Source organism: Dendrobates tinctorius, unplaced genomic scaffold (genome assembly GCF_039654945.1).
Source record: "Dendrobates tinctorius isolate UK_male_01 unplaced genomic scaffold, ASM3965494v1 ptg000022l, whole genome shotgun sequence".
Lineage (NCBI taxonomy): Eukaryota > Metazoa > Chordata > Amphibia > Anura > Dendrobatidae > Dendrobates > Dendrobates tinctorius.
In genome coordinates, this window is record NW_027361690.1 from 42026794 (window position 1) to 42170972 (window position 144179).

Here is a 144179-nt window from a genome sequence, read left to right on the forward strand (position 1 = left end):
TGGCATCGGAAAGAATCGTTTTCGGCGAGGGTCCTGGTAAGGCATCTGCAGCATGAATCCGAGATAGTGCATCTGCTTTTCCATTGAGAGAACCTGGTCGAAAGGAGATAATAAAATCGAATTGATTCAGAAATAAGCTCCAGCGGGCCTGACGAGGAGAGAGACATTTCACGGATCTAAGAAACTCCAGGTTACGATGGTCTGTCAACACAATAACTTGTTGAGCGGCTCCTTGGAGATGGTGCCTCCATTCTTTAAAAGCCGCAATAATGGCCAGCAGCTCCTTATCCCCTACGTCATAGTTCTTCTCTGCTGAGGTCAGCCTACGAGAAAAGAAAGCACATGGATGAAGTAAGGCCTTCTCTCCGACTCTCTGCGAAAGGATGGCCCCCAAGGCGTTGTCTGAGGCATCCACTTCCACGATAAATGGAAGTGTCGGATCAGGGTGAACCAACAGTGGAGCTGAAGTAAAACAGGTCTTGAGCCGAATAAATGCTTCCTGAGCTTGTGCGGACCATTTAAATGGATTCTCCTTCTTTGTCAATGCAGTGATGGGACGGACAATATCAGAAAAATTTCGGATAAAACGTCTATAAAAATTGGCAAAACCGATAAAACGTTGTACCTGTTTTATATTTTTGGGTACCGGCCAGTCGGTGATTGCCTGGATCTTTCCAGATTCCATATTCAGCCCCTGAGGGGAGATGACATAGCCCAGAAACTGTATCTCGGAGCGATGGAACTCGCATTTCTCCAGTTTAATATATAGGTGGTTCTCCTTCAGCCGTCTTAAAACCGTCTTGACATGTTCCTCATGTTCCTGCAATGAGTCTGAAAAAATCAAAATGTCGTCCAAGTATATGACCACAAACTGGTCCAATAGATCCCTGAAAATATCATTGACAAGGTGTTGGAAGGTCGCTGGCGCATTACACAGTCCAAAGGGCATTACTAGATATTCAAAATGTCCATAACGGCATCTGAAAGCTGTCTTCCACTCATCCCCAGGGCGAATACGCACTAGATTATACGCCCCACGAAGGTCTAATTTGGAAAAGACTTTTGCTTGGCGGACTCTCTCCATTAATTCAGGTATTAGCGGTAGAGGGTAGCGGTTACGTATGGTTACCTTATTAAGTCCCCGATAATCGATGCATGGTCTTAGTGTCCCATCCTTCTTTTTCACAAAGAATATAGGCGCCCCAGCTGGCGAGGAAGAAGGGCGTATGAAGCCCTTGGCCAGATTTTCATCAATGTACTCTTTTAGGGCCTGAAGTTCTGGTGCAGCCAGAGGGTAGACATTACTAAAGGGGATCGCTGCCCCGGGAAGGAGTTCAATAGGGCAGTCATAGTGTCTGTGTGGCGGGAGCTGGTCCGCCTTCTCCTTGTCACACACATCAGAAAATTCCTTATAGACAGTTGGTATCCCCACTACCTGTATAGGAGATTCGGCCTTCAAGGATGTAGAGATTGTCTCCGTAGCAGACTTCTCCCTTATTGGGAAAGTGATCGCCTTGGTCTCCCAGTTGATGGTCGGGTTCTGAGAGCGCAACCAGGGAATACCTAGGATCACGGGAAAATGTGGAGAAGAGATTAATAAGAACGACAATTGCTCCTGATGATCCGGCTCCAATAAGATCGTGAGAGGTATTGTCTCCTGGTCTACAGGGCCAGAGATTAGGGGTGAGCCGTCTACTGTCTCCAAATTAATTGGAGAAGCCTTCTGACAAGACTGAATGCCATGTTCCTTGGCAAAGGAAATGTCCATAAAATTGCCCCCCGCCCCTGAGTCGATCATAGCTGAGCTGGAAATCCATCTTCCAGCACACAAGATTTTAATAGGGAGGGAACAATGAGAGCTCTTTTCCTTCACTTCCCCGGGGGGTGTGGTCATAGCAAGCGACTGAAACACTGCATCGATAGGCAGCCAACACTCAGAAGTGTCGGATTCCGTATCACTGCCATCCAGCTCCCCAATTGCAGCTACCACTTTGTTCTGACGTTTAGGACATTTTGGGCAGTTAATCAGGAAGTGATCTGACTGGCCGCAATAAAAACACAAACTCTCCCGAAGGCGATGTTCCCGGCGTTCATTACTATCACGCCTCTGAACTGAGTCAATCTGCATCAGTACCTCCTCCACACCCCGAGATGTCTTACCTGCAGTTTCTTTGGGAGGAAGGGAAAAATTAGACATGCGGTTATACACAGCCAGGTTTTCCTGCCTGCGCTCAGTAAGGCGAATGTCTATGCGCACGCAATGCTGTATAAAAGCCTCGAGCTCCTGTGGGGATTCTGAGCGGGCTAATTCATCCTTTACTACGCTGGACAGGCCTCTCTTAAAAATGGGAACCTGTGCATAAAGGTCCCAATTAGTATCTACTGCTAGTCGCCTGAAGTCGGTCGCATATTCAATAACCGTGCGCTTGCCCTGGCGCAAAGATAGCAGCGCGGTCTCAGCAGAAGCGCGACGATTTGGATCGTCAAACATTAGTGCCATGGCGGCCAAAAAATCATCCAGCACATTCAGGCGTGGGTCACGAGACTCGATCATAGGATTCGCCCAAGCAAGCGCACGTGAGGTCAGCAGCATGTTTATACATAGCACTTTAGAACGGCCCGTTGGGAAATGATCAGCATGGATGTCAAAGTACAGCATACATTGGTTCATGAATCCACGAAACTTGTCGCGGTCGCCATTGTATCTAAATGGTGGTAATTTAGGAAGGCTAGGTGGTGGTACGTGCCCTGCAGGCAAAGTCACAGGTCGAGCCCCCTGAGCTGCCATCTGTGTACTGATGTCCTGGAAGTTTTGTCCACACTGGGTCTCCAATCCAGTCAATCTGCTTTCCTGTGCTGCAACTCGAGCGTCTAAGTCCTGCAGGTTCTGCCCAAAACCCCGTTGATTACGTTCCACGCTTTCAACTTTCTTTTGCAGAACATTCATATCCTGCTGCAGGGAACGGAGCACGGTGTACACCTGTTCCATCTTGCTGTCTGACATAGCTCCTGCAAACCCCTCTTTTTGGGCTGGAGTATCCTGTAACAGTTATAGTGGATACTACAGGGGTTTCTTGGCAAGAAGCACAATCACAGCAGAGTCCAGAGTTAAGTGAATCGAGTTTATATAAGAATGTAGCAAAACCATGCGTGCACAGTGTGAACAAGACAAACACAAAGTCAATAAACTGCCGCTAGAGGTCAGCAGCCAGTTGCAGGGTATACGCCTTTCAAAGTATCGAATGCTTGGAGCATAGTTTAGAAACAAAGTCCAGAACGTTATAGCCGGTCACTATGGAAACAGATGCCGTTATCAGTACGGTATAGTTCTCAGAAAATCTATCCAGTAGGTACCCTAACCCTGGTCCGGTTAGGGCACGGCAGGGCCGCTGAGTCAGCCGGAATCGCAGAACCACAAGTAGCAAGCACACGGTAGATTCCTTAGGACGGAGCAAACAGTAAGTCTCACCGATCAGGTGGCAGCAGGTAACAGGACAGCAGAGCAGCGGAGACAGCCAGCGGCTGTGGAGCGGGCAGCAGCAGGGGAGTGCAGTATAGTCTCTTGAAGCAACCACGAATGGAACAACCTCAGCAAGCTACAGCAGCTGAGAAGCCAGGACAACCCAGTACTCAAAGGAACACAGGCAGAATACTCCAGCATTGATTAATGACTGGGGTGGAGTCTTAAAGGCAGCAGACAGGAACACATGAAGGCCAGACCACCATCTTGGAGAAGGGCAAAATTCCAGAACATAGCAAAAGTGTCCAGAGTCCTGACAGCAAGCGAACCACCTGTTGCAAAAACAGGGGCACCAACTCAGAGGAAGATGGCAACTTAGGGAGTGGTACAAGATGAACCATCTTAGAGAACCTATCACAAATCACCCAAATATCAGTCATTCTCTGAGAGACAGGCATATCAGAGATGAAATCCATTGAAATATGGGTCCATGGCCTCCTGGGGACCGGCAAAGGCATCAACAACCCACTAGAGCGAGAACAAGGTTTAGACCGGGAGCAAGTCCCACAGGACTGCACAAAATTCCTGACATCACGAGACAAGGCGGGCCACCAAAAAGACCGACTCACCAGATCTCTAGTACCAAAAATACCTGGATGACCAGCCAATGCAGAGCAATGAACTTCAGATATCACTCTCTTCTTCCACTGGTCAGGAACATACAACTTTCCACTGGGACAACGCTCAGGTTTGTCCTCCTAGAACTCTTCCAGAGCACGTCTCAAATCAGGCGAGATGGCAGAAAGAACTACCCCTTCGCCTAAGATGGTAGCAGGCTTGGTCACCACAGGAGAATCAGAAAAGAAGCTCCTAGAGAGGGCGTCTGCCTTAACATTCTTAGTGCCAGGAAGAAAAGAGACCACAAAATCAAAACGTGTAAAAAACAAGGCCCACCTAGCCTGTCAAGGGTTCAAGGGTTTGGCCGACTCCAGGTAAATCAAATTCTTGTTGTCAGTGAGGACCACGACTTGATGTTTAGCTCCCTCCAACCAATGTCTCCACTCCTCAAATGCCCATTTCATGGCTAAGAGTTCCCGATTCCCCACATCATAGTTACGTTGAGATGGAGAGAACTTTCGGGAAAAGAAAGCACAGGGATTCATTATAGATGTTACAGGATCCTTTTGGGACAAAACAGCTCCTGCACCAATCTCAGAAGCGTCCACCTCTACCTGGAACGGGAGTGAGACATGAGGTTGCCGCAAAACCGGGGCAGAAGTGAATCTTCGCTTCAGCTCCTGAAAGGAAGAAACAGCCTCCGGAGACCAATTCAACACATCAGCACCCTTCTTAGTCAGATCAGTCAATGGCTTGGCAATACTAGAAAATTTTGCTATAAATTTCCGATAAAAATTAGCAAAACCCAAAAACTTCTGGAGGGCCTTCAAAGAAGTGGGCTGAACCCAATCATAAATGGCCTGTACCTTGGCCGGGTCCATTTCAATAGTTGACGGAGACAAAATAAATCCCAAAAATGAAATCCTCTGTACCCCAAAAAGGCATTTTGATCCTTTGACATACAGGGAATTCTCCCTCAAGATCCGGAACACAGTCCGAACATGTTCCACATGAGAATCCCAATCCTTGGAGAAGATCAAAATATCATCCAGATAGATAATCAAAAATTTATCCACAAAGTCTCGGAAAATGTCGTTCATGAAGCACTGGAAGACAGAAGGGGCATTAGTGAGCCCAAAAGGCATCACCAGGTACTCAAAATGTCCCTCCGGAGTATTAAACGCCGTCTTCCATTCATCCCCATGCTTAATGCGGATAAGACTATACGCCCCCTAAGGTCAAGCTTGGTAAACCAGCAAACACCTTTAACTCTGGAGAATAGATCCGAAATCAGGGGTAACGGATACTGATATTTAATAGCAATTTTGTTGAGGGCACGATAATCAATACAAGGCCTTAATGAACCATCCTTTTTGGCCACAAAAAAAACCCGGCACCTAAGGGTGAAGAGGATGGTCTAATATGACCCTTCTCCAATGCCTCCTTAATATAGGATCACATAGCCTCGTGCTCGGGTACAGATAAATTGAAGAGCCGACCCTTGGGAAATTTACACCCCGGGCTCAGTTCAATTGCACAGTCATAACTCCTATGAGGAGGCAATGACGCAGACTCATTCTCACTAAATACATCATAAAAGTCCGCCAAATAGTCAGGAACATCATGCGACTGAGGAGAGGTGGAAAAAACCGGAGCCTCACTAAGGGCACACCGACAACCCCAACTCACCACACACACAGATTTCCAATCCAAAACTGGATTATGAATTTGCAACCAGGGAAACCCCAGAACAATGGTATCATGCAAATTATACAACACCAAAAATCTGCAATTTTCTTGATGGTCTGGGGCGACCCGCATTACCACCTGGGTCCAAAACTGAGGTTTATTTTTCGCCAAAGGAGTAGCATCAATCCCCCTCAAAGGGATAGGCGTCCGCAGAGGTGTCATAGGAAATCCACAACGTTTAGCAAAATCCAAGTCCATTAGGTTCAGGGCTGCTCCCGAATCCACAAAAGCCTTGGCGGAAAATGTGGACAGGGAGCAGATCAGAGTACTTGCCAGAAGAAACTTAGGTTGAACACCACCCACAGAAAACGTGTGTGCAAAACGTTTCTCTCGTTTAGGACAGACAGAAATAATATGCAAGGCATCTCCACAAATAAAACACAGCTTATTACGCCTTCTGAACTCCTGACGTTGCTCCCTGGACAAAACTCTATCACATTGCATAGGTTCAGACACTTGTTCAACAGGTGGCAACACCTCTCGTGCAGTGCTGCGTTCACGTAAACGCCGATCAACCTGAGTGGCTAATGACATAAAATCGTCAAGACCAGAGGGAACAGGAAATCCCACCATAGTATCTTTTACGGCTTCTGACAAACCCTTCCGAAAGAGAGCTGCCAAGGCATTATCATTCCAGGTAGTTAGGACCGCCCACTTTTGGAATTTTTGACAGTACAATTCTGCAGAATCTCGACCCTGGCTCAATGCCAACAGGGTCCTTTCAGCCTGATCAATAGTATTAGGTTCGTCATACAACCCCAAGGCTTGAAAAAATGCGTTCACATTAGTCAGAATAGGATCATCTGGTTTCAAAGAAAACGCCCAATCCTGGGGATCGCCATGCAGCAAAGAGATGACAATTTTAACCTGCTGCGCGGAGCTCCCTGACGAGTTAGGCTTCAAGGCAAAAAATAATTTACAATTATTTTTGAAATTCAATAATTTAGACCGATCCCCAAAAAACACATCAGGAGTAGGGATCTTTGGCTCAGCAGCATGTGAATGAGCAAGGTAGGCGGAAATTCCCCACACTTCCGCAGCGAGCTGGGCCACACGATCAGACAATTGCTTTATCTCCATTGAGAGAAAAAAAAAATTCCACCTACGGCCTCAGAGATATAGAGGAAAAAATATACACTTTTTTTTTTTTTTTACAATTCTTTCCTGCTATTGATTACCCTAGGATCTGCGGTACGGCGGGTGATTCTGTTATGAATGAGTCACCGTAGGAGGCAAAGACAGAAATACTAGCTAAGTCCAGAAAACCAGAGAAGTTGGCAGCTATCGGATTGCAGACCCCTGAACCTATCAACAACAACTAGCAGTAGCCGTGGGGGGTTCCTACGGTGCCCTAGACCCCTCGATCACAGCCAGAGAACTAAATAGCCTAAAGACAGAAAGGGAAATCTAAACTGCCCCAGAGCAGATCCCAAAGCAATAGGCAGCCCCCAACATATAATGACGGTGAAGCAAGATGAAAAAACACACACAGATAGAAAGATAGGCTGAGCAAATGATGGGGCCCAAGCTAACTAAATAGGACAGGATAGAAAAGCTGCTGTCTGCAATCCGCCAAAAACCCTATCAAAACAAGAGCCAACAGACTGATAGGGAAAAGCCCTGAAGATGTTAGGCTTCAAAAAGACTATATCAGTACTCAGGTATTTTCTGAAGACAGAGCAAAAAGGAATTCAGCTCACCCCAGCAGGGAATGGCAGAAATCCAGAAAAACAAGGCAAAACAAAACCAAAACACAAATGCAAAAAAGCAGAGCAGAAAACTTAGCTTTTGAGGAGCAGGAATCAGACTGGTCTCCTTGAATCCCTTAGAGAAATCACCCGCAAGGCAGAAGGGCGTCGGCTGCCTTATATCCAGTCAGCAATTCCAGTCACCCAGTCATCATCATTCTGCTCAGGTGCTTGGTAATCAGCCTCACTACCTTTCTTCACCAGAAGAGGGAGTTCATCAGACCTCAATGGTGAAGGGGAAAATGAACTCACAACAGGAGGTGTTAAGCCGACGCTGCATGCAGATCCGCTGGGACTGATGGTATGGTGCAGCAAAGATGTAAAAGCTCCCCACAGGTGAAGCTGTAGTCCCAGGGCAGTGTAGATGTGGTTGGCACGGGAATGTAGTGGTGCCGGAAGGGTAGGAAGCAGACAAGACACAGCGGGGTGCAGCTTCTGTACCTTTACTTGACAAATGCAGTCCAGGGTCCTGATTACAGATGGTACCGGAGCAGGCTAGCCTGGAAGCAACTCAGGGATTCTCTCTCAGCAGATGGGCTGTGCAGTCTCCTTCCTAGCGCTTATTTGAGGCAAATACTCCTAGTACTGAGTTACACTGAAGTTCCTCTCAATTCTCTTCTACTCTCACTCCTCGTATGGCAGACAGCTGTAGCCGCTATTCCTCTCTTGGCTCACTCCGTGCTGTTGGTCTTAGATGGGGGTAGTGCATTTACAGCCTCCTACTCCTCTGGTGTCTGTTGCAGGATCATTAGTATCCATACAACCGTGGAGACCAGGCTCCAGTTCATGCGCTCTCACTGGAGATGAGCCTTTCCTCTCTGCTCGATCTCCGCACTTCTCCTCCACGTCTGCACACTTCACCCTCCTCACACTAACTGACCACTCCTTCCTCTTAGCCCTCAGAGCACTCCTCCCCTTAATTCCGGTTCAGAGTCCCCCCTGCTGGCCTGGAGTGGAACTGTGTTGCATGTATAGGTTAACTGCGAGAGAGACCCTTCATTGCCTCCAAGCCTGGCATTACCCTCCCTGGAGGAAGGCAAAGCCACTGTGGCGGCCATACTCCTGGGGGGCGCCACACCTGCATGTTCTTTCAGCGCCAGGCTGACTTGTGTATGCCCGTTGCATGCAGCGCATGACCCTGACGTCATATGCTGATGACGCCAGGCGCACACTCATCAGTGTTTATCTGGACGTGTGCCGCGGCGGTTCAGATAATGAACGCTGTATGCGCTCTACTGCACATACTCTGACTCAGCTTTTAAAGGGCCTGTGCCCCTAAAAGCCGTAGACTTTTTCTTCTCCTTCTTCTCCCTACCACCATCTCTCTGGTCCACTGTAAGGGCCCACCCGGGATTTCCCCGATACCCTACCAGGCCAGTCCAACTCTGAAGTTCTATATTGAATAGACAGATGGAGGTGATGAATGAAGTCGGCATCCTGTGCATTCCTGTGTCATATGGGGGCAGAGCGGCCCCGGTGCTGTATATGATCGGGTCGGCTGCTTTCTGTTTCCGTTTGCTGTTTTTCATTAGATTGAAGAAACTTTCTCTTGCCAGAGTTTTCTTCCGTTCAAAAACTAAACAGGCTCTGGCATTGCGTTAGCTGGCTGAGAAACGTTATCATATGTCCAAGATTATTATTTTGTTTCTCTTACTGAAAGCAATAATTTATTTTTTTAAATAAGCAACAAACAGTAAACTGGACCACACGGCCGTCATAAATCAGTGGGGCCCTTCTGGACCCAGGAACGCAGAGAAGTCTAATTCTATTTATCTGTTCTGTCTGTCTATTGTAAAAGGAACTGGAGTACTGTGTACTGTTTTGGGCACCGGTGCTCAGGAAGGATATAATGGAACTAGAGTGAGTACACAGGAGGGCAACAAAACTAATAAAGGGGATGGGGGAACTACAATACCCAGAGAGATTAGCAAAGTTAGGATTATTTAGTCTAGAAAAAATACGACCGAGGGGTGATCTAATAACCATGTATAAGTATATAAGGGAACTATACAAATATCTCTCAGAGGATCTGTTTATACCAAGGAAGGTGACGGTCACAAGGGGGCATTCTCTGCGTCTGGAGGAGAGAAGGTTTTTCCACCAACATAGATGAGGATTCTTTACTGTTATAGGGGCAGTGAGAATCTGGAATTCCTTGCCTGAGGAGGTGGTGATGGAGAACTCAGTCGAGGGGTTCAAGAGAGGCCTGGATGTCTTCCTGGAGCGTAACAATATTGTATCTTATAGTTATTAGGTTCTTTAGAAAGACGTAGATCTGGGGATTTACTCTAACGGAATATAGGCTCAACTGGATGAACAAATGCCAACTATGTTACTAACTATGGATAAAGCTCTACAGACATGTTAACAGAGCCTTACAGCACACAATCATTTTAATGGGTTTTATTTTTACTGTAATGACATCTGTCCCATATGATAATCGTTTTTTGTATGGACAAAAGAAATACTTATTTTTCTGATCAAAAACTAGATAGCAGTGGGCACTTCTCTTTTTTTCTAACCTGTATAGCTTTTTATCGTCACTTTGCGTCTGCCTTTTTTTAAAAAAAAACACAGTGAGCAGCCACAGATTGGTAATATAACTACTGTAAATAACATTAATTAGAAAAAAATGCCCAGAAATGCCTCTGTCAGGCTTCAAACTTCCAGGGTGTGAGATGCTGGCATGCAGAGCGGGATCCCCCAATCCTTCATGGCCCCCGTCACTGAGAAAGAGCAAGATCTTGGGCTTTTAACAAAAACTGCACTGCTACATTACGTACACAGCAGCTACAGATCGTCTGTTGCCTTACTGCCATATGTGTCACTATGTGCCATACATTATGTATCCATATAGTATATAATGATGCTTACATGTCTGTGATATGACATTTTCATAGCATTAATGTAACCTAAATCACCAGGTAGTATCAAGCACAACAGGGTCAACAATAACCCATAGCAACCAATAGGGATATAACATTAGGACTGAGGTAGCACCATTCCTCTACTTTTGCATTAGGGTGGTATACTCATTTTCAGCCCTCTTACAGCGAGCTATCAGAAAAGGACTCACAAAGCCTCTATGACGTCACCGCTCGTCTCTGAAGCTGCGCTTGTAGCAGCTCATTGTGTCTTGGTTTTCAGCGCGAAATTCGTGAACGGACACATTATGGCACCGTTCAGTTTGAAAATCAGATGTCGCAGAGATGGATTACAGCATGGAACAGTATGGATTGGTTGTTTATTATTTTAACTTTTTTACAAGGGACATGGGCTTCAATGGCTTAGTCGTAATGGTGAATATAAGTTTGATTTTTTTATTTAAAATAAGATTCAGTGTCTTTATTTCAAATAAAGGATTTTATTTTTGTTGTGTGTTTATTTCAAAACTTACCATGGGGTTAGTAATGGTGGCTAGAGTTGAGCGAATAGCTTCGGTTTCCAGCTTATTCGGCAAGCTATAGTGCTTGCCGAATAAGTTACAGTGGGAACCCGGCTTCCTGGATTGCACCGGCTGATCCGCTCCCATCATTGTCGTCTGGTCGCGCTGATCTCTGGTAGATCAAGTGATGGGAACTGCATTCAGCAGCAGGGGCCTGGGGACAGCTCCAACAATACCGCTTCATGGTCCATGTGAAAAACCGGACATGTGTTCCTATCTGTGTTTTAGTTTTGCAATGGCCGAGGTAGAAACAATCTGTAAATCTGTGTATATGAAGAGTCCTAAACACAGGCACATAGTCCAATGGCATGTGAATTAAACATTTTGCCGGTCTCAATAATAATACACCCAGCTGTTTACATGTAGATCAGTTTTGATTTATTTAATACTCTTCATTTACAATCTTGAGGTTCTTAAATATTCACAGTGTCTGAACATTGGCTTTATCCTCGCAGTCCTTCCTTGAATATTAGGCAAAGTGATAATTCTTCATTTCTTACATCACAAGTTTGGTGATCACAATGGTGTCGGTGTAATTGATCCCTAGGCTACTTGCTGTGCAAAAACAATGTGCATTAATCGAAAATATTCCATTATGTTGGATCAAAGTGGAATTCTGCTGTAAAGACTGAAAAAATAAGAGGAACGATGAGGTCACGATTGTTGGGGATGGTTGTCATTTGGCACATTCTTAAGTCCATTTCCTAGAAGAAGAAAATGTATAAGTGTACAGCTGTTCTAATTTATTGATACAGTCTACCAGTATTCAGAGAATGGAAATTGTCCCATCAGAATAGTAGACACTTTGTGGTCAGAAAATACATCTTGTGCTTCTGTGAGCCACAGACTACGTCCACACTGGAAGTGAAAAGAGGCCCTGCCTGTAAGTTAATCAAAATATGCAGCAAATTGGTTGAGCAATAATGATGCCTCCTATAGAGATAATAGTACAGATACAGCAAAGAGTATATAACAATTAATGGGGGTGGTCCAAAGACAAAGCAATTTTCATCTAAATCCGTATCTATTTAGTGCCTTTATACTTTTTCCTAACATACTGGCATTACAAATTCCCTACCCTTCCATAACTGATATTCTATTTTTTCCCCTACGTCTTTTCTGATGACGTTTCGTTTGAGAGCCTGCAGTGCATGCTGGGATACTCAAACGAAGCATCATTAGGGGGGAGATCCTGCTGTCACTGTCTTTCCCTGAAACAAAGAGTCATCAGTGACACTTGTTCAGGTTGTGGGCTAGTCTCTGCGCGATGTGCACTGTGCCCAATGACTGCACACGCAGTTATGCGGTGTAAGAATACCTGGCGTGCAGAGACCACTGCCGCACCGCAAGTGACGTCACTGGTCTCTGTATACTCTGTTGCCGGCTTGTTACTGCTTATCTGAGCTGACAATAGACAGCGTGCGATCATTGTGTGGCGCCACAGAGGTACTGCACCTTCTCCTAAGGTGTGGTGCCCCACCATCCAGGTAAGTTGGGGGCTCCTGACCACGCTCCAACACTCGCACCCCACACTATAGAGTAGTTCAGCACAACCACATTGCGGCTCCTTGCTTAGAGAAGCAGAGCACCTTTGGTGGTTCCCTGCTTGGAACACTAGACATGCTGGGAGGTGGGTGGAGTTCAGAATATATATGAGCGGGATGGTTTAGGATTACAGGTCAGTCAGTCAGTGAGTGAGTCTGAGAGAGGAAGCCACTCGGGAGGAGTGGGGATCCCTGGAAGAAGGGATGGAGGAAGGAGTGCTGCACTGCCTCAGTGACCTGAGCCAGCTGGCATGGGAAAGGAAAGAAGGAGAAGGACATTGAACTGAAGCCTGAGCTTCCATAGAAGGGAAAAGACAAGTACGGAACGTAGGAGTAAAAGGGAACACAGAGGACGTGGGTTAGAGGAAGAACCCTGCCTAGAAGTTCTAAGCGCAAGGCCAGGGCCTGGTCCCCGAGGTTGTATGGACACTAATGGTTCTGCAGCAGACACCGGTGGAGTAGTGGGCTGTAAATGCACTACTCCCATCTAAGACTTGGGGACACAACAGTAACACGGATAGAGAGCCAGGACAAGGAGTAGAGAGTCCCCGAAGCAGGCTACAGCTGTCTGCCGTGCAAGTAGAGTTCTTGGGAACATCTGCTAGGAGGAACTCCAGTGTAACACAGTACTAGGAGATCTTCACACTTAAAGGCGCTATAGAGGAGACTTTCAGGAAAAGGCAGATAAGTTGGCGGCGTTTGGAAGGGAGCATTCCATCTTGCCTGGTGGTTGACTGAGTCCCTGTCCCGGAGGACACGGCACAGAAGCGGGCACTACAGACTGTGAGTAAAGCTTTGGAACTACATGCCCTGGTGTCCTCCATTCCTTCCTGCGTCCGTCTGCGTGACACTGTTTCATCCCTTGCACCAAACACTACACCATCTAAGTGTCTCCACATCTACACTGCCCTAGGACAACAGCCCTGCCTGTGGAGGGCTATAACATCATTGCTGCACCACACCATCTGTCCCGGAGGATCTGTCTGCAGCGTCGGCTTAACACCTCCCTTGCCGAACACCACAGGTGGCGTCACAAACTATTCATTTAACTACATTCCACCATTCACATCTTCCTATTACTTGGGCGCCCAGGGCCACGGTCCGGGTCACCGCCGCTGTGACACATCCCACTGATACCGGCCCGGTACCGAGTACCCCACGGCCCTGGGAGGGCGACCCAATTGTGCACAGCACACTGGGACTAGCCAAGCCCCTTAAACAAGCGTCACCGATGACGCTTCATTAGCGAATCCCAGCATGCACTGGGGGCTCTAAAACGAAGTGTCATCAGAATGGAAGAAGGGGAAAAAAATAGAAAAACAGGTAACGGTAGGGAATTTGTAATGGCAGTATGTTAGAAAATAGTTTAGATTCTGGCACTACATAGATAGGGATTTAGAATGAAAATTATTTTGCATTTATACCACCCATTTAATCTTGAAAAGAACCTATAATCTGATTCATGTTGCCCAAATCACATTAGCATGAATCAGAGGCTTGCTGCACGATGAAGCCTGTTACATAGTTCTCTGAAAAGCCTCTGCATTTCAGAGACCATATCGCTAAAAAATCTGTCTCGGGACCAGAGACAAGTATAGTTCTTCACCACCTCTGTGTGCCTGATCCTAGCACTGCTGCAGGTGATAGGGAAAGACTTGGCAATCACCTCTAGCTGGGAGGAGCTGGATAAGGGCAGGGGGCGCCGGACTAGCCTTGTCTCTGGTCCCCGGCAAGATCTTCTAACTATATTTTCTCTGAATTGTGGCTGCAATTGTGTTGCCAGGTATTGATTCATGCTGCCCATCGTTTGAGCAGCATGAATCAGATGACAGGTTCCTTTTAATAAATATCAGTCTAAAAAATAACCTCGAAAAGAAAAAATAATTCTAAAAAAGGCCCACATATTGACAGACCTGTAGATTCTGTTCAGTGACAGCGCACCCCTGTTACCCTGTGCTTTAAGGGATTAACATAAATGGAAGGTATCTCCCCTGATGAGTAAGGAATTAAACGCATTGGTAGGCACTTTCTAGGGTAGCATTAGCTGACTGGAGCTATTTCGGGGTGATAATTGTGCAGTAAGCATGTAAGCACTTATTAGGGACGATTTGAGTACTATTCCCAATAGGACTTTCCATGGATGATCAGGACAGACTTCATGCTACATGAAATGTCCAGAGATATCAAAGCAATTTATTCTGAGCACTGGATTTATGCTGCACCTTCATAATATTAGTGGTGATCTTTAATCCACCAGATGTAAGACCTATCAACACTTTGGAGTTAATGGTTAACCTCCTGTTTGTGTAGAGCTTGCACTAGTCTCAATATATTGGTATCCCATCAGTATAGCATGTGTTCGTGTTTCGGGGGTATATTGGTATCCCATCAGTATAGCATGTGATCGTGTTTCGGGGGTATATTGGTATCCCATCAGTATAGCATGTGATCGTGCTTCGGGGGTATATTGGTATCCCATCAGTATAGCATGTGATCGTGCTTCGGGGGTATATTGGTATCCCATCAGTATAGCATGTGATCGTGTGTTTTGGGGGGTATATTGGTATCCCATCAGTATAGCATGTGATCGTGTTTTGGGGGTATATTGGTATCCCATCAGTATAGCATGTGATCGTGCTTCGGGGGTATATTGGTATCCCATCAGTATAGCATGTGATCGTGTTTCGGGGATATATTGGTATCCCATCAGTATAGCATGTGATCGTGTTTCGGGGGTATATTGGTATTCCATCAGTATAGCATGTGATCGTGTTTCGGGGGCATATTGGTATCCCATCAGTATAGCATGTGATCGTGTTTCGGGGGTATATTGGTATCCCATCAGTATAGCATGTGATCGTGTTTCGGGGGTATATTGATATCCCATCAGTATAGCATGTGATCGTGTTTCGGGGGTATATTGGTATCCCATCAGTATAGCATGTGATCGTGCTTTGGGGGTATATTGGTATCCCATCAGTATAGCATGTGATCGTGTTTCGGGGGTATATTGGTATCCCATCAGTATAGCATGTGATCGTGCTTCGGGGGTATATTGGTATCCCATCAGTATAGCATGTGATCGTGTTTCGGGGGTATATTGGTATCCCATCAGTATAGCATGTGATCGTGTTTCGGGGGTATATTGGTATCCCATCAGTATAGCATGTGATCGTGTTTCGGGGGTATATTGGTATCCCATCAGTATGGCATGTGATCGTGTTTCGGGGGTATATTGGTATCCCATCAGTATAGCATGTGATCGTGCTTCGGGGGTATATTGGTATCCCATCAGTATAGCATGTGATCGTGCTTCGGGGGTATATTGGTATCCCATCAGTATAGCATGTGATCGTGTTTCGGGGGTATATTGGTATCCCATCAATATAGCATGTGATCGTGTTTCGGGGGCCGATGGGAGCCAGTGTGTAAGAGCGGCATCTACCCGGTTAACTGCCATGGCTGTAAAAGATAGATGTCGGCTCTATAATATGGAGGCCATCAGTAATGTAGGAGAGAGCTGAGCTCCCAGCACACATGCAGATCACTTCCCAGTATCCTAATGCATTAAGGGGTTAGCCTTCAGCACCTGAAGAATGGAGGCACCCATTAGAGCAGCAGAGGTGCAATGTGCTTAGTTTATGCTGTCGGTTAATAGCATAGCACTCTGCGCACCGCTCCATGTACATGATGTTTCAGAAAGTTACACTTCATATCTGAGGCTCCTTGGGCTGGAAGGATGTTCCCGGTGATGACGTAGCACACTGTGATAGCATCTATAGCAGAATATGTAAAATATGCGTTTGTAGAGGAAAAGGGAGAATATTGATATATTACCAATTTATACATGGTCTTGAATGATCTGGGCGCTGAGCAAGAGTCGCTGAGCATGATGAAATGGTTAATAGTCCATCAGTAGAGGAGGATCCCACGACAGCGGGCAGAGTGCAACCTGCAGCTGTAGATGAACCTTTCCCATTAGGAGGCAAGATACTCAGGGAACCAGCATAAGCTCCAGGAAAGCGATTTGGCTTTTTATTACTAGGATTTTCTGTAGGGAGAAAAAAGTCATTTCCTAATAGCAAATATGAGCAGAAATACATTGCTTAACTCAGAATACGCACAGAGCTTATCCTACAAATAGACAGAGCATGGATATGATTGTAGCTCTATAGTCCCAGGGCCAACTAGGTCATATAGCATATTTAAAGGGAATCTGTCAGCAGGTATTTGCTATGTAATCTGAGCGCTGCATGAGGTAGGTGCTGAGACACTGGTTTCACCGATGTGTCACTTATTAGGCTGTGTGCTGTTTCAATACAATCATTGCTTTATCAGCAGAAGATTATTTCTGCCAGACTAGCTCCTCACATGGCTGCTGGTCCAACCGCGCCCCCAGCACTGATTAGCAGCTGTAGGAAGAGTTAGCTTTCTGAGCACCGCTGCATCTACAGCAGAGATAATTCTGATTGTATCACAACCACTGCACTCAGTAAACTAAGGGATACATTGATGTAATCAGGGTCTCTTTCTGTACATAATGCTGGTCTCAGATGAGGTAGCAAAAATACAGTTTTTGTATCTCTTCTAATGAGGTTATCCTATTAGGACAACTGTAAATATACCCTGTAAGAATAGCCAGCAGGTCCTCATTTAGATGAGTACTGGTATACATAATTGTGGAGTGCAAATATGATTTGCCACCAGTGTTTTGAAAAACCATGGCATGTAAAGCAAACAAACCTAATTTCCATTCCAGTACCATTCAATTTAAATAAATTACTTATAAGGGTTTTCTCACAATGACACTTCCCGTTTCTCTTCTCCGTTAGAACCCAGTACCTGACCCAGTTTGTCCATGCATTACAGGATATATCACCAGCATGTAATTCTGTGCTGCCAGCATAAGGGTAAGTTCACACAGGACTTTTTTGCTGCTTTTTTTTTCTGCAGGAAAACCTAATCTTCTTGGCAAGAAAATCTGCGGCAAAAAACGCAAGTTTAGGTGCGGTTTTTTTTTTTGGTGCGTTTTTTTTGTCTCTTTGTCCATGTTAATGTCCATGAAATTTCTGCAAATAATGACACCTGCCTTTTTGGTGCGTTTTTTGCACCGTTTTTTCAACACCCGTTCAAGTCAGTGGGTGAAAAACGCTGAAAAAAATCAGTAAAAACACCAAAAGAAGTGACATGCTCTGTGTCCAAAAAATGCAGCAAAGCACAAAATCCTGATCACACAAAAAACCAATGCATGTGCATGAGATTTCTGAATTCTCATAGGCTTTGCTGGTAATAGAAAAAGCAGGCGAAAATTAGCATAAAAAAATGCAGCAAAAAAGTCCTGTGTGAACTTACCCCAATACAATTTCTCGCTTGCCTAGGGAGAAGCCATGGGGCATTTGGGTACTACGTGGTGTACTTACTCTGCTCCATCTTGGCTTTGGCACTAGACAGTCTTATTTGGGTTCCACTTTTCATTTGCTTATTAAGAGAACTGTTGCCATTGACAGTAGTTATAGCTCTTATATTTTGGGCTCCATTCCAGGTTAAGGTTTTATGATGTGTGTATCTTCTGGCTCCATAATGTGAAGGAGGAGGCGCTCCAAAAGCACCCAGGAGGCTGGAAAAGCCTGCCGAATAACCCGAGGGAAACAGATTGGCTGCAGCACCTGTCTGTACCATTGTGTCCATGGCTGTGCTTCCCTGGTAGGACACCGGAACATGGGTCATGCTTCCACCTGTGTCCTGGCACATCACTAGTGCTTGATGAAAACGAGTCTGAAACAAAATTATGTAAGCAAAATGAAATATCCTCTCCACTGTTCAGCTACAATTGCCAGGACAGCAAGTTATTTCAGAATTAACATACTAAACTATGAATCTTTAATGATATTTTCCATTAGACAGAGGATATTGGGAAATGTTTGTTAAGTTTGCTTATAAACAGGGCAGGCGTTAGGGGAGAAATGGGCAATTGTCCAGGGTTCCCACTCTTTTAGGGCCCCGAGCATTTACAGCAGAAACAGAATTGATAATACAGAACTACTATTATCAGTGCAGTTTCCAATGTTAAGAGTGCAGCAGGACCTTTGGTGACAGAAGAACTCAACAGGAGGACACAGATTGGTAAGTCCTCTATAGTGTTTGTGAATATGTGTGTATATATGTGCTCTGTGTATTCCTGAGCGTATGTGCTGTGGATACATGTGAATGTGCTCTGTGTATAAATATGTCTGTATGTATGTGCTCGGTTTATACATGTCTGTATGTGCTCTATGTATACATATCTATATGCATGTGCTCTGTCTATACATATACGTCTGTATGAATGTGCTCTGTATACATGTGTCTGTATTTGCTCTGTTTTTAAATATATGTTTTTATGTATGTGCTCTTTGCTTGTGCCCTATGTATACATATACATTGGGTTCGGATAGTATTCAGACCCCTTTAAAGTTTTCACTCTTTTTTCATTGCAGCCATTTGGTAAATGCAAAAAAAGTTCACTCTGCACCCCATCTTGACTGATAAAAAACAGAAATGTAGAAATTTTTGCAAATTTATTAAAAAAAGAAAAACTGAAATATCACATGGTCATAAATAAGTATTCAGACCCTTTGCTCAGACACTAATATTTAAGTCACATGCCATTTCCTTGTGACCCTCCTTGAGATGGTGCTGCTCCTTCATTGGAGTCCAGCTGTGTTTAATTAAACTGATAGGACTTGATTTGTAAAGGCACACACACCTGTCTATATAAGACCTCACAGCTCACCGTGCATGTCAGACTAAATGAAATCATGAGGTCAAAGGAACTGGCCTAGGAGCTCAGAGACAGAATTGTGGCAAGGCACATATCTGGCCAAGGTTACAAAAGAATTTCTGCAGTACTCATTGTTCCTAAGAGCACAGTGGCCTCCATAATCCTTAAACAGAAGAAGTTTGGGACCACCAGAAATCTTCTTAGACCTGGCCATCCAGCCAAACTGAGCAATCGTGGGAGAAGAGCCTTAGTGAGAGAGGTAAAGAAGAACTCCAAGATCACTGGGGCTGAGCTCCACAGATGCAGTAGGGAGATGGAAGAAAGTTCCACAAAGTCAACTATCACTGCAGCCCTCCACCAGTCCGTCCTTAATGGCAGAGTGACCTGACAGAAACCTCTTCTCAGTGCAAGCCAGCATAGAGTTTAAAAAAGCCAGCATAGAGTTTGCTAAAAAAAAACAAACACATGAAGGACTCCCAGAGTATGATAAATAAGGTTCTCTGGTCTGATGAGACAAAGATAGAACTTTTTGGTGATAATTCTAAGCGGCATGTGTGGAGAAAACCAGGCACTGCTCATCACCTGCCCAATACAATTCCAACAGTGAAACATGGTGGTGGCAGCATCATGCTATGGGGGTGTTTTTCAGCTGCAAGGACAGGACGACTGGTTGCAATTGAAGGAAACATGAATGTGGCCAAGTACAGAGATATCTTGGATGAAAACCTCTTCCAGAGTGCTCTGGACCTCAGACTTGGCCGAAGGTTCACCTTCCATCAAAACAATGACCCTAAGCACACAGCTAAAATAACAAAGAGGTGACTTCAGAACAACTCTGTGACCATTCTTGACTGGCCCAACCAAAGTCCTGACCTAAACCCAATTGAGCATCTCTGGAGAGACCTGAAAATGGCTGTTCACCATCCAACCTGACGGAACTGGAGAGGATCTGCAAGGAAGAATGGCAGAGGATCCCCAAATCCAGGTGTGAAAAACTTGTTGCATCATTCCCAAGAAGACTCATGGCTGTACTATCTCAAAAGGGTGCTTCTACGCAATACTGAGCAAAGGGTCTGAATACTTATGACCATGTGATATTTTAGTTTTTCTTTTTTAATAAATTTGCAAAAATGTCTTCATTTCTGTTTTTTTTTTTTCAATCAAGATGGGGTGCAGAGTGTACATTAATGAGAAAAAAAATCAACTTTTTTTGCATTTACCAAATGGCTGCAATGAAACAAAGAGTGAAAAATTTAAAGGGGTCTGAATACTTTCTGAACCCACTGTATATTAGTATGTATGTGCTCTGTATACATCTTTGCATGTATATGCTCTTTGTGCATGTGTTTTGTGTATATGTGTGTTAATGTATGTACTCTGTGTATATATGCATATGCTCTGTGTATATGTGCTCTATGTATACATGGCTGAATGCATACATGAGTGTATATGTATGTCCTATGCATGTGTGTGAATGTACTCTATGTATACATGTGTGTGTGTGGTTAGGTAAACTGTGTGTACTTTGTATGTGTGCGATATATATAATATGTGTGTGTGTATTACAGATGAGGAGATCAGGCACAATTCGAATTTATCTGTTCGTGCATGTTGCTAAAATTTTTTATTCGTAAACAAATTATTTTCCACTAACTGAATGTCCCCTATAATGGTCTGGGTTCTCTCCAGACCCCAGAGCATAATAAACGTTATATATCAAAAATAAGGAAAAATACTTAAACTCACCGTTCACCTCTCTGGCCCCTTCACATCTCACTGTCAACCATCCGGTTCTTGTCGCATCTTTAGATCGCTGTCACTCACGTTAGGCCTCGACTTCCATGTTTAAAAAAGGCTGGAGGGGGGAGTGTGTCTACACTTGTGCCAGCAAAGGTCACGGTTCAGACCGTGATGTCATGATGCGGTGCTCTTTCGTGTTATGGCTTTGCAAGAGCATGTGCAGAACCCCAGCCGGTCTTTTCAAGCTCATAAGTTTGAGACCAGCATAAGGGGATTTCAGCGTGAGTGGCGCCAATCTGACGATGTGGTTAGGACTGCATAGGTGACATGAGGAGCAGAATTGCAAGAAATGTGAATGATGAAGTGAATATAAAGATTTTTAAAAACATTTTGATGGCCTTTTAGGCCATGTGCACACGATGCAGATATCCAGCGGATCCGCAGTGGATTTTACCGCGCAGAAACGCTGCATATCCGCATTGTGATGTACAGTAGCATGTAAGTCAATAGAAAAAAAAAACCACTGTGCAGACGCGGATTTTTCCGCGCGGTTTTCTTGTCGTTCAAAATATGCAGCATGTCACTTCTTTTGTGCGGTTTTCCACCTGCTCCATTCTCCAAATCCGCAGGGGGAAATCCGCAGGGGAAAACCGCACAAAAACCACAAGAAAAAAGGAAGAAATCCGCAGGAAAAATGCAGGTCATTTGACCTGCGGATTTCTTCAATTCTGCGCGGAAAAATCCGCAGGGCCAAAAAGTACGTTTGCACTTAGCCTTACTGTTTGGTTTACAGCTTTTACTGAGTACAGATTTTGCTGAATCAACCAAAAAGCAAATTACGAAAAATCAGCAATTTGAAGAATGTTTATTTCTGTAGAATTCAATTGCACTCGAATGTTTTCACTCATCTCTAGTGTGTATTTATGTGATCTGTGTGTGCTTGTGTGTATGTGCTCTGTGCATACATATTTGTGTGTATATGCTCTGTGAATACATGTGTGTATGTGCTCTGTGCATGTATATTTGTGTATGTGCTCTGCGCATACATTTTTATGTGTACAGTAAGTGCTCTGTGCATACATATTTGTGTGTAATTGCTCAGTGTATAGCTTTAAATGTGTATGTGCTCTGTGTATACATGTGTGTATGTGCTCTCCGTATGTGTCACGCTCATGTCCTGACTGGTGGGCGTGAGCCAGGGAGTTGTGGCCCCACTGTGCCACAAACCAGACTACCCTGGAAGGGGTGTGACTAGGACAGCTGCGTTGGTTTTCACTGGGGCCTCTGATGGTGAGGTCAGGCTTATGCGGCAGGCAGTTGCCAGGTGCCTGTCCAGGGTGGTGTCTGGGTGTGGCTGCTGATCCCACTTGGAGAGACGGAAGCACGGCTGAGACACGAGCAGGCAGGCACGGCTGAGACACAGGGCAGGTAGGCACGACTGAGACACAGGGCAAGCAGGTACAGCCGAGACACAGGGCAGGGAGGCACGGTTGAGACATGGGGCAAGCATGTACGGCTGATACACGGGGCAAGCATGTACGGCTGATACACGGGGCAAGCATGTACGGCTGATACACGGGGCAGGCAGGCACTGTTGAGACACGGGGCAGGCAGGCACTGCTGAGACATGGGGCAGGCAGGCACGGCTGAGACACGGGGCAGGCAGGTGTGGTGTATGAAGGAACAGGTAGAGACCTGTTCACACAGCGGGTGCTAGTACTGGTACAGACAGGAAAGAATAGAGTATGACGGAACAGGTTTGGACCTGTTCACACAGGAGGAACAGGTACGGGTACAAACAGGAAAGAGTGGAGTATGACGGAACAGGTTTGGACCTGTTCACACAGGAGGAGTAGGTAAGGTACTGACAGGAAAGAGTGGAGTATGACGGAACAGGTTTGGACATGTTCACACAGGAGGAGCAGGTACGGGAAAAGACAGGAAAGAGTAGAGTATGATGGAACAGGTTTGGACCTGTTCACACAGGAGGAGAACCGCAAGGTTGCGGAGAAGAGTTGTAGAGCAGCAAGAGGTTCAGCAGCAGAACCAGAGCCACACAGAACCGCAAGAGTATGGAGCACAGGCAGAGCCTAATGAACACATAGCAGGCAGAGTCGCAATAGAGCGGAGTACGAGCAGAGCCGCAAGACTGCGGAGAAGACTAGTAGAGCAGCGAGAGGTTCTGCAGCAGCAGAACCACAAGAGTATGGAGCACCGGCAGAGCCTAAAGAGTACAGAGCAGGCAGAGTTGCAAGAGAGCGGAGCACGAACAGAGCCACAAGAGTGCGGAACACAAGCAGACAGGGAGGATTGTTATGAATGAGTCACCGAGGAGGAAAAACAAGCTAAGCCCCAGAAAACCAGAGAGGTTGGTAACTAAGCGGATTGCAGACCCCTGATCCTATCCACACAACTAGCAGTAGCCGTGGAACGTACCTACGATGATCCTAGACGCCTCAGCACAGCCGGAGAACTAAATAAGCCTAAAGCAAGAAAAGGGGAAATCTAAACTGCCCCAGAGCAGACCCCAAAGCAATAGGCAGCCCCCAAACATGTATTGACGGTGAGACAAGATGAAAACACAAACACAGATAGAAAAATAGGCTGAGCAAAAGATGGGGCCCACACTAACTAGAAAGGACAGGAAAGAAAAGATGCTGTCTGCAATCACGCACAAAACCCTGCCAAAAAATGTCCAACAGTTTCTGATAACAAAACCCTGAAGTCGCTAGACTTCAATTCCCTATATCAGCACTCTGGTCTCTTTTTGCTCTGTCTTCAGAATATACCAATCTGATCAGGGACAAAAACCAAACTGGCATAAACAGAGACATAAGAATGGAAATTCAGCACAGCCCCAGCAGGGGCTGGCTGACCACAAAAACTGAGTAAACCAGACCAAATCTCATGTGAAAAATAGCAGAGCACACTTCGCTTGAGAAGGCAGGAACAGAACTGGAAACCAGAACCTCAGGGCAGGAGAAAATCACCAGCACAAAATTATGGAGTCGGCTGTCTTAAATCTAGTCAGAGACTCCTGATGTCCACTCACAGTCCTCCTCAGGTGGCAGGTCTCTGCAATTTAGATCAGCTTCATTACCTACTGTCACCACCAGAGGGAGCCCGGATGGAGAACTCACGACTCCTCTGTCAACACAGCCATCTCCACCACCCTCACGAGAAGCCAGAGGTAAACCAGAAAATGAGTTCACAACAGTACCCCCCCCTTGAGGAGGGGTCACCGAACCCTCATCCACGCCACCAGGCCGATCAGGATGGGCCCGGTGAAAAGCACGAACCAATCTATCGGCATGAATGTCAGAGGCAGAGACCCAAGAATTGTCCTCCTGGCCATAACCCTTCTACTTGACCAAACACTGGAGTCTCCGTCTAGCCAGACGAGAATCCAGTATTTTCTCTACCTCATATTCCACATTACCTTCAACCAACACAGGGTCAGGAGGTGCCGCCATAGCAATCACTGGCTCAACAAACCTCTTCAACATAGACTTATGAAACACGTTATGGATCTTAAACGTAACTGGAAGAGCCAATCGAAAAGAAACCAGGTTAAGAATCTTCAAAATCCTATAAGGCCCAATAAATCTTGGCTTGAACTTTGGAGACGCAACCTTCATACAGATATTTTTTGATGACAACCAAACCATATCACCCACTTTAAACCGGGGACCAATGGTCCTATGCCAGTTGGAAAACCGCTGGGCATTTTCTTGAGAGAGGGACAACTTATCCACCACTTGGTCCCAAATCTGCTGCATTCTCTCTACCACAGTGTCAACACCTGGGCAGGCTGAAGATTCCACATGCCCTGAAGAAAATCGAGGATGAAACCCAAAATTACAGAAAAAGGGGGCGACATCAATGTGGCAGAACTAGCTCTATTATTTAGGGCGAATTCGGCCAAGGGCAAAAATGAGACCCAATCATCCTGATCAGCAGAAATAAAACATCTCAAATAGGACTCCAAAGTCTGGTTTGTTCTCTCAGTCTGCCCATTGGTCTGTGGGTGAAACGCAGAGGAGAAGGATAACTGAATTCCCAGCTTGGAACAAAAGGCTTTCCAAAATCTGGAGACAAACTGGACTCCTCTGTCCGACACAATGTTCTCAGGAATCCCATGCAACCGAACCACCTGTTGTAAAAACAAGGGCACCAACTCTGAGGAAGATGGCAGCTTTGGGAGTGGTACAAGATGGACCATCTTAGAAAATCTATCACAAATCACCCAGATAACAGTCATTCTCTGAGAAACAGGAAGATCAGAAATAAAATCCATTGAGATAGAGATATGGGTCCATGGCCTTTTGGGCACCGGCAAGGGCATCAACAACCCACTAGAACGAGAACAGGGTTTAGACCGGGAACAAGTCCCACAAGACTGCACAAAATTCCTGACATCACGAGATAAGGCGGGCCACCAAAAAGACCGACTCACCAAATCTCTGGTACCAAAAATACCTGGATGACCAGCCAACGCGGGGCAAAGAACTTCAGACATCACTCTCTTCCTCCACTGGTCAGGAACATACAATTTTCCCATAAGACAACGCTCAAGTTTGTCCTCCTGAAATTCTTCCAGGGCACGTCTCAAATCGGGCGAGATGGCAGAAAGAACTACCCCCTCACCTATGATGGTAGTAGGTTTGGTCACAATAGGAGAATCAGCAAAGAAACTCCTAGAAAGGGCGTCTGCCTTAACATTCTTAGTGCCCAGAAGAAAGGAGACCACAAAATCAAAACGCGTGAAAAACAAGGCCCACCTAGCCTGTCTAGGATTCAAGCGTTTGGCCGACTCCAGGTAAATCAAATTCTTGTGGTCAGTAAGGACCACAACTTGATGTCTAGCTCCCTCCAACCAATGACTCCACTCCTCGAATGCCCACTTCATGGCCAACAATTCCCGATTCCCCACATCATAGTTGCGTTCAGATGAGGAGAACTTTCGGAGGCACAGGGATTCATTTTAGAAGTCACCGGATCTTTTTGGGACAAAACAGCTCCTGCACCAATCTCCGAAGCATCTACCTCTACCTGAAATGGAAGTGAGACATCAGGTTGCCGTAAAACCGGAGCAGAAGTGAACCTCTGCTTCAGCTCCTGAAATTCCAAAACAGCCTCTGGAGACCAATTCAGCAAATCAGTGCCCTTCTTGGTCAGATCAGTCAGTGGTTTGGCAATACCAGAAAAATTAGCTATAAATTTACGATAAAAATTAGCAAAACCCAAAAACTTCTGGAGAGCCTTCAAAGAAGTAGGCCGAACCCAATCATAAATGACCCGCACCTTGGCCGGGTCCATTTCAATAGTTGACGGAGACAATATAAATCCCAAAAATGAAATCCTCTGTACACCAAAAATGCATTTCGATCCCTTAACATACAGGGAATTCTCCCTCAAAATCCAGAACACAGTCCGAACATGTTCCACATGAGAATCCCAATCACTGGAAAAGATCAGAATATCATCCAAATAGATGATCAAAAACTTATCCACAAAGTCCCAGAAAATATCATTCATGAAGGATTGGAAGACAGAAGGGGCATTAGTGAGCCCAAAAGGCATCAACAGGTACTCAAAATGTCCCTCCGGAGTATTAAACGCTGTCTTCCATTCATCTCCATGCTTGATGCGAACAAGATTATATGCCCCCCTGAGGTCAAGCTTAGTAAACCAGCAGGCACCTTTAACTCTGGAGGATAAATCAGAAATCAGGGGTAACGGATACTGATATTTAACTGTAATCTTGTTAAGGGAACGATAGTCAATACAAGGCCTTAATGAACCATCTTTCTTAGCCACGAAAAAAAAAACAGCACCTAAGGGTGAAGATGGTCTAATATGACCCTTCTCCAACGACTCCTTAATATAAGATCGCATAGCCTCGTGTTCAGGTACAGATAAGTTGAAAAGCCAACCCTTGGGAAATTTACACCCAGGCCTCAACTCAATTGCACAGTCATAACTCCTATGAGGAGGCAGGGACGCAGACTTACTCTCACTAAATACATCATAAAAATCAGCCAAATAGTCAGGAACATCATGAGACTGGGGAGAGGTGGAGAAAACAGGAGTGTCACCAAGAGCACACAGACAGCCCCAACTCACCACAGACACAGATTTCCAATCCAAAACTGGATTATGGATTTGCAACCAGGGGAAACCCAGAACAATAGTATCATGCAAATTATGCAGTACCAAAAATCTACAATTTTCTTGGTGGTCTGGGGCGACCCGCATTATCACCTGGGTCCAAAACTGAGGTTTATTCTCCGCCAAAGGAGTAGCATCAATGCCCCTCAAAGGAATAGGCGTCCACAGAGGTATCATGGGAAAACCACAACGTTTAGCAAAATCCAAATCCATCAGATTCAAAGCCGCTCCTGAATACACAAAAGCCTTGGTGGAAAATGTGGATAAGGAGCAGATCAGAGTAATTGTCAAAAGAAACTTAGGTTGTACGCCACCCACAGCAAATGTGTGTGCAAAACGTTTCTCTCGTTTAGGGCAGACAGAAATAATATGAGAGGCATCTCCACAGAAAAAACACAGCTTATTGCGCCTTCTATACTCCTGACGTTGCACCCTAGACAAAACTCTATCGCATTGCATAGGTTCAGACATTTGTTGAAAAGGTGGCAACACCTCTCGTATAGTTTTACGTTCACGTAAACGCCAATCAACTTGAATGGCTAATGACATAGAATCGTCAAGACCAGAGGGAACAGGAAATCCCACCATAATATCTTTTACGGTTTCTGATAAACCCTTGCGAAAGAGAGCTGCCAAGGCACCATAATTCCATGTTGTAAGGACCGCCCACTTTCGGAATTTTTGACAGTATAACTCTGCAGAATCCTGACCCTGGTTCAATGCCAATAGGGCTTTCTCAGCTTGATCAATAGCATTAGGTTCATCATACAACAACCCCAAGGCTTGAAAAAATGCATCCACATTAGTCAGAATAGGATTTTCAGGTGTCAAAGAAAACGCCCAATCCTGGGGATCGCCGCGCAGCAAGGAGATGACAATTTTAACCTGCTGCACAGAGCTCCCCGATGAGTTAGGCTTCAAGGCAAGAAATAATTTACAATTATTCTTAAAATTCAAAAATTTAGACTGATCCCCAGAAAACACATCAGGAGTAGGGATTTTTGGTTCAACAGCATGTGATTGAGAGAGATAGGAGGAAATTCCCCGCACTTCAGCAGCGAGCTGCTCCACACGATCAGACAATTGCTTAATCTCCATTAAGGAAAAAATCTTCCTACGGCCCCAGAGAATAAGAGGAAAAAATACATCTAAAAAAATATTCTGACACTTTTTTTTTACAATTTTTTTTTTTCCTGCTTTTGAGTATCCTAGAATCTGCGGTGTGGCTGGTGATTCTGTTATGAATGAGTCACCGAGGAGGAAAAACAAGCTAAGCCCCAGAAAACCAGAGAGGTTGGTAAATAAGCGGATTGCAGACCCCTGATCCTATCCACACAACTAGCAGTAGCCGTGGAGCGTACCTACGATGATCCTAGACGCCTCGTCACAGCCGGAGAACTAAATAAGCCTAAAACAAGAAAAGGGGAAATCTAAACTACCCGAGAGCAGACCCCAAAGCAATAGACAGCCTCCAAACATGTATTGACGATGAGACAAGATGAAAACACAAACACAGATAGAAAAATCGGCTGAGAAAATGATGGGGCCCACACTAACTAGAAAGGACAGGAAAGGAAAGATGCTGTCTGCAATCACGCACAAAACCCTGCCAAAAAATGTCCAACAGTTTCTGATAACAAAACCCTGAAGTCGCTAGACTTCAATTCCCTATATCAGCACTCTGGTATATTCTGAAGACAGAGCAAAAAGAGACCAATCTGATCAGGGACAAAAAGCAAACTGGCATAAACAGAGACATAAGAATGGAAATTCAGCACAGCCCCAGCAGGGGCTGGCTGACCACAAAAACTGAGTAAACCAGACCAAATCTCATGTGAAAAATAGCAGAGCACACTTCGCTTGAGAAGGCAGGAACAGAACTGGAAACCAGAACCTCAGGGCAGGAGAAAATCACCAGCACAAAATTAGGGAGTCGGCTGTCTTAAATCCAGTCAGAGACTCCTGATGTCCACTCACAGTCCTCCTCCTCAGGTGGCAGGTCTCTGCAATTTAGATCAGCTTCATTACCTGCTGTCACCACCAGAGGGAGCCCGGATGGAGAACTCACGACTCCTCTGTCAACACAGCCATCTCCACCACCCTCACCAGAAGCCAGAGGTAAACCAGAAAATGAGTTCACAACAGAGGACACAAGGAAAGACACAGCAGGGAAAGAAGTCAAAGACAAGGAGACAGACAGACAAAGGTAGGACAGAGTTCAGACAGGGTAACAGTACGAGACAAGTTACAGGGCCAAAGACACAGGGACCAGAGTATACACAGGTACAAAGCAAGGTTAAAACAAAGACACAGAGACCAGGATATTCTGCCCCCTGGAGGGCAGACAGAGAAGTACCAAGCAAAGCTAGAAGTAAAGCCTCCAGAGAAGGAGGAACACAGAGCAAGACTAGGCAACTTAGTAGCAAGACACTGAGTTAGCACATTGCAAAGGCAAGATCCACTGGGTGGAGCTGCCCTAAATACTAGAGGGCTCTTGGTAATTGGTCAGGGACACATTAGACAGGTGACTCCATAAGAAGCAGAGAGTTCTGGCGCCGCCCCCCTATGCACACAGCCAGGAAACATGCACAGAGCAGATAGGAGACAAGAGGCACAGAGCATGGTGCTGGCAGCAGACAAATCACAGCATGGCCTGGATCAGTGAGTAAGTTGGTGTGTGGGGGATGGGAGGCCATGCAGCAATGCCAGCAGGGTTGTTACAGTATGTATGCATGCATGCATGCGTGTGTGTCTGTGTGTGACATGCACTGTGTATACATGTGTGTAATATCCAGTATTTGTGTAACATATTCTGTGTATGTGTAGCATCCACATTTATAAGTGCGGGCAATGGAGACAATGGAGTTTCTAGTTGTAAACATGTTGTCAATTGCCCAAAGAATTAGCAAAAAGATGCTCATTCATTGGGTGATTGGATAGATTATTCCAGAACAAAAATCATTGTTTGCGGCAGCACATCTCCCAGTGTAAACTGTAGATGTGCTGCTAATAACATGATACCGTATGGGGACAGAATGATCTGTTAGTGATCAGTCTGTGCCCATCATTCTTCTTCAGGTTATGTAAAGAGATCGGTAAACAAGCGCTGGACAACTTGAATATTGTTGATCGTGCTCGTTTAACGGCCTAAACTCAGCGCATGTAAATGCAACCTAAATATTTCTGTGTGATGTTGTTATACGTTAGTATTTGGGGCCCCATTTTTAACTTTCAACCAGTGCCCCACTTTGTCTAAAACCAGCCCTGCCGATAAGGGTGAAACTTTTCCTTTTTTATACGGTGTTATTAGATAGAATTGCTGTCCATGAGTTGTCAGTGCGACATACATATTGGCACCTACATAGTGGTGATGGCCTTAGACACAGGTAAGTCTAGTAGGAGCATTCTTACATCATAGGTATTTATTTCGTACTTGATTTCTAGTTTGGGCATCCAGAAGACTGTAATCAAGCGTTCTGGGTTCCTGAATGCTGAACAGTCTATAGACGTGATCCACGATGCCCAAGGCTCGAATTAGCTTTTCTCTTTGCTGAAGACCTTGTAGTCGCTCCATTTCCTCTTTTTCATCAATTTGTAAGGGCTTCATAGAGTCTGCTTTCACTTCCTCTGCCTACAGAAAGAAAGGTAGGGTAAAAACAAATGGATGATGAAACAGAAGAAATCAGAAGCCTCCAAACAGCCCAGGTAATGGCTGCCAACATGAAGGTTCACTTTCTGTGTGCAATGTTTCCATCATTCATCGACCTCATGTCTTCAAGAGTAATAAGGAACTGTACCTTATTCCATTATACATTTGGATACTAAACAATAACAAAAAAGCCATTACCTGGTGAAGTTCCAGCATCATGGCCCCCTGCCATGAACCTGAATGATTCCTGTAAAAATCAATGGTGGTGATGCTGTGGTGGATAGAGACCGCTATGGCTGTGCGGGTAGATGGCATGTGGCAGATGCAGTCAATTAAGCAGGAACTATAAGGGAGCAGCGGCTCTGCCGCAACAGGGAACTCATCAGGTAAGTAATTTCTTATTTTATGCCATTTACAAATTTTAGACTAATTTTTGTTTATCCTCTAAAAAAAAGTTAGCTTACAGTTTGTCAGGAACACCGCACTGCACTTGCTCACTGAGCCAGTGCGCGAGTCCTGAGTACAAAAACAGTGTTCAAAGATACCTGTGGAGCGGGACAGCAGCGGTGACGATGCGTGCTTCAGACTATCAGGACCTGAAGCACGTGACTGCTGGGGGCGTGACCTAAGCTCCACAGAGCTAGGAGCTGCAGGGAAACTCCTAGAAAGGTAACTACGGGACAAGTTACCAAGGGGCATAGACAGGTACGTAAACCAGATCAAGCCGAGTCAAAGCACGAGATAGCAGGACAGTACCAAAGGGTTAGAGGGAGCGAATAGTCAGGACGTAGCAATAGATCAGAAAACCAGAACGGGCAATGGACGGTACAAAAGGGACAAACTGTAATGGAGTAACAATAGCCAAGCCAGGAGGTCAGAACCGGAGAAGACAATAGTACCAAAACGAGAGACGGAGTTCAGAGTGAGGGGACAGACCGGGTCATACACGGGAATCAAACAAGCAATGCAGTATCCACGCACACCAGGGGGGGTCAGACACAGCCAGAATAACAGTATAGCTGACAGGGAATCCTAGTCTGGAGTGAGTATAAATACCTCTCCCAGATCCAAAAAGAGGCCGGCAAAAGTTAACCCTGTGAGAACAGGACATTAACCATATCCTAACCATGACACACTTTACCAAAGAATGCCCGTTCTAAGCAGTGTAAGAACAGTAACTGTTATGCAAATGTATGTAATTTGCCCCCTTAATTGGTTATTTGGATTAGCTCACATTTATGCTAATACCTCTACGTCATGCTTATTGATTCAATGCCTCAATTGTCCTTTCTCTCCTATACCTTGAACCACTCAGTACTAAATATCTACTTTGACATAAATGTAGACTTGATGACTGGCACCTGGAGATTTATCATTGTATCTGCTTAATAATCAAAAGTATCTAGCGCCAAAAATCAGCTATGTCTACCCATTTTGTTGCTCAACTTTCCCCTTGTATATATTAAGTCCCAAATGGATCTTTTCCCTTATCTGACAATTGGCAGATATTCCAATTCATTTACCACTCAATGTCATAGCACAATTTTGCAAATGTGTTAGGTAAAATATTATTGCCGACTGGAAATCATGAATCTAGTTTTATACCATATATAATGCAAAAATAGTTTGCGCATTTAGGCAATTGCAGAGGCACAACTTTTAGAAGTCCATAATTGTGTAACACAATATCAGAGAATTCTCAGAGGGGCTGACTTTTTGCCAGAATTGTGGTGGAACTATATGTTGCAAACTTTCAGTAATGCAAAAATATTGTGACTTTTGGGATTTTTATGCCAGTTCAGGCCTGCTCTGATAATGGCATAAATTATGGGCGTAAATTAGCCGGAATGAAATTGGACGAGCGGCCTGCAAATTCACACTTGACATCACACAAGGGAGGTAAATTACAACAGAAATGTACTTTAGTCTCTTACTGGAGTTAATAGCGGCACACCACGCAGCTACTATGGGGCCCGTCAGGGGGGCCCACCCGATGCCGACGGAGCAGCAGCAGCGGAGCAGTGGATGACAGGAGGCAGGAGCCAGCTACTGCAGCTAACGCCTGTGACCACTGCTAAAGAGACATAGATATTCACTGAATTCCAAGCCTATGGGCGTAGAATCCAGTGAATATTCATTCCACTTTAACAGCAGGCAGCTAGGCCGGCATTAGCATCTGAGCGGGGGGGGGGGACACGCCGTCAGGGACACCAGCGTGCTATGGGGGCCCAGTGCCTGTGCCAGGGCCGGCGCCCGCGATTGGGCCTCCGCTTGCTCAGGGTCTCGGCTCTTGCAATACTTACCTCTCCCAGCTCCACAACTGCAGCTTCTTCTGCATCTTCTGGCTGTAACGTTCAGGTTAGAGGGTGCAATGACATCACGTCTGTGCGCCCTCTGCCTGAACAGTAACAGTGCAGAGAGCAGGAAGACGGTGACGCTGAGGAGTCCTGAGCAGAGCAGCGGTCAGTGACGAGAGGTGAGTATTTCATTTTTATTTGTTTGGAGCAATAAATATGGGGCCCATCATATATGGGGCCCATTATACACAGAACATAATACTGGGGCCCGTTATACACTTGAGCATCATACATGGGGCCCATTAAACACTGGGGTCATCATATAAGGGCCCATCATACACTGGAGCATCATTTATGGGGTCCATTATACACTAACGCACCATATATGGGGCCCATTAAACACTGGAGCATCATATATGCGGCCCACTATATATGGAAAATTATATGAGCCCATTAAACACTGGAGCATCATATATGAGGCCCATTATATATGGAGCATTATATGGGCCCATCATACACTGGAGCATCATATACAGGGACCATTATACAGTATATTATTTCTGTTAATGTTGATGATTATGGCTTATAGCCAATGAAAACCCAAAAGTCATTATCTCAGTAAATTAGAATACTTTATAACACCAGATTGAAAAAATTATATTAAAATCCGAAATGTTGGCCTACTGAAATGTATGTTCAATAAATGCACTCAATACTTGGTCGGGGCTTATTTTGCATCAATTACTGCATCAATGCGGCATAGCATGGAGGCGATCAGCTTGTGGCACTACTGTGGTGTTATAGAAGCCCAGGTTGCTTTGATAGCAGCCTTCAGCTCGTCTGCATTGTTGGGCCTGGTGTCTGTCATCTTCCTCTTGAAATTTCAATCTCCAAAAAGCTTGTCAACAGAGGGAAGCATGAAGTGCTCTAAAATTTCCTGGTAGACGGCTGCGCTGACTTTGGTCTTGATAAAGCACAGTGGACCTACACCAGCAGATGGCATGGCTCCTCAAACCATCACTGATGGTGAAAACTTTACACTAGACCTCAAGCAGCTTGGATTATGTGCCTCTCCACTCTTCCTCCAGACTCTGGGACCTTGATTTCCAAATGAAATGCAAAATTTGCTTTCATCTGAAAACAACACCTTAGACCACTGAGCAACAGTCCAGTTATTTTTCTCCTTGGCCCAGGTAAGATGCTTCTGGCATTGTCTGTTGACACAAGGAATGCAACACTTGTAGCCCATGTCCTGGATACGTCTGTGTGTGGTGGCTCTTGAAGCAATGAATTCAGCAGCAGTCCACTCCTTGTGAATCTCCCCCAAATCCAAGCAACTTGGATTTTGTGCCTCTCCACTCTTCCTCCAGACTCTGGGACCTTGATTTCCAAGGTCTAGTGTGAAGTATCCACAATCAGTGATGGTTTGGGGAGCCATGTCATCTGCTAGTGTGGATCCACTGTTTTATCAAGACCAAAGTCAGCGTAGCCATCTACCAGGAAATTTTAGAGCACTTCATGCTTCCCTCTGCTGACAAGATGGCTGCGCTGACTTTGGTCTTGATAAAACAGTGGATCCACACTAGCAGATGACATGGCTCCCCAAACCATCACTGATTGTGGATACTTCACACTAGACCTTGGAAATCAATGTCCCAGAGTCTGGAGGAAGAGTGGAGAGGCACAAAATCCAAGTTGCTTGGATTTGGGGGAGATTCACAAGGAGTGGACTGCTGCTGAATTCATTGCTTCAAGAGCCACCACACACAGACGTACCCAGGACATGGGCTACAAGTTGTTGTGAGCTCATCTGTTCATTCATCTTTTGTGTCCGAGGATCTCCCTCTTCTGGTGAAGGAAGGTAGTGAGGATGATTTGGATGAAAGAAACCAAACACCTGATCAGGTGGATCGTGACTGGGTAACGGGAACTACAGACTGGATATAAGGCAGCCGACGACCTTCTGAGTCGCTGGTGATTTCTCTGCTGGATTCTTGGAGACCAGTCTGATTCCTGCTTCCCAAAGATAAGTTTTTGCTCTGCTATTGAACTTATTAGTTTTGGTTTTGTTTACCTTGTTTTTTAAGCTCAGCCATCCCCTGCCGGGGGTGTGCTGGATTCTTTTTCCTTGACCAGTGTTCTCTTTTGCTCTGCTTCCAGAATATTCTGAGTGCTGATTTAGGGTTTGAAGTCTAGTGACTTCAGGGTTCTTTTTGCTTATCAGTTGTGTTGGTAGTATTTTTTGGCAGGGTTTTCTCGGATTGCAGACAGCAGCTTTTCTGTCCTGTCCTTTTTAGTTAGCTTGGGCCCCATCGTTTGCTCAACCTATCTTTCTATCTGTGTTAGTGTTTTCATCTTGCTTCACCATCATTATATGTTGGGGGCTGCCTATTGCTTTGGGGTCTGCTCTGGGGCAGTCAGTTTTTCTCTTTTCTCTCTTTAGGCTTGTGTAGATCTCCGGCTGTGACGAGGTGTCTAGGATCACCGTAGGAACACTCCACGGCTACTGCTAGTTGTGTGATAGGATCAGGGGTCTGCAATCCACTAGTTTCCAACCTCTCTGATTTTCTGGGCTGAGCTTGTGTTTTGTTTTTTTCCTCCTCGGTGACTCAATCATAACAAGTGTTGCATTCCTTGTGTCAACAGACAATGCCAGAAGCGTCTTACCTGGGCCAAGGAGAAAAATAACTGGACTGTTGCTCAGTGGTCCAAGGTGTTGTTTTCAGATGAAAGCAAATTTTGCATTTCATTTGGAAATCAAGGTCCCAGAGTCTGGCGGAAGAGTGGAGAGGCACATAATCCAAGCTGCTTGAGGTCTAGTGTAAAGTTTCCACCATCAGTGATGGTTTGAGGAGCCATGCCATCTGCTGGTGTAGGTCCACTGTGCTTAATCAAGACCAAAGTCAGCGCAGCCATCTACCAGGAAATTTTAGAGCACTTCATGCTTCCCTCTGCTGACAAGCTTTTTGGAGATGGAAATTTCATTCTCCAGCAGGACTTGGCATCTGTCCTCACTGCCAAAAGTACCAATACCTGGTTTAAAAACACCAATATCACTGTGCTTGATTGGCCAGCAAACTCGCCTGACCTTAACGCCATAGAGAATCTATGAGGTATTGTCAAGAGGAAGATGAGACACCAGACCCAACAATGCAGACGAGCTGAAGGCTGCTATCAAAGCAACTTGGGCTTCCATAACACCTTAGCAGTGCCACAGGCTGATCGCCTCCATGCCACACCGCATTGGGGCAGTAATTGATGACAAAGGAGCCCCAACAAAATAATTTTTTCAAGCTGGTGTTACAAAGTATTCTAATTTACTGAGATAATGACTTCTGGGTTTTCATTGGCTATAAGCCATAATCATCAACATTAACAGAAATAAACAATTGAAATAGATCACGCTGTTTGTAACGACTCTATATATGAGTTTCACTTTTTGTATTGAAGAACTGAAATAAATTAACTTTTTGACGATATTTTAATTTTGTGAGATGCACCTGTATGTGTTAAAGGGGCCCACTGAGACTCTTTCACCTGGGGCCCATGAAAACCTGGAGCCGGCCCTGGGGATGAGGGTGCCATGCATACCAGGATTAGGATGAGGGGGCCATGCATACTAGAATGGTGATGAGGGGGCTATTTATGCCTGGATTGGGGACATATATATACCAGGTTGGGGGATATTAGTACAGAATTGACCACATTTTTTACTTCAATTTTTTTTCTATTTTCCTCCTCTAAAGACTAGGTGCGTCTTATGGTACGAAAAATACTGTATATATCAGTGAGCGAGTGAGTACAAGGTGGCCAAAATACTGTAGGACTGCATTATATTCTATGAGGGGGACTGCATTATACTATATGAGGGCTGCATTATATTCTATGAGGGGGGCTACCTAAACCCCTGCTATATCATTACGACGTGTACTACCTTATATTATATCCTGATATTAGCGTGTTTTACCACATAATTGGTGGTCTTGTATTTATTTGTATGTAGCTTGATAGTGGGCTCCAAGAATGATTTTCTCTGGTGGGCCCAAGGTGCTCCAGTCCGACGCTGTATGAGGGCAAGGAGGAGTGTGATCTCTGCAATTCATGAGATGGAATAAACTCAGCAGATTTCATGGAAGAACATCCGATACTGACTGTCTGGGTTCCCTAAGTACACAAAATGTATAGTAAAATAAATTGAGGAAGAATGTAATGTAGTTGTAGATAGGAAAGAGTTTGCTTTTATTGCTCCTTTCTATCTTTTTATAAGAACATTGGTCAGCTTTTTGTTTTTACGGTAAATCTCTAGTTTACCCTTTTCTCTGCAGTTTTATGGCCACTGGACAGAGCCCGAGTAGATGGTCTTCTTGTCACCTTGTATTTCACCGGCTTTTCACCTGCTGACTCTCCTTGCAAGGCATCTTTTTGCTCTTTCTTCTTTTTTGGAAAAGGTATTTCTTTCTGTTCTTGTTTCAGTCGTAGTTCTTCTAGCTGCTGTCTGTCAGATAAAAGTATACTGGTATATACACAGTTGCAATCAAAATTATTCACCCCCCAACTTTACAAATTAGGTTTATTACCAAAACTTACAACCTTTATGATATTTGCAATAAACTAATAACAATGTAATAACTCAACACAACTAGTACAACACGTGGTTTCTACAAATTCAACACAATAGAGGCCGATTAATTAAGATGTCTTCTGTAAGAACGCTGAAGTTTAGGCTGTATAGTGATCCCAAGCATACCATAAAGCCCACCACAACTTTGTTTCACCATACTTCTTCAGCATGGCAGATTCTAGAGGCCGTCACAGTCATCAGACTTGAACCACTTAGAAAATGTTATCTCCATCATTTTCTGCAGCACTTTACAGACATCATCAACACTGTCCCCATTGTTGTCACAATCTAAATTCCCTATCAGTATGTCTTTGGAATGTGGGAGGATGCCGGAGTACCAGGAGGAAACCCACACAAACATGAGGAGAACATACAAACTCCTTGCAGATGTTGTCCTTGGTGGGATTTGAACCCAGGACCACAGAGCTGCAAAGCAACAGTGTTAACCACTGAGCCACCGTGCTGCCCAATTAGGTTTGAATAAGGTGTTTGTGGTGCACAAACCAAGAATATTAGTGAACTGGAGGCCATTGAGGAATGAGCTTATTGCCTGAGGAACGCTGCCAAAAACTGGCTTCTGGCTATGCATCATGCTTGCGTCAGGTCACAACAGCCAAAGTACTAAAGATGCATGTCCTGGAGGAGTGAATAATCCTGAGACTGCAGTAGTCATTAAAAGTGGCATTTTGAGTAGAATTTCGAGAAGCCATTTGTTAAGGGGGTTTTACACATAGCGATATCGCTAGCGATATCGCTATAACGTCACCGATTTTGTGACTTTATAGCGATATCGCTATGTGTGATACTTACCTCCGACCGGCTCCCCCGCTGTCCATCGCTGATCGCGCAAGAATGTCCGGCTCCATTTCTCATCGTCAGCTTCCTGCTGTGACGACGAGCGACGCGTGGAGGCGGGCGGGATGACATCAGGATCGCTGTGTGTGAAAGGTATCATGCGCTGCGTCGCTGCTGCATCGCTGTGAGGTCTGCCTGTGTGACAGCTCACTAGCGATCATTTAGCGATGCACCAGCGATCCTGACCGGGTCGGATCGCGGGTCGGATCGCTGGTGTATCGCTAAATGTAAAGGGGCCTTAATATTTTGAATTACGGTATTCTTATTTCTTTGGTTAATTGCAAATGTCAAAACGTTTATGAATGTAACTAATAAGCCTAATTTGCAGTGAGGCTATATATATATATATATATATATATATATATATATACACTCCTTTCCCTAGGTTGCGATTGTTACCCCTACAACCCATTACCAGAATTATGTATAACAAAAATATGACTGCGTAATCCATAAGATCCAATTAGCTGCCAGTTCTAAAACTCTCCCAATAATGTGCCAATTTCAAGGTGCCTTGCTCATATCAGGTATCAAAGTCAACACCCTTGAGTAGTTCATTACCTGGCGCACTCCTCTCTGGCCCGAGAAGCAGCAGTCTCCTGGAACAAAGACCCGCTGTGTTTGAAGAACTTCTCGTATTTGTCTGCCGTGGCTTGTGGGTAAATCCGTTGATAACCTCCCAGGTGGCTGTCCTCATACTTTTCTACTTGTTCCAGCCAAGCAGCATGGGTGCTTTCCAATTGCTCCCGTCTGTAGACAAGCAAACACGGACACAACAATGTCAGTGACTATGTGAAAGTGGTGAAATAAATTAACACATTGTAATGTTCTACTACCTTGCTGTAAATTGTAAAGTTCTACTACCTTGCTGTATTTGCCATTTATTGCATCCATGACATCCATGACCACATCACATATTACTAACAAAATTAAGCACTTAAAAGTACACTGAATGACTCATTATATTTCTAGACTATTGTTTAGTTATTGCTATACAACATTATAAAAGGCACCTTGTGCAGTGGATGATACTTGAATGGTCTTTCCCAACATCTTGATTCAAATCAGTTCAGACCAGCAGTGTTGCACTGTTCGTCTGAACTGTGCCCTCTCACATGCTGCTATATCAGGTAGCTCTGATTCTGCAGCATCAGAAGAGCAATGAGACTGAGTGTGATTGCCATGGCACAGTTGCAGGATACCACGAGGCTAGAGGCTCCTCTCTTATCCTTAAAGCTAAGGTAAGATTACTTCTGATGGTGAATACGCTGGGGCCATGTGCCTTACTGAGCTCCTGAATCAGCCTTTATCTGTCTCCTCCCACACCCAGGGAAGTGGGCAGTTGTATATATGAATACACAAACCAGACTAACAAGGGAAGAGGTACAGGGATAAATGAAAATACTAATCAACCAAATATGCACTCACAAACAACTGAGTGGAACACCAAGAGGTAAAGAAAGAGAAAACCAAATAGGAGAGTATGAGGATATGCACTGACATTTCACCAAGCAACAGTCTCCTGAACAACACTCCAAAATACCTCCTCAAACAACCAACAGCTGCCTGCTTACCAGAGACGAGTATATATAGCAGAGGGGAGTGGCCAACACTGAACAAGCTGAGACTATCAAAGCAGGAAAGTTTCCAGGAGCTCTCAACTGAACAGATTACCCTGCACTGCTAGCAGAAACATGCACTGTTTAATATGAAGGTACAGTGCTTCTAATCCATCACTGCAGGAGTACAAGAAATCAGAAACTGCTGTCTTCTGGCTCCTCTCTGTCGCAGTAAACCCGTGACAGATTAGAACAGTTATCTGTAATGAAGGAGTCTTCTCTACTTTTTGCTGTCCATGGTTATTGCCACATGAATCTGCCATCACTATAAGATCTGATACAGTCTGTGTGATATGATATTAAAATGTAAAATTGTGAATATTAATATTCACAGGAGAATTATCCTTTGGACCTGAAGGGGTCATCTGGGCTTAATGTATTTATGACCTAAACATTGGACAGGTAATCAACATCAGATCAATTGAGGTCTGACACTCGGCACCCTCACAGATCAGCTGTTATCAAAGGAATAGCAGCTGTTCTGCAGTACTCAGCAGCGCCTGCTACACAGTGTAGGCAGCTTCATTTAAAGCATTTTTATCCTTTGGCCGCAGAAGCAAATAACAGCTGATCATGGGGGTGCCAGGTGGTGGATACCCACAGATTGGATATGGATGACATAGCTAACGGACATCATTCCTATGGATATATGCTGTGCCTAGACTATTCCTTTAATGGCTTCAAAAGTAAACTTATACCTGTTTTCTTTGGGCAGATTCCGCTGAAGTAAGCGTTCTTTAACTCTGCGTTTATCTTCTTCAAGGACTTTTCTTTTGTCGCAAGCCCGAAGATTGATCAAATTAAGGGTATCCTGAAGTAGGGCATCCTTCACTTCCCTGTCCAAGTGTGAGTCTGTGGTAAAGCTTGGGGAATGATTCACCTACAGGAAACAAGAATATACTGTAGTATACAGATATACACCGGCGCTACCAATAGAAAAGGAGGGCTGCTGGTGCCTAGACAGAAGCTGTGCTTGTTCTGCCAAAAAAGGGTTAAATAAGTAAATAGAGGAAGGCACCGCACTCACAGGAGGATTCACAGATGATAACGTAAAAGTGAAAGTCCTGCCTTTCACACATGAGCCAAGCGTGCAGGAGATGAAAATCTGCCACAGCAAGATACACTGATGAATGGTAAAGGACTTGTACAAACTTACCCTAGCTCTGCTGAATGAAGGTGCTGTGCTGATCACAGTCAATGATCCACAGAAATGCTGGAAAACCAGGTGAGAAGCTGGGAGGATGAAGTGAATGAGCTGGCTGACTGGGGTGCAAGTAATGAAGAGAGCTGGGCAGAGCCAGGATAGCTCCGGCCGGTAGCGTCCTGGATGCACAGCTGAGGGGGGCCAACACTGTCCTGCACTGACAGCGTGTGACGTCACAGGATAAGGCTACGGAGCCTAGCTGGGGCCAAAAACCTACGCGTTTCAAAGCAAAACGTGCTTCTTCATCAGGGTTACTGCTCACCCAGTATAGCTGTCATATATAGTGTGTATATGTTCAAACACCTGTTTAACTCTTGGATTGAACACTCACCCCCACCCTCCCAGTAGAAGGCTAATTAATGATTAAGATAATATACATTTAAAAAGAAAGAGAAAAGAATAGCCATAGCGTATTCCTCCCAAAAATGGGTTGTAATATTGAGAATAATAAAGAATGTTAAAAACTATAACTTTATTATGCTGATAAATTTTTTAACATTTTAATATGAATAAAATCGAATACAAATATAAATATAAAGAAAAACTATGCGCGTAAAAATAAAATATGCTCCACCTACCGCGAATACTCATACAAAAAGCAGACATTGAAAATATGAATATAGAGAATATGGTAGGGGAAGGCAAATGCATCTATCCTAAAAAAAAAAAAAAAAAAAAAAAATATTTATAAAACCACATAATGTATATATGGCTGATAAAAACAGTGGGCCGCACCAAACGTCGTTTGATGGATCGCATCAAAGAACACTTTTCTAACATTCGTAAAGGCTTTATAGGACACCCTCTCTCACGCCATTTTAAAGACAAACATAGCCAATCTTTGAAAGGCGTTCACTTTTCCGGCATTCAGGTGGTCCATTATAACCAGAGAGGGGGTGATTTCCTCAAGGCAATGTCTAGAGCAGAGTCCTATTGGATATTCTCCTTGGACAGTTTGGCCCCAAAAGGCCTGAATCACGAACTGGAAGTATATGCCTTCTAATATGATTGTAGACAAATGAATACATATGGATGCTTACATTAGAGGTTTCATGTACCTATTAATTATTTTTAACCAGTTCTTTCACACTTATTCTATTTTTATTACTATTCAAACTGGATTTTTACTATATCTATAAGGGGTATTTATATACAAGTAATTTTAATCATTATCCTCACTAGTTATACTAAGATTTGGTATGCAATAGAACAGCGTTTATAACCAATATTAGTAGTGTGAAATGCATACATAGAGGTTGTTGATGACTGTTTTTATCAGCCATATATACATTATGTGGTTTTATAAATATTTTTTTTTTTTTAGGATAGATGCATTTGCCTTCCCCTACCATATTCTCTATATTCATATTTTCAATGTCTGCTTTTTGTATGAGTATTCGCGGTAGGTGGAGCATATTTTATGTTTACGCGCATAGTTTTTCTTTATATTTATATTTGTATTCGATTTTATTCATATTAAAATGTTAAAAAATTTATCAGCATAATAAAGTTATAGTTTTTAACATTCCTTATTATTCTCAATATTACAACCCATTTTTGTGAGGTATACGCTATGGCTATTCTTTTCTCTTTCTTTTTAAATGTATGATATTATCTTAATTATTAATTAGCCTTCTACTGGGAGGGTGGGGGTGAGTGTTCAATCCAAGAGTTAAACAGGTGTTTGAACATATACACACTATATATGACAGCTATACTGGGTGAGCAGTAACCCTGATGAAGAAGCACGTTTTGCTTTGAAACGCGTAGGTTTTTGGCCCCAGCTAGGCTCCGTAGCCTCAGCCTCAGTGCAGGACAGTGTCGGCCCCCCTCAGCTGTGCATCCAGGACGCTACCGGCCGGAGCTATCCTGGCTCTGCCCAGCTCTCTTCATTACTTGCACCCCAGTCAGCTAGTTCATTCACTTCATCCTCCCAGCTTCTCACCTGGTTTTCCAGCATTTCTGTGGATCATTCACTGGGATCAGCACAGCACCTTCATTCAGCAGAGCTAGGGTAAGTTTGTACAAGTCCTTTACCATTCATCAGTGTATCTTGCTGTGGCAGATTTTCATCTCCTGCACGCTTGGCTCATGTGTGAAAGGCAGGACTTTCACTTTTACGTTATCATCTGTGAATCCTCCTGTGAGCGCGGTGCCTTCCTCTATTTACTCAAGAATATACTGTATCTTATACAAAATAAAAACCAAGCGGTATTCTCCAAGTGCCATTTATATTAATGTACTTTTGTACCCTACATTTGAAAGGTGTCTTAACCACAATTGGTCTTTGCCACTTTGGGAGCACTTAGTTTGTTCCCATGGATCCTAGGATGCACACCACAAAGTCACATACTTATAACAACACCGCAAAAACGATAGCAGGCTAGTGTGATAATTTTTCTCGCATTTTTATATTGACATTAGAGATTTTACCTCCAGCAGCCAAGGTTTTAATTTTTTGTCCACTAATATGTCAAATCCTAGAATCTCGAAACAAGCGCTGCCTGCGATATGATTTGGGAAGCAGGTTCGATAGTTGTGCTTCAGGATGGGGTGTGCAGATATCAGAGTCTTTATAACTACATCCTCAATATCTTCCCACAGCTTTTCTGTGTTGTAATTGTTGTTCTCCAGCCAGGTCCTCAGAGTTGATAGTTTTCTATCATTAGAAATATAAAATGTACATGGTGCACGAGTCATACAGAAACATAACCGTACCCACTGGAGCACACAGCGCTCACCTCTTACTTCCTGTCATGTCATCTCTCATAAAGTTGTCGCTGTGCTTGTTGATGGCATAATTGGTCAGGTGCATACAGACTTCATCCTGTCAGAATGAATTTTACTAACTTAAGTACCTCTAGAGTTTTTCAGATATTTACATTTGAGACATGCTGTAAGTACAAAGGAATCTGTTTCTATTCTCTCCATCTCAAGCAATGGGATATAAGACTATGTAGTGAAGGGTAAAACTACTAAAGGTGTTATCCGATTGATGTACTGTATAACTCGCCGCTACCAAGAATTCTACATGTATCACAACACTGTTGTCGGGTTGTCCCGGGACTAGTGGCTCCTTTCCTGTCCCTAACGCTAGGGGTAACCTATCTCACCCTTCTGATGGTGAAGACGCTGGGGCCACGTAGCTTGCCTTAGCTACTGAATCCACCTTCAGTCTTTACCCTTCCCCTACCCATGGAAGAAGGGAGTAGTAGTGTACCATAATACACCAACCAGACTAACAAGGTAATAGGAACAGGGATAACAAAAATTACCAATCACACATATATACTCACACATACAACAGAGGAATGCACCTGGGAGTGGAAGATGGGGTTAAACCAAAGTAGGAGAAGAAGGGGAATTTTCACACACCCAAAACCAAGCAACAGTCACAGATAAATCCACCAAAAGCCTTCTCAAATAACAACCACCAACAATCTCCAGCCATGCAGCGAAAGCTACTCTGACAATGCTAGCCAGGATCCAGTTTATATAGGAGATGGGAGTGGCTAATAGTGAACAGCTGAGCCTTAATGCAGGAAAGCTTCCAGGAGCTCTCAACAGAGCAGATTAACTCATACACTGCTAAAAGAAACCTGTACCATTTAATATGAAGGTGAAGTGCTTCTAATTAGATCAGGAGTAGGAGTAATCAGATGCTGCGGTCTTCTGGCTCCTTTCTTTCATGGTAAACTCATGACAACATGATCATATTACCGCAGTTAAAAATAGGTGGGAGAGATATGTGAGACACATATGCATGGTGGCATGAGAGAATGTTTTGGTACCAACACGGGGGATATCAATTAACACAGCCTAGAGGAGGTCACAATTATTTTTGATTCATAAATTTATAGAACCCCAAAAGCATTATACCAGATGGGTCTCAGGGCTGATGATCATTGGGGAAGGAGTAGCAGTTATGTCCCCCCTGGGACATTGTAATAAAGTTTAAAAAAAAAAAAAATTGTAAGAACAATTTGTAAAAAAAAAAATAAAAAAAAAAAAAAAATTCCCTAATAAATTCATTTTTTGGAAATAAAAAAAACAAATAAAAAACAATAAAAGTACATATATTTGGTATCGCCGCATCCGTAACGACCCGCCCTATAACACTGTCCCACTAGTTAACCCCTTTATTGAACCCCTTAAAAATAAAAAATGAATCAAAAAATAAAGCTTTATCATCATACGGCCGAACAAAAAGTGCAATAACGCGCGATAAAAAAGACGGATATAAATAACCATGGTACCGCTGAAAACGTCATCCTGTCCTGCAAAAAATGAGCTGCCATACAGCATCATCAGCGGAAAAATAAAAAAGTTATAGCTCGCAGAATAAAGTGATGCAAAAATAATTATTTTTTTTATATAAAAGTGTTTACATTGCATAAAAGCGCCAAAACATAAAAATGCGAAATAAATGAGGTATCGCTGTAACCGTACTGACCCAAAGAATAAAACTGCTTTATCAAATTTACCGCACACGGAACGGTGTAGACACACCCTCCAAAAGAAATTCTTGAAATGCTGTTTTTTGTACACTCTGCGCCCAAAAAATCAGAATAAAAAGCGATCAAAAAATGTCACGTACCCGAAATTGGTACTAATAAAAACGTCAACTCGTCCCGCAAAAGATAAGACCTCACATGACTCGGTGGGTCAAAATATGGAAAAATTATAGCTCTCAAAATGTGGTGATGCAAAAACTATTTTTACAATAAAAAGCGTCTTTTAGCGTATGACAGCTGCCAAATATAAAAACCCACCATAAATAGTAAATCAAACCCCCTTTATCACCCCTTTAGTCATGGAAAAATAAAATTAAAAAAATGTATTTATTTCCATTGACCCATTAGGGTTAGGGGTGTGTTGGGGTTATGGTTGGAGTTATAATTGGGGGGTTTCCACTGTTTGGGCACATCAGGTGCTCTCCAAATGCAACATGGCGTCTGATCTCAATTCCCACCAATTCTGCGTTGAAAATGTCAAATGGTGCTCCTTCCCTTCCAAGCTGTTAGGGACAACGGAACGCACTAAATATAAAATAACATAAAGGGCGTTCGCCGCCCGGGGTCCACCGTGCAGAAGGTGTTAACACTGCTGCTAGAAAATGGCGCACACTAAATATGGCGGTATATCACACACTGGTTGAACGTCACTCGGTGTGAACTGGGCGTTCTCTGTTAACTTAACAGAGACGGTAAAGCATTAACTTAAATACTGAGCCTGTTGGACTGACAGGTCTCAGAGAAGTGCACACACAGTATATGGTCACAGGAGCTGGGCCCAAGGCAGAGGGTCAGAGTCCATCTTGACCTACCGTGCGAGAGGCGTCGCAACTGTGGACGCCAGGAGGAGCTGCAGACTGCAGCGCGGCAACAGACACTGCCGCTAATCGACAATGCCCGGAAGCAGGCGCACTATCAGACGCTAGCACTGTGGAGGATGCTGTTGTGGCTTGTAGCTTGCCACTGGCTGGCGCTGACTAAGCTAAGTCCCTATACACACTCGTAATATCAGAGGGAGGAGATCTTAATGAGTCATTCGCAGTCTCATGCATCCATCATCATTCACACAGTTAGCAACTAGAAACTATGCTAGCGCATGGCCAAGCAGCCATGCGAACCTTTTATAGCCGGGACCTTCCGGAAGCTTCCAGCTCCCTGAGATGGACCAATCAGATCACGAGAAGGACCTGGACATGTGACTCCCGATTTCCAATGGGAGATCGTCTCGTGAGCATGCTCAGTAGAGCGACGGGAGGACTTAGCCTCTGAAGTGACTTGCTGCTATTGCTGGCCCAGAGGTGGCTGCAATAGTCAAACCCAGAGAGCTAATCTGAGCAAAGCGTATGTGACGACGAGATTGCTGTGCAGGCTCCCAAGCGGTCGGTGGAGGATGGGAGACCGCTGAATACAAGGCTCTGGATTCTTGTTGTGTAGTTGCAGGAACCTGATGCCTAACATTACCCCCTCTCCTCTGAGCCTCGCTACGCTCAAAAGCCACGAGCGGGGTGTAGATGTTCTCCACTGGTCCCAAGGTCTGGGCCTCAGGAACATGACCCTTCCAGTCTACCAAATAAATTTTTTGCCACGCACAACCCTGCGCCCCACAATGGCGTTAACCTCAAACTCGTCCGAAGACAAGTCTGATGTCCCGGCAGATGACTCGGATAACCGTGACATGTGAACAGGTTTCAGAAGGGACATGTGGAATGCGTCAGAGATGGCCAAGTGTGGTGGAAGAGCCAGACAATAGACCACCGAGCTGATCCGCTCAAGGATTTTGAAGGGACCAATGTATCGTGGCGCGAACTTGGGGGACTCAGCCTGCAGCTTGATATTTCGGGCAGATAGCCACATCAAGTCGCCAGGTGCAAAAGTTGGAGCGGGGCGCCGATGTGTGTCGGTGGATGCCCTCATTCTCTCTTTAGAGGCTCGAATGGCATCCTGGGTGCGATCCCAAATGTCGTGAGCCTCCATTGCCTAGTTTGCCACCCTGGAATCAGTGGAAGACACTGGCATCGGGACGGGGAAGCGCGGATGCTGGACGTAATTAAGAAGGAACGGCGTCTGACCAGTGGAATCAGCCACTGCGTTATTCAGGGCAAATTCAGCCCATGGTAGTAAGGATGCACAGTCATCCTGCCTGGCAGAGACAAAATGTCGCAGGTACGTGACCAGAGTTTGATTGGCTCTCTCAACCAACCCGTTCGTCTCGGGATGATATGCGAAGGACAAATTGACAAATTGAGCTTGATACTGAGTAGACTGCAGAGCTCCCTCCAAAATCGAGACGCATATTGGGGACCTCGGTCACTGACTATTTTGTATGACATACCGTGCAAATGAAATACGTGCATTATGAACAGTGCGGCAAGACCACGAGCGGAAGCCAGCCGCGCGAGTGGCACCAAATGCACCATTATAGAAAAATTATCGGTGACCACCCAGATGACCGTGCTGCCACCAAATTTGGGCAGGCCGACCACACAATTCATGCCAACCATCTCCCAGGGTCTGTCTGCCACCGGCAAGGAATACAGTAACCCAGTCGGCCTCTGTCTAGAGGACCTGTTCCGAGCACAAGAGACGCATGCCTGAATGTACTCTTTTGTGTCCCGAGCCATGTGCGGCCACAAATAGGACCTTGACAGGAGTTCTGTGGTCCGCTTATTGCCAAAGTGACCACCAACCCTGGACGCGTGTGCCCACGCGAGGACCTCTGGTCGCAGGTGAGGAGGGACAAAGGTTTTGCCCGGCGGTACTGCCTCAAGAGCAACCGGGCCCACGGTCCTCAGGCTCTCAGTGGGGACAATTAGCCGAGGCTCAGCCTCCTCTTCCTCCCCTGAGACCACCGAGCGAGAGAGAGCATCCGCACGGACGTTCTTCTCTCCAGACAGATAGTGCAAGGTGAAGCGGAAGCGGGAGAAGAGCGACCACCTAGCTTGACGAGAGTTCAACTGTTGGGCCGTTTGTAAATAGACCCGGTTTTTATGGTCAGTGTACACCTGAAAGGGAAAGCGGGCTCCCTCCAGGAGATGTCTCCACTCGGAAAAGGCCAATTTCATGGCCAGCAACTCCCTGTCCCCGATGGAGTAGTTTTTCTCCGCCAGTGAGAAGGTCTTTGAGAAGAAGAAGCAGGGATGCTTCCGACCTTGAGCATCCTTCTGGAAAAGGACTGCTCCTGCACTGACGGATGAGGCGCCTACCTCTAGGATAAAGGGTTTATCCACATTGGGACGGTGGAGGATAGGAGCGCCAGCAAAATGGGTCTTCAGAGACGAGAAGGCCGTGGAGACCTGCTGTGACCAAACCGTAGGATTGGCTCCTTTCTTGGTGAGAGCAACCAAAGGCGCTACCAGTGTGGAGAAGTGGGGAATGAACTGACGGTAATAATTAATGAACCCCAAAAAGCGCTGCACCGCTTTCAGAGAATGGGGCTCCTGCCATTCCATTACTGCTTGCAATTTGGCAGGATCCATAGCCAACCCCTGGGTCGAGATGATATAGCCCAGGAATGGCAAGGACTCCTACTCAGACTGGCACTTTTCCAGCTTGGCGAAGAGAGAATTCGCCCGCAAGCGGTCGAAGACTTTGCAGACGTCTCTCCAGTGAGAGGTCAAATCTGGAGAAAAGATGAGGATGTCATCCAGATAGACCACCACCGAGGTGGAGAGCATATACAGTGGGGCAAAAAAGTATTTAGTCAGTCAGCAATAGTGCAAGTTCCACCACTTAAGATGAGAGGCGTCAGTAATTTACATCATAGGTAGACCTCAACTATGGGAGACAAACTGATAAAAAAAAATCCAGAAAATCACATTGTCTGTTTTTTTTTCATTTTATTTGCATATTATGGTGGAAAATAAGTATTTGGTCAGAAACAAAATTTCATCTCAATACTTTGTGATATATCCTTTGTTGGCAATGACAGAGGTCAAACGTTTTCTGTAAGTCTTCACAAGGTTGCCACACACTGTTGTTGGTATGTTGGCCCATTCCTCCATGCAGATCTCCTCTAGAGCAGTGATGTTTTTGGCTTTTCGCTTGGCAACACGGACTTTCAACTCCCTCCAAAGGTTTTCTATAGGGTTGAGATCTGGAGACTGGCTAGGCCACTCCAGGACCTTGAAATGCTTCTTACGAAGCCACTCCTTCGTTGCCCTGGCGGTGTGCTTTGGATCATTGTCATGTTGAAAAACCCAGCCACGTTTCATCATCAATGCCCTTGCTGATGGAAGGAGGTTTGCACTCAAAATCTCACGATACATGGCCCCATTCATTCTTTCATGTACCCGGATCAGTCGTCCTGGCCCTTTTGCAGAGAAACAGCCCCAAAGCATGATGTTTCCACCACCATGCTTTACAGTAGGTATGGTGTTTGATGGATGCAACTCAGTATTCTTTTTCCTCCAAACACGACAAGTTGTGTTTCTACCAAACAGTTCCAGTTTGGTTTCATCAGACCATAGGACATTCTCCCAAAACTCCTCTGGATCATCCAAATGCTCTCTAGCAAACTTCAGACGGGCCCGGACATGTACAGGCTTAAGCAGTGGGACACGTCTGGCACTGCAGGATCTGAGTCCATGGTGGCGTAGTGTGTTACTTATGGTAGGCCTTGTTACATTGGTCCCAGCTCTCTGCAGTTCATTCACTAGGTCCCCCCGCGTGGTTCTGGGATTTTTGCTCACCGTTCTTGTGATCATTCTGACCCCATGGGGTGGGATTTTGCGTGGAGCTCCAGATCGAGGGAGATTATCAGTGGTCTTGTATGTCTTCCATTTTCTAATTATTGCTCCCACAGTTGATTTCTTCACTCCAAGCTGGTTGGCTATTGCAGATTCAGTCTTCCCAGCCTGGTGCAGGGCTACAATTTTGTTTCTGGTGTCCTTTGACAGCTCTTTGGTCTTCACCATAGTGGAGTTTGGAGTCAGACTGTTTGAGGGTGTGCACAGGTGTCTTTTTATACTGATAACAAGTTTAAACAGGTGCCATTACTACAGGTAATGAGTGGAGGAAAGAGGAGACTCTTAAAGAAGAAGTTACAGGTCTGTGAGAGCCAGAAATCTTGATTGCTTGTTTCTGACCAAATACTTATTTTCCACCATAATATGCAAATAAAATGAAAAAAAAAACAGACAATGTGATTTTCTGGATTTTTTTTTATCAGTTTGTCTCCCATAGTTGAGGTCTACCTATGATGTAAATTACAGACGCCTCTCATCTTTTTAAGTGGTGGAACTTGCACTATTGCTGACTGACTAAATACTTTTTTGCCCCACTGTAGCGAAAGACATCATTTACGAAGTCTTGGAAGACAGCAGGCGCATTACAGAGGCCGAAGGGCATGACCAGATACTCATAGTGGCCATCCCTGGTATTAAAGGCTGTCTTCCACTCGTCTCCATCGCGTATGCGCATCAGGTTGTACGCCCCCCGTAGATCTAATTTCGTAAAGATCCGGGCCCCTCGCAACCTGTCAAACAACTCAGAGATCAAAGGGAGAGGGTATTTGTTTTTTACTGTAATGGCATTGAGACCTCTGTAGTCACTGCAGGGCGCAACTCTCCACTCTTCTTCTGCACGAAGAAGAACCCTGCACCAGCCGGCGACACCAATTTTCTGATTAACCCTCTTGCCAGGTTCTCCCGGATATATTGTGACATAGCCTCCGTCTCAGGGAGAGAGAGAGGATACACACGACCTCTAGGAGGTTCGGCGCCTGTCAATAGGTCGATCGGACAATCATAAGGACAGTGTGGCGGAAGCGTCTCCTCTGATTTTTTTGGAGAAGACATCCGTGTACTGCCGGTACTGTCCAGGAAGCGCGGAAAGATCCGCGGGCACCTCCGTGGAGGCTATTTGCACACTGCCCCTCATGCACCTTCCCTCACAATCCTTGCTCCAACCCAGTATATTCCCTGAAGACCAATCTATATGAGGGGAATGACAACAAGCCACGGAACTCAGGACAAATTGCAAAACAACTTTTGGGGTCCAATTTCTCCTGTTACCCTTAGGAAAATAAAAAATTGGGGGCAAAAATATCATTTTATGGAAAAAATGATTTTTTTTATTTTCACGCCCGGGCGTTATAAACTTCTGTCAAGCACTTGGGGGTTCAAAGTGCTCACCACACATCTAGATAAGTTCCGTGGGGGTCTAGTTTCCAAAACGGGGTCACTTGTGGGGAGTTTCAACAGTTTAGGCAGATCAGAGGCTCTCCAAACGCGACATGACACCCGCAGACCATTCCATCAAAGTCTGCATTCCAAAACGTCACTACTTCCCTTCCGAGCCCCGACGTGTCCCCATACAGTTGTTTTCTCCCACATACGGGGTATCAGCATACTCAAGTCAAATTGGACAACAACTTTTGGGGTCCAATTTCTCCTGTTACCCTTGGGAAAATAAATAAAAATTGGGGACTAAAAGATCATGTTTGTGGAAACACTGATTTTTTTATTTTCACACCCGGACGTTATACACTTCTGTGCAGCACAGGGGGGGTTTAAAGTGCTCACCACACCTCTAGATAAGTTCCTTAGGGGGTCTAGTTTCCAAAATGGGGTCACTTGTGGGGGGTTTCCACTGTTTAGGTACATCAGGGGTTCTCCAAAGGCAACATGACACCCGCAGACCATTCCATCAAAGTCTGCATTCCAAAACGTCACTACTTCCCTTCCGAGCCCCGACATGTGCCCATACAGTAGTTTTCTCCCACATATGGGGTATCAGCGTACTCAGGACAAATTGGACATCAACTTTTGGGGTCCAATTTCTCCTGTTACCCTTGGGAAAATAAAAAAATTGGGGACTAAATGATCATGTTTGTGGAAAAAATATGATTTTTTTATTTTCACGTCCGGGCGTTATAAACTTCTGTGAAGCACTGGGGGGTTCAAAGTGCTCACCATACATCTAGATAAGTTCCTTAGGGGGTCTAGTTTCCAAAATGGGGTAACTTGTGGGGGGTTTCCACTGTTTAGGTACATCAGGGGCTCTCCAAAGGCAACATGACACCCGCAGACCATTCCATCAAAGTCTGCATTCCAAAACGTCACTACTTCCCTTCCGAGCCCCGACATGTGCCCATACAGTAGTTTTCTCCCACATATGGGGTATCAGCGTACTCAGGACAAATTGGACATCAACTTTTGGGGTCCAATTTCTCCTGTTACCCTTGGGAAAATAAAAATATTGGTGACTAAAAGATCATGTTTTTTGAAAAAATACGATTTTTTTATTTTCACCCCCGGGCGTTATAAACTTCTGTGAAGCATTGAGGGGTTCAAAGTGCTCACCACACATCTAGATAAGTTCCTTGGGGGGTCTAGTTTCCAAAATGGTGCTATTTGTGTGGGGTTTTCACTGTGTTGGTACATCAGGGGCTTTCCAAACGCGACATGGTGTCCGATCTCAATTCCAGCCAAAATCTTCAAATGGCGCTGCTTCCCTTCCGAGCTCTGCCATGCGCCCAAATAGTGGTTTACCCCCACATGTGGGGTATCAGCATACTCAGGACAAATTGCACAATAACTTTTAGGGTCCTGTTACCCTTGGAAAAATAAGAATTGAGGGTGAAAAGATCATTTTTGTGGAAAAAATATGATTTTTTAATTGTACGGCTGTACGTTATAAACTTCTGTGAAGCCCTTGGGGGGTTCAAAGTTCTCACCACACATCTAGATAAGTTCCTTGGGGGGGTCTAGTTTCCAAAATCGTGTCATTTGTGGGGGGTTTCCACTGTTTTGGTACATCAGGGGTATTCCAGTCGCGACATGGTGTCCAATCTCAATTCCAGCCAAAAAAGTCAAATGGCGCTGCTTCCCTTCTGAGCTCTGCCATGTGCCCAAATAGTCGTTTACACCCACATACTGTATGTGGTATCAGCGTTCTCAGGACAAATTGCACAATAACTTTTAGGGTCCTGTTACCCTTGGTAAAATAAAAATTGGGGGTGAAAAGATCATTTTTGTGGAAAAAATATGATTTTTTTAATTGTACCGCTGTACGTTATAAACTTCTGTGAAGCCCTTGTGGCTTCAAAGTTCTCACCACATATCTAGATAAGTTACTTGGGGGGTGTAGTTTCCAAAATGGGGTCACTTGTGGGGGGTTTCCACTATTTAGGTACATCAGGGGCTCTCCACCCATTTTGGAAACTAGGCCCTCCAAGGAACTTATCTAGATGTGTGGTGAGCACTTTGAACCCCCAAGGGCTTCACAGAAGTTTATAATGCCCGGGCGTGAAAATAAAAAAATCATATTTTTTCCACAAACATGATCATTTAGTCCCCAATTTTTTTATTTTCCCAAGGGTATCAGGAGAAAATGGACCCCAAAAGTTGTTGTCCAATTTGTCCTGAGTACGCTGATACCTCATATGTGGGAGAAAACTACTGTATGGGCACACGTCAGGGCTTGGAAGGGAAGTAGTGACGTTTTGGAATGCAGACTTTGATGTAATGGTATGCAGGTGTCATGTGCATTTGGAGAGCCCCTGATGTACCTAAACTATTGAAACTCCCCACAAGTGACCCCATTTTGGAAACTAGACCCCCCCAAGGAACTTATCTAGATGTGTGGTGAGCACTTTGAACCCCCAAGTGCTTCACAGAAGTTTTTAACGCCCGGGCGTGAAAATAAAAAAATCATTTTTTTCCACAAAAATGATATTTTTGCCTCCAATTTTTTATTTTCCTAAGGGTAACAGGAGAAATTGAACCCCAAAAGTTGTTTTGCAATTTGTCCTGAGTAGACTGATACCTTATTTGTGGGGGTAAAACACTGTTTGGGCGCATGGCAGAGCTTGGAAGGGAAGGAGCACCATTTGACTTTTTCAATGCAGAATTGGCTGGAATTGAGATCAGACGCCATGTTGCATTTGGAGAGCACCTGATGTGCCCAAACAGTGGAAACCCCCCAATTATAACTCCAACCCTAACCCCAACTCACCCCTAACCGTAATCTTAGCCCTAACCCTAGCCCTAACCCTACCCCTAATGGGAAAATGGAAATAAATACAGTTTCTTTTAATTTTATTACTTTTTCCCTAATTAAGGGGGTGATAACGGGGGGTTTGATTTACTATTTATGGCGGTTTTTATGTTTGGCAGCTGTCGCACGCTAAAAGACGCTTTTTATTGTAAAAATAGTTTTTGCATCACCACATATTGAGAGCTATAATTTTTCCATATTTTGACCCACCGAGTCATTTGAGGTCTTATTGTTTGCGGGACGAGTTGACATTTTTATTGGTATTATTTTCGGGCACGTGACATCATTTGATCGCTTTTTATTCCGATTTTTGGGACGCAGAATGAACAAAAACCAGGGTTTCATGAATTTCTTTTGGAGGGTGCGTTTACACCGTTCCACGTGCGGTAAAATCGATAAAGCGCTTTTATTCTTTGGGTCAGTACGGTTACAGTGATACCTCATTTAGGTCTTTTTTTATGTTTTGGCGCTTTTATGCAATGAAAACAATTTTATATAAAAAAATAATTATTTTTGCATCACTTTATTCTGCGAGCTATAATTTTTTAATTTTTTTGCTGATGATGCTGTATGGCAGCTCGTTTTTTGCGGGACAAGATGACGTTTTCAGCGGTACCATGGATATTTATATTCGTTTTTTTGATCGCGCGTTATTGCACTTTTTGTTCGGCGGTATGATAATAAATCATTATTTTTTGCTTTGTTTTTTATTTTTATTTTTTAAGGGGTTCGCTAAAGGGGATAACTAATGGGACAGTTTTATAGGGCGGGTCGTTACGGACGCGGCGATACCAAATATGTGTACTTTTATTGTTTTTTTTTTTTATTTCCAAAAAATGAATTTATTAGGGAATATTTTGTTATTTTTTTTTTTTATTTATTTAGTGATTTTTTAAAAATTATTTTTACCCTTTTTTTATTTTACTTTATTACATTGTCCAAGGGGGGACATAACTGTCATGTGACAGATCGCTGATCTGTCACATCATAGATCACTGTGACAGATCAGCGATCTGTCACAGGCACTGCACAAGGCTTCCTCGTGCTTGCGCTTTGCAGGCACTGAGGTAGCCAGCTCCCTGCAGGCCCCCGAAGGTCCCCGTCACCATCTTGGATTCGGGGACCTGCAGGGATGGAGCCCCCCGCAGCAGCGCTGCACATTGCGCTGCTGTGGGGGGCTCAGGGAAGCACGGAGGGAGCCCCCTCCCTGCCGATGCTTCCCTTTAACCCCCGGTACACCGCGATTGTGTTTGATCGCGATGTGCAAGGGGTTAACGTGTCAGAGGCGGTCCGTGACCTCCCCAGACACATTGTGCCGGGTGTCAGCTGTGATAATTAGCTGACACCCGGCTGCGATCAGCGGCACTCACCACGTGGGCGCCGCTGATCGCTGTGACGTACTATCCCGTCCCTGGAAATTAAGTCCCAGGGCACATGGACGGGATAGTACATCACATGGCAGAAAGGGGTTAAGGGCATAAAAATTCAAAGTTAGAAAATTGCAAAATTTTCACCAAATTTCCGTTTTTTTTCACAGATAAATGCAAGTTATTTGAATGAAATTTTACCACTAACATGAAGTACAATATGTCATGAGAAAACGATGTCAGAATCACCAGGATCCATGGAAGCGTTTCAGAGTTATTACCTCATAAAGGGACAGTGGTCAGAATTGCAAAAATTGGCCCGGTCATGAACGTGCAAACCACCCTTGGGGGTTAAGGGGTTAAAGCAGGTTCACACTGAGCACATGTGACAGACATGACAGAGTCTGGAGACGCCGTGGAAAGCGATCAGCTGCCTGCAACATCGTTCAGTATGACAGTTTAGGCAGTGGGTCAATAATGGTGGGTGGCAATTCTTTGGAGGACCGCACAGCCATCCGTGTGCTCGCCTGAGGTAACCTGACTGCCATTAGGTACCGAGATGAGATCTTCAGACCCCTTGTGAGACCATATGGTGGTGCAGTTGGCCCTGGGTTCCTCCTAATGCAGGACAATGCCAGACCTCATGTGGCTTGTGTGTGTCAGCAGTTCCTGCAAGATGAAGTCATTGAAGCTATGGACTGGACTGGCCCCCCGTTCCCCAGACCTGAATCCGATTGAACACATCTGGGATATCATGTCTCGCTCCATCCACCAACGTCTCGTTGCACCACAGACTGTCCAGGAGTTGGCGAATGCTTTAGTCCTGTTCTGCGAGGAGATCCCTCAGGAGACCATCCGCCGCCTCATCAGGAGCATGCCCAGGCGTTGTAGGGAGGTCATACAGGCACGTGGAGGCCACACACAATACTGAGCATCATTTTGACTTGTTTTAAGGGCATTACACTCAACTTTAATTTTGTGTGTGACTCCAAATCCAGGCCTCCATTGGTTAATAAATTTGATTTCCATTGATGATTTTTGTGTGATTTTGTTGTCAGCACATTCAACTTTGTACAGAACAAAGTATTGAATGAGAATATTTCATTCATTCATATCTAGGATGTGTTATTTGAGTGTTCCCTTTATTTTTTGAGCAGTGTATATATAGTAAAGATTCACACAGGCACTGTCTTCTTGAATCAAAACAATGTGACATTTATTTTTTACAGGTTGCACAGCACCAAAACAAAACCATAAACAAAAATACCTAGCCTTGTCCAGACGCTAACTAAACACTACAGACCCTGGCCACTCACATGCGGCTGAGCTAATCCCAGTCGAGTCAAACAAAATAGCTATTGTACATAGCAGCCTATGATACTTGCAGTTTGATGCAGACGGCCTGTGCAGACTCTTCTTAGAGAGAGAGATTCTGGCCCGTCTTTCTTTTTAGCGTCAACACAAATCCACTCTGGTCAGCTTCCTCCAGCTGACTGACTAAGGTGAACAGCTAGCCTGGTTATATGCAGGGCTAGCCATGTGCCAATAATCAGAGCGTGTAGGGCTAGAATTTAATCCTGACTTACCTGGCTTGCTGCAATATTTATATATATGTGTTGTAAGGTGGCAGCTGGACAGATCTTGGACGGGAGGTTGTCTCCCCAAGGTGATGTAGGACCCGGAGAAGCAGGCTCCAGCATATAGTGCTGAGAAGTGTTTTATTGGGCCCGGATTATGGGTCGAGGTTTCACGAGCAGCTGAAAGAGCTGGATGGGATCAGCTGCTCACTTACCTCCAGTCTAGGTTTTGGGATGGCGATTAAGGCAGCTGGTGCTGTCTCATTTGGTCTGTGTGTGTGGAAGGTGAGGAGGTCTTGTATGTGCTGCTCAGACCCTGCTGGAGTTGAGAGTGAAGGTTTGACATTTAACCGGGTGAGCCCGTGCTTTGTATGGACTGGTTAGTTTCCATTTTTGTTCTGTTATATCTTTTTGCTCCCATGAGAGGCCATTTTAATTTGTTAACCAAATGGTTTATGGACATTTAATATACCACCCGTTTGTTTTGAACCAACAAACAATCCCTGTGTGTGAACCAGTGTCTACCACAGAACTGATCCCTCACAGTGTATGTACTGTATATTAACACATCTACTACTGTGTTTTCTTTTGGGGGGTAATCCCTGTAAACATTAAATATGTCGTAGAAAATGCACATTTTACCAGAGGGAAATATATGGTTTTTAATGGGTCTGAAGAGCTACTTACCAGATTGCTGTGACTAGGTTCTGTATAACTCATGGTTGCAAAACGTGCAAGGCCTTCCTTGTAGATGAAAATACGCAGAGGTTCACAAGATGTTACAAGGACATAGATACGTAGGTCAAATTTGTACCCATCAATCAGGAATGGCTGTGGAAATATACCTGTATCAATCAATGTGAATATAACATTTGTGGACCATGGCTATGGCAGGTGTGAGACAGTGACTCCTGTTACAGGTAGGAGTCGCTGTTTGTTCTCCTCAGGATGCGCACAGAGGCGTATTGAGGCCATGAAGGGGCACTGCAGTCGCAAGCGTAGCTATGATTGCAATGGTGAAGAAGTTACTGGTGTCACAGATAGGGGTCACTGTGTGTTCTCCCCAGGATGTGCACGGAGGCATATGAAGGCCATAGGAGTGCATGGCAGTCACGAACGTAGCTGTTACTGCAATGCAGACTAAAAAATAAAATAAGTGTTAGCTTTGGACATGCTAGTGTCCAAGGCAGATGTAGGGAAAACCTGCTCTGGGATGTTGTGTTGTGAAACAGACTGCAGAATAGTAGTTGTGCAGTCTGTTTCACTCCAGGCCCAGGTTTTCCATGTGGCTAAAGGTCACAGGTTCTTTTGTTAAAAGCCCTGCAGGAAAGGGTATGGGTGTGTCAGGTCCAGTGCCAGGGCCAGAGTGAGTTGGTGATTGTTACTGTGCAGAGCAGTTGGTGTTGCAGAGCCCGCAGCATACACAGCGGTGCTGCCATCCACACCCACGACAACTGGTCTCGGATGTGGATGTCCTGTTTCCGAAGGAGGACTAGCATGTTTAATGGCTGCAAACAGGTGGATATGGTGCCCGGTGGTGACTCTGAGGATATCAAGGACTGTGTACGACTGAGTGAGTAAAAAGACATTGACACAGCGGTGCGGTCACCCGCGGTAACTGGTCAGAGGAGGACTGGTATATGTAGTGATTGCAATCTAAACGAGTAAAGCTGTGAGTAAAGAGACTTTAATGCGGTGCTGCAGTCGCCCACGGTTACTGGACAATGGAAGGTCCAGCGTGTTTAGGGACTGCTCTAAAGCCGTGTACTATGTAGTGTTATAAAATGGACACTGAATAGTATATGCACTTGTGTGAATTGGACTCTAACACTGTGAACTAACACATTAAAGAGAGTTTGTAATTTGTGAGTCACTGCCTCCTCACTGCATAAGTGTACTACCACTGCACTACACAGGATACTGCTGATCTTGCTTAGAATTTAGGCACCAATTGACATTAGATTAAAGTGGGACCAACCTGATGACTTCAGCTGACAGTGTAATGTGTAAGGGGGTTCCCGCTGAACACATGATATTGATGAAGATTAGAGTCAGGCAGCATGAATTTAAATGCCCGATCCTATTGTTCTCCAGGAGATTAGACACTGCCAGAGGTGAGCATCAGCAGCTCTCTGGACTCTACTAATGGGAAACACAAGAACACTTGGCCAAGCTGAACGGTAAGTGTATGGTGGAGGTGGGAGAGATAGAGGGCCAACAGCTATTTCATCTGTATGGCCAGATTTAGACGAATGGAATGAGTACACAGATTAATAAATGGTTTGCTGCCAATAATGAATCTTTTTACATACTGATATCCTGTTTTCTTGAAGCAAATAAGAAAATTCATGTTACCTTTGAGACATACTGCTGACAGATCATGTGGTCACCATGTCTAATGTCTTTCATGTTTTTGGATAGAAAAATACCCCTGCCTTGGCAGCCACTATCAGGCTTGCAGATGTAAGTCTTGTTCTTCTTTGTGCGACAATAAGCGTGTAAATCACCATAACTGCAGTAAAAGAAGAGAAACACTAATAAATTCATATCCACATTATAGAAATAAAGCAAGTGTCATTCATAAAATAACTTATAAGCTGATTCAGACTATTACAGCCACTTAGGAATAATTATAATATTTTTTGTATATATATATGATATTTTAATTTGTAACAATAATTTTATTATAAATCACACAGACCAGAGACTAAATTACAGGACGGCCCCTAAAAACCCTTTATAAACTATTCGGGTCAGTGTGGTTTGTGGTTCATATTAACCAACAAAACATATTCATTGCACATCTTGTATTATACTATACCAGGCATGGATTACATAGTTTTATAACATAGCCATACATTGTAATGACATTACTATCAATGGATCACAGGCATTTATTTGAAAACAAGGCAGAATTGTACCACAGTACAAAAATGTCTATTAGCTGACCTTAAGACATAGTCCGTCTATGCACATTGAATAACCTATTCAATAAAATGCATACACATTTAGAACCATTAGTAATACAAACCATGTGCCATGGTGATTGGAACCACACTGCCCAGTACCCTAAAGCGCGCTTCGCGTGTAGCTTCGTCAGGCCCCTCATTCTTCATCCCATGTATAACCGTAAATTGGAACAGACAAAAGGGGGTGATGAAGGCTGAACGTTCCTGGGCGCCCGGTGTCAAAGGGATCTTCCAATAGCCTTTACTGAGATCTAAGGTAGACACGAATATTGTTTCCCCGATCTGCTCTAACAAATCATATATTCAGGGTACGCGGTATGGTGATGGTTAGCTCATTCAACCTCCGGTAGTCCATGCAAAACCTTGTGTTCTGGTCATTTTTTGGGACAAAGACTGTGCTGGCTGCCCAGGGACTGCATGAGGGGACCACCACCCCCAACTCTAACATTTTATCCACTTCCCTCTAAATCATCTGCTGACTCTCTGGTGCCATTTGGTACAGCGGTTGTCAAATTGGTGTTTCTGTCCCGATGTCCACTCGATGCTCAATCAGACTGGTTCAGCCAGGCTGGCCAGAGAAGAACCCACGATACTGGTCTTATAACCCCGTAGTTGGCTGGATTGGGCATGGGTGAAGCGATACCCTAAGATGACTTGCCCCCCCCTCCCTTTTCTTTGGTGTGCTGTAACAAGTCTAGAATGGGATCGGGTTCTGAGGCATCTAGAGGGGGCAGCCTATAGCTACCGCACATGTATCTCTAGCCTAGTACGCTTTTAATCAGTTAATATGAATTTTCTTGGTTTGCGTGCAGTGCGTGTGTGTGTGTGTGGGGGGGGGTCGAACGCTACCTAATAGGTGACTGCCCCCTTTTTGTCTAATATGGTGTAGGGACCTTGCCAGTTGGCCTGCAACTTGTCATAGCGAATGAGAATTAATACCATCACTTGCTGGTCCACGTTGAACTCTCAGGGCTGGGTGCCCCTATCTTAGTAGTTCTCTGTATCCCTTGTACCACCCCTAAGTGTACCTGAGCAAACCGCCCATGGTGTTGTATCCTCTCTTGCAAATGCCTCATGTAGCGGAGCACTGGTACCTCCCAGAATTTGGCCGTTCTTCCCAGTGTTCTCACACCAAGTCTAGCAGGCCCCGAGGCTGCATAGTTTGAATAGGTAAAAAACGGTAGAAGGCTGTGGCACCTCTCTGTAGGCAAACAGGAGATGTCACAGAGCTTTTTACCCGTCGCCCCCCCCTCCGCCTTTAAGTAGGCATTGATCAACCGTTTCAGGGTCCCATAAATCGCTTGCAGAGTCCATTCATCTGTGTGGCATGCAGAGGGGAACACTGGTCGGACACTGGACCAGCTCCACAGGGTATGCAATACCTCCCCCGTGAATTGAGTTCCTGATCCGACACAACCTCCTTGGAAAAAACCACCAGGCCATATGTCTCGACTAATGCATGGGCCACCCTCTTTGTATCTATTCCTCGGACAGCTATTGTATCTGGGTATCTGGTGGCAAAATCCACAACCGTTAGTATGTAAAAAAAATCAATTTGAAAATGGCGCCCGCCGTACCTGCGCAGTAGCTGCTATCAGTGTATATAGCTGTAATCTGATAGCTGCTACTGTGCATGTGCCGGCTGTGCCATCTTACTGGGGAAGAAAAAAAAAAGTCCTCCAAGATGGCGCCGCCCGCACCTGTGCAGAAGCAGGCGGTCACCATTTTTAAATTGATTTTTTAATTTTTTTTTCTAGATGAGTAACATCAAGAGCAGAAACAGCTGCCTGCAGAAGATTTTTTTTTCTAAGTATGTACCAGCTATGCATTATGCAAACTAGGGGGCAAGTCAGTGAGGGATCAGTGACCTTTCAGCAGTCTACACTATGAATACCTAATCAGAGTGTGGCGCCCCTGAGGCTCAGTCGCCACAGAGGTACTGCACCTTCTCCTAAGGTGTGGTGTCCCACCATCCAGGTAAGTTGGAGGCTCCTGACCACGCTCCAACACTCGCACCCCACACAATAGAGTAGTTCAGCAAAACCACATTGCGGCTCCTTGCTTAGAGAGAAGCAGAGCACCTTTGGTGGTTCCCTGCTTGGAACACTAAATGTGCTGGGAGGTGGGTGGAGTTGAGAATACACATAAAAGAGCGGGAAGGTTTTAGGATAGAGGCCAGTCAGTCGGTCAGTCTGTGGGAGGAAGTCACTCAGAGAGGAGTGAGGAAAGGAGATCCCTGGAAGAGGGATGGAGGAAGGAGTCCTGCAGCTGCCTCAGTGATCTGAGCCAGCTGGCACGGGAAAGGAAAGAAGGAGAAAGACATTGAACTGAAGCCTGAGCTTCCATAGGACAGAAAGACAAGTACGGAACATAGGAGTGAAAGGGAACACAGAGGACGTGGGTTAGAGGAAGAACTGTTGTGAGTTCATTTTTCCCTTCACCATTGAGGTCTGATGAACTCCCTCCTCTGGTGAAGGAAGGTAGTGAGGCTGATTACCAAACACCTGGGCAGCTAGATGATGACTGGGTGGCTGGAATTGAGGACTGGATATAAGGCAGCCGACGCCCTTCTGCCTTGCTGGTGATCCTGCTGGATTCTTGGAGACCAGTCTGATTCCTGTGTCTCAAAGCTAAGTTTTTCTGCTCTGCTTTGTACTCTTCAGTTTTGTTTTTGTTTTGCCTTGTTTTTTGGGAGTTCTGCCATCCCCGGCCGGGGGTGAGCTGAATTCCATTTTTGTCTCTGATCTGTTGATCTTTTGCTCTGTCTTCAGGATATACCTGAGTGCTGATATAGTCTTTTGAAGCCTAGCGACTTCAGGGCCTGTTTTTCCTATCAGTCGGTTGGCTCATTTTGGATAGGGTTTTTGCGGATGGCAGACAGCAGCTTTCCTATCCTGTCCTATTTAGTTAGCTTGGGCCCCATCATTTGCTCAACCTATCTTTCTATCTGTGTTAGTGTTTTCATCTTGCTTCACCGTCATTATATGTTGGGGGCTGCCTATTGCTTTGGAGTCTGCTCTGGGGCAGTTTAGTTTTTCCCCTTTCTGTCTTTAGGCTATGTAGTTCTCCGGCTGTGATCGAGGGGTCTAGGGCACCGTAGGAACCCCCCACGGCTACTGCTAGTTGTTGTGGATAGGTTCAGGGGTCTGCAATCCAATAGCTGCCAACCTCTCTGGTTTTTCTGGACTTAGCTAGTATTTTGTTTTTTCCTCCTTCGGTGACTCATCATAACAAAGAACCCTGCATAGAAGTTCTAAGCGCAAGGCCTAATGGTTCTGCAGCAGACACCGGTGGAGTAGTGGGCTGTAAATACACTACTCCCATCTAAGGCTTGGGGGCACAACAGCAACACGGATAGAGAGCCGGGACTCAGGAGTAGAGAGTCCCCGAAGCAGGCTTCAGCTGTCTGCCGTACAAGTAGAGTTCTTGGGAACATCTGTCAGGAGGAACTCCAGTGTAACTCAGTACTAGGAGATCTTCACACTTAAAGGCGCTATAGAGGAGACGTTTAGAAAAGGCACATAAGTTGGTGGAGTGTTGGAAGGGAGTATTCCATCTTGCCTGGAGGTTGACTGAGTCCCTGACCCGGAGGACACGGCACAGAAGCGGGCACTACAGACTGTGAGTAAAGCTTTGGAACTACATGCCCTGGTGTCCTCCATTCCTTCCTGCGTCCGTCCGCCTGGCACTGCTACATCCAACATCCAACATAATTGCTGCACCACACCATCTGTCCCGGAGGATCTGTCTGCAGAGTCGGCTTAACACCTCCCTTGCCAAACACCACAGGTGGCGTCACAAACTATTCCATTAACTACATTCCACCACAACCGTTCCCCGCCATTTGCTTGGGCGCCCGGGGCCACGGACCGGGTCACCACTGCTGTGAAACATCCCGCTGACACCGGCCCGGTACCGAGTACCCCAGGGCCCTGGGAGGGCGACCCAAGAGCACCACATGAAGACCCACCCACAGGCCGCCCCGGGGCACGAGCATAGCTAATATATAAAGCTCAAGTGTGTGTGTGTGTATGTATGTATGTATGTATGTGTGTATGTCCGGGATTGGCATCCGCACCGTCGCAGCTACAGCCACAAAATTTGGCACAGTCACACGTCTGGACCCCGAGAGTGTCCTAGGCTATGTTGTGAGGCGAAATTTTAACCCCGCGCGTTCCAATTCACCAAACAATTTTGCCCCTATCTACATAATGGGGAAAAAGTGTGTGTGTATCAAGCCCCGCCCCTCATTATGATGTCATAATGGTTGCCATGGCGACACTGATGTCATCATAGGTTGCAAGCCCCGCCGCTCATTATGATGTCATAATGGTTGACTATGGGATGGAGGATGTGTGATGGGTATATGGGCACTGGACTATGGGATGGAGGATATGTATGACGGGTATATGGGCATGGGACTATGGGATGGAGGATGTGTGATGGGTATATGGGCACTGGACTATGGGATGGAGGATATGTATGATGGGTATATGGGCACAGGACTATGGGATGGCGGATATGTATGATGGGTATATGGTCACGGCACTATGGGATGGAGGATATGTATGGCGGGTATATGGGCATGGGACTATGAGATGAAGGATGTGTGATGGGTATATGGGCACTCGACTATGCGATGGCGAATATGTATGATGGGTATATGGGCATGGGACTATGGGATGGAGGATGTGTGATGGGTATATGTGCACAGGCCTATGGGATCGTGCATATGTATGATGGTTATATGGGCACGGGACTATGGGATGGAGGATAATTATAATTTGCTATAAATAACGACAGTTAGTTACTATGCCCGGGCAGCGCCGGACTCTCCAGCTAGTCATTAACTAAGAACAGAAAATAAAGGTTAAATAACAACCACAAGACGGATTTCATCAACCAAGGTATCTTTCTAATCAGTAAAACGGCGCCGACCTGACACTGTCTGTAGGTTACTGTACACAATCTTGCCGACAGGGTCACTTTAAAGAAAAATAAATTTAAATATACCTAAAAAGAGTATTGGATATTTTTTTAAAAATAAATGGGCTAGAGTAGAGTAGGGCCCGGCCAAAGAGTCCACCTTGTTGTGGTAGTGACAGAAAAAAAACTTTTGGCCAAAATAAAAGCTGCTGGCTATATGTGTGATCTGGTGATGGGAACTGTTATGTGTGTTTAGTGAGGACGTGGTGCAGAAGTGGAGTTTTTCCAAGAAAGGGAGGTGGGACTGTGAAAGGTTTGAGGGGTGAAGGCGGAGTTGGGGTGGAGCCTGAGCGTAGTCTCAAGGCAGCCTGAAATTTTAGCCAGAATTTCTAGTGGCAGCCTTGTGTATGGAGAAAGTATTGTCAGAAGGAAGAGAAAGCGCAATACATATAAGACGTGCACACCTAATGCTTCAATAAAAAATATGCCTTTATTAACACTGATAAATAAACAAGGGGATATAAAACCACTTAAAACCTCACAAGGTGCAATGTAACCACACCCCTAGAAATAACAATAAACCAACCTACCACAGTAATAACAACAATTACCCATACAGCAATAATGGTCAATATCCTGTGAATGCCAACAGAGTATATGATGAAAAAAAAGGTAATCCCTGGGTAAGCCTGTGAACGGTACCTAAGACCGGAGATAAATTGCCATATAGGAAAGAAATTTCGCTATAAGTATTTAGGTCTGTACAGATGTATTATCATTGCATACGATGTTGTATGGTGAAATTTTCTTTCATTTCACCTGTATGTTTGATATTTTTTCTGTTTTATTTTGTCACTGTTTGATCATTGTTTTATATGTTTCTGCAAAGTTCTGATGAAGGTCTGAAAATACCAAAACATTATACTATATGAATTGCCAATAAATCTATTTCACTCTTACTCAAACAGAAGTGCCAAGTTTTTCTCCTACTAGTGAAAAAGTATTTTTTGTGGCCTAGAAATGGCAATGAGATGACTCCCACAGGCAGGGGGTACAGAGTACACACTGCAGTTCAAGGACAATACTCCCACAGGCAGGGGGGTACAGAGTCCACACAGCGGCTTCAAGGATAGTCCTCCCACAGGCGGGGGTGTAGAGTACATACAGCAGCTTCAAGGACTGTACTCCACAGGCAGGGGTACAGAGTGCACACAGTGGCTTCAAGGGCAGTAATGCCACAGCCGTAGGGAGCAGAGTACACACAGAGGCTTCGAGGACAGTACTCCCACAGGCGGGGGTACAGAGTACACACAATGGCTTCAAGGACAGTACTCCCACAGTTTGGGGTGCAGAGTACACACAGAGGCTTCAAGGACAGTACTCTTACAGGCAGGGGTATAGAGTACACACAGCAGCTTCAAGGACAGTACTCCCACAGTCGGGGGTGCAGAGTGCACACAGTGGCTCGAATCCATCAGGAGTACCTACAAAGAGTAAAAACAAATGGGGGGCTGGCTATCCCGAATGCTTGGATCTACTATCTGGCGGCTCAGATTCAGCAACTGAAGGGTTGGGATCAGTGTGGTGCACTGGAGAAAAATGGGCGACTGGCAATTCAGAATAGCCCCTGGAGAGTACCAATGTATATGGTATATGGTAGACGCCCAGGGAGGGGGAAACAAATTATCTCAATCTCCAACTCTGGCCATGATCTATAAGGTTTGGGAAAGAGGAAAGCACCTGTTGGGTGGTTTTGATTGCTCTTTGTTTACACCATTGTAGCATAATCCTAGTCTTCTGGAATTTCAAACTTTAGAAGGGTGATCTGATTGGGAGGCGAAGGGGGTGATGACGGTGGAACACATTCAGTCTAATAATACATTAAAACAGTTTGAACAACTGCGCACTGAATTTGACATTCCCCATAGGTTATTCTACATATTTTTACAGCTCCGGCAAGCGTATGCAGCTCAAATCAAAACTAGAGATCTTAGTATAGATCCTAATCCCTTGACAATGTTGGTGGGGGGCTTGGGCTCCAGAAGAGGACTGATTTCTCCATCTATAGAATACTTCTCAATGCATTCCACGATAAGTACCCCCTTTGCACCAAAGCTAGATGGGAGGAGGTTTTTGGCCAGCTCTCAGATGATCAGTGGGACTATGTGTTGAGTTCAGTGCCCTGTCTTTCGCTATCGGAGGCCCAGAGATTATCGCAGGTGTATCTAATACATAGGAAATATAAAACGCTTGCGTTCTTGCACAAAATGGCGATAAGGCGCGACTCGTGCTGCCCCCGATGTGGCCTACCTGATGCACACCTTATGCATATGTTCTGGGAGTGTCCTCAGCTTGGACGGTTCTGGAATAATGTTCGGAATACGTTGGCAAGAGTTTATGGTACAAGATTGCTCCTTGATACAAAGGTCTGTGTGCTGGGTATTATACCGGATATTCCTGTGGAAGACCCGCTGGCGATCGGTATGGCTAGAATTCTATATATAGCATGGAAAACTATTGCCTTGCACTGGAAACAATCTGCACCCCCGACGGTGGAGGAGTTTATTAATAGAGTCAATAGTTCTATAAGGCTGGAAAAACGAGTGTATATTAAAAGAAAAGCTATCAGAAAATTTGATAAAATCTGGAGCCCCTGGCTTAACACCCCGGGTTTGCCATCCCAAATTTTGTTGCTGGAGAATCTGTTCCCTATGCTACGTTAATTATGGTACCCCTTGCTCCCTCTTGGTTCCATATGATCTCTTGCTTTATGAATAGGTTTCATGAATATGTCTATTGCTCATTTTGTACTATGTGCCTGACTGTTCATAGTTCTATGCTGTACAAGTCTTATCATGTTTCATATTGTCCCCCTTAAAAATTGTTTTTTTGTGTTTTTTGTGTGTCTCTCCCTTTTTTCTACTATACATTTATAGGTCACATTCTAAGGGACCCACGGTTATATTAGTTATAATTTGATAATGGGGGGGGGATTGGGTTGTGTATAAGAGGTTTGTCTCAAATCTGTATGTTAAAACTGTGTGTGCCTTGTCTCAATTTTGTAAGTTAAAACTGTTTAATAAAAATAATCTGATTTAAAACAGAGTACACACAGCAGCTTTAAGGACAGTACTCCCACAGCTGGGGATGGTGCAAAGTACACACAGCGGCTTCAAGGACAGCACTCCCACAGGTAGGGCGTGCAGAGTATACAGAGCAGCTTCAAGGACAGTACTCCCACAGCCGGGATGGTGCAGAGTACACACAGTGGCTTCAAGGACAGTACTCCCACAGGTGGGGGTACAGAGTACACACAGCAGTTCAAGGACAGTACTCCCACAGCTGGGGATGGTGCAGAGTACACACAGCGGCTTCAAGGACAGTACTCCCACAGTTGGGGGTGTAGAGTACACACAGTGGCTTCAAGGGCAGTACTCCCACAGTTGGGGGTACAGAGTACACACAGCGGCCTCAAGGACAGTACTCCCACAGGTGGGGGGTGCAGAGTACACACAGTTGCTTCAAGGATAATACTCCCACAGGCGGGGTTACAGAGTACACACAGTGGCTTGAAGGACAGTATTCCCACAGGCGGGAGTGCAGCGAACACACAGCAGCTTCAAGGACAGTACTCCCAAAAACAGGAGTGCAGAGTATACACAGCAGCTTCAAGGACAGTACTCCCACAGGCAGGGGTATAGAGTGCACACAGTGGCTTCAAGGACAGTACTCCCACAGGTAGGGGTGCAGAGAATACACAGCAGCTTCAAGGACAGCATTCCCACAGGCGGCGGGGGGGAGCAGAGTACACACGGAGGCTTCAAGGACAGTACTCCCACAGGTGGGGGGCGCAGAGTACACACAGCGGCTTCAAGGACAGTACTCCCACAGTGGCGGTGCAGAGTACACACAGCGGCTTCAAGGACAGTACTCCCACAGGCGGGGGGTGCAGAGTACACAGAGCAGCTTCAAGGACAGTACTCCCACAGGCGGGGGTACAGAGTGCACACAGTGGCTTCAAGGACAGTACTCCCACAGCTGGGGGTGCAGAGTACACACAGCAGCTTCAAGGACAGCACTCCCACAGGCGGTGGGGGGAGCAGAGTACACAAGGAGGCTTCAAGGACAGTACTCCCACAAGCGGGGGGTGCAGAGAACACACAGCGACTTGAAGGACAGTACTCCCGCAGGTGGGGGGTACAGAGTACACACAGCGGCTTGAAGGACAGTAGTCTCACAGCCGACGGTGCAGAGTACACACAGCGGATTCAAGGACAGTACTCCCACAGCTGGGGATGGTGCAGAATACACACAGCAGCTTCAAGGTCAGTACTCCCACAGTCGGGGGTGCAGAGTACACACAGTGGCTTCAAGGACAGTACTCCCACAGATGGGGGGAGCAGCATACACACAGTGGCTTCAAGGACAGTACTCCAACAGGTGGGGGGAGCAGAGTACACACAGCGGCTTGATGGACAGTACTTCCACAGGTGGGGTTACAGTGCATACACAGCGTTTTAAAGGACATTACTCCCGCAATCAGAGGGTGCAGAGTACGTACTGTAACTTTTACCACAGAAAAAGCACATACAGTATAGAGGTTGTAGAGTACACACAACATTGTTTTTGCACAGTCAGAATTTGTCCCTCACTCCAGCTGCGTCTTATCAATACACTAATGAGAGCATTATGGCGGCACTCATAGACTGTAAGCTTGCGAGCAGGGCCCTCATTCCTCTTGGTATCTGTTATGATCTATGTGATTATTGTTATGCTGTAAAGTCTATTGTCTGTAGAATATAATGTAAAGTGCTGCGGAATATGTTGGCGCTATAGAAATAAAATTATTATTATTATTTTTATTATCATTTGGCCTTTATACAGGCCGCGTCATGTGCTGCGCCAGCCAATCACAACCATGCCAATATTTGTCATGGCTTTGATGGCTCTGGACATGGCCACAGTCTAAAAGCTTGTTGTTTAGCTGTGCTGCAGCCTTTCAACAAACTTTATTAGAGTGGCGAACCCGAACATGAAACCGGACCTACAGTAAAAAGTACGAGTCCAGTATTTGGTACAACCCCGAAGTTTCCAGTTGGGGTTTGCTCATCCCTATCCGCCACCCATTCTTTTAAGTCACCTGGGAGCTTGAACATACAGCATATTGTTTCAGCATGAATATATCCAAGACATTTTCACAGGTAACCTTTGGCACTCAAAACATGACACTTCATAAGTCGATGAATATAATGAAATTTTAATTCACAGCCGACATATAGGCATAGAGAAATTTATAGCCAGTGTTTCGGGATTGCAGCCTTTTTCCAAGGATTTCTATATGTAAAAAAAAATACAATCAATGTGCTAAGAAGGAAATATATAGGATATATGTGTCTTTTTACTCATATGAGTGACATTACAGATAATGCAATCAACATAATTCAAAAAAATAAAAATAATAACAACATTCAGTAAACATTGTTCAGTCTGTTTTAAGTTTTTAACTCAAAGCTGGCATGAATCGTCAATACATGGAGTATGTTATAACAAAAAAGAAACCAAGCAATATATTCAATCATGCCAGTGGGTGGTTATACGAGAAAGTATAAGTTCTCTAGCAAAGGCTCAGAGATAGATAATATTATAAATATATTTCATAAGTCCCTTAGTGATCGGAGGTCATATATGCCCCAAAGGAGGGGAAAGGTCAGGGGTACCCATGGGAGATATTCAATTTATGTCATAAGGTGCTTGCGTGCACCAGAGAAAGGTGTTTCATTTGGGCGAGTAGTAGGCACAGAATGACCACGTCCTCTCCTTGCAGCAGCTACACCACTGCCACGAGCAACACGGCCACGTCCCCTATTTGATGCTCTCCTCATTCTTTGCACCCCAAATAAGTGCAGAGTATTACCCAGCCTATATACAGAGAGAGTGGCCAACAGATTATTACACTGCCTGCATGAAGAGTACCCCCACATGCTGTTTTCAGAGTACCCCCACATGCTGTTTTCATAGTACCCCCACATGCTGTTTTCATAGTACCCCCACATGCTGTTTTCAGAGTATCCCCACAGAGGCTGTTTTCAGAGTATCCCCACAGAGGCTGTTTTCAGAGTACCCCCACGTGCTGTTTTCAGAGTACCCCCACATGCTGTTTTCAGAGTACCCCCACATGCTGTTTTCATAGTACCCCCACATGCTGTTTTCAGAGTACCCCCACATGTTGTTTTCAGAGTACCCCCACATGCTGTTTTCAGAGTACCCCCACATGCTGTTTTCAGAGTATCCCCACAGAGGCTGTTTTCAGAGTATCCCCACAGAGGCTGTTTTCAGAGTATCCCCACAGAGGCTGTTTTCAGAGTACCCCCACGTGCTGTTTTCAGAGTACCCCCACATGCTGTTTTCAGAGTACCCCCACATGCTGTTTTCAGAGTACCCCCACATGCTGTTTTCATAGTACCCCCACATGCTGTTTTCAGAGTACCCCCACATGTTGTTTTCAGAGTACCCCCACATGCTGTTTTCAGAGTACCCCCACATGCTGTTTTCATAGTACCCCCACATGCTGTTTTCAGAGTACCCCCACATGTTGTTTTCAGAGTACCCCCACATGCTGTTTTCAGAGTACCCCCACATGCTGTTTTCAGAGTACCCCCAACAATGCTGTTTTCAGAGTACATCCAAATAAATTGCCACTACCACGTCCACCTCCACCTCCACTTGGCGGTCCGCCTCCTGGTTCAAGATTATCATTTTTTTTATTCTGTTATTTTAAGTCATTGTCCACATTTGTTTGCAGGGCAAATGTCCTGCTCTTATCCTCGTTTTGCTTCCTTTCACAACCCCCATGGGTCCGCTCATACCTACTTATAACTATTAAGTCAAAATCTTGTACTCACTCAGCAGGAAGGCACCATGTTCGTGGAAAGATGTTATACTCTTTTGGAAAAAGCTTTAGCAGACGATTCATGTTTCTTGCCAACAAGTCCTTCCTGCATATCTCACTCATTCCTGGGAAGTGGTTGATTTTCTGTAAAAAAAAATATGTAGTCAGTGATAATGAAGAAAAATCTGTATATTTCTATATGGAAACCTATTTGCTTAAGAACTTGCCTGGAATCTCTTCATGTCCATTACGCGCTCTAATGAGACGGAGCAGTCTGTCCAGTAAACGGTCCATTCCTCTTCGTCCCCGACTTCCTTGAGCTCACTAACACGTGCAGCACGATGCACTGAAACGCAAGCAAATGTTGTGGTTGCAGAACATCTCTCTACCCCTCCCATATCATGTTTATTATGGAAATCAACCTGCAAAGTCAATGGTGGGAAATCATATCATAAGGAATCTAACATATCCACATCATAACCCTGGCAAAAATGGAAGCCAGTGGGAACGGAGCCAGAGCTTTTATATGACAAAACGCATATGTAACCATGCACCTAGAAGACGTTTTAACATGGGGAACATTGATTACAGAAAATCATCCATGTAATTGCCAGCACATTGCAGCGTATGTCCCGTAGAACCGACATCTCATCAGTGAATGCCGAGTGATGCCGAGTGGATCGGATGCAACATGCCTGATGGTACTTCCTCTTGACATCTGCAGTCAGTGTAGAGTTGGGACACCCCCAAACACGTAAATTACGGTAATTGTCCGGGTTTGGCTGAGGTTAGATTCACATACAGAATGTCCATCTATAAAGTTACAAAAACTGCATTCATATGTAGAATAAAAAACCTAGAGCCTTTCCTGTCCCTCTCACGGTACCTGGTGTCTGTAATGTACACATGAAGGTTGCTAATGAGCGGGGCATGTGAGGTGCACTCCCCTCATGGCACTGAGATCTCATCTCCCGAGATCTTGATGCCGAAATCTCCATCTGCGCATGCGCCGCCCCTGGCAGCCATTTTCCCAGAGCCCACCGCATAAAAAACCATGGTAGTGGTGGGGCTCCAGGTTTTCACAAAATGACAGCGGAGCCCCCGCACCACCACACATCAGAATACCCCCTCATCCCAGCCTGTGGCCTGCAGCAACGCTCCACTCTTGCCTCCTCCAGCTGTGACCCTGGGATCCTACTTCACTGCGGCCGGTAAGGTATATTCGCATTATAAGACGTACCCCCATTTTCCCCCAAAATTTGGGGGGAAAAAGTGCGTCTTATAATCCGAAAAATACGGTAAGTCATACATCGCTGGACTCAGGGTCTCTTTCTCTACATTGTGCTGCTTTCCAATGAGCTAGTAAAACCTTGATAACAGATTCCCTATAATCAGTATTGTATACCTTTCCCAAGAATCAGATTGTGGTCTTTTGTATAATAATAATAATAATAATAATAATAATAATCTTTATTTTTATATAGCGCTAACATATTCCACAGCGCTTTACAATTTGCAAATATCATCACTGTCCCCGATGGGGCTCACAATCTAAATTCCCTATCAGTATGTCTTTAGAATGTGGGAGGAAACCGGAGTGCCCGGAGGAAACCCACGCAAACACGGGGAGAACATACAAACTCCTTGCAGATGTTGTATCTTTGCAGCTTGATTTTAAATGTCTCCTTAAAAGTTTTACTGATAAAGTTTTGTTATTATATAGCTGATAAGACTATTATGTAAATTACCAGGGACTCATTGAAGAAAAATATGCAATTTTTGAAAGCACAATTTCCTCCGCTGAGTCTGCTGTATTGTTTGTTATACTCTCTTAGTAGATCTGTCCCTGTACAATGGTTACATACGGGGAAATGGTTAAATGATAAATCCACAGTGTGTAAGTCATCTGATCTGATCAGATCATTATGGGTCTATCAATGCAAAAGAGCCAAATTATTATTATACTATTGTATGTGATTGCATTTAATCCACTTACCACTCTCATACTTGCAGTTTGTTAAATTGATACCAATTATCCTAAAATTAAAAAAAACAACAAAGCATTAATTGGTTCTAATAACTGGATGGGTTCTTACCACCTACATATCACTATCTTTTTACTTGTCTTTATAATGCTTTAAAGGGGTTTTCTCCAGGTTTTTGTTCAGCAACGCAGCGCTCCTCAGACTCCCGGCTTACTGATTGCCTGGGGGTGGTTGGTGCGGCCATAATGACTGATGACTCGGCCGGCAGCTATGCCTCTACAACATCCGAGGAGTGCCGGGGCACTGAAGCTGGCTGGATCAAACCCCCTTAAATAACAAAATAACTGACAAATATCTAATGAAAAATAAATCCTAAATCCAACAGGTTATCCAGCCTCACTATTGAGCTCTAATGTGATGTAAAGGCACGCCAACTAATAAGTGCATTAATATCTGCTATGCTGTTACAGGTGACATAGCAATAGCCGTTTCTCATAAAGATGTCACAAGTGCCTATATTTGTTCTTATCGGAAAGTATGGCTACATTCACGCAACCATGTGACGAGTCCTAGTGCTGTCCGGATGAAGCTAGGATCACACAGTGTACTTTAGTTGCCATCCAAGTTTCATCCATTTTAAACTATTCCATTGTTAAAAGTCAATGGATAAAAAAAAGCTCTGACAAACCTCTTGCTTTAATGAAAAAAAGAGGGATGAGAAAAAAGATGATGCAAATAATAAGAAAGTAGGATGACACTGGAGAAAAAGTCAGTCCGTTTCTCAGATGGAGACCCTCACATTGATGTGTGACTGTAGCCCTAAGTACATGTACATAGTGCAGAGTCCAAGTTCTGCTAAACACCTGCGTTTTTTCTTCTTTTTCTTTTTAGACTGGTCTGCAGAGTCCGATGTGAAATCTGTCTTTGGCTTTTCAAGTGCATGGTCCCAGTCGTCCTCATTTTCCCTTTCTTCTAATGGATTTGTTTGGTCAGGGTCTACAGTCTTAATTTCGGTTTCCTTGTCTTCTGGGATTGTTTGGCTCAGACTTTCTGTTTCTGACTCTTCCTCATCTTCTTCATCCTCCCCAGAATCATCCTCTGATTCACTACACACTTGGGTCTCCACTTTCATTGTGTAAGGCATTAGGCTGTAAAATAAACAGATGTTATCAGGGTTACCAACAGGAATTTCAGGGCTTCATACTGGCAATATGTTCGGGTCCCCTGGAGATTCCGCCCCAGCTCCGCCTCTACCCCTCAAACCTTCCACAGTTCCATCGCCCAATCTTCGAAAAACTTCTGTACTACATCTTCACCAATCACACATTAACAGTTCCCATCGAACACCATATCTCATATATAGCCATCAGCTTTTGTTTTGCCAAAAAGATTTTTCAGCCCCCACCACGACAAGGTAGACTCTAGTCTACCCTAACCTATTCAAAATTTCTTAAAATACTCAAAACTCTTGTTAGGCATATATTTATTTTTCTTTAAGGGAATGTGTCACATACATAAGGCCACATACAAGAGACAAATGCCATCACACTATGACGGGACCACATATTACCACCACATAGTGACCGAACAATGCCAGTACCACCACTGAGTGACCAAATAATACCACATAGAAGAGACAAATACCACCACACCATAACCAGACCACATATTACCACCATATACTGACCGACTACTACAATACTGATCATTACTAAAAAAATCACAATACTAATATTACCATAAGTGCCATTACACATAGCTCTGTGCATAGTATACAGTGTATAGTTTAAGTGTACAGGTAAAGCAGGGACTTGCCAGTGACGTTATACACAGGAGCTCTATATATAATGTACAGGTAATACAGTGATCATCAGTGACCTTATAGATAGGAGCTCTGTACATAGTATAGATTATATAGTGTAAAGTACAGGTAATACAGGGACTCATCAGTGACATACACAGGAGCTCTGTATAGTGTCTGTGTACAGGTAATACAGGGACTCACCAGTGACATTATACACAGGAGCTCTGCATATAGTGTCAGCATACAGGTAGTAAAAAGATTATCAGTGACATTATATACAGGAGCTCTGTATATAGTGTCAGTGTACAGGTAATGCAGAGATTACTAGTAACATTATACACAGGAGCTCTGTATATAGTGTATAGTGTAAGTGTACAGGTAATGCACAGACTCAGCAGTGATGTCTCTAGTTGAAGCCTTTCATCTTCGCTTTTCTTCTTCCAGTGCAGACTGTTGTGAGTTCATTTTCCCCTTCGTCACTGAGGTCTGGTGAACTCCCTATTCTGGTGAAGGAAGGTAGTGAGCCTGATTATCAGGCACCTGAGCCTAATGAGGATGACTGGCTGAGTGGAGTCACGGACTGGATATAAGGCTGCCGATGCCCTTCTGCCCTGCGGGTGATTTCTTTGTGGACTTCTAGGACACCAGTCTGATTCCTGCTCCTCTAAAGCTAAGTTTTCTGTTTTGCCTGTTAGCATTTTTGTTTTGTTTTTTTGTTTTCCTTGCTTTTTTGTATTCTGCCATTCCCTGCTGGGGTGAGCTGAATCTCCTTTTGCCTGTAGCACTGTCTTCAGAATATTCCTGAGTACTGACATAGCTTTTTTGAAGCCTAGCGTCTTCAGGACCTTTTTCACTGTCAGTCTGTTGGCTCTTATTTTCATAGGGTTTTTCACGGATTGCAGACAGCAGCCTTCCTGTCCTTTTCTATCTAGTTAGCTGGGGCCCCGTCTTTGCTCAGTCTATCTTTCTGTCTGTGTTAGTATTTTCATCTTGCTTCACCGTCATTATATGTTGGGGGCTGCCTATTGCTTTGGGGTCTGCTCTGGGGCAGTTTAGATTTCCCCTTTCTTTCTTTAGGCCTATTTAATTCTCCAGCTGTGATCGAGGGGTCTAGGGCATCGTAGGAACCCCTCACGGCTACTGCTAGTTGTGTTGATAGGTTCAGGGGTCTGCAATCCGATAGCTGCCAACTTCTCTGTTCTGGACTTAGCTAGCATTTCTGTTTTTGCCTCCTACAGTGACTCAATCATAACAGAATCACCCGCCATACCGCAGATCCTAGGGTACTCAATAGCAGGAAAGAATTGTGTTAAAAAAAAAAAAAAAAGGTGTGTGTATATTCTTTCCTCTATATCTCTGAGGCCGTAGGGGGAATTTTTTTTTTCTCTCTCAATGGAGATAGAGCAATTGTCTGATCGTGTGGAGCAGCTCGCTGCGGAAGTGCGGGGTATTTCCGCCTACCTTGCTCGTTCGCATGCTGTTGAACCAAAGTTCCCTACACCTGATGTATTTTTTGGGGATCGATCTAAATTTTTGAGTTTCAAAAATAATTGTAAATTATTTTTTGCCTTGAAACCTAACTCGTCAGGGAGCTCCGCGCAGCAGGCTAAAATTGTCATCGCTTTGCTGCGTGGCGATCCCCAGGATTGGGCGTTTTCTTTGAAACCAGATGATCCTATTCTGACTAATGTGAACACATTCTTTCAAGCTTTGGGGTTGTTGTATGACGAACCTAATGCTATTGATCAGACTGAAAAGACCCTGTTGGCATTGAACCAGGGTCGAGATTCTGCAGAGTTGTACTGTCAAAAATTCCGAAAGTGGGCGGTCCTTACTACCTGGTGTGATAAAACACTCCGGGATCGCCTTTGCTGGGGTCAAAGGTCACGTGCGTTCAGCATAACACTCAGGCGCAGAGCTGGGATTCGGGTATAACTGACTCTGGGTCAGGTTTATTAATGGTGAAAGCAATGCATAAAAGAAATAAAACATAAAACAAATCCTTGCCTGTCCGGCACTAACTAAACAAAGTACAACCTAACTACCAACTGGCGGGCTTCTCCCGTCCAGCCAAACCACAGTTGCAGTGGGCACTGCTTTCACTCACGTGTGTGTCTCTCACACAGACAGGCTCTCTGTGTTCCCAGGCTGAGACACTCACACAACCACCTTGCCTCCTTTTATATCCACCTCCCATTATTCATTAGCAAGCAGGTGTGATACTGACCAGACTAGGCCACATAGGAAAGGAATCTGGGCGAGATATACCTGCCCTCATCCACTATTCCCACATGATTCTCACATATCCCCCCCCTCTGCTCAGACCACTCTGGTCGAGCAAAGACACCCGCCAAACAGTGCACTCGGGACAGGGCATCTGCATTCCCCATCTGTACCCCTGGGCGGTGCTCCACCGTAAAAGTGTAGGCCTGGAGGGCAAGGAACCACCGGGTCACGCGGCTATTCCGTTCCTTGTTCAAGTGCATCCACTTGAGAGGGGCATGGTCAGTGATTAGCCTGAACTTTCGGCCCACCAGGTAATATTTGAGGGCCTCTAGAGCCCACTTAATGGCGAGGCACTCTTTTTCTACGACGGCATACCTTTGCTCGTGTTTATTCAGCTTCCTGCTGAGATAGAGGACTGGGTGTTCCACTCCGTCCCTCACTTGTGAGAGTACGGCCCCGATACCAGTATCAGAGGCATCCGTTTGTACCACAAACTCGCTGCGGAAGTCCGGAGTCACCAGTACGGGCTGAGAGCAAAGTGCCCGTTTTAGGCTATGGAAGGCTTCTTCAGCCGCTAAACTCCATTTAATCATGACGGAGTCTTTCCCTTTTGTAAGATCCGTCAGGGGGGTAGCGATGGCTGCAAAATTGGGTATGAACCGGTATGAATAGCCGGCGATCCCCAGGAAGGCTTGCACCTGCTTCTTGTTGACAGGTTGTGGCCAGTCCTGAACCGCCTGAATCTTATCAACCTGGGGTTTAACAACACCCCTCCCAATTACATACCCCAAATACCGGGCTTCTTCTAGCCCGATGTGACATTTCTTGGGGTTCGCGGTTAGACCTGCCTCCCACAGGTCGTCAATCACAGCTTGTACTTTCTGGAGATGAGTCTCCCAGTCCAAGCTGTAAATGACAATGTCATCCAAATAGGCCGAAGCATACCGCCTATGTGGCCTGAAGACTCGATCCATCAGTCTTTGGAAGGTCGCCGGTGCCCAGTGCAGTCCAAACGGCATATACACATACTGAAATAAACCTTCCGGCGTAGCAAATGCCATCTTTTCTCTGGCAGCCTCCGCCAGAGGGATCTGCCAATACCCCTTTGTTAGGTCTAGGGTCGTAATATACCGGGCTTTTCCTAACCGATCTATTAACTCGTCGACCCGGGGCATGGGGTAGGCATCAAATTTTGAGACCGCATTCAGTTTCCTGAAGTCATTGCAGAACCGGATGGTGCCGTCCGGTTTAGGAATTAGCACAATCGGGCTGGACCACGCACTGTGCGATTCCTCAATGACTCCTAACTCTAACATTGCCTTCACTTCTCGGGAAACGGCTTCACGGCGCGCTTCCGGGATTCGGTAGGGCTTTACGTGAACTGTGACACCAGGTTCCGTTACGATGTCATGTTTCATTAGCATAGTCTGCCCGGGTTTTTCTGAGAAAAACTTTTGGTTGTGAAGTAGAAACTGCCTGACTTCAGTCTTTTGCCGCTCCGAGAGAGTCTCTGCAACCCGTACCTCTGGTACGGTATGCGAGCAGACGGGACGGGCCAGCTCCGCTGACAAGGCAGACCGATCTTTCCAGGGTTTTATCAGATTTACATGATAAATCTGTTCAGGTTTTCGTTTACCTGCCTGGTATACTTTGTAGTTTACTTCACCAACTCTTTCCTTAATCTCAAAGGGGCCCTGCCACTTTGCCAGGAACTTACTGCCCACCGTGGGGACCAGGATTAACACCCTATCTCCGGGTGCAAACGTACGGATCTTGGCGCCCCTATCATAGATTCTTTTTTGGGCTCCTTGAGCCTGTATCATGTGTTCTTTGACGATAGGCATAACAGCCGCAATACGGTCCTGCATTTGTGTGACGTGATCTATCACTGTTTTAAACGGAGTGACCTGACCCTCCCAGGTTTCTTTTGCAATGTCTAACAGTCCGCGAGGACGTCGGGCGTACAATAACTCGAAAGGCGAGAATCCTGTGGAAGACTTGGGTACTTCCCTGATGGCAAAAAGCAAATACGGAAGTAAATAGTCCCAGTTCTTCCCATCCTTGTCTATCACCTTTCTCAGCATCTGCTTCAGAGTTTTATTGAACCGTTCGACCAACCCGTCTGTTTGAGGGTGATACACGGATGTGCGTAACGGTTTGATTTGTAACAATCGGCAGAGCTCCTTCATTACCCTGGACATAAAGGGGGTCCCCTGGTCAGTGAGTATCTGTTTTGGTATACCGACCCGACTAAACACATGCACCAGTTCCTTGGCAATCGTCTTGGTGGCCGTGTTACGCAAAGGGATGGCCTCCGGGTAACGAGTGGCATAATCCAAGATGACCAGGATATGTTGGTGTCCACGTGCAGACCGTGGAAGGGGCCCAACTAAATCCATCCCAATCCTCTCAAACGGGACTTCAATAATAGGTAGGGGTACCAAAGGGTTACAGAACCGGGGCTTAGGTGCAGAGGCTTGGCAGTCAGGACAAGACTCACAATATACTCGAATATCGTGATGCATGCCTGGTGTCACGCGGCGGCTGCCGCGGACCTCCTCTCTTACCTCCCTCCGGCCCCGGCTCACCCGCTCTCCGGGGGTCACCTCTCTGCCGCACCGGCCGCTGCGGGCCTCGGCGCGGTCTCTCCCGGCCCCCCGTCCACGGCCCACGATTGCCTCTGTCCAGCCCCCTGGTGCGCGCTCCCGCTCCTCCTCGGCGGGTGCGTCTCCTCGCTATGGCCGGGCGCGCGCTCTCCCCCACCTGAGGACGCGCGTCTCCTCCTCCAGCTGGAGGTCATGACCTGGAAGGCCTTCGCTCTCCCTATATCAGGCCGCCTCCTTCTGGAGGCGATGCCTGACTATCATTAGTACTTGCTAGTGACTCTGGCCGCTCTCCTAGCGCTCCCCTGCCTTTTCCCGTGCATTTACCTAGTTCCTCTTGTGCTTCCTCTCCTAGGTTCTGTGGTTTCGGTTCTCGTCCGTTTCCCTCCTGTGTCTTCAAGCCTTGCCATCCCTCCTGTCTCGCCAAGACGTGCCGTCTCTCCTGTGTCTCCGAGCCGTGTCGTCTGTCCAGTGCCAGCTCTTCGGATCTACCTGTCTGTCCGCTCTGACCTTCCCGGGTACCGGCTACCGTGGTGATAGTTCCCCGTGGGCCTGTCCCATACACTCCCTGTATAGGGGGTGGTCCACCTGGTCAGCTCGCCCTCGGGAGGTTCGTTGCCATGGTCTAGTGGGTCCGCCCCAGGAGTACCTTACAGTATAGTCAGGCCATGGATCCCGCTGGTACCTCGACCCCGACCCAAAAGGAACTTTTGTTCCTTCGTGAGAACCAGGCGAGGATCATGTCGTTCCTCAAATCGATGGATTCCCGACTTTCCTCTTTGCAGACCTCCGATCCGGGAATTGCCTCCCAGATCTCCGGCCTGCAGCAGGAACTGGCCCAGCAGCGCGACACCCAGGCCCATATTTTGAACTACATTGCCTCTGTAGATAACCGCTTACTAGCCCTACAGGCGGCAGCCGCAGTTCCGGCACCTGTGGCAGTTCCACACTCCTCTCCCCGGTTGGCCAAACCCCCACGTTATAGCGGAGATCCCAAACTCTGTCGGGGGTTCATCAACCAGTGCCAGTTGCATTTCGAGTTGGCTCCCCTACAGTATCCCTCCGACCGGGCCAAAGTGGCCTTTATGATTTCCCACTTTGAGGGTGAGGCACTGGCCTGGGTGAATCCCTTATGGGAACGCGATGACCCGATAGTCTCCCAGCTCGCGACTTTCTTGGAGACCTTTCGTAAGGTCTTCGATGAGCCCGGTCGCCTGGTCTCTGCTACCGAGTCTTTGTTCTGCCTTCGCCAGGGTACCCTCTCGGTAGGACAGTACGCCATCCAGTTCCGTACGTTATCCTCGGAGCTGGGGTGGAACAATGAGGCCCTGGTTGGGGCTTTTTGGCGAGGCTTATCGTCCCGAATCAAGGACGAGCTGGCAGGCCGGGATACACCCTCGACTTTGGAGGACCTCATCTCGCTGGCAACACGAGTTGATCTGCGTTTCCGGGAGCGTTCCCGCGAGATCGCCAGGGAGAGAAGGCCCAATCGTTTTTCTCCTCCTACACACAGCCCACCACGCTCACGGTCCTCCGCCGCAGCCGCAGCTCCCGAACCCATGCAAGTGGACCGACTAAGGCCCGCGGAGCTTCGCCGCCAGGACAGACTCGCTCATGGCCTTTGTCTCTATTGTGGCAGCGCCTCCCATCTCCTGCGTTCCTGTCCTGTGAGGCCGGGAAACTCCTCCGCCTAGGACAGGTAAGAGAGGCCTCCCTAGGTGTCACTGACACCTCTCTACCCTTGACCCTTTCTGTTGTGTTTTTCCTGGGCTCCAAACGTTTTTCGGAGTTAGCCTATATTGATTCGGGGGCTGCGGGAAACTTCATCCAACTCGAGGCGGTGAAGAGATTAGGGATACCTGTCAGGTCCTTGGAGGTTCCCCGGCAGTTAGCCTCTGTCGACGGTGCTCCCTTGCGCGAAGCCGTTACTCTGGTCACTGAAGAGCTGGAGTTACAGATCGGGGTCTTGCACCGTGAAAAGATAACCTTCTTCGTGCTGCCGTCTTTGTCCCACACCGTGCTTCTGGGTCTTCCGTGGTTGCGGATGCATGAACCTGTTCTGGATTGGCGGTCCGGAGACATCCTTCGCTGGGGCCGTTTCTGCCAAACCAGATGTCTCCGCCCAGTACGTCCCCTCAAATGCTCGTCTCCTGTCTCGGGCCCTGCGGAGTTGCCTTCGGCTTACTGGGCCTTCGCGGACGTCTTCGATAAAAAGGAAGCAGAGGTCCTTCCTCCACACCGGCAATATGATTGTCCCATCGAGCTTGTTCCTGGCTCGACTCCGCCCCGAGGGCGGATCTATCCGTTGAGTCCACTCGAGTCCCAGGCCATGACCGAATATGTACAGGAGAATTTGGCTAGGGGCTTCATCCGAAAGTCTTCTTCCCCTGCTGGAGCTGGCTTCTTTTTTGTCAAGAAAAAAGACGGGTCCCTGCGCCCCTGTATTGACTATCGTGGTCTCAACGAGATTACCGTTAAGAATAGATATCCGCTACCTCTCATCCCCGAGTTGTTCGACCGGCTACGTGGGGCACGAATCTTTTCTAAATTGGATCTCCGTGGAGCCTATAATCTCATCCGTATTCGCTCTGGAGATGAGTGGAAGACCGCCTTCAACACCAGAGATGGACACTATGAGTATCTCGTCATGCCCTTTGGGTTATGCAACGCTCCCGCAGTCTTTCAGGAATTTGTGAACGACGTCTTCCGAGACCTTCTGTATTCCTGCGTGGTTGTGTACCTCGACGATATCCTGGTCTTTTCTCCTGATCTGTCCACTCATAGAAGAGATGTCCGGCGCGTGCTGCTCCGTTTGAGGGAGAATCGTCTGTACGCCAAGTTGGAGAAGTGTGCCTTTGAGCAGTCCTCTCTTCCATTTCTGGGCTATATTATCTCCGACTCTGGTCTGCGTATGGATCCTGAGAAGGTCTCGGCCGTGCTTAACTGGCCACGTCCTCAAGGGGTGAAAGCCATTCAGCGCTTTCTCGGCTTCGCAAACTACTACCGGCAGTTCATCTCCCATTTCTCCTCTTTGACTGGCGCTATCTCATCTTTGATCCGTAAGGGAGCCAACCCACACGTCTGGACCCCTGAAGCAGAAGAAGCCTTTCTATCTCTGAAACGTGCCTTTGCCACGGCCCCCGTACTCCATCGCCCTGAGGTCAACAAACCATTCGTCCTTGAGGTAGATGCATCCGCAACGGGAGCCGGAGCTGTTTTGTCTCAGAGGTCCTCCTCCGGCAGGCTCGTTACGTGCGGTTTCTTTTCAAAATCTTTCTCCACCCCAGAGCGGAATTATTCCATCGGAGACCGAGAACTGCTTGCCATCAAGTTAGCCCTAGAAGAGTGGAGGTACTTGTTGGAGGGTGCCGCACATCCCTTCACAATCTACACAGACCATAAGAATCTGGCGTACCTGCGGTCTGCACAAAGACTCAACCCTCGGCAGGCCAGGTGGTCTCTGTTCTTTGGCCGATTCGATTTTGACCTGCATTTTCGTCCAGGCAACAAGAACCTCAAAGCCGACGCCTTGTCCAGGTCCTCTCTTTCCACGGATGTCGAGGAAGAACCTGCACATATTTTGGATCCATCCAGGTTCATCACCGTGGCACCGCTTTCTCTCCTCGCTACCCCACCTGGTAAGACTTTTGTTTCTGAGAGGGACCGAAGACGAATCCTCCACTGGGGCCATGCTTCTAAACTGGCGGGTCATCTCGGCCATAAAAAGACACTTCTTCTGGTGTCCCGCTATTACTGGTGGCCGACCCTTTCCCAAGATGTCCGGGATTTCGTCGCCTCCTGTCTCTCGTGTGCCAAAATCAAGGTGCCTCGGCAGTTGCCTTCTGGTCTTCTACATCCACTTCCAGTACCCTCGTCGCCTTGGCAACACATTGCCATGGACTTTATTACGGACCTACCCTCCTCTGCCAAGTGTACTGTCGTCTTAGTGGTAGTGGATAGATTCTCTAAAATGGCCCACTTCATCCCTTTGCCTGGCTTGCCATCGGCTTCCGCCTTGGCGAAGATTTTCGTCCAGCACATCTTTCGTCTCCATGGACTGCCCCAACATATTGTCTCGGACAGAGGAGTCCAATTCACCTCTCGCTTCTGGAGAGCTCTATGCAAATCGATGGATGTCACCCTTGACTTCTCCTCATCTTATCATCCACAGTCCAACGGTCAGGCAGAACGGACGAATCAGAGTTTGGTGAACTACCTCCGGCACTTTTCTAATATCCACCAGAACGACTGGTCTGAATTACTCCCGTGGGCTGAGTTTTCCTATAATAACCACATCAGTGAATCTTCTGGCAAATCCCCGTTTTTTGTCGTCTACGGTCTACATCCTGGTGTACCTCTACCAGTTCCCCCCGCCTCGGGTGTACCGGCGGCTGATCTTCTGTCCGGCGAATTCTCCAGGATCTGGCAGGAGACCAAGACCGCTCTCGAGTTGGTGCGTAACAGGGTAAAAGGATTCGCGGACAAGAGGCGCCTGGATGTCCCACCATATCACCCAGGTGATAAAGTTTGGCTAGCCTCCAAGTTTATTCGCCTCAAAGTCCCATCCCACAAACTGGGTCCCCGCTATATTGGACCTTTTGAGGTCTTGTCCCGTATTAATGATGTCTCCTATAAATTGCGTCTTCCCGCCTCTCTCCGCATCCCTAATGCTTTCCATGTGTCTTTGCTTAAGCCAGTTATTTTCAATCGTTTCCTTTCTGAAGCTCCTCACTCACCTCCGCCTGCCGCCGCAGACGATGTATTTGAGGTGAGAGATATTTTGGCCATGAGAAAGCAAAAAGGGAAAACCTTTTTTTTGGTTGATTGGAAGGGCTTTGGTCCTGAGGAGAGATCCTGGGAGCCCCAGGAGAATATCCAAGCTCCTCGAATCCTGGCTAAATTTTTGTCCGGTCTGCGGGGGGGGGCGCGTAAGGGGGGGGGTACTGTCACGCGGCGGCTGCCGCGGACCTCCTCTCTTACCTCCCTCCGGCCCCGGCTCACCCGCTCTCCGGGGGTCACCTCTCTGCCGCACCGGCCGCTGCGGGCCTCGGCGCGGTCTCTCCCGGCCCCCCGTCCACGGCCCACGATTGCCTCTGTCCAGCCCCCTGGTGCGCGCTCCCGCTCCTCCTTCTCGGCGGGTGCGTCTCCTCGCTATGGCCGGGCGCGCGCTCTCCCCCACCTGAGGACGCGCGTCTCCTCCTCCAGCTGGAGGTCATGACCTGGAAGGCCTTCGCTCTCCCTATATCAGGCCGCCTCCTTCTGGAGGCGATGCCTGACTATCATTAGTACTTGCTAGTGACTCTGGCCGCTCTCCTAGCGCTCCCCTGCCTTTTCCCGTGCATTTACCTAGTTCCTCTTGTGCTTCCTCTCCTAGGTTCTGTGGTTTCGGTTCTCGTCCGTTTCCCTCCTGTGTCTTCAAGCCTTGCCATCCCTCCTGTCTCGCCAAGACGTGCCGTCTCTCCTGTGTCTCCGAGCCGTGTCGTCTGTCCAGTGCCAGCTCTTCGGATCTACCTGTCTGTCCGCTCTGACCTTCCCGGGTACCGGCTACCGTGGTGATAGTTCCCCGTGGGCCTGCCCCATACAAGCCCTGTATAGGGGGTGGTCCACCTGGTCAGCTCGCCCTCGGGAGGTTCGTTGCCACGGTCTAGTGGGTCCACCCCAGGAGTACCTTACACCTGGCCAAACAAAACAGTGTAATATGCTTTCGGTGGTTTTCTGGACTCCCAGGTGACCTCCCATCACATGTCCGTGGGCCAGGTCCAGCACCTGCCGCCGGTAGGGTTTTGGCACGACTAATAGTTGCACCGTATCTTCCCCCTTTTTCTCTATCTGATAGAGTAAATCATTCTCCAGAACCATGTAAGGATATGCCAGCCTAGAGCCAGGTTCTACGGGTACCCCATTTATCATTTTTACATTTGTCCTAGCCTGAGAAAGGGTAGGATCCTTTATTTGCTCGCTTTGGAAGTCATCTTTCTGAACTTCTAAATCCGGCAAACGGGGAGGTGGACGGCTGTTGGCCTCCTCCTCTTCCCCGGTCTCCTCCGTATCACCCGCCATGACTGAAAACGGGAACGGCAGGTCATTTCCCGCAGACTCTTCTCCAGAGTCTTCCGGGGAGACCTCTTCCAGGGGTTCGGGACCCACACGCGCCCTGGGAGAAGAATCATGTACCCTATTACCCGAAGGCATCAACTGATTCTCCCACAATTGCCAGAAGTGGGGAAAATCCCGGCCCAGGATAACATCATGCAATAACGCCGGGACGAGTCCCACTTTATGTTGCACAGACCCATAGGAAGTAGTAATGCATATGACCGTGGTGAGGTACGAACTGGTGTCTCCATGCATACATGTTACAGAAAATTTGTCTGATGGTCCAGTCGGGGCTGACACCAGACTGGCCTTCACCAGAGTCACCACACTTCCCGAGTCTAACAATGCCACCACATTTTTGCCATCAACAGTTAAACCACACAAGTGTTTTTCCACATCCTTTTGACCGGCATTCACACTCACTACCCGTGCAACCATAGACATGCGGTTTTTAGAGTCTGTGACGTCGCACTGCATGGGTTCAGTAGTGACCGGACAGTTCGCAGCAATATGTCCCATCTCTTGGCAGCGGAAACACCTAACGGGCCCCTTGCTTAGACCATAGTTCGTTACTCTCGGCCTCGCAGTGCGGGCAGTCCCGTTTTCCTCCCCCACTGTCTTAGGGATTTTTCCATCTCCCCTACTCCCTGGAACAGTCTTACCGGTTCCACGTGGAGATGATGAAGAACGAGGTGGGGTAGCGTCGTCTCGAAGTCCTTCTGCCACGGAGTAACGTTCAACCAGATCCACCAGTTGATCTGCCGTCGTAGGATTTCCATGGCTTACCCACTTCCTCAGGGCTGGCGGTAGAGCTCTCAGGTACTTGTCCATGACGACTCTCTGGATTATCTCTGGCGCTGTCAGCACCTCGGGTTGTAGCCACTTCTTCGTCACGTGGACCAGGTCGAACATCTGTGACCGCGGTGGTTTATCCGGCTGATAAGTCCATTGATGCACCCTCTGTGCACGGACAGCGGTCGTCACTCCCAGCCGGGCCAAGATCTCGGCTTTCAATTTGTCAAAGTCCTGCGCGGCTTCAGGCTCTAAGTCATAATAAGCCTTTTGGGCCTCACCGGAAAGAAACGGGGCAATCAGGCCGGCCCACCGTGCCTTCGGCCATTTTTCTCGTACCGCCGTCCGTTCAAACGTGGTCAGGTATGCCTCGACGTCATCTTCGGTCGTCATCTTCAGCCAGTACCGACTCACGTGAATCACTCTCGACTCGGCTTCCAGGTTAACCTCATGTAGGCTTGCCAGGCGCTGCGCCACCTGCTGGAGAAGCGAACGATCGGTAGCTGTCATGTCCACCAACTCCTTCAGCTGGGCCATCATCACCCGATTAGCTTCTTGCTGGACAGCGGTGGACTGTACCAGCGCTTTCACCACGTCCTCGATGCTCATGCTTGCAACGTGATGCCCGCGTTCTCCACCACAATGTGATAAAACACTCCGGGATCGCCTTTGCTGGGGTCAAAGTTCACGTGCGTTCAGCATAACACTCAGGCGCAGAGCTGGGATTCGGGTATAACTGACTCTGGGTCAGGTTTATTAATGGTGAAAGCAATGCATAAAAGAAATAAAACATAAAACAAATCCTTGCCTGTCCGGCACTAACTAAACAAAGTACAACCTAACTACCAACTGGCGGGCTTCTCCCGTCCAGCCAAACCACAGTTGCAGTGGGCACTGCTTTCACTCACGTGTGTGTCTCTCACACAGACAGGCTCTCTGTGTTCCCAGGCTGAGACACTCACACACCCACCTTGCCTCCTTTTATATCCACCTCCCATTATTCATTAGCAAGCAGGTGTGATACTGACCAGACTAGGCCACATAGGAAAGGAATCTGGGCGAGATATACCTGCCCTCATCCACTATTCCCACATGATTCTCACACTGGAATGATAATGCCTTGGCTGCTCTCTTTCGGAAGGGTTTGTCAGAAGCCGTAAAAGATACTATGGTGGGATTTCCTGTTCCCTCTGGTCTGGACGATTCTATGTCATTAGCCATTCAGGTTGATCGGCGTTTACGTGAACGCAGGATTGCACGAGAGGTGTTGCCACCGGTTGAACAGACGTCTGAACCTATGCAATGTGATAGAGTTTTGTCTAAGGCGCAACGTCAGGAGTTCAGAAGGCGTAATAAGCTGTGTTTTTTCTGTGGAGATGCCTCGCATATTATTTCTGTTTGTCCTAAACGAGTTAAACGCTTTGCACACACGTTTTCTGTTGGTGGTGTTCAACCTAAGTTTCTTCTGGCAATTACTCTGATCTGCTCCCTGTCCACATTTTCCGCCAAGGCTTTTGTGGATTCGGGAGCAGCGCTAAACCTAATGGACTTGGATTTTGCTAAACGTTGTGGATTTCCGATGACACCTCTGCAGACGCCTATCCCTTTGAGGGGGATTGATGCTATTCCTTTGAAAATTGCAGATTTTTGGTATTGCATGGTCTGCATGATGCCGTTGTTCTGGGGTTTCCCTGGTTGCAAATTCATAATCCAGTTTTGGATTGGAAATCTGTGTCTGTGGTGAGTTGGGGTTGTCGGTGTGCCTTTAGTGAGGCTTCGTTTTTTTCCACCTCTCCTCAGTCGCATGATGTTCCTGACTATTTGGCGGACTTTTATGATGTATTTAGTGAGAATGAGTCTGCGTCCTTGCCTCCTCATAGGAGTTATGACTGTGCAATTGAACTAAGCCCAGGGTGTAAATTTCCCAAGGGTCGGCTCTTCAATTTATCTGTACCCGAGCACGAGGCTATGCGGTCCTATATTAAGGAGGTGTTGGAGAAGGGTCATATTAGACCATCCTCTTCACCCTTAGGTGCCGTTTTTTTTTTTGTGGCCAAAAAGGATGGTTCTTTAAGGCCTTGTATTGATTATCGTGCCCTCAATAAAATTACTATTAAATATCAGTATCCGTTACCCCTGATTTCGGATCTATTCTCTAGAGTTAGAGGTGCTTGCTGGTTTACCAAGCTTGACCTCAGGGGGGCGTATAATCTTATCCGCATTAAGCAGGGGGATGAATGGAAGATGGCATTTAATACTCCGGAGGGACATTTTGAGTACCTGGTGATGCCTTTTGGGCTCACTAATGCCCCTTCTGTCTTCCAGTGCTTCATGAACGATATTTTCCGAGACTTTGTCGATAAATTTTTGATTATCTATCTGGATGATATTTTGATCTTCTCCAAGGATTGGGATTCTCATGTGGAACATATTCGGACTGTGTTCCGGATCTTGAGGGAGAATTCCCTGTATGTCAAAGGATCGAAATGCCTTTTTGGAGTACAGAGGATTTCATTTTTGGGATTTATTTTGTCTCCGTCAACTATTGAAATTGACCCGGCCAAGGTACAGGCCATTTATGATTGGGTTCAGCCCACTTCTTTGAAGGCCCTCCAGAAGTTTTTGGGTTTTGCTAATTTTTATCGGAAATTTATAGCAAAATTTTCTAGTATTGCCAAGCCATTGACTGATCTGACTAAGAAGGGTGCCGATGTGTTGAATTGGTCTCCTGAGGCTGTTGCTTCCTTTCAGGAGCTGAAGCGAAGATTTACCTCCGCCCCGGTTTTGCGGCAACCTGATGTCTCACTCCCGTTCCAGGTAGAGGTGGATGCTTCTGAGATTGGTGCAGGAGCTGTTTTGTCCCAAAAGGATCCTGTAACATCTAAAATGAATCCCTGTGCTTTCTTTTCCCGAAAGTTCTCTCCATCTGAACGTAACTATGATGTGGGGAATCGGGAACTGTTAGCCATGAAATGGGCATTTGAGGAGTGGAGACATTGGTTGGAGGGAGCTAAACATCAAGTTGTGGTCCTCACTGACCACAAGAATTTGATTTACCTAGAGTTGGCTAAACGCTTGAACCCTAGACAGGGTAGGTGGGCCTTGTTTTTTACACGTTTTGATTTTGTGGTCTCTTTTCTTCCTGGAACTAAGAATGTCAAGGCAGACGCCCTCTCTAGGAGTTTCTTTGCTGATTCTCCTGTGGTGACCAAGCCTGCTACCATCTTAGGCGAAGGGGTTGTTCTTTCTGCCATCTCGCCCGATTTGAGACATGCTCTGCAAGAGTTCCAGGAGGACAAACCTGAGCGTTGTCCCAGTGGAAAGTTGTATGTTCCTGACCAGTGGAAGAAGAGAGTGATGTCTGAAGTTCATTGCTCTGCATTGGCTGGTCATCCAGGTATTTTTGGTACTAGAGATCTGGTGAGTCGCTCTTTTTGGTGGCCCACCTTGTCTCATGATGTCAGGAATTTTGTGCAGTCCTGTGGGACTTGCTCCCGGTCTAAATCTTGTTCTCGCTCTAGTGGGTTGTTGATGCCTTTGCCGGTCCCCAGGAGGCCATGGACCCATATTTCAATGGATTTCATCTCTGATATGCCGGTCTCTCAAAGAATGACTGTTATTTGGGTGATTTGTGATAGATTCTCTAAAATGGTTTATCTTGTACCACTCCCTAAGTTGCCATCTTCCTCTGAGTTGGTGCCCCTGTTTTTGCAACAGGTGGTTCGCTTACAAGGGATTCCTGAGAACATTGTATCTGACAGAGGAGTTCAGTTTGTGTCTAGATTTTGGAGGACTTTCTGTTCCAAGCTGGGAATTCAGTTGTCCTTCTCCTCTGCTTTTCACCCTCAGACCAATGCGCAGACAGAGAGAACAAACCAGACCTTGGAGTCGTATTTGAGATGTTTTATTTCCGCTGATCAGGATGATTGGGTTTCATTTTTGCCCTTGGCCGAATTTGCTTTAAATAATAGAGCTAGTTCTGCCACTTTGATGTCACCTTTTTTTTGTAACTGGGTTTCATCCTCGATTTTCTTCAGGGCAGGTGGAGCCTTCTGCCTGCCCAGGTGTTGACACTGTGGTGGAGAGAATGCACCAGATCTGGGACCAAGTGGTGGATAAGTTATCTCTCTCCCAGGAAAAGGCCCAGCGGTTTTCCAATCGACATAGGACCATTGGTCCCCAGTTTAAGATTGGTGATATGGTATGGTTATCATCAAAAAATATTGCTATGAAGGTGGCTTCTCCTAAGTTTAAGCCTAGATTTATTGGACCTTACAAGATTTTGGAGATTATTAATCCGGTCTCTTTTCGTTTGGCTCTTCCTGTCAGATTTAAAATCCATAATGTGTTCCATAAGTCCTTGTTGAAGAGGTTTGTTGAACCAGTTGTTCCTGGGGTGGCACCTCCAGACCCTGTATTGGTTGAAGGTAACATGGAATATGAGGTAGAGAAAATACTGGATTCCTGTCTGGCTAGACGGAGACTTCAGTATTTGGTTAAGTGGAAGGGTTATGGTCAGGAGGATAATTCCTGGGTCTCTGCCTCTGATATTCATGCCAAAAGATTGGTGCGTGCATTTCATCGGGCTCACCCTGATCGCCCAGGTGGCGTGATTGAGGGTTCGGTGACCCCTCCTCAAGGGGGAGGTACTGTTGTGAGTTCATTTTCCCCTTCGTCACTGAGGTCTGGTGAACTCCCTATTCTGGTGAAGGAAGGTAGTGAGCCTGATTATCAGGCACCTGAGCCTAATAAGGATGACTGGCTGAGTGGATTCACGGACTGGATATAAGGCTGCCGACAACCTTCTGCCCTGCGGGTGATTTCTTTGTGGACTTCTAGGACACCAGTCTGATTCCTGCTCCTCTAAAGCTAAGTTTTCTGTTTTGCCTGTTAGCATTTTTGTTTTGTTTTTTTGTTTTCCTTGCTTTTTTGTATTCTGACCCCTGCTGGGGTGAGCTGAATCTCCTTTTGCCTGTAGCTCTGTCTTCAGAATATTCCTGAGTACTGACATAGCTTTTCTGAAGCCTAGCGTCTTCAGGGCCTTTTTCACTGTCAGTCTGTTGGCTCTTATTTTCATAGGGTTTTTCACGGATTGCAGACAGCAGCCTTCCTGTCATTTTCTATCTAGTTAGCTGGGGCCCCGTCTTTGCTCAGTCTATCTTTCTGTCTGTGTTAGTATTTTCATCTTGCTTCACAGTCATTATATGTTGGGGGCTGCCTATTGCTTTGGGGTCTGCTCTGGGGCAGTTTAGATTTCCCCTTTTTTCTTTAGGCCTATTTAATTCTCCGGCTGTGATCGAGGGGTCTAGGGCATCGTAGGAACCCCCCACGGCTACTGCTAGTTGTGTTGATAGGTTCAGGGGTCTGCAATCCGATAGCTGCCAACTTCTCTGGTTTTCTGGACTTAGCTAGCATTTCTGTTTTTGCCTCCTACGGTGACTCAATCATAACAGCAGACTGCCATCACTTCTTCCAGCCAGGACTTGTCTCTGCAGAAAAAAACACACAGTTATCTGGAGCACTGATTTCAGAGCACATTCCCCAATTTTTCCCCAACTTCTCCTCTGCACCAGATGAAGAAAAAAAGCGACATAGTGCTGCCCTAGTAACCCATAGTAACCCAACCTCCCCCTCACTGAAAACACTATCCTCAAAAATAAAATACATCACAGCAGTAATAATATCCCTTAATTAGCCTAAACAGTAATAATGTCCCACACCCTGACCTCATCCTGTAATAATGTTCCCTTCCTGGTCCCAATGTGTCTCATTCCTGGCCCCCATGTCTCTCATTCCTGGCTCCATATGTTCTCCTATCCTGGCCCGATATGTCTTCATCCTGCCCCCATATGATCTCCCATCCTGGCCCCATATGTCTCCATCATTCCCCATATGATCACCCATCCTAGCCTCATATATGTTCCCATCCTACCCCCATATGATCTCCCATCCTAGCCCCATATTTCCTCAAATCCTGGCCACATATATCTCCATCCTATCCCTATATATCCTGCTATCCTGGCCACATAAGTCCTCCCCTTCTGGACCCATGTGTCGCCATCCTACCCCCATATGATCTCCCATCCTGGCACCATGTGTCTCCATCCTGCCCCATATGTCCTCCCATCCTGCCAAAATATGTCCTCTCATCCTGGTTCCATGAATCTCCAACCTGCCCCCATATGATCTCCCATGCTGGCCCCATGTGTCTCCATCCTGCGTCCATGTCTTCTTCCATGCTGACACCATTTGTCTCCATCCTGACTCCATATGTTCTCCCTCCTGGCCCCATGTGTCTTCATCCTGCCCCTATGTGTCTCCATCATGCCCCCATATGTCCTCCCACCCTGTCCCTATATTGCAGCTTTCAAAAAAGTTAAAAAAAAAGTTTCTTCTTACCTGGCTGTGGTCCAGCGTAGTCCTCTTCCTCATCTATTTGAGGAGCTGACGTGCCGGCACATGGCAGTGATGTCTTACGCCGGCAGCGTACGTGCCAACGTCACCTGCCGGCATGTGATTGGCTTGCAGCTGTCAACTATAGCCATGCAGGAAGCCTCGGGCTGCAGTGGCCTAATCCTTCCCCTGGAGCCCAGTGAGCAGAAGAAGAAAGAGGGACAGATTCTGCTGTCCGGGCCCCATACACCAGTAAGGGCAGTAATCCTCTAATGAAAGAGCAAAATAATTGTAAAACTCCCACAGTCCTTCCCAGCACACAGTACTAAAACTATACAGGCAACTTTCCAAGAGAAATCCTAGGTGTGGATGAACCGCTGCTGCACATCAATATATGTCACCATTGTAGTCAGGGGCGGACATACCAGTGATGCAACCTGTGCAGCCACACAGAGACACACTTGTGTTTGTATCTGCCACTGATTCTAGTAGCATGCTGGTTTACTACAATCACTTTTTTCACATCATAAAGTTGTAGACAGCCATCTTAGTTACCTAAGGCCGCAGAATTTTGATCATACGTATTTATTTGGGCTCTATAGTAAAAACAAAGATAAATTAGGATGCCCTGCGACTACTGTACTATCGACAGTGCTGAATTATAGAAGGAGTTGGGTATATCTGGAAGACTTACCCCAGAAACAAAATTCGAACATGACATAACTTTTTACATTATATGCCTCATTCCAATACTGTCTCTCTGCACCATTTTTGGGGCTAGTGGTCATTCCTGTGAACTGTTTAAAAGCCAGTCTTGGGTGATTTATCCACTTAAAGAGGATCTTTCATCACATTTTACATTGTAATCTGTCTAACTCCTGAGATAGTGGATGAAAAGCTGAATAAAATGTTTTCCTTTTTCTTATTTCTCATTTCTGTTGCTGCTGATGTTGGCTCATACGCTCTGCTCTGGGATGTCATTCATAATATAGTGGCACGACAGTGCTGTGAGAGGAGAGCAGCATCACATCATCCCCAGCACCTCCATATGCATCAGCCCCAGCACCTACATAAACATCAGCCTCCGCATCTCCATATAGATCATCCTCATTACTTGTGTATACTGTACATCTGCCCCAGCCCTTGTATATACATCAGCCCCAGCCCCTGTATATACACCAGCCCCCAGCACCTGTATATACATCAGCCCCAGCACCTGTATATACATCAGCCCCAGCACCTGTATATATTAGCCCCAGCACCTGTATATACACCAGCCCCAGCACCTGTATATACATCAGCCCCAGCACCTGTATATACATCAGCCACAGCACCTGTATATACATCAGCCCCAGCACCTGTACATACACCAGCCCCCCAGCACCTGTATATACATCAGCCCCAGCACCTGTATATACATCAGCCCCAGCACCTGTATATACATCAGCCCCAGCACCTGTATATATTAGCCCCAGCACCTGTATATACACCAGCCCCAGCAACTGTATATATCAGCCCCAGCACCTGTATATACATCATCCCCCAGCACCTGTATATACATCATCCCCCAGCACCTGTATATACACCAGCCCCCAGCACCTGTATATACATCAGTCCCAGCACCTGTATATACATCAGCCCCAGCACCTGTATATACATCAGCCCCAGCACCTGTATATACATCAGCCCCTGTATATACACCAGCCCCCAGCACCTGTATATATACCAGCCCCAGCCCCTGTATATGCACCAGCACCTGTATATATTAGCCCCAGCCCCTGTATATACACCAGCCCCCAGCACCTGTATATACACCAGCCCCCAGCACCTGTATATATCAGCCCCAGCACCTGTATATATCAGCCCCAGCTCCTGTATATATCAGCCCCAGCCCCTGTATATACACCTGCCCCAGCACCTGTATATACGTCAACCCCAGCCCCTGTATATACACCAGCCCCTGTATATACACCAGCCCCCAGCACCTGTATATACACCAGCCCCCAGCACCTGTATATATCAGCCCCAGCACCTGTATATATCAGCCCCAGCACCTGTATATATCAGCCCCAGCACCTGTATATATCAGCCCCAGCACCTGTATATATCAGCCCCAGCTCCTGTATATATCAGCCCCAGCCCCTGTATATACACCTGCCCCAGCACCTGTATACATCAGCCCCAGCTTGGAGCATAGGACCCTCACACAGGACTGATTGCTGCTGTAACTGAGCTCGCACATCACTTATAAAACTTTCATCCTAACACACACGAGGCTAAAGTAACTATGGGCCGTTGCTATGGACGCTTTGCTTCAGTTCTCTCCACTGCCGGTCCTACCGTTCATATGGACGCAGTCCCCGGTTACCTCTTCCTTCTCATACATAACCCAGCCGGTCACTCATCCGACTCCCGGGCCTCCCAGGGACAACAACTTGCCGGTAACCATGGAAACCGGGCATAGCCACTACTGTAGGGGGCGGGGTGGACTGACGGGACGTCGGGTCACTGCACAGGGCAGTAATGGCAGATCGTACCGCTCCTGTGGTGTGTACGGGGGCAGGGGCGGCGCAGGAGCGTGCGGCCCAGGGGGGACCACCCTACCGGGAAGAGGTGGGGGCACAGATGGGTGTGGGGGTAATATACACACTGGGTGATGTATACTCATATATACTGTTATTTAGTGATATGAATACTATGTGTATTGCTATATACCAATGTATACTGCTACATATTCTAATAGACACTGATTTATCCTGCTATATACTAATGCATACTGATATACTGTATATACTGCTATATACCAATGTATACTGATTTATACTGCTATTAGTATATAGACTAATGCATACTGATTATATATATGTATATATACTGATGTATACAAATTACTGATTGATGTTACACTGATTTATACTGTTAGTTATTGACGATGTGGAAGTTGATTTTTTATTTCACAATTTTCTTTTTCTGTTTTTTTTTTTTTTTTTACCAGTATAACAACAAAAATAAGAAAATCACAATAATAAAATACAATGCAACAAGGAGCTCTGGGGTGAATACGCCTAAAAACAGCTACAAAAATTATAAAACTGGCACAAAAATGGGCATCAAAGTGGGCACCGAAGGGCGTTATTTAAGGAGTTGAATGACTTTGGATCACTGATCTCACAATGCAGCTAGTGATGCCGCACATCTAATTGAGGTCCCTGTGGCCTGGCCCAAAAGGGTTCTGGGTATCAAAGCTCACAGTCAATTTTTAACGACTGAGTAATAAGTAATTGGTGTTTTTCATGGGGTTAATTGACTTTGGGCCACTGATATCACATAGTCATCACAAAAATAGTGATGCCACACATCTAATTCATGTCCCTCCGGCCTGGCCCTGATGGGTTTTGGACATCAGAACTGGAATCAAAGTGTGAAAATAGTCACATTTCACAGATTTTAGTAGCTGGTGTTTTTAAGGAGCTAAATGGCTTTGGTCCACTGATCTCACACCACCATTACATACATAGTGATGCCACACATCTAATTCAGATCTCTACAGCCTAGACCAAATGGGTTCCGGCATCAGAACTGGCATCAAAGGGGCATATAGATAATTTTCACAGATTTCAAAAAGTGACTGGTGTTTTCAAGGGGTTAAATGAGTTCTGGTAGTAGGATAGCTACCTGGGGCAAAGAGTGCGGTCGCCCCGGGCTCCGTGCTCTGAGGGGCCCACGCAGAGCTACGCTGCCCTTAGCTTATCGTCGTGCGCCGATACAGGTATTCTCTGCAGTAGAGCAGAGAGAGAAGATCTGTTATGCGCTAACGCAGAGAGTCATTGCAAGACTGGCACCAAACCAGCAGAGGAGCAGCCACAGGCGCACTTGGCGCAAATTGCCCCAGCTAGGCGAGCCTTAACGGGCTGGGGATACTCTTCACCCAGCTCCCAGTAAATGGCAGGGGGACTTACCAGGCCCACTGTCGCTGAGCAGTTGGCGTCTGATGATGCGGCCAGTGCCTAGTCAAGAGCCAGGTAGGTACCAGTGCAAGAAACCTGAGAGTGTAGCACAAAAGACAAGGAAAAGAACCCTAAGATAAATCCTGAAAAGAGAGCAACCTATACTAGCACCACTCACCACCACAGCACATAGAAACTGCAATAAACAGCAAAGACCTGGGCTGGGAACAGGGGTAAATAGCCCATCTGATGTTGGAACAAATGATCAGATGTTAAATACCTCCCAATCACACCCAGACAACCACTCCCGGCTAACCTGCACAGCAGAAAGGACACAATCTCACTACTGCCTAGTACCAGACACAGCAGCCTCCTGTGTTGCTTGCCAGCCGGGGAACACAGCGTCGCATGTTCCCCAGGCAGTGAAATCCGTGGGAGATACAGCATCCTGCATCCCCACACATTCCACTACTCCAGAACACAATCCATTACCAGGTGGGAGCACAGTACCACAATTCCTACCAAAATCCTCTTTGTCTTTATATGGAGAGTGCAGTATACTGCATGGAGGTCTATGAGGATAGCATTATACTATATAGTGGACTATGTGGAGTGCATTATGCTATATAGAGGACTATGGGGTGCACAGTATACTGTATGGAGGACTGGGCATCACAACTGGCATCAAAGTGGGCAAATAGCCAATCCGCCAAAATTTGAATAAGTAACTGGTGTTTTTCAGAGGTTAAATGACTATGGACTGTAGCGCCGGCGTCACTCACCGCCGTGGCCTCCATCCCGTTCTTCCTCCTCCTTTTTCGCTGGCTGTTGCCCTGGTCCACGCACTGCGAGCACATCCCCAGGCACTGTGCTTAGGGCATGCGAGCCCCCTCCTTCTTAAAGGGGCCGCGTTCGTCGTCCTAAAGTGTTCCAAGCCAATGGCTGGAAAACAACTTATTATTTAAGGCACCTTCACCTGCATGGAGGTGCCTGTGCAACGTTGTTAGTTTGTTCCACACACGCTTGATAGTTCTTCTGTCCTTATCCATTATTTCCCGCTACTTCTTCTAGTGTCTGTACATCCCTAACCTATGTGCCAGTTCCTGCCATGTCAATCTGTATTTCAGCCAAACCTACCTGCACCTACTGTGCCAATCTGTATATTTAGCCTGACCTGCCTGCACCTGTCATGCTAACAACCACAAAAATGTCCAAAAACATACTAATGCGAAAAGGGAACCTTGACCATAAAGGACTTCCCAGCATGCATAAAGTGCAGGGGCGTGTGAAATACATAGACCAAAGTGTGGATACAAAGTATCCTGGACACACCACTCACAAAGAGATATATATCATAAATAAAAAATAATTTTTATTAAGTAAATTCATATAATAGATAAATAGACAAACAAAATACAAGTAAGAGGAAGGAATGTATACCCAAGTGAAATACACACAAATACAGGAATAAAAGAATAGATACAGGTAATGGTAAAGTGCAAAAATATATCAGCATGTAAGCATATATCCACCTAGACCCATAATGGTCTGTAAAGTGCAGAGTGCCATATAGAGGAAAAAATCCCCATGCTGGTTGTTAGGAGTGGCGGAAGGCACTAAATAAAAATATAAAGTGCCTTCGCCACTCGGGTCCACCGTGCAAAGGATGTATGTAATAACTGCTGCTAGGTGACGACAGAACAATCTGGCGGTAGTGTGCACAAGGTTAACTGCACCCAATGTGCACTGCACAGACTCTGTTGAACTCACAGAGTCCTAGTAACAAATAAACACAAAAACGCTGAGTCTGTTTAGGACACAGAAGTACAGCGCTGAACCCGCGGTATCTGGTCACAGGCGTAGCACTAGATGGCGGTACTTACTCCGTCTAGACCTACCCACAAAGAGCGGGTGAAGAGCGTCGCAACCGCGAACGCACGCAGGGCTGCAACTGCAGCGTGGCAAGAACGGAACCGCTGCAAGACACTGCTAACTAGCAGGCGCAATGCTGACACTAGGCTGCTGAGGCAATGGAGCAATAGCGTGCTGGCGCTGATACTGGCAATAACTCAGGCATTCTCACAGACGTAGTCTCAGAGGGTAGGGGTTTCCAATGAGTCATTCACCAGTCCATGCATCCATCAACAAACATACAGCAGCAGTATGGCTATACTAGCGCATGGCGGAACAGCCATGCACGCTTTTTATAGCGAACGGGACCTTCCGGAAATCTCCAGGTCTCCAAGAGGAGCCAATGGGATCCGAAACAGGACCTGAACACCTGACTCCCGAACTCCAATGGGAGTTCGTCCCATGAGCATGCTCAGATGCAGGGGTAGAGGACTTAGCCTCTGGAGAGAGTTGCCGCAAGGCAATCTCCTCTTCAGCAGATGAAGAGCAGGAGGCTGCAGAATGTGAGGATCTAGATTTCAGCAAAGGAGAGGCAGAAATCTGACTTCTAACATTACCCACCTCCTAGGGCCCCCCCTCCCTGGGACTTCGAGACCATCAGCCTGTGCCCTTCAGTGGCATAGGGCTCCACCTCTCCCAAAAGCGAGCTTGGTGTCCTGGTGGGTGATACAGTGAACCGGGACACATGGAAGGTGTCAGTGGAGGCAAGGTCACCAGATTTCAGAAGAGACACCTGGGAGATAGCGGGAGTGGGCGATGCAACAAAGCGCCTCCGTGAGTCGGCGGCCTTCACCACTCTCCGCCTAGGAAGGCTATCCTGAGCACATGAGGCGCAGGCCTGAATAAACTTTTTGATGTCCCGAGCCCTGTGGGGCCTCCAATACGTGCCGGCCAACAGCTTCGCAGTTTGCATATAGCCCCGATGGTTATGCGCATTGGACGTGTGTGCCCAGGCGAGGACCTGAGCCCTAAGGTGAGGAGGGACAAAGAACTCGTCGACCGGCTCAGAGTCCAACCATTGCGGGGAGCTGGCTTCCTGAGAAGCAGCACACACATGATGACAACCGCAAATGGAAACTTGAGCCGGAGCTGTATCAAAACTGGTACAAGCCACCTCCATGGGCTCTAGGGGTAGAACCTCTGGCTCAGACAGCTCCAGAGGCTCAAAAAATTTGAGGGCCGGACTAGCTCTCCGCTTGGAGTGAGCACGCTCCATACTGCGCTCCGAAAAACGGAGGTCAATGCGTGAGGAGACAGAAATTTTCTCCAAGGTAGTGGGGATCTCTCTAGTAGAGAGAGCATCCTTGACATGCTCCGCTAGCCCTCACCAAAAAACGGGAATAAGGGGCCTTATCAGACCATTCCAACTCGGACGCCAGTGTCCGAAAACGGACGGCATACTGGCTAACCGAGAGGGATCCCTGAGTAAGAGCGAGTAACTGCAGAGAAGTGTCGTGCATGACCCGTGGGCCGAGGAGGCCTTGCCCGACAGTAGGGAAATAACAAATGCCACCTTGGCCCGTTCCATAGGGAATTGCGTGGCCAGTAGCTCCAGGTGGATTGAGCACTGGCTGATGAAGCCCCTACAGGAGGCGCCATCCCCAGAAAACTTATCGGGTAACGGGAGGCGGGTGACTGTCGGCACGAGGGTGGACACGGACATACGGCCTACCGCATCAGTTAGAGCCTGTACAGCAGCATCAGTAGCTTGTGCAGCGGCGAAAGCCTTCTCAAGAGTAACTAAGCGGTTCTCAAGCTGCCGTATGCACTGCATGAGTTGCTGCTGATCTGCCATCACTAGCCAGACTCTGGCGCTAGTATAATGTTAGGAGTGGCGGAAGGCACTAAATAAAAATATAAATAAAGTGCCTTCACCACTCGGGGTCCACCGTGCAGAGGATGTAATAACTGCTTCTAGGTGACGACAGAGCAATCTGGCGGTAGTGTGCACAGGGTTAACTGCACCCAATGTGCACTGCACAGACTCTGTTGAACTCACAGAGTCCTAGTAACAATAAATAAACACAAAAGCGCTGAGTCTGTTTAGGACACAGAACTACAGCGCTGCACCCGCAGTATCTGGTCACAGGAGTAGCACTAGATGGCGGTACTTACTCCGTCTAGACCTACCGACAAGGATACGGTGAAATGCGTCGCAACGGCGAACGCACGCAGGGCTGCAACTGCAGCGCGGCAAGAACGGAGCCGCTGCAAGACACTTCTAACTAGTGAGGCGCAATGCTGACGCTAGCCTGCTGAGGCAATGGAGCAATAGCGCGCTGGCGCTGATACTGGCAATAACTCAGGCACTCTCACAGACGTAGTCTCAGAGGGTAGGGGTTTCCAATGAGTCACCAGTCCATGCATCCATCAACAAACATACAGCAGCAGTATGGCTATACTAGCGCATGGCGGAACAGCCATGCGCGCTTTTTATAGCGAACGGGACCTTCCGGAAATCTCCAGGTCTCCAAGAGGAGCCAATGGGATCCAACACAGGACCTTAACACCTGACTCCCGAACTCCAATGGGAGTTCGTCCCATAAGCATGCTCAGATGCAGGGGTAGAGGACTTTGCCTCTGGAGAGAATTGCCGCAAGGCAATCTCCTCTGCAGTCTCCTCTACAGCAGATGAAGAGCAGGGGGCTGCAGAATGTAAGGGTCTAGATTTCAGCAAAGGAGAGGCAGATATCTGACTCCTAACACTGGTAATCACATATAACATGAGCACATACCCATTTAATCGCCTGTTCACAGAATTCCTGAAGTCCGACGCACGTTTCGCCTTTTTAGCTTTTTCAAGGAAATTTGTGTCTAGGTGGATATATGCTTACATGCTGATATATTTTTGCAATTTACTATTACCTGTATCTATTCTTTTGTTCCTGTATTTGTGTGTATTTCACTTGGGTATACATTCCTTCCTCTTACTTGTATTTTGTTTATTTATCTATGATATGAATTTACTTAATAAAAATTATTTTTTATTTATGATATATCTCTCTTTGTGAGTGGTGTGTCCAGGATACTTTGTATCCACTCTTTGGTCTACCTGTCATGCTAAGCTGTATATCTGCCAGACCAGCCTGCACCTGCCGTGCCAGTCTGTATTTCAGCCGGACCCGCCTGCACCTCCTGTGCCAGTGTATATATCAGCTGGACCCGCCTGCACATGCCAATGCCTACCTGTATACCAGCCGTACCATCTGCATCTGTGGTTCCTGTGTTCCTGTTGTGCCTGCTTGTATCAGCTATACTCTCCTATTGAGCCGTTCCAGTCACTTGGGGGTCAGCTGTCGTGTGGCCGAGGCCTGTCCTGGAGGACCACCTGGTGTCCATTGGGAGCCAAACCTAACCCCACCAATAGGGGCTCTCAGGGCTGCCACTAGGAATTTCGGGGCCCCATACTGGCAACATTTTCGGGGCTCCCTTGAGACTCCGCCCAGGCTTCACCCCAGCCCCGCCTCCATCCCTAAACTGTCCACAGCCTCACCGCCATCTCTTGGAAAAACACTTCTCACCAATCACACATTAACAGTTCCCATCACCAGATCACACATATAGCCGGCAGCTTTTGTTTTGGCCAAAATATTTTTTAAGCCGCCATCACAACACTGTAGACACTTTTGGTCGAGCTCTACTCTACGCTAACCTATTAAATATTTGTTAAAATATGCAATACAATTTAGGTATATTTTTATTTATTTTTCAATTTTTAAAATGACCAATAATATCACATACAAGGGACAAATACCACTGCACCATGACCAGACACAATATTACCACCACATAGTGACTTATAATACCACATACAAGGAACAAAACTGCCACACCATGACCAGACACCATATTACCACCACATAGAGACCTATAATACCACATACAAGGAACAAATATTGCCACACCATGACCAGACCACATATTACTACCACCACAAAGTGACCAAAAAATAGCACATACAAGGAACAAACATTGCCACACCATGACCAGACCACATATTACTACCACAGTGACCGAATAATATCACATACAGAACAAATACCACCGCACCATGTCCAGACCACATATTACCACCACATAGTGACTGAATACTACAATGCTGATCAGTAATAAAAAAAACAATACTATCACCATAAGTGCCATTATACACAGGGGATCTGTACTTAGTATGCAGTGTCTGTGTACAGGTAATACAGTGATCAATGACATACACAGGAGCTCTGTATATAATGTACAGGTAATACAGTGATCACTGGTGACATTATACACAGGACCTCTGTATATGGTATAGAGTGTATAGTGTCAGTGTATAGATAACACACTAACTAACCAGTTTTGTCTCTAGGTGAAGTCCTTCATCCTTGCTTTTCATCTTTCATCCAGCACAGATCACCATCACTTCTTCCATCCAGGGCTCGTCTCTGCAGGAAATAATCGTTATCTAGAGCTCCGCTTGCAGAACACATTACTTATTTTTTTCCCAACTTCTACATTACATCAAATGAAGACAAAAAGGCAACATAGTATCACTCTACACAGTAACAGGACTTCCCCCCCATTTAAAACAGTATACTCAAAAAATAAAAAAAATACATCACTGCAGTAATAATATCCCTTAATTAGCCCCTATGGTAACAATATTCCCCATCCTGGCCCTCGTTTTTCTCATTCCTGGCTTCAGCCATATGTTCTCCCATCCCGCCCTCATGAGTATCCATTGTGCCCCATATGATCTCCCCATCTGTCTCCATCGTATCCATCCTGTACAATCTGTCTCCAATCCTGCCCCATCTGTATCCAATCCTGCCCCATCTGTCGCCAATCCTGCCCCGTGTCTGCAATCCTGCCCTGTGTCTCCAATCATGCCCCTTGTCTCCAATCCTACCCCCTTTGTCGCCAATCATGCCCCCTGTGTCTGCAATCATGCCCCCTGTGTCTGCAATCCTACCCCATGTCTTTCATCCTGCCCCCTTTGTCTCCGATCATGCCCCTGTGTCTGCAATCCTGCCCCGTGTCTCCATTCTGCCCCTGTGTCTCCAATCATGCCCCCTGTGTCTCCAATTATGCCCCCAGTGTCTCCAATCATGCCCCCAGTGTCTCCATTCTGCCCCGTGTCTCCAATCATGCCCCCTGTATTTCATCCTACCCCGTGTCTCCAATCCTGCCCCCATTTCCATCCTGCCCCCAATGTCTCCAATCCTGCCCCGTCTCCATCCTGCCCCCAATGTCTCCAATCCTGCCCATCTCCATCCTGCCCCCAATGTCTCCAATCCTGCCCCGCCTCCATCCTGCCCCCAATGTCTCCAATCCTGCCCTCGCCTCCATCCTGCCACCAGTGTCTCCAATCCTGCCCCCATCTCCATCTTGCCCCATCTCCAATCCTGCCCCTGTCTCCATCCTGCCGGGCCCGGCTTGCCGTTTGCAATACAACGAAAAAAAAACAAAAACCCTTTCCTCTAACTTTGCAGCGCTCCAGCGGTGAGCGATCTGCAGCCCAGCCTCCTCTCATGGCAATAGAGTAACTGAACCTGTGTTCTGGACGCAGGTTCAGTTAGTTGACCAGCAGTGGGGCCCGATGGGCCAGTGATATCACATGACCATCACAAAAATAGGGACTAAGATGGGTTTTGGGCATAACAACTGGCATCAAAATGGGAAAATAGCCAATTCTCCCATATTTGAATACATAACTGGTGTTTTTAAGGGGTTAAGTAACTGTGGGCCACTAATATCACACAACCATTACATAGATAGTGATATCGCACATCAAACTTAGGTCACTGCAGCCTGACCCAAGGGAATTCTGGGCATCAGAAGTGAGCAAATACACAATTGGCCCAAACAACTTCTGGACATCAGAGCTGGCATCAAAGTGGAAAAATAGCACTTTTTACCAGATCTAAGTACCGTATATATTCGAGTATAAGCCGAGATTTTCAGCCCATTATTTAAGGCTGAAAGTGCCCCTCTCGGCTTATACTCGAGTCATATACGCCAGGGGGTTGGCGGGGGAGGGGGAGCGGGGGTGTCAGATCATACCCACCCCCTCCTGGAGTGGTCTCTGCAGCCCCTGCTTGTTACGTGGACCCGTCCTGTGTGACGCGACCAGCAGGCCAGTAACAAGACGCGGCATGTGAAATTGTCCTGTGTGACAAGGCTCGCAGGCCGGTAACTAAAACAACAAGACAAGGGGTAGGGAAACAGTTACAACGGTGGGCCCTGCGATAGGGAAAGGGGATGTGGAGACCTCCTGCACTCCCCTGAGTCAGTGTCCCTAACATTCCTAACATTCCCTATGCCGGTTCTGCACCGGGCGCCGATCACGAACCCGTCGCCCTAGCACACCCTTATGGGGCAGCATATGGGGCATAACCTATGGAGCATCTTATGGGGCAGCATATGGGGTATAATCTATGGAGCAGCATATGGGGCATAATCTATGGAGCATCTTATAGGGCAGCATATGGGGCATAATCTATGGAGCATCTTATGGGGCAACATATGGGGCATAATCTATGAAGTATCTTATGTGGCATAATCTATGGAGCATCTTATGGGGCAGCACATGGGGCATAATCTATGGAGCATCTTATGGGGCAACATATGGGGCATAATCTATGGAGCATCTTATGGGCCAGCATATGGGGCAAAATCTATGGAGCAGCATATGGGGCATAATCTATGGAGCAGCATATGGGGCATAATCTATGGAGCATTTTATTGGGCAGCATATGGGGCATAATCTATGGAGCATCTTATGGGGCAGCATATGAGGCATAATCTATGGAGCATTTTATGGGGCAGCATATGGGGCATAATCTGTGGAGCAACTTATGGGGTCATAACCTTTATGGAGCAGCATATGGGGCATATTCTATGGAGCATCTTATGGGGCCATTATTAACCTTTGTGCAGCATTATATGGGGTGTATTTTGTATGGAGCATCTTATGGGGACATCATGAACTGTATGGAACATTATATGAGGCTCCTGATTCAATATGGATATTCAAAAACATTTAACCTACTGATGTCTCAATTAATTTTAATTTTATTGGTATCTATTTTTATTTTTGAAATTTACCAGTAGCTGCTGCATTTTCCACCCTAGGCTTAAACTCGTGTCAATAAGTTTTCCCAGTTTTTTGTGGCAAAATTAGGGGGGTCGGCTTATTCTCGGGTCGGCTTATACTCGAGTATATATGGTAAGTACCGTAAATGGTGTTTCTAAGGAGTTAAATGACTTTAGGGCACTGATTTCGCACCACTGTTATACAGACAGTTACAGTATGTCCCACATCAAATACAGGTCATTCCAGCCTGGCCCCAGTGGGTTCTGGGCATCAGAACTGGCATCAAAGTGAGCAAAGGCTGGTATGGCCTGTATTTGATGAGGGGCATTACTGTCTATGTAATGGAGGTGTCAGAACATAGTGACCCATAGTCATTTAACCCCAAAAAAAGACTTGTGCAAATAGTTAAAATTGACTGCCCGCTTTGTTGCCCAGAACCCACTGGAGTGACCTGAATTAGATGTGGGGCATCACTATCTTTCTATCTTTAAATAACGCACTTTAGTGCCCACTTTTATGCCCATTTTTGTGCCAGTTTTATAACTTTTGTAGCTGCTTTTAGCTTTTAGACATATTCATATCAGGGCACCACGTTGCATTGTATTTTATTATTGCGATTTTTTTATTTTTGTGGTTAAACCTGTAAAAAACAGAAAAAAAATGCTGAATAAGAAAACAACTTTCGTCCCGGATATGAAACCAACTTCAGCATCGTTATTTATTGATATATACTTATGTTTATACTGTATATACAGAGGCCTGTCCGAAAGTATTGGCACCCTTGAAATTGTTCCAGAAAATGAAATATTAATCCCAGAAAATTATTGCAATTACATGTTTTGTTATACACATGTTTATTACCTTTGTGTGTATTGGAACAAATACATGCAAAGGAAAAAAAACAGAGGAAAAAAAAGCAAACTGGACATAATTTCCTAGAAAACCCCAAAAATGGGCAGGACAAAATTGTTGGCACCCTCAACTTGTATTTGGTTGTACACCCTTTAGAATAAATAGCTCCAATGAATTGCTTCTTATAACCATCAACAAGATTCTTACGCCTCTCAACTGGAATTTTGGACCACTCTTCTTTTGCAAACTGCTCGAGGTCTCTGAAATTTGAAAGGTGCCTTCAGCCAACAGCAATTTTAAGATCTTTCCATATCTGTTCAATGGGATTTAGATCTGGATTCATTGGTGGCCACTTCAGGCTATGTGCACACGTCCGGAATTCCTGCGGAAATTTCCACAGGAATTCCGCAGCTCCCTGCCACGGGAAATACGCGAGAAATCCGCATGCATAATTCCCTCGAAAAACTAGCATTTTGCAAGCATAATTAGCTTTCAGAATACTAGCGTTTTCCAAGCGATCTGTAGCATCTCTTGGAAAACTGATTGACAGGTTGGTCACACTTGTCAAATATAGTGTTTGACAAGTGTGACCAACTTTTTACTATTGAGGTTGCCTATGCAGCATCAGTAGTGAAAGGTATAATGTTAAAAATAATTAAAAAAAATAAAAATCGTGATATTCTCATCTTCCGGCGTCCCCCGCAGTGTCTCCAGGCCTCAGCGATGCTCCCGGCAAGTCCCATTCCCAGCAATGCCTTGCGACAATGACCTTTGATTATGTACCTGTCTCGCAAGACTATTAAGTCATCAGAGGTCATTGTCGCAAGGCATCGCTGGGAACAGGACTTGCCGGTAGCATTGCTGAGGCCCGGGGACGCTGGAAGGTGAGAATATCACGCTTTTTTATTTTAATTCTTTTTATTCACGGTAAAAAACGCAGCATGCTCATTAATTTTGCGGAATCGCTGCGATCCCGCACCCATAGGAATGCATTGTTCCGCTTACTTCCCGCATGTGGCTGTGCCCACCATGCAAAAAGTAAGCAGAACAATTGCGGATGGTACCCACGGTCCGGAGGAGAGGAGACTGTCCTCGGGGCTTTGGGTACCATATCCCTTAAAAAATAGAAATTAAAATAAAAAATATTGTTATTCACACCTTCCGATGTCCTGCGCAGCCTTCCTGCCTCTCTCCACGCTCCCGTTCCCAGTAATCCTTTGCGAAAATGCCCGCGATGGCGTCCGTTCTCGCGGGATCGCGAAGTCTCGCGGTCATTTGCGCGACGTCATCACGAATTACCGCAAGACGTCGTGATCCCGCGAGAACGGACGCCATCGCGGGCATTTTCGCAAAGGATACTGGGAAGGCTGCGCGGGATGTCGGAAGGTAAGAATAACACCTTTTTTTTATTTTTTTTTTACTTTTTATCTTTTACTACTGATGCTGCATAGGCGGCCTCAGTAGTAAAAAGATGGTCACGCTTGTCAAACACTATGTTTGACGAGTGTGACCAACCTGTCAATCAGTTCTCCAAGCGATGCTACAGATCACTTGGAAAACGCCATTGCAGGGGTATATATACAGAAAAAAAAAAAAAAAGGGGAGGTACCAAGAATAGTGGGGTGACACGCCAGCATGGATACATATACATGAATCATACAAAACAATTACGTTTTTTATACTAACACTCTTTTTATGGCATTTTAAACATTGTTTTTTGGTTGTAATAAAGTTTTATTGTTTTGTATGATTCATGTATATGTATCCATGCTGACGTGTCACCCCACTATTCTTGGTGCCTCCCCTTTTTTTTTTTTGTATATATACCCCTGCAATGATCTTCTGTAACATGCCCTGATGAAGTGAGCTGGGACTGGCTCAGGAAACGCGTTGGCAATAAAGATATCTTGAATACTACCACAGCAGCGCAGTCTCTTATTGCACTACCAGCCTTCTCTTTGTACCAGTTAGTAGCTTTAACACAGAGCTCCCTCTCGGTTAGCCATTACGCCGTCTGTTTTCGGACACTGGCTTCCAAGTTGGAGTGGCCTGATAAGGCACTCGTCCCTGTGTTCTGGAGGGGTTTGGCGGGGCATGTCAAAGATGCCTTAGCTACCAGGGAGGTACCTGCATCTCTGGAGGAGCTGATTGCTATCTCCACCTGCATTGATCTCCATTATACTGAGCGCGGGTTGGAGCGAGCTCAATCCAGACAGAAGGTTAGGTTGGCTCCAACCTTCTCTGTACCTCTTGTACCCACGGAGGTGTCTCGCATCGGTCCCAAGTCGAGTCCGGCACGAAGCTTCGCTGCTGTTACCAATGTCGACAGTTTAGTCATCCGGGTGCTCGCAGCGCTCGAAAAAGACAAGCACATACTATGGTAGTAGGTGGGGGTGTTGTGAGTTCATTTTCCCCTTCGTCACTGAGGTCTGGTGAACTCCCTATTCTGGTAAAGGAAGGTAATGAGCCTGATTATCAGGCACCTGAGTCTAATGAGGATGACTGGCTGAGTGGAGTCACGGACTGGATATAAGGCTGCCGACGCCCTTCTGCCCTGCGGGTGATTTCTCTGTGGACTTCTAGGACACCAGTCTGATTCCTGCTCCCCTAAAGCTAAGTTTTTTGCTTTGCCTGTTGCATTTGTGTTTTGTTTTTGTTTTCCTTGCTTTTCTGGATTCTGCCATTCCCTGCTGGGGTGAGCTGAATCTCCTTTTACCTGTTGCTCTGTCTTCAGAATATTCCTGAGTACTGACATAGCTTTTTGAAGCCTAGCGTCTTCAGGGCCTTTTTCACTGTCAGTCTGTTGGCTCTTATTTTCATAGGGTTTTTCACGGATTGCAGACAGCAGCCTTCCTGTCCTTTCCTATGTAGTTAGCTTGGGCCCCGTCTTTGCTCAGTCTATCTTTCTGTCTGTGTTAGTGTTTTCATCTTGCTTCACCGTCATTATATGTTGGGGGCTGCCTATTGCTTTGGGGTCTGCTCTGGGGCAGTTTAGATTTCCCCTTTCTTTAGGCCTATTTAATTCTCCGGCTGTGATCGAGGGGTCTAGGGCATCATAGGAACCCCCCACGGCTACTGCTAGTTGTGTTGATAAGTTCAGGGGTCTGCAATCCGTTAGCTGCCAACTTCTCTGGTATTCTGGACTTAGCTAGCATTTCTGTTTTTGCCTCCTACGGTGACTCAATCATAACATGGGGGTCTACCTGATATGAAACCCTTTCCCCCAAACCAGTATTCCGAGGGACGTTAGATAGCGGTGCTTCCACCTGGGAGGTAGAGGTCATGGTGGACTCCGGGGCAGAAGGAAACTTCATGTCCTCGTCCTTCACCCAAAAGCACTCTCTTCCGCTGGTACTACTGCCCCATCCCATGACCATCAGGGTGGTTGACGGTGCACCTGTACAATCTCAGGTTACACACCAGACAGCACCTCGATCTCACCCTCTCATCACGAGACGTTGTCCCTGTTCATTTTGCCAGATGGCATTGACCAGGTGCTTCTCGGAGTTCCGTGGCTCCGGTACCATTCCTGTTATGAATGAGTCACCGAAGGAGGAAAAAACAAAAATACAAGCTAAGTCCAGAAAACCGGAGAGGTTGGTAGCTATCGGATTGCAGACCCCTGATCCTATCCACAACAACTAACAGTAGCTGTGGGGGGTTCCTACGATGCCCTAGACCCCTCGAACACAGCAGGAGAACTAAATAGGCCTAAAGAAAGAAAGGGGAAATCTAAACTGCCCCAGAGCAGACCCCAAAGCAATAGGCAGCCCCCAACATATAATGACGGTGAAGCAAGATGAAAACACTAACACAGATAGAAAGATAGGTTGAGCAAACGATGGGGCTCAAGCTAACTAAAAAGGACAGGATAGAAAAGCTGCTGTCTGCAATCCGTAAAAAACCCTACCAAAAAAAAATCCCAACCGTCTGATAGGAAAAACAGGCCCTGAAGTTGCTAGGACTTCAAAAAGACTATATCAGCACTCAGGTAAATTCTGAAGACAGAGCAAAGAGACAAACTGATCAGAGACAAAAATGGAACTCAGCACACCCCCGACCGGGGATGGCTGAACTCCAAAAAACAAGGTAAACAAAACAAAACTAATAAGTTCAATAGCAGAGCAAAAACGTATCTTTGGGAAGCAGGAATCAGACTGGTCTCCAAGAATCCAGCAGAGAAATCACCAGCGACTCAGAAGGGCATCGGCTGCCTTATATCCAGTCAGAATTTCCTGTTACCCAGTCATCATCTACCAGATCAGGTGTTTGGTAATCAGCCTCACTACCTTCCTTCACCAGAAGAGGGAGTTCATCAGACATCGACGGTGAAGGGGAAAATGAACTCACAACAGTACCTCCCCCTTGAGGAGGGGTCACCGAACCCTCATCCACGCCACCAGGGCGATCAGGATGGGCCCGATGAAAGGCACGAACCAATCTTTCGGCATGAATATCGGATGCAGGGACCCAAGAATTATCCTCCTGGCCATAACCCTTCCATTTAACCAAATACTGGAGTCTCCGTCTAGCCAGGCGAGAATCCAGTATCTTCTCAACCTCATATTCCACATTACCTTCAACCAATACCGGGTCAGGAGGTGCCACCACAGGAACTACTGGCTCAACAAACCTCTTTAACAGAGACTTATGAAACACGTTATGGATCTTAAATGTAACAGGAAGAGCCAATCGAAAAGAGACTGGATTAAGAATCTCAAAAATCTTGTAAGGTCCAATAAATCTAGGTTTAAACTTTGGAGAAGCCACCTTCATAGCGATATTCTTTGATGACAACCAAACCATATCACCCACCTTAAACTGGGGACCAATGGTCCTATGCCGGTTGGAAAACCGCTGGGCCTTTTCCTGGGAGAGAGACAACTTATCCACCACTTGGTCCCAGATCTGGTGCATTCTCTCCACCACAGTGTCAACACCTGGGAAGGCAGAAGGCTCCACCTGCCCTGAAGAGAATCGAGGATGAAACCCAAAGTTACAAAAAAAAGGTGACATCAAAGTGGCAGAACTAGCTCTATTATTTAAAGCAAATTCGGCCAAGGGCAAAAATGAAACTCAATCATCCTGATCAGCAGAAATAAAACATCTCAAATACGACTCCAAAGTCTGGTTTGTTCTCTCCGTCTGCCCATTGGTCTGAGGGTGAAACGCAGAGGAGAAGGACAACTGAATTCCCAGCTTGGAACAGAAAGTCCTCCAAAATCTAGACACAAACTGAACTCCTCTGTCAGATACAATGTTCTCAGGAATCCCGTGCAAGCGAACCACCTGTTGCAAAAACAAGGGCACCAACTCTGAGGAAGATGGCAACTTAGGGAGTGGTACAAGATGGACCATCTTAGAGAATCTATCACAAATCACCCAAATAACAGTCATTCTCTGAGAGACAGGCATATCAGAGATAAAATCCATTGAAATATGGGTCCATGGCCTCCTGGGCACTGGCAAAGGCATCAACAACCCACTAGAGCGAGAACAAGGTTTAGACCGAGAGCAAGTCCCACAGGACTGCACAAAATTCCTGACATCACGAGACAAGGCGGGCCACCAAAAAGACCGACTCACCAAATCTCTAGTACCAAAAATACCTGGATGACCAGCCAATGCAGAGCAATGAACTTCAGACATCACTCTCTTCCTCCACTGGTCAGGAACATACAATTTTCCAATGGGACAACGCTCAGGTTTGTCCTCCTGAAACTCTTCCAGAGCACGTCTCAAATCAGGCGAGATGGCAGAAAGAACTACCCCCTCACCTAAGATGGTAGCAGGCTTGGTCACAACAGGAGGATCAGCAAAGTAACTCCTAGAGAGGGCGTCTGCCTTGACATTCTTAGTGCCCGGAAGAAAAGAGACCACAAAATCAAAATGTGTGAAAAACAAGGCCCACCTAGCCTATCTAGGATTCAAGCGTTTGGCCGACTCCAGGTAAATCAAATTCTTGTGGTCAGTAAGGACCACTACTTGATGTTTAGCTCCCTCCAACCAATGTCTCCACTCCTCAAATGCCCATTTCATGGCTAACAGTTCCCGATTTCGCACATCATAGATACATTCGGATGGGGAGAACTTTCGGGAAAAGAAAGCACAGGGATTCATTTTAGATGTTACAGGATCTTTTTGGGACAAAACAGCTCCTGCACCAATCTCAGAAGCGTCCACCTCTACCTGAAACGGGAGTGAGACATCAGGTTGCCGCAAAACCGGAGCAGAAGTGAACCTTCGCTTCAGCTCCTGAAAGGAAGAAACAGCCTCCGGAGAACAATTCAGCACATCAGCACCCTTCTTAGTCAAATCAGTCAATGGTTTGGCAATACCAGAAAAATTAGCTATAAATTTACGATAAAAATTAACAAAACCCAAAAACTTCTGGAGGGCCTTCAAAGAAGTGGGCTGAACCCAATCATAAATGGCCTGTACCTTGGCCGGGTCCATTTCAGTAGTTGACGGAGACAAAATAAATCCCAAAAATGAAATCCTCTGTACACCAAAAAGGCATTTCGATCCCTTGACATACAGGGAATTCTCCCTCAAAATCCGGAACACAGTCCGAACATGTTCCACATGACAGTCCCAATCCTTGGAAAAGATCAAAATATCATCCAGATAGATAATCAAAAATTTATCGACAAAGTCTCGGAAAATATCGTGCATGAAGCACTGGAAGACAGAAGGGGCATTAGTGAGCCCAAAAGGCATCACCAGGTACTCAAAATGTCCCTCCGGAGTATTAAACGCCATCTTCCATTCATCCCCATGCTTAATGCGAATAAGATTATACGCGCCACTGAGGTCAAGCTTTGTAAACCAGCAAGCACCTTTAACTCTGGAGAAAAGATCAGAAATCAGGGGTAACGGATACTGATATTTAATAGTCTAATATGACCATTCTCCAACGACTCCTTAATATAGGATCACATAGCCTCGTGCTCGGGTACAGATAAATTGAAAAGTCGACCCTTGGGAAATTTACACCCAGGGCTCAGCTCAATTGCACAGTCATAACTCCTATGAGGAGGCAAAGACGCAGACTCATTCTCACTAAATACATCATAATAATCAACCAAATAGTCAGGAACATCATGCGACTGGGGAGAGGTGGAGAAAACAGGAGCATCACTAAGGGCACACCGACAACCCCAACTCACCACAGACACAGATTTCAAATCCAAAACTGGATTATGGATTTGCAACCAGGGAAACCCCAGAACAATGGTATCATGCAAATTATGCAACACCAAAAATCTGCAATTCTCTTGATGGTCTGGGGCGACCCGCTTTACCACCTGGGTCCAAAACTGAGGTTTATTCTTCGCCAAAGGAGTAGCATCAATACCCCACAAAGGGATAGGCATCCGCAGAGGTGTCATAGGAAATCCACAACGTTTAGCAAAATCCAAGTCCATCAGGTTCAGAGCTGCTCCCGAATCCACAAAAGCCTTAGCGGAAAATGTGGACAGGGAGCAGATCAGAGTAATTGCCAGAAGAAACTTAGGTTGAACACCACCCACAGCAAATGTGTGTGCAAAACGTTTCTCTCGTTTAGGGCAGACAGAAATAATATGCGAGGCATCACCACAGAAGAAACACAGCTTATTACGCCTTCTGAACTCCTGACGTTGCGCCCTAGACAAAACTCTATCACATTGCATAGGTTCACACATCTGCTCAACAGGTGGCAACACCTCTCGTGCGGTTTTGCGTTCACGCAAACGCCGATCAAGCTGAATAGCTAATGACATAGAATCGTCAAGACCAGAGGGAACAGGAAATCCCACCTCTTTTACGGTTTCTGACAAACCCTTCCGAAAGAGAGCTGCCAAGGCACCATCATTCCAGGTAGTAAGGACCGGCCACTTTCGGAATTTTGACAGTACAACTCTGCAGAATCCCGACCATGGCTCAATGCCAGCAGGGCCTTTTCAGCCTGATCAATAGCATTAGGTTCATCATACAACAACCCCAAGGCTTGAAAAAATGCGTTTACATTAGTAAGAATAGGATCATCAGATTTCAAAGAAAACGCCCAATCCTGGGGATCGCCGCGCAGCAAAGAGATGACAATTTTAACCTGCTGCGTGGAGCTCCCTGATGAGTTAGGCTTCAAGGCAAAAAATAATTTACAATTATTCTTAAAATTCAAAAATGTATACCGATCCCCAAAAAACACATCAGGAGTAGGGATCTTTGGTTCAGCAGCATGTGAATGAGCAATATAGGCAGAAATTCCCCGCTCTTCAGCAGTGAGCTGCTCCACATGATCAGACAATTGCTTCATCTCCATTGAGAAAGAAAAAAAAAATCCCCCTACGGCCTCAGAGACATAGAGGAAAAAATATACACAAAAAAAAAATTTCTGACAAACTCTTTTGTTTTTGTTTTTTTTACAATTCTCTCCTGCTATTGAGTACCCTAGGATCTGCGGTATGGCTGGTGATTCTGTTATGAATGAGTCACCGAAGGAGGAAAAAACAAAAATACAAGCTAAGTCCAGAAAACCGGAGAGGTTGGTAGCTATCGGATTGCAGACCCCTGATCCTATCCACAACAACTAACAGTAGCTGTGGGGGGTTCCTACGATGCCCTAGACCCCTCGAACACAGCCAGAGAACTAAATAGGCCTAAAGAAAGAAAGGGGAAATCTAAACTGCCCCAGAGCAGACCCCAAAGCAATAGGCAGCCCCCAACATATAATGACGGTGAAGCAAGATGAAAACACTAACACAGATAGAAAGATAGGTTGAGCAAACGATGGGGCCCAAGCTAACTAAAAAGGACAGGATAGAAAAGCTGCTGTCTGCAATCCGTAAAAAACCCTACCAAAAAATGTCCCAACCGTCTGATAGGAAAAACAGGCCCTGAAGTCACTAGGACTTCAAAAAGACTATATCAGCACTCAGGTAAATTCTGAAGACAGAGCAAAGAGACAAACTGATCAGAGACAAAAATGGAACTCAGCACACCCCCGACCGGGGATGGCTGAACTCCAAAAAACAAGGTAAACAAAACAAAACTAATAAGTTCAATAACAGAGCAAAAACTTATCTTTGGGAAGCAGGAATCAGACTGGTCTCCAAGAATCCAACAGAGAAATCACCAGCGACTCAGAAGGGCATTGGCTGCCTTATATCCAGTCAGAATTTCCTGTTACCCAGTCATCATCTACCAGATCAGGTGTTTGGTAATCAGCCTCACTACCTTCCTTCACCAGAAGAGGGACTTCATCAGACATCGACGGCGAAGGGGAAAATGAACTCACAACACATTCCCCTCATATAGATTGGTCTTTGGGGAGTATACTGGGTTGGAGCAAGAATTGTGAGGGAAGGTGCATGAAGGGCAGTGTCCAAGTAGCCTCCACAGAGGTGCCCGCGGACCTTTTCGCACTTCCTACACACTACCGGCAGTACGCAGATGTTTTCTCCAAAAAGGCTGCGGAGACGCTGCCGCCGCACCTATTGCCAGGCACGGAACCTCCTAGAGGCAGCGTGTATCCTCTATCTCTCCCCGAGACAGAGGCTATGTCACAATATATCCTGGAGAACCTGGCAAGAGGTTTTATCAGATAATCTGTGTCGCCGGCTGGTGCAGGGTTTTTCTTTGTGCAGAAGAAGAGTGGACAGTTGCGCCCCTACATTGACTACAAAGGTCTTAACGCCATTACTGTAAAAAACAAATACCCTCTTCCTCTGATCGCTGAGTTGTTTGACAGGTTGCGAGGGGCCCGGATCTTTACGAAATTGGATCTACGGGGGGCGTACAACCTGATCCGCATACGCGAAGGAGATGAGTGGAAGACAGCCTTTAATACCAGGGATGGCCATTATGAGTACCTGGTCATGCCCTTCGGCCTCTGTAATGCACCTGCTGTCTTCCAGGACTTCGTAAATGACGTCTTTCATGATATGCTCTCTACCTCGATGGTGGTCTATCTGGATGACATTCTCATCTTTTCTCTAGATTTGACCTCCCACCGGAGAGACGTCTGCAAGGTCTTCGACCGTTTGTGGGCGAATTCTCTCTTCGCCAAGCTGGAGAAGTGCCAGTTTGAGCAGGAGTCCTTGCCGTTCCTAGGCTATATCATCTCGGCCCAGGGGTTGGCTATGGATCCTGCCAAATTGCAAGAGGTAATGGACTGGCAGGAGCCCCAATCTCTAAAAGCAGTGCAGCGCTTTTTGGGGTTCGTTAACTATTACGGCCAGTTCTTCCCGCACTTCTCCACATTGGTAGCTCCTTTGGTCGCTCTCACCAAGAAAGGAGCCAATCCTAAGGTTTGGTCAGAGCAGGTCTCCATGGCCTTTTCATCTCTGAAAACCCATTTTGTTGGCGCTCCCATCCTCCACCGTCCCGATGTGGATAAACCCTTTATCCTAGAGGTAGATGCCTCATCCATCGGTGCAGGAGCAGTCCTTTTCCAGAAGGATGCTCAAGGTCGGATGCATCCCTGCTTCTTCTTCTCTAAAACCTTCTCACCGGCAGAGAGAAACTACTCCATTGGGGACAGGGAGTAGCTGGCCATGAAATTGGCTTTTTCCGAGTGGAGACGTCTCCTGGAGGGAACCTGGTCTATTTGCATACGGCCCAGCGCTTGAACTCTCGTCAAGCTAGGTGGTCGCTCTTCTTCTTCCGCTTCCGCTTCTCCTTGCACTACCTGTCTGGAGAGAAGAACGTCCGTGCGGATGCTCTCTCTCACTCGGTGGTCTTAGCGGAGGAAGAGGAGGCTGAGCCTCGACTAATTGTCCCCACTGAGAGCCTGAGGACCGTGGCTCCGGTCGCTCTTGAGGCAGTTCCGCCGGGCAAGACCTTTGTCCCTCCTCGCCTGCGGCCGGAGGTCCTTGCGTGGGCACACGCGTCCAGGGTGGGTGGTCACTTTGGCATTAAGTGGACCACAGAACTCCTGGCAAGGTCTTATTGGTGGCCGCACATGGCTCGGGACACAAAAGAGTACATTCAAGCATGCGTCTCTTGTGCTCGGAACACGTCCTCTAGGCAGAGGCCGGCTGGGTTACTGTATCCCTTGCCGGTGGCAGACAGACCCTGGGAGATGGTCGGCATGGACTTTGTGGTCGGCCTGCCCAAATCTGGTGGCAGCACGGTCATCTGGGTGGTCATCAATCATTTTTCTAAAATGGTGCATCTGGTGCCACTAGCGCGGCTGCCTTCCGCTTGTGGTCTCGCTGCACTGTTCATAAAGTACATATTTCGTTTGCACGGTATGCCAGACAAAATACTCAGTGACCGAGGTCCTCAGTTTGCGTCTCGATTTTGGAGGGAGCTTTGCAGTCTACTCAGTATCAAGCTCAATTTGTCCTCCGCATATCATCCTGAGACGAACGGGTTGGTTGAGAGAGCCAATCAAACTCTGGTCACATACCTGCGACATTTTGTCTCTGCCAGGCAGGATGACTGGGCATCCTTACTACCGTGGGCTGAATTTGCCCTGAATAACGCAGTGGCTGATTCCACTGGTCAGACGCCGTTCCTTCTTAAGTACGGCCAGCATCTGCGCGTCTCTGTCCCGATGCCAGTGTCTTCCACTGATTCCAGGGTGGCAGACTGGGCAGTGGAGGCTCGCGACATTTGGGATCGCACCCAGGATGCTATTCGAGCCACTAAAGAGAGAATGAGAGCATCAGCCGACACACATCGGCGTCCTGCTCCAACTTTTGCCCCTGGCAACTTGGTGTGGCTCTCTGCTCATAATATCAAGCTGCGGGCCGAGTCCTCCAAGTTCGCCCCGCAATACATTGGCCCCTTCAAAGTCCTCGAGCGCATCAGCTCAGTGGTCTACTGTCTGGGTCTTCCACCACACTTGGCCATCTCTGACGTCTTCCACGTGTCCCTTCTCAAGCCTGTTCAAATGGCTCGGTTTTCTGAGTCATCTGCCGGGACATCTGACCTGTCCTTGGATGAGTTTGAGGTCAACGCCATTGTGGGACGCAGGATTGTGCGTGGCAAAAAAATTTGTGTGGTGGACTGGAAGGGTCATGGTCCTGAGGCCCAGACCTGGGAGCCAGTGGAGAACATCCATGCCCCGCTCCTGATCAGCCCTAGTGGGGGTAATGTTAGGCATCTGGTTCCTGCAGCTGCACAGCGGGAATCCAGAGCCTTCCATCCAGTGGTCTCCCATTCTCCTCTGACCGCTCAGGAGCCTGCACAGCAATCTCGGCATCCCAGACGCTCTGCTCAGACCAGCTCTGTAGGACTGGTTGTTGCTGCCACCTCTAGGTCAGCAATAGCAGCGCAGGCTGTCCTGCAGCAAGCCACCCTAGTGGCTAAGTCCTCTCATCGCGCTACTGGGCATGCTCAAGAGACAATCTCCCATTGGAGATCGGGAGTCATGTGCTCAGGTCCTTCCCCTGATCTGATTGGTCCATCTCAGAGATCTGGAAGGTCCCGGGAGCGCACGGCTATAAAAGGTCTGCATGGCCGCTCGGCCATGCGCTAGTATAGACTTTACTTGCTAGATGTGTGAATGGTGATGGATGTATGATTCTGGTGACTGACTTATTAAGATTCCCCTCCCTCTGATATTACGCATGTGGATAGGGAACTAGAAAAAGAGTCAGCGCCAGTCAGTGGCTAGCCATTGGCCACTGTGCACACCGCACCTCTACACTAGCGTCCGATTGTGTCACGTCTCACGGCACTATCGTATAGCGGCTGGCTTTGTGACGCACGGTAGGTCTAGACGGACACCGACCTCAGCCTTGGACCCGTGTCCTGTGGCTGGATACCGTGCGTGCAATTTAGCTGAGACCTGTGAGTCTAACAGGCTCGGCATTTATGTTTATGTTACAGCGCCTCTGTGAGCTAACAGAGTCCGCTCAGCGCACATCGGGTGGTGTTTAACCCATGCGCGTTATACCACCATATAGCGCTGTCGTAGCTGCTTTTTGTTCTGACCAAGCGTCAGGTATGCCAGATCACCAGTGAGTCCGGATTATGAGGTTTTTCGCCCTTCTGATGACAAGCGCTTGGAGACAAGAGACTCAACACACAAGCCGTGGTCAAATCACTTTATCTTACGTAATGAAATACAAGGCAATCTTTTATACCATTTACAACAATATGTAATTCTATGGAGCTCATGTGGCCCCCCACTATCACCTTCAGTGTCATACCATGTTTACAGTCTACCCAGAACACGCTGTGGCTGACTTTTGAGAACATATATAAGAAGCATTTTCTCCTTGAAGAGGAGACAGGCAAAACTGTAGCGTCATAAGAATGAATGAAAGGCAAAAGGCAAATGGAGAATTAAAGGCATTTAAAGGGATATAAAAGCAAACCATTAACTCTTCTATATCAATTTCCCCTTTTGTAAATGGTATAACCTTTGCCACAGGGTCAGCTGATGTCCACAAAGGAGCTACTGTCTCATGGGTCTAGTACCCATAAGGGGGCTTCCTGCCTGCTTCGCCCATCCACCCTCAGTGTGGACACTCACTTTCCCCATCAGCAATGGCCACCTGGGGTCTATGATACACTACAGAAGGTTCAGCCTTAGATTCTTTTTTTATGCATACATTATTCAGTAGCTTAAGTAATACATATATTAGCGCTTTTACGGCTACATAAAACAATAAGCAAAACAACAAGATTTGCATACAAGTCTGTACAATGCCAAAAATCCATCCTGCAAGGCCATTAAACCAATTTGCTGGATTTAGGAAAGAGAATGTGTTATCCCACCAGGAGTCTCTGTTTGCACTGTGTTGTTTTAACCATTGGTCTATAAGTTCACCTATTTTGTCTATACTGGCCCTGATCTGGAGATTGCCACCAGAGTCGATATAATTACAACAGGTGGGACCAATTATTTGACACATTCCTCCTTCTTTTGCTGTCAGGTAATCTAGTACTATAGTATGTTGGTTAGTAACTATGATTAATTGTCTCTGTATTGTATTAGTTTCATTAGGAACTTCAAGAATCTGGAAAATCTGATCGTCCAGGTAGTCGGTAGCTTCCACTAATTTATCCCACATTTGTGTTATGAAGGGGTATATTAGCATACTACTGAATATTTTATTTGTTATCCCCATTTCTACTAGATGCGGCCTACCATTTGACCGGGGCTTATTGTCTGCAGCCCTTCTATACAAAGTATGAATTGGAACTGCTGCGTTGTCTATTTTACTATGAGGAATTATGAAAGTGGCTGGTGTCAGTTTGACAAGAGTGCAAACCCCTCTTATGTCTGGGCTCACCCACCTGTAGGCACGATGTCCGCAAACCAAGAATACTCCTTCAGGGAGAACACAAACGTAACCAGTGGTTGTATACATTGGTATAAACTTAAAAGTCCTGACATAGGCTTATGGGCTCACCAAGTATTATTCATTTGTTTTCCACTTACACCAGGTGTACATTTACCCCTTTCTTTCCTTATTATTTTACCAGTAGATGCTCTACAGCCTTCAACACCATCCTGGTAGTGGGTAGCCCTCACACCCAGGGCTGTGGGGTACTCAGTATCGGGCCCAATGAGCCTCAATGGGAGATGTCACGGCAGCTGTGGCCCAGCCCGTGGCCCTTGGCGCCCATTATAAAAGGGGGTTGTTTCAATGTGCTTGTGGTAGTGAAAGTTTATCAGTGATTCGTGACGCCACCTGTGGTGTTCGGCAATGGGGATGTAAGCCGACACTGCAGACAGATCCTCTGGGACAGATGGTGTGGTGCAGCAATGATGTCATAGCCCTCCACAGGCAGGGCTGTAGTCCCAGGGCAGTGTAGGTGAGGTGACACGCAGATGGTGTAGTGTCAGGCGCAGAGGATGCAGGAGTGCTGGAACTTGCTAATACCCTCCTGGGCAACAAAAGTTAGTTTAGATCAACATTGTAGCTAGTTATCCCCTCTTGGGTTTCTGGAAGCGGATTGCTTGGGCTGCTTCCAGGGGAGATGCTCTGGGTGTCCACCACTTGGGATTGATTGCTTGCTAACCGCAGGTATTCTGCCTGAGGTACAGCAGGGGTGGTGATGTCAACGGTTGCTGGTGGTGTCTCTGCTGCCAGGAGTTCAGTAGGAGTAGCAGCTGGTACTGATGGATACCGTTCCTCCCTTGCGGTTGGTACTGCTGGTCTGGTGCGTGGCCTGACATCTAAGGACACCGCAGCCTGGTGGCATTGGTAGGCAGCTACACGGGGGATTTGTGGCCAAGGGATTTTGATATCCCCAAGCGGCGTGGGCTCCTCCCAGCCCTCAAGGTGTCGAATCGTGCGCGCCTGCTCCAACCGCACCCTCCTCAGCAGGGATTTCTTCCATTTCCCCATCTCCGTCAGCCTAGGGCCCATGGATGATTCGTCCAACACCCCCATTTCAAGCTCTAACAAGCCTGTCTCCGATAATGATAATTCAGGGGATAGCCCATTAGAATGGCCAGCATCTATTCCTGGTGCCTCCCGGTGGTGCAGTCCCGTTCCAGGTACCGGCACGGTGCGGGCCCGAGTGGCAGCGGTAGTGGTGGTAGTTGTCCTGTCCTCGGGAATGTCCGGTGGGACCTGCGCAGCCGCGTCAGGTCCAGATGGGAGCTCCCCTTCAGCTCCCAAAGCTTCACACAGCGGCGGTGGTAACGTAGAGATTACAGGAGTCGCTGCCGGTGATATTGCAGCGGTCACAGGCCCTACGGGGTTTGCTTGGGGGAGATCTGGTGCAGCGATGGCGGGTACCGGTGACTGGGGTACCGTGGGTGTAGGCCCCTCCTGGGTGCGCTGCAGATTCAAGGTCCATAAGGCTTCCTGCCTCAGTCGTAAACGGTGCGTCAGCTGGGCAATCTCATCTTCCAGCTGCTGGCGGTTCCTCCTGGAAGCCGGGTCAGAGCCTTCAGCCATGGCGCCGGGGAGGTTCAGCTCAACCTCCTCGCACTCCGCAGGCCTCTTCCCTTCTCCTTCCAATATGGCGTTCTGGCTTCTTCTCCCTTCCTGGGTTCTCTTTCCGCCACTGGCTCTCACCCCTCCTTCTGAGGGCGATGTCTTCTTCCTACTCCTCCATACCAAGCCAGTATATGAACCCCTCAGGGGGTGGGCCATGTTGCTGTCGCATAGAAGTTCAGTCAGGGGAGGCCCAGGACAGTCCGCGCTCTTTTCTTAGGACCACCCATGTTGTCACGCCCTTCTTCACCGCACCGGCGGCCATGTTTAGCGTTCATTTTACAGTCTATTAAATTGGGTCTTCTACACATTTTCAAAAGGTTCGAGTCTTAGGCACACAGAACCCGATGGCATTGGGTCTCGTCATCCTGTTCGTGACGCCAGAAAATGGGTCGCCATCACACCGAGGGCTGTGGGGTACTCGGTACCGGGCCCGATGAGCCTCAATGGGAGATGTCACGGCAGCTGTGGCCCGGCCCATGGCCCTGGGCACCCATTATAAAAGGGGGTTGTTTCAGTGTGCTTGTGGTAGTGAAAGTTTATCAGTGATTCGTGACGCCACTTGCGGTGTTCGGCAATGGGGATGTAAGCCGACACTGCAGACAGATCTTCTGGTACAGATAGTGTGGTGCAGCAATGATGTTATAGCCCTCCGCAGGCAGGACTGTAGTCCCAGGGCAGTGTAGGTGAGGTGACACGCAGATGGTGTAGTGTCAGGCGCAGAGGATGCAGCAGTGCTGGGCAGGTTCTCGCAGGAATGAGTGGCGAACACCAGAGTATGTAGTTCCAAAGCTTTACTCACAGTCTGTTGTACAAACAGGTGCCTGCCTCCGTGCCGTGTCTTCCGGGTCATGGACTCAGTCAACCTCCCGGCCAGATGGAATACTCCTTTCCAACACTCCGCCAATATGTGCCTTTCTGAACGTCTCCTATTATAGCGCCTTTAAGTGAAGTACTCCTAGTACTGAGTTACACTGGAGTTCCTCCTATCCGATGTTCCTATGAACTCTACTTGTACGGCAGACAGCTGTAGCCTGCTTCAGGGACTCCTTGCTACTAAGTCCCGGCTCACTATCCAGTTGCTGTTGTGCCCCCAAGTCTTGTGTGGGAATAAAGTGGTCACTACTTCTACTCCTCCGGTGTCTGCTGCAGGACCATTAGTATCCATACAACCTCGGGGACCGGGCCCCGGCCTTGCACTTAAAACTTCTAGGAAGGGTGCTCTTCTAACCCACGTCCTCTGTTCTCTCTTACTCCTCACGTTCCGTACTAATCTTTCCTTCTATGGAGAATCAGGCTTTCAGGCTACGTTGCTCTTTCTCTTCCTCTCCCGTGCCAGCAGACCCAGGTCACTGGGATCCGGTGCAGCACCTCCATCCATCCATCCATCCATCCCTCTCTCCGGGGATCTTCTCCTCTCCAACTCTCTAACCAACTGATGTCTGATCCTAAACTCTTCCCGCTCCTTGTAATGTAAATTAACTCCACCCACCTCCCAGCACATTTCGTGTTCCAAGCAGGGAGCCACCAATGGGTGCTTTGTTATACTCCAAGCATGGAACCGCTGAAGGTGCTTTGCTATACTACTTTGTGGTGTGGGGTGCAGGTGTTGGAGTGTGGACAGGAGTCTCCACCTTACCTGGATCTGTGGGATACTACACCTCAGGAGGAGGTGCAGTACCTCTGTGGCGACTGAGCCTCAGGGGCGCCATAGTACACCGTCTCATTAACCTGTGTTTGATCATGAGTGTATATGCGGAAGCAATTATTGTCCTCACCACAGGTGTTTGCTCCAGTGTGTTGAAGACTGAACCACAGTCCTTCATTGGAAATGGGGTCTGAGTGAGGGATTTCAGTCCTCCTCCTGGTGACCATATTTCCGACGTCTGAATCATATTCCCGCCACCACATTTGTACCTTAGGCCGCGTTATATTAAACTGAAACCAGGGATTAGCGGCCCATCTGATTATAGCCAATGAGGCAGATATATCACGGGGCACATCTTTTCCCCAAAACCTAGATTGAGTCCAAGCCTCATTATGTATGCAGTGTGGAGTTAATACCTCCCATGGCTCCAGAGGTAAGGCTGGTCCTCGCAGGTACTGGGCTGTGTGTACAGATCCAACAGTCTTTCGGTTTCTGTCCTACTTGTCCTTTATAAGTAGAGCATGATGCCGAATAAGTTTGTTGTCCCAGTCAGCATTTAAGAGTTTATCGTGTGTCTCTGCAGTGCGCAGTAACCCTGTCACTGCCAGCAAGGTGATGAGTAGAACAGTCATTCTGCTGTTGAAAAGACCTTCTTGCAGTGACTGGCGTTTTCCAGGTGGGCTTTCCCTCAAGTTTTACTGAGGTGGATGTGGTCAGCTGGACTTGGAAGGGGCCGTCAACTCGTGGGTCCAGGCTCCTTCTCACGTGTCTGCGTATAACCACCCAATCACCTGGATTCAGCTGATGTATATCTGCACTGGCATTAGGATCTGGAATGGATGAGAACACATGTTTATGCACCACATTAAGTCTTTCCTGCAAGGCCTGGACGTAGGCTGTCATAGAACCGTGTTGCATTTGTAGCACCTGTGGGAAGTACAGACCAGTCCTTGGTGCACTACCAAACAGGACTTCAAAGCGACACAAGCCTGTCTTTCTATTACTGACTGAAAAGAGTGCAAGAGGCAAGCACCCTACCCAGCTCTTTCCTGTGTCTGCCATGGCCTTTTGAATTTTCAGTTTAAGTGTCCCATTTAGTCTTTCCACCTTCCCACTACTTTGTGGCCTATATGGTGTATGAAATGCTTGCTGTACATCCAGGGCCTGCATGACTTCCCTCATTATTTCTCGCGTGAAGTGTGTACCCCTAACACTTTCTATGGTTTCTAGGGACACCATACCTGCAGATCAGTTCTTTCATCAGTTTGTCTGCAGTTGTTTTAGCATTTGCACATTTTACCGGATAGGCTTCCGGCCAACCAGAGAAGAGATCTACACATACTAGGATATTTGCATACACTCCTACCTTGGTAGCTGTATGTCGTCAATCTGCAGTCTCTGAAATGGGTAGAGAGGCCTAGGTGTCGCTTTCTTAGGGACTTTTACTGTTTTACCTGGGTTATGCTGTGCACAGATGAGGCATGATTGTACAAGTTTCTCGGCTGCGTAACTGAAACCAGGAGCGATCCAGAAGGCATCCACCATGGCACACATGTGACTTTTTTTGAGGCGTGAGTGGGGCCATGTGTTGCTTGCGCCAAAATCGGGAACAGGAACTTTGGTAGGCACAACTTATCCTTATTCTCCCATATTCTGTTTGAGTTCAGCTCAGCTCCCAGTCTCCCCCGGTGTACCTTCTCTGTTTGAGCAGGCTGTTGCTGGAGAGATTTCAGGACATCTAGGCTCAGTGTGGCTGGAATACGCTGACTCCCCGCCACTGTCCACTGCTCTCTAGGCAGCCTTGCTGCTACTTTAGCAGCCTCATCCACCCTTCTGTTGCCCTCTACCTCCACGGAGTCACCTTTTGTGTGTGCTTTTACCTTGACAATGCCAACCTGGACTGGTAACATCAATACCTCCATCAATTGTTTCACCAGCTCTGCATTTTTAATGGGCTTCGGATCTGTGAAAATATTAGCGACTTTACCTGCACCGGCTCTACATGCCTCAGTGAGTGCCTTCAACTCTGCCTCCTGTGCCGACATTTGAGGAGGGAATGGTTCAGCTCGGATTACCTCATGTGAGGATACTACTGCATATCCAGTGTAGAATCATCCATCCTGGTGGTATCTGGAGCTATCTACAAAAAAAAAACCTCAATCTGCATTAGGAACAGGTGCAAACCCAACTGTCTCCTGACTCATCAGTTCTATGCAGTCATGTTCATGCGTCATGTCAAAGTATTCTTCCTCACTTGCTGATACGGTCACCAATCCCCCCTTTTCTGAATCCACAGGCAGGAGGGTGGCTGGATTCAGAACGTTACACCTTTTGAGGGTGACATACTTAGTAATTAGTAGAGCACATGCAAGTCGGAGCTGTCTGGCCATTGTATAGTACAAGTTATTTTTAATGGTTTCAACACTCCAATTAATTAATACCAACTATTGATATGGTTTCATTCAGTTTAATATAATATATACTGTATCCTTACTCCCAGGGAGGTAAGCAAAAGGTCACTGAAACTTACTTAAGATAAAGGAATGTAAATTACTGGTCATTTGTTTATCCATCAACAAAGGTCCATTGATATTCAAGGCAACTACCCTAATTAGATTGGGTGCTTTAACTTTCCCAAGGATGTTATCTGGTGAATTCTCATCTATTTGGTTTCAGGGGACTTTCTTATTAGCATTCAAGGATAGATCAAAGCTTTTTAACTAAGACACATTTGGATGCTTTTGGGGGGATAAAAAGAGGGGATGTGTTTATAGCCAATGGACAATAGATTTGTGACATCATTCCCCACATGGTGGGGCTGGACACACCTTTTAGCTGGACATTTAAAAAGAACCAGGACACATGTGCTTGGTCTCTTTTGTCTCCTGGAGGATGAGTGGTCGACGTCTATCTGAATAATGTAACGTATGAATAATGCATGTTTCTGATTAATGCATATGTATTTATAGTTTTATACTGTTTATTATTTGATCTTATCACTTATTAAGTAAATCAATTTAGTAAATTCAATTCTTGTGTGAGCATTTTCTTATTCATCACAATCCATTGGAACCCTTACAATACAAATTGGTGTCAGAAGTGGGATAGTTTTGAATCTGGACAGACATCTGACTGGGATGATTTAGCGAATCCTGCTTTGAGCAGGGGGTTGGACCAGATGGCCCAGGAGGTCCCTTCCAACTCTGCGATTCTATGATTCTATGAAAATCTTTGCAAAATTGAATAAGTTTGTTAAGAGTAGGAAAGCAGTTGAGAGTAGTGTCAGATCTTTGCCAGAATGGGTGTTACCAGGAAAGTGGACCCCAATCGCACAGGAATGTAACAGATATATGGAGGGACAGCGCTTATCAAATCCCCAGGATATAGCTACCAAATTTGATATCTCAAGGTATGATGCAAAAGAGCAGAAAGTTGCAGCAGCCGTTGGATGGATCTGTGTGCAAGTGTCTCAAAGTTTACAGGAGGAGATAGATAATTTGCGTTTAGAGCTGCATACAGCTATAGAGCAAAGGATTAGCTTGCAATCAGCCTTGAGAGACCAAATGAAACGGCATGACAATATGCAAAGGAATTTTGAAGCTTATGTAATGAAAAATGTGAATAAGAATAGGCGCAGGAGGAGACAGCAGCCAGTGTCAGATATTTGTACTGCACAGATTAGAACCATGATTGCACGTGAGAAATGGTCAGATTTGATAGAATGGGATGGCTGTGACAGTGAGACAGATGAGGAAGAAAAGCAAGCCAGACCGATTGTGACTACAAAAACTAGGAGAGAAGTCACACAGCGTAGTGGAGATAGGATGGATGCAGGAAACACAGCTACAGGAGCAGAAGCTTCAATGACCGAGGAAACTAGGAATTATACAGCCGGAGAATTAACAGAATTAGCTACCAGGTGCAGGCAGCAAGCAGGAGAACCTTTGTTAGCATGGATTCTCAGATTATGGGATCAGGGAGCCGATACTATAATCTTGAACCGTCTTGAGGCAGTAGGACTTTGTAGTATTTGTATTGATCCTATGGTGCGTCTAAAAATGAGACGTGCAAGGGACACTACAGAGTTCTCTTTGCTGCATTTGGTGAGGGATTCTGTGGCACAAGTGTATGACTCTCCCATGGAATTAATACCACAGACACGATGGGAGACTCTTGCAGATGGAGTTCAGAGATTGAGAGAAATCGCATGCATAGGTGGTATAACTCGCAATCCTTTGCCGAATCTGAATGATCATTTTGCTGTTGTTGAGGATTGGAAGGGACCAGATGCTGCAATATTGACAGTAATCATGAAGAATAAGTTCATAGAAGGTGCCCCAGCGTCATACAAAGCCCCATTGTTCACTATGTTCAGTGCACTTATGGGAAATTCCACTAATGTCTACACAGCATGCAATCTAATCTCCCAGCTATCTGCTCTAGAGAGAGCAAAAGTATCAAAAAATAGTACAGTAAAGAGAGTAGATCAAGAAAGGAGAAAAGAGGATGATACCCAAATTAGAAAGAGCAGGACGGAGTTGTTTTGTGACCTGATAGCTAGTGGAGTTCCTTTCCAGGAGATAGATGGGATCTCTACAAGTGACCTGTTGAGAAGATGGCAAGATCTGATGTGAAAAGGTAAACTGCAACTTGCCAGACCCAAGAGTGTGGCGACAAATGAGATAGGGGGTTGGAAAGATAGAGGTGGGACACCTGATGGAGGCATGCAAAGCCCCCACTGTAACCGCCCCTTGCAGTCTTCCAATACCATGGCATACTACACCCCCTGCCAAGATTCCCTCATGGACTAATTTTAAATGCAGATTTTAGATAAAAGTTGTGGAACATCCCTGAAAATTGTTGTTTGAACAGTTTTGCCATTTTTTGATGTCTAATGATGTTTGTTTTCGTTCTAGAGTTTCTTAGAGAAATATTCCTGTGAGCATACTATGAAGTATGCGCTGGCTGATATATGAAGAGAAATACTCCTGTGAGCATACTATGAAGTATGCCCTGGCTGATATATGATGAATTGGGTTTGGTCTTGGTGATGCATAAATGTGCATTCCTCACCTGAGGGTTTGTAATACACCTTGATGTTTTAAAAGGCAAAAGACCACAGCAGATATAAGATGATTCTGTATGTGGGAGCCATTGTGAGAGAAACATACAAGGAAAAGAGGGAGTGACAGTATAGACAATGAATTTAAGACTGACCTAAAGTTAGATGACTGATAATATACTGGGGGGTTGACAAGATAATAGATGACTTATTTGTACTAAGTGTTGTCTTTGTCACAGTATGTGCTTTGTGTATTTGTCATGGATATCCCTTGTTAAGCCAAAGAAAAAAAATCCATGTGGTATTTTTATTTTTACTTTTTATTTGGTATATTTTTATTTTTTATGAGCTCATTTTTTGAATTTTAATGGCACTGTGTTTAGCATTCTTGGTTTTTAAAGGAATTTTTTTTTATCTCTTTTCAGTCCACTACATGTTGGATTGGGGGGTGGGGTGTGTAATTAACCTTTTGTTTGCAGACGTAAAAGAAGAAACCTTGGCCATTTAATTAACATGTAAATACAGCGCACAGTAAAATAGTTCATTTCTGCAGTAGTGAAAAAGGAGTCCATCTACCTAATATAAGATGATATTTTATGACTTATTTGTGAGTTTTTTTAACATTTTTTATTTTTTGGGAGCTCCCGTGCAAATTGGGTTTTGAAGAACATATATGTTAAATGATTTCAATGAATGTTAGTTTGTTAATGTCAGTCTTTTGTTCTCCATATAGCTTTGCTCACCTACACCTGAGTCATGCAATGCAAATGTGTGGTTACCCAAAGTGTGTGTTTGTCTATATGTAAATGAGAATCTCTCCTGCTTACTGAATGAATGCATTAGGTGAAGCAAGAGTGTGTGTTGATGTAATGTGTATATTATGATGTAAAAATAATAATTTGCTAGAATTGGGTTAATAGCAAATTGGTTTGGGTTCTGTTTTCCTTAACATGTAATTGTACTGATTCTGACTAGTTGTAACATTATTTTGTGATCTCCATGAACATGATTGTACTGGTAATTATGCAAATGTGATTGATATGAATTTGATGTGTTTGATAACTGGTATCCTATATTTTGATATTATGATTTATTTTAGTGTATAAGTCCATACACATATGATATATTTTATGTAGTAGTTATTATCTAGAGTAGAAATATTTGCTACAGTAGAAAATTTCAAAGGTCATTCTGGGCACAATTAATTTGGACCAACAAACCTAAAGTAATTTTGTTTGATTCATTTGATCAAGGGGTGGAAAACAAGCCACCAGGACTGAGTTATATTGAACAAGTTATTCTATATTGGACTGTGAATATATCATGGACTGAGTTAGCTCTGCCAAGACTTTGGAACTTTTTCAAGTATGATTGTGAATTTCACTTTCCCTCAGTGCAGGCTGTGTCTTGTGTGTAGACTGAAGATGTCCAATTGAGCGCTGAGACTGAGCCCAGATGCTGCTAAAGGGTCACCAGGGTGAATAAGGCCCTGAACAGCGGCAGCAATAGAAGATAAAGGTACTTTTATGCTCAGCCATTGGACACCTGCACCGAGGGGTTAATGTCATGAAGGGCAGGAACAGATTGCTCTTTAGAGTCTGTTCTTTTGCTAACCAGGGAATGTAGTGAAGTCACTTAGGCCAAGTGATGAGGGCATAATACTCCCCGTGCGTCCCTGCAACAGAGACCCATTCAGATTTGTGGTCTAAGAAGATCTGAAGAAAGATTTCTACAAAGCACCTGCTGGTCCAATGTTGTTTTTGTTTTGATTTTTTCCATTCTAAGCCCAGGATGTTGTTTTTTACCAAAACGGTTTTCTATTGGTAGCAAATAAATAAATATATATAGGAGCAATGCAAATACTGATAAATGGTATAGTTTAGTGGCAGGTTAATTAATTAAAGTGATTGAAACCAGGGGTGGAATGTATAGTACAAGTTATTTTTAATGGTTTCAACACTCCAATTAATTAATACCAACTATTGATATGGTTTCAATCAGTTTAATATAATATATACTGTATCCTTACTCCCAGGGAGGTAAGCAAAAGGTCACTGAAACTTACTTAAGATAAAGGAATGTAAATTACTGGTCATTTGTTTATCCATCAACAAAGGACCATTGTTATTCAAGGCAACTACCCTAATTAGATTGGGTGTGTTAACTTTCCCAAGGATGTTATCTGGTGAATTCTCATCTATTTGGTTTCAAGGGACTTTCTCATTAGCATTCAAGGATAGATCAAAGCTTTTTAACTAAGACACATTTGGATGCTTTTGGGGGGGATAAAAGAGGGGATGTGTTTATAGCCAATGGACAATAGACTTGTGACATCATTCCCCACATGGTGGGGCTGGACACACCTTTTAGCTGGACATTTAAAAAGAACCAGGACACATGTGCTTGGTCTCTTTTGTCTCCTGGAGGATGAGTGGTCGACGTCTATCTGAATAATGTAACGTATGAATAATGCTTGTTTCTGATTAATGCATATGTATTTATAGTTTTATACTGTTTATTATTTGATCTTATCACTTATTAAGTAAATCAATTTAGTAAATTCAATTCTTGTGTGAGCATTTTCTTATTCATCACAATCCATTGGAACCCTTACAATACAGCCATAGACAGATGTTTTGGTTGAACTTGTACGAGTATGGAATGGATTGTCAAAGGAGGGATATCATATGGGTCTGATGACAAACAGTCATAAAGTGGTTGCAACATTTGTGAAGCAGGCCTTAACCAAGGCCTACAGTAGGTCACTAAGCCTAGGAAAGTGCGTAGATGCTGATGTGACCTGTGTAGAGGGAGATTTTGAATTGCCTGTTTCCTGTCTTCAGTCAGGTGTCTGGTACCTTTGGCAATACAATGTCCCAAAAATGTCACCTTTTGTTTGCAATGCTGTAATTTGTCACGTGAGACCTTGCAACCCTTTTCTGCTAAAAAAAACATAGCAAGGAAACTGTGGCTTCCCTGCAGGACCTCTGGTCCAGGCAGAACAGCAAAAGTTCATCCACGTACTGTAATAGTACAATCAGCGGATGAGGTGATTACCACTACTCAAGGATCCCTGCCATCGCTGCTGAATAGATGGCAGGGGATTTCTTTCCCCCTTTGTGGGAGGACTGTCCAACAATATTGTTTACCTTTATGAGTAAAGGAAAAAGATACTGACAGTCAGGGTGCAGGGGTACAGAGAAAAAAATGCACCTGCTAAATCACTGACTGTAAAAACATTTTGACATCACTGGGATCTGTGACAGTATTGTGCGTGGATCAGGGATGATTGAGGTCACACTCTCTGTAACATCATTAATAGCCCTTAAGTCATGAACCTTTCTGTAAGTGTCAGCAAACCCTTGAGTACTTTTTCCCTAATGGGATACAAAGGGGTGTTGAAGGGGGAAGATCTTTTCACTAGAACCCCTGCCTTAACATACTCTCTAATATCTCTGTTCGGGGCCATTGATTTGGCTAGGCTCAGGGGGTGTTGCTTTAAACAAGGAGGAGTGGTTCCTTTTTTCAATTTAATCATGACAGGGGGAATGGGCAGCTGACCCACATCAGTTTTTCCCCTTGCCCAAACGGTGTCTGGCACCTGTCCCATTTCCTCATCCTCAGGCATTTTGGTGTCAGGTGTTGGTTTCAATGCTTTTGTCATATACACCAATGCCGCAATCTTACACAAATGTTTATCTGAGAGGGGACTTGTGACTCTAATACCCTCAGGAGAGTACTGTATGGTGGCCGGGATCGCACTCAGCACATCTGCTCCCAGTAAATTAATAGGGGTATTGTCACTAACAATAAGTTTTGTAAGTACCACAATTCCAGCACCTCACTGTTTCTATGTCCTTAGGTCCCTTATTACGTCTCCACTTTTTTCCTTGTGCTCCAGCATACATGACAGGTTTTCTTATTGTCCTTGTTTGCTCAACTTCCTTAGCTACTTTAAGGAGGTCTTTCGGATCTACATATCTCCATTCAGGTCTGGCTGTCTGTACTACGTCTCATAAGTCTTTGTTCATACCATCAATGAATGCATTCACCAGTATTCTAACATCAAGTGGGTTTATACAAATGTACCCCATGTCTGCCCATTTTAGCTGTAACCGTCCAAAGTACATCTCTACACTCTCTCCTTTTTGCTGTGTTACGTTAGTCAGTACAGAATTCTCTTGATTGTTCCACTGTAGTCCACTGTTTTAGTGACTCACAGTACGTCTCCCCAGACCGTGGAGATTTATCATCCATGCCCCAAGCCTGATTCTTTGCCACATCTGTGTGTGTCTTAATTATATGTCCTAGTACATCACCTGCCTTTAAACTCACCAACCTCTCTAGGTCTGCCCAGGTACACTTATATGTCTGCTGTACTTCCTTTATGTGTCTGTAAAATGGGAATGGTTGGTCTTCAGGGTCAGGCAACTGCTTCAACAAAGCTAGCTGGTCAGAGGGGCTCCAGGGATAATACACCTGCATCTTTCTTATTCTACTCGCCTTTCTAGGTCCTGATGTGGTTGGTCGTCTGATGTCTACTGTCAGCTTACTCCTCAAAGGTCAATGTCCTCACTACCCACTAACCATACTATTATGTCACTATATATGATCTTGTCTGGACAGTATTTAGTGCAATTTGCTTAGGTCAGTAGCACAGGTCACAGAAGTAGCTATTCAGTCTGGGTTTGTCTGAGTCTGATCACAGTGTTTACAAGTCCATCTGTTTTGTCCGGGTCTCTGGTTAAATTTTGTCAATCAAAACATTCATAATACACCTTCAAAACTGCTGCACATTTTCAGACACCATTTATTCACTTGCTATTTTCTTCCATTGTCTGTGCCTTTTTGTACATCCAAACATTCACACTCTGGTATTTTTGCCTTTTCCAATATTGGTCCCACTTGTTTTACAGCTTCCTTTCTTCTCTGTCTTTTACAATCTGCATAGCTGTCTTGGATTCCATTGGGGCACCGACCTTATACAGAAAAAGTTGCCCATGGCTTCAACTTTTTTCTCCCGACAGCTCACCTTTATTCTGAAATGCCCTTCTAGTGTGCCTAACCTTACCTACGGGCGGCCACACGTAGCAAGTCAGAGCGAGCCTACCAAGGTGTAGCGGGAAGGATCCTTGCCTCTCACCCGGTAGACCTACAGGATGTAACGAGAAGGCTCTCTGCCTCTCACCTGTTATATCAGCTGGCTAGAATAGGAATAGGCCTTTTTCCTTCCAGCCCAGCTCCATGGATTTTGGCAAGGCTGCTTCAACTTAGACAGCTCATCTCTCTTCTGAAATGCCCTTCTGTGTGTCTGGACCTCTGTCTTACAGCCCACACATAGCAAGTCAGAGTGAGCCTGCCAAGGTGTATCCAAAAGGCTCCTTGCCTTCGTCTCTCACCCACAACAAAAAACCTGCTGACTAAAGTAACAAGGCCCAGGTGTGATAGGCCTCTAACCTACTTTATCAGCCATACAGTCGGCTACCTCCTTTGCTGATCCACAATTTGCTATACAAATCAATCATACAGCTAGAAGCAGGTTCAAACACATTAATGACCAAACAATCACTTACAATTTCCTTCTAAATTAGGCACCATATTTTACTTTCAACTTCAACTTACAAATTTCATTCCACTTCAATTAAGTACTGTTGCTTTAAAATGCACAAATCTAATAGCAAGCATTTCACCAAGGACACCCACAGAGAATCTTGAACGCCTGTCCGTGCCCCCTCCTATTAAACACTCAGCAGAGGAGAAGAGAAATCGCATCGCGCAGCGGTATCATTCCCATCAGAATGTAGTGTCCTTCATAAAGTAGCAATGCCGTAGCTCTTTAATCAAAATCAATTTCTACAAGGAAAACTCAAAATCACGGGATTTCACTGTAAGAGCAGATAACTGTATAATGTGATTAACTGAGTCTTGCCCTTTTTCTGGCCAAATGCATTCAGGAAACTTTACAATGTAATGTCACATATAACACGAGCTATATCATTACTCAATTTATTCAGTCTCAGATGTAGATTTGAAATATCTATAATGCATCTGTCCGGGATCTCCCACAAACCTAGAAAGGTAACAATCTCTTGACACAAAATGATGTGTGATGATTCATTCATACGTGCTCATTCAGGGATTCTTTTTCTTTCACTTTTCAGTGGTCATTTGATTTTACAAAGAGAAGATAACAAAAATCCCTTATACTCAATTACTCCTCTCTCATCTCATTCAGAGGTTCTCATAGACATACATATAAGGATTCACATAGCCTGCCTATCTTGCGCTTTGGATTTGACACCTTAACCTACAGCCGTGTCCACTAACACTCTGAGAACTCCGAGAACACCAAAACCAACTTCTTAAACAACAAGAATCAATGAAAACCAAACCAACCAAAAACCACAGCCCTATACAAAATACAGCCTCATATGATTTACTGTCAATCCAAAATCACACTGCACAGAGTCTATCCCAGGCTTTGAGCTACACAGTACACAACCAGTTAGTATATTAATATATTGCCAGAACAGATTAACAGATAATACAGATGACAATTATTATCTTATTACTCTATTATTCAACTCTCATACGGACATACTCACCACTCACTGGTGATGTGGGTTCTTTTGAACCATGTTGTACAGTCTTACCCAGAGATATATAGGCATCTTTAGAGAGGCTGCAGATGCAGAATCAATGTAAGAATAAATGTTCTCACCTGCTGCTGCCTGGATTCTGCATATTCAACCTCCCAGGAAGCTCCCACATACGGATTCCGAATAGGCTGGTTTCCACGGTCCCCGTTGGGCGTCAAAACTGTCGTAGCTGCTTTTTGTTCTGACCAAGCGTCAGGTATGCCAGATCACCAGTGAGTCCGGATTATGAGATTTTTCGCCCTTCTGATGACAAGCGCTTGGAGACAAGAGACTCAACACACAAGCTGTGTTCAAATCACTTTATCTTACGTAATGAAATACAAGGCAATCTTTTATACCATTTACAACAATATGTAATTCTATGGAGCTCATGTGGCCCCCCACCATCACCTTCAGGGTCATACCATGTTTACAATGTAACCAGAACACGCTGTGGCTGACTTTTCAGAACATATATGATAAGAAGCATTTTCTCCTTGATGAGGAGACAGGAAAACTGCAGCGTCATAACAATGAATGAAAGGCAAAAGGCAAATGGAGAATTAAAGGCATTTAAAGGGATATAAAAGCAAACCATTAACTCTTCTATATCAGCGCGTTTGCCATTACTCAGCAGCAGTGTTAACACCTTCTGCACGGTGGACCCTGAGCGGCGAACGCACTTTATTATTTATTTAGTGCGTTCCGCCGTTCCTAACAGGAACAATGCATTCCTATGTGTGCGGAATTCCCGCGATTCCGCAAAAAGAATGAGCATGCTGCGTATTTTTCCGCTATGTGATTCCACCGCGGAAAAATATGCAGCATTAGCACAGCTTGTGCGAAATGCCATTGAATTCAATGTGTTGCTTATTTTATGCGTTTTTGCAGCGAAGACACGTGGCAAAAGCGCATAAAATCCGCGGGAATTCCGGACGTGTGCACATAGCCTTAGAACTCTCCATCGCTTTGTTTCCATCCATTTCTGGTTGCTTCTTGAAGTATGTTTGGGGTAATTGTCCTGCTGGAAGACCAATGACTTAGGACACAAACCCAGTTTTCTGACACTGCACTATATTGCAACCCAAAATTTTTGGCAGTCTTCAGATTTCATAATGCCTTGCATACAGTCCAAGGTACCCAGTGCCAGAGGCAGTAAAACACCCCAAAACATCTTTGAACCTCTACCATATTTGACTGTAGGTACTGTGCTCTTTTCTTTGTAGGCCTCATTCTGTTTTCAGCTACCAGTAGAAGGATGTGTTTTTCCAAAAAAACTCTATGTTGGTCTCATCTGTCAATAAAATGCTTTCCCAGAAGTAGACTACCGTTCAAAAGTTTGGGGTCTCCCAGACAATTTTGTGTTTTTGCATGAAAACTCATACTTTTATGAATCAAACGAGTTGCCAAATGAATTTAAAATCTAGTCCAGACATTGACAAGGTTTGAAAAAAAGATTTTTATTTGAAATAATAATTTTATCCTTCAAACTTTGCTTTCGTCATAAAATGCTCCCTTTGCAGCAATTACAGCATTGCAGACCTTTGGCATTCTAGCAGTTAATTTGCTGAAATAAGCTGGAGAAATTTCACCCCATGCTTCCAGAAGTCCCTCCCAAAAGTTGGTTTGGCTTGATGGGCACTTTTTGCGTACCATACGGTCAAGCTGCTCCTACAACAGCTCAATGGGGTTGAGATCTGGTGACTGCGCTGGCCACTCCATTACAGATAGAATACCAGCTGCCTGCTTATTCCCTAAATAGTTCTTGCATAATTTGGAGGTGTGCTTTGGGACATTGTCCTGTTGTAGGATGAAATTAGCTCCAATCAAGCGATGTCGACAGGGTATGGGATGGCATTGCAAAATGGAGTGATAGCCTTCCTTATTCAAAATCCCTTTTACCTTCTACAAATCTCCCACTTTACCAGCTCCAAAGCAACCTCAGACCATCACATTAACTCCACCATGCTTGACATATGGCATCAGGCACTCTTCCAGCATCTTTTCAGTTGTTCTGCGTCTCACAAATGTTCTGTGTGATCCAAACACTTCAAACTTGGATTCGTCTGTCCATAGCACTTTTTACCAATCTTCATTTGTCCAATGTCTGTGTTCTTTTGCCCATATTAATCTTTTCCTTTTATTAGCCAGTCTCAGGTATTGCTTTTTCGTTGCCACTCTACTCTGAAGGCCAGCATCCCGGAGTCACCTCTTCACTGTAGACGTTGACACTGGCATTTTCAGTGTACTATTTAATGAAGCTGCCAGTTGAGGACCTGTGAGGTGTTGATTTCTCAATCTGCATACTCTAATGCACTTGTCTTGTTGCTCAGTTGTGCAGCGGGGCCTCCCACTTCTCTTTCTACTCTAGTTAGAGCCTGTTTGTGCTCTCCTCTGAATGGAGTAGTATACACCGTTGCAGGAAACTTCAGTTTCTTGGCAATTTCTCGCATGGAATAGCATTCATTTCTAAGAACAAGAATAGACTATCAAGTTTCACATGAAAGTTCTATTTTTCTGGCCATTTTGAGAGTTTAATGGAACCAACAAATGTAATGCTCCAGATTCTCAACTAGCTCAAAGGAAGGTCAGGTTTATAGCTTCTCTAATCAGCCACATTGTTTTCAGCTGTGCTAACATACTTGCACAAGGGTTTTCAAGGTTATGCTAACCATCCATTAGCTTTCTTACACAGTTAGCAAACACAAAGTACCATAAGAACACTGGAGTGATGGTTGTTCGAAATGGGCCTCTATTCACCTATGAAAATATTGCGTTACAAACCAGACGTTTGCAGCTAGAACAGTCATTTACCACATTATCAATGCATAGAGTGTATTTCTGAATCATTTAATGTTAGCTTCATTGGAAAAAAGTGCTTTTCTTTCAAAAATAAGGACATTTCTGAGTGACCCTAAACTTTTGAACGGTAGTGTATTTTGGCTTACTCATGTACATTTTGGAAAACTGCCGTTTAGCTTTTTTATGTCTTTGTGTCAGCAGCAGGGTCCTCCTGGGTCTCCTGCCATAGCATTTTGTTTCATTCAAATGTCGACAGATACAACTGATGCAACCTGAACCTGCAGACCAGCTTGAATTTGTTTGGAACTGGATTGGGGCTGCTTATCCACCATCCAGACTATCTTGCGTTACAACTTTTCATCAGTTTTTCTCTGCCTTCCACGTCCAGGGAGATTAGCTACTTTGCCATGAGTTGTAAACTTCTTGATTATGTTGTGCACCATGACCAAAGTAACATCAAGATCTCTGGAGGTGGACTTGTGTTGCACATGTGGATCGTGCACCCATTGCCACGGGATTGGGCTAACTTAGGAGAGGCACAGCTAAGCGGCTGCCTGGATTTTGCTAGCGCTCCTGATGGTGGAGCTAGATTTGAGTTGCAGCTAGCTCCCAGGTTACACTTCTAGGCATTTCCCAGTACTGCAGCTGCTGACCTCAGGGATCAGGATCACAGACACAGGCTCAGAGTCACTGGCAGGACAGGATTTAATCTCTGGTCAGATAACACAGGTTCTGGGTCACCGGGCAGAATGGATACTGACATGGAGTCACAAGCTGGACTGGACTCTAGATAAAAAATATAAAAGCTCAACACATCCCCCTTTCGCGCCATTCAAAATAAAACAATAAAAAAATCAAATATGCACATATTTGGTATCGCCGCATTCAGAGTCACCCGATCTATCAATGTAAACAAAGAATTAACTCGATCGCTGAACGGCGTAACAAGAAAAAAATTCAAAATGCCAGAATTACGTTTTTTTCGTCGCTACATTGCAATAAATTGAATCACTTATGAAAATGCCTCTATAATCAAAAAGTAAATACCATAACTAATAACATAAATCACAATGTCCCCTGAAGAAATGAATGGACCAGGGTTGAGGACCAATTGGTATAAAAAGATATATTTTTATTAACAAAACATTAAAAATATTCAACTAGAGAGATGTACATATCAATAAAGGGACGTTGTAAACCCATTGATTCTTCACATGTGTCAACCACCCAAATAATACACCATTATCAAAAATAGTAATAGGTAAAAATTGCTGCACCTCCCTTATCCTATAAGAACATCAACATAGATGCAAATACTATACAATGTGTTATGATAAATATCCATAAATCAATTAATAAGATAAGAGCTCTCAAAAATATAACTACTGCAAAATGCCAAAAACCGCCAGTAATCTGGACTGTGTCGATTCCCATGAATATGTGTCAGCTGGGCAAATATAATAACCATCCATATGGCAATGTCTTCCTTTATTCGCGGTATATCAAACCGCTCTCCCCATATGAAAGGTGATAACCACCCTCTTTTGCGGTATGGACCAACGTTCAAAGAAAAAACGGCCAGAATCCGCCTATTAGGCATGGTGACTGGCATAAGATATAAGCCCATACACCGGCATTATTGCAGCAATCATGTAACAATTGGACAAATGATATTATGGAGCAAGGCAGCCATTACCAGTGATCGACAAGAAGTCTCCTCGGGCGTCCCTCTGCCCCGACGCGCGTTTCGCTTTTGCTTCAACGGGAGGCATGACTAAGGAGGGGAAATCCCCGTTTATATAATCCTCTACCAAGCTGCAATCAATTACAATGCTAAAGTGCCATGGCGCATGCCCAGAAGTAAGCACTCCAAACCATGAAAAATTCAACCCATAATATCACTTAAAGTGAATCGCTGGATCTTAAAGAACAGTATTAAATTTCCTACATCTAAGCGCTACAATAAATGATATTTGTAGAGGTAGATAATCTTAATATATAGATCACTAATATATCTACACATTATAGCGCTACAATGATGCGGGTATAAAGATCTGTGCTATGCTGGTACAACCTTATATCTGCACATATAGGATTAGAAATGCAAATTCCGACTCATATTCACTCAAGATTTTATAACCAAAATTATGATTGGACCACTAACCAGGGCACGCATTAGTAAAAAATAAATAACAATGAAGTCACCCTAAATCCATAAAGTGAAAAGCGGCGCATGAGGGAGTTGAACTTGGCTCACTACTGTCAATAAGAGAAGTGTTTGTGTGCCCTTATGTCGATCCCCACCGGTCATCATCAGATGACCCTGGAAAAGGAAACGCACATAATATGAGCATCACACTCTTCTCTGGTGAATCAAGACCCACTCATGCGCACTCACGAGGATATATGTAATATGGGGTACTTCAAAAACACTCTAAAAACCCCCTAAATAAAGATATGATGAGTACAAATTCATAATATCCATATGGGGAATATAACATATAAGAGATTGCACATAATCATGCTATATTGACAACTGAAAAAGAAGGCATAATTATAAGGATTATAACACGAGGAAGAGCCAATGATAAAATAGAGGTATCTTCGGAACTTTAATCTTCAATTGATGCACCATAATCTCTTCCATTATACCACTGGAATAGTCAAACACGACAAAACGGTAAACTGAAACTAAAAAGACACAATATTAGTATCGCTCTATAAAACTAAACCCACCCTAAAAAGTCCACATCCCCATGGAGTGAAGTCATGAATGTCATAATAAAACAAAACAAAATTACAAAAAAGCACCAAAACCAAAGCTTTCATTAAGTCCTTGAGGAGTTAAGGTGCCCAATCGAAATATCCACTGGCACTCCTTTTTGGCAAGTCTTCTACCTACATCTCCTCCTCTAAGACCCAAATTAATGTGATCAATACCCTTGACTTGAAGTAGCCTTGAATTGCTCTGATGGAATTTTTTAAAATGCCTAGGTAAGGTTTTCAACGAAGCAACATCTTCAATCTTTTTGGCTTTATCAATATCAAGGCAGTGCTCCCGAACTCGAATTTTGAGCTCCCTGCTGGTCATCCCAATATAGATTTTCTGGCATGGACAAGTGGCATAATAGATCACTCCTTTAGTTGAACATGTGATGTGAGTTCTAATATCAAAACATCTAGATTGATCAAAATTCTGAAACTTACTACTTTTTTTCATATTAGCACATGCCTTGCACATTCCACAGGGAAAAAATCCCAAACGCTCCATATTCCTCTCCCTCTCCTTCCGTTGAGGATCATATTGGCTATGTGTCAATATGTCTCGCAGATTAGGAGCCCTTTTTGCCACAAATGAGGGACTTGATGGTAAAATTTCCCTCAACACAGGATCAGTCAATAGAATTTGCCAATGTCTCTGTACTATATTTTTCACCTCAAACCATTTATTGTTAAAGTTTGAAATGAATCTTACCTGCTGTTCCCTGTTCACAGTCTTGGAAGGAATCACATTTTTATGTAGAAGTTGCTCTCTAGGGACACTTGTTGCCCTCATATATCCTCTCTGAATGGACTTCCGATTATATCCTATATCTTGAAAACGTTTCCTAAGGATAGAGGACTGTTCCTCGAAAAGACCTTCGTCAGAACAGATTCTCTTAATGCGCAAAAATTGTCCAATGGGAATCCCATCTATGGTGGATTTTAGATGTGCCGATGAAGAATGGAGTAAAGA

At 45.8% G+C, this 144179-nt stretch overlaps 1 protein-coding gene across 1 annotated transcript; it reads right to left on the minus strand.

Moving 5' to 3' along the window:
- Positions 1–11375: 11375 nt before the first annotated feature.
- TTLL13 (tubulin tyrosine ligase like 13) lies at positions 11376–97059 on the minus strand. Its single transcript, XM_073568646.1, has 16 exons — positions 96959–97059; positions 75568–75852; positions 74716–74756; positions 72947–73065; positions 72733–72863; positions 60291–60447; positions 58623–58766; positions 44222–44307; positions 43914–44139; positions 40975–41156; positions 39219–39407; positions 37493–37676; positions 30669–30866; positions 17985–18339; positions 16402–16615; positions 11376–11724 (listed from the first exon to the last, which is right to left on the minus strand). The coding sequence occupies exons 2-16, from the start codon at positions 75846–75848 to the stop codon at positions 11712–11714; spliced, it is 2520 nt and encodes an 839-aa protein (XP_073424747.1). The 5' UTR covers positions 75849–75852; positions 96959–97059; the 3' UTR covers positions 11376–11711.
- Between the last annotated feature and the right edge of the window lie 47120 nt (positions 97060–144179).

What these genes read in the sequence shown, in the direction of transcription:
- TTLL13 (XM_073568646.1), bottom strand. Translation starts at nt 75,848, where the DNA reads ATGCCTTACACAATGAAAGTGGAGACCCAAGTGTGTAGTGAATCAGAG. An exon ending in AAACTGCAAGTATGAGAGTG is followed by an intron (nt 73,066 to 74,715) that starts GTAAGTGGATTA and finishes CTTGCGTTTCAG; the next exon opens with TGCATCGTGCTGCACGTGTT. An exon ending in AACCTAGTCACAGCAATCTG is followed by an intron (nt 44,308 to 58,622) that starts GTAAGTAGCTCT and finishes TCATTCTGACAG; the next exon opens with GATGAAGTCTGTATGCACCT.